This window comes from Aethalodelphis obliquidens, unplaced genomic scaffold (genome assembly GCF_003676395.1).
Source record: "Aethalodelphis obliquidens isolate GAN/ISIS:26980383/991018 unplaced genomic scaffold, ASM367639v1 scaffold15, whole genome shotgun sequence".
Classification (NCBI taxonomy): Eukaryota; Metazoa; Chordata; class Mammalia; order Artiodactyla; family Delphinidae; genus Aethalodelphis; species Aethalodelphis obliquidens.
The window spans coordinates 26,208,053-26,352,231 of NW_020837959.1; the positions used below are offsets into that span (position 1 = coordinate 26,208,053).

General features: G+C 36.8%; 1 protein-coding gene and 1 long non-coding RNA gene across 19 annotated transcripts; both read left to right on the forward strand.

The window, feature by feature from the left end:
• Positions 1 to 14,330: 14,330 nt before the first annotated feature.
• On the forward strand, positions 14,331 to 96,714 carry RBM26 (RNA binding motif protein 26). 18 transcript variants are annotated; one of them, XM_027116013.1, is made up of 25 exons: positions 14,331 to 14,817; positions 41,340 to 41,458; positions 42,075 to 42,211; positions 45,890 to 45,978; positions 46,647 to 46,864; positions 48,744 to 49,004; positions 49,697 to 49,936; positions 50,353 to 50,523; positions 50,872 to 51,027; positions 54,776 to 54,887; positions 55,941 to 56,100; positions 58,577 to 58,741; positions 59,568 to 59,699; positions 60,922 to 60,993; positions 69,572 to 69,697; positions 70,049 to 70,123; positions 71,566 to 71,733; positions 73,612 to 73,716; positions 77,863 to 78,063; positions 80,765 to 80,851; positions 88,469 to 88,582; positions 89,636 to 89,703; positions 90,203 to 91,367; positions 92,006 to 92,064; positions 95,801 to 96,714. In XM_027116013.1, exons 1-23 carry the CDS (start codon positions 14,747 to 14,749, stop codon positions 90,306 to 90,308), a joined length of 3,153 nt encoding a protein of 1,050 aa, XP_026971814.1. In that variant the 5' UTR covers positions 14,331 to 14,746; the 3' UTR covers positions 90,309 to 91,367; positions 92,006 to 92,064; positions 95,801 to 96,714. The 18 variants fall into 18 exon arrangements, with proteins under 18 accessions (XP_026971814.1, XP_026971816.1, XP_026971815.1 ...); XM_027116015.1 differs by having other exon boundaries at positions 95,804 to 96,714; XM_027116014.1 differs by having other exon boundaries at positions 92,009 to 92,064.
• A 365-nt stretch (positions 96,715 to 97,079) lies between these two features.
• Positions 97,080 to 116,612, forward strand: LOC113625452 (uncharacterized). Its single transcript, XR_003434685.1, has 2 exons — positions 97,080 to 106,380; positions 114,853 to 116,612. It is a non-coding gene; the product is annotated as an uncharacterized LOC113625452 (long non-coding RNA).
• Positions 116,613 to 144,179: the final 27,567 nt, after the last annotated feature.

Consider the following 144,179-nt stretch of genomic DNA (forward strand, 5'->3'; position numbering starts at 1 on the left):
GACGCCCTATGCCAAACAACTAGCAAGACAGGAACTCAACCCCACCCATTAGCAGAGAGGCTGCCTAAAATCATTCTAAGTTCACAGACACCTCAAAATGCACCAGACACAGCCCTGCCCACTAGAAAGAAAAGATTCAGCCTCATCCACCAGAACACAGGCACCAGTTCCCTCCACCAGGAAGGCTACCCAACCCACTGAACCAACCTTAGCCCCTGGGGGCAGACACCAAAAACAACGGGAACTATGAACCTGCAGCTGGCGAAAAAGAGACCCCAAACTGAGTAAATTAAGCAAAATGGGAAGACAGAGAAATATGCAACAGATGAAGGAGCAAGGTAAAAACCCAGCAGACCAAACAGATGAAGAGGAAATAGGCAGTCTACCTGAAAAAGATTTCAGGGTAATGATAGTAAAGATGACCCCAAATCTTGGAAATAGAATGGAGAAAATACAAGAAATGTTTAACAAGGACCTAGAAGAATTAAAGAGCAAACAAATAATGATGAACAACACAATAAATGAAAATAAAAATTCTCTAGAAGGAATCAAAAGCAGAATAACTGAGGCAGAAGAACAGATAAGTGATCTGGAAGATAAAATAGTGGAAATAACTACCACAGAGCAGAATAAAGAAAAAAGAATGAAAAGAACTGAGGACAGTCTCAGAGACCTCTGGGACAACATTAAATGCACCAACATTCGAATTATAGGGGTTCCAGAAGAAGAAGAGAAAAAGAAAGGGACTGAGAAAATATTTGAAGAGATTACAGTTGAAAACTTCCCTAATATGGGAAAGGATATAGTCAGTCAAGTCCAGGAAGCACAGAGAGTCCCATACAGGATAAATGCAAGGAGAAACACGCCAAGACACATATTAATCAAACTATCAAAAATTAAATACAAAGAAAACATATTAAAAGCAGCAAGGGAAAAACAACAAATAACATACAAAGGAATCCCCATAAGGTTAACACTGATCTCTCAGCAGAAACCCTACAAGCCAGAAGAGAGTGGCAGGACATATTTAAAGTGATGAAAGGGAAAAACCTACAACCAAGATTACTCTACCCAGCAAGGATCTCATTCAGATTTGATGGAGAAATTAAAACCTTTACAGACAAGCAAAAGCTGAGAGAGTTCAGCACCACCAAACCAGCTTTACAACAACTGCTAAAGGAACTTCTCTAGGCATGAAACACAAGAGAAGGAAAAGACCTACAATAACAAACCGAAAACAATTAAGAAAATGGTAATAGGAACATACATATTGATAACTACCTTAAATGTAAAAGGATTAAATGCTCCAGCCAAAAAGACACAGACTGGCTGAATGTATACAAAAACAAGACCCTTGTATATGCTGTCTACAAGAGACCCACTTCAGACCTAGGGACACATACAGACTGAAAGTGAGGGGATGGAAAAAGATATTCCATGCAAATGGAAATCAAAAGAAAGCTGGAGTACCAATTCTCATATCAGACAAAATGGACTTTAAAATAAAGACTATAAGAAGAGACAAAGAAGGACACTACATAATGATCAAGTAATCGATCCAAGAAGAAGATAGAACAATTGTAAATATTTATGCACCCAACAGAGGAGCACCTCAATACATAAGGCAAATGCTAACAGCCATAAAAGGGCAAATCGACAGTAACACAATCATAGTAGGGGACTTCAACACCCCACTTTCACCAATGGACAGATCATCCAAAATGAAAATAAATAAGGAAACACAAGCTATAAATGATACATTAAACAAGATGGACTTAATTGATATTTATAGGACATTCCATCCAAAAACAACAGAATACACTTTCTTCTCAAATGCTCATGGAACATTCTCCAGGATAGATCATATCTTGGATCACAACTCAAGCCTTGGTAAATTTAAGAAAATTGAAATCATATCAAGTATCTTTTCCGACCACAACATTATGAGACTAGATATCAATTACAGGAAGAAATCTGTAAAACATAAAAACACAGGGAGGCTAAACAATACACTACTTAATAACCAAGAGATCACTGAAGAAATCAAAGAGGAAATCAAAAAATACCTAGAAACAAATGACAATGAAAACACAATTATTCAAAACCTATGGGATGCAGCAAAAGCAGTTCTATGAGGGAAGTTTATAGCAATACAATCCTACCCCAAGAAACAAGAAACATCTCAACTAAATAACCTAACCTTACACATAAAGCAATTAGAGAAAAAAGAACAAAAAAACCCCAAAGTTAGCAGAAGGAAAGAAATCATAAAGATCAGATCACAAATAAATGAAAAAGAAATGAGGGAAACAATAGCAAAGATCAATAAAACTAAAAGCTGGTTCTTTGAGAAGATAAACAAAATCAATAAACCATTAGCCAGACTTATCAAGAAAAAAAGGGAGAAGACTCAGATCAATAGAATTAGAAATGAAACAGGAGAAGTTACAACTGACACTGCAGAAATACAAAAGAACATGAGAGATTACTACAAGCAACTCTATACCAATAAAATGGACAACCTGGAAGAAATGGACAAATTCTTAGAAAAGCACAACCTTCTGAGACTGAACCAGGAAGAAACAGAGAATAGAGACAGACCATCACAAGCACTGAAATTGAAACTCTGACTAAAATTCTTCCAACAAACAAAAACCCAGGACCAGATGACTTCACAGGTAAATTCTATCAAACATTTTGAGACGAGCTAACACCTTTCCTTCTCAAACTCTTCCAAAATATAGCAGAGGGAGGAACACTCCCAAACTTATTCTATGAGGCCACCATCACCCTGATACCAAAACCAGACAAAGATGTCACAAAGAAAGAAAACTACAGGCTAATATCAGTGATGAACATAGATGCAAAAATCCTCAACAAAATACTAGCAAACAGAATCCAACAGCACATTAAAAGGATCATACACCATGATCAAGTGGGGTTTATCCCAGGGATGCAAGGATTCTTCAATATATGCAAATCAATCAATGTGATACACCATATTAACAAATTGAAGGAGAAAAACCATATGGTCATCTCAATAGATGCAGAGAAAGCTTTCGACAAAATTCAACACCCATTTATGATAAAAACCCTCCAGAAAGTAGGCGTAGAGGGAACCTACCTCAACATAATAAAGGCCATATATGACAAACCCACAGCCAACATCATTCTCAATGGTGAAAAACTGAAACCATTTCCTCTAAGATCAGGAACAAGACAAAGTTGCCCACCCTCACCACTATTATTCAACACAGTTTTGGAAGTTTTAGTCACAGCAATCAGAGAAGAAAAAGAAATAAAAGGAATCCAAATCAGAAAAGAAGAAGTAAAGCTGTCACTGTTTGCAGATGACATGATACTATACATAGAGAATCCTAAAGATGCTACCAGAAAACTACAAGAGCTAATCAATGAATTTGGTAAAGTAGCAGGATACAAAATTAATGCACAGAAATCTCTTGCATTCCTATACACTAATGATGAAAAATCTGACACAGAAATTAGGGAAACACTCCCATTTACCACTGCAACAGAAAGAATAAAATATCTAGGAATAAACCTACCTAAGGAGACAAAAGACCTGTATGCAGAAAACTATAAGACACTGATGAAAGAAATTAAAGATGATACCAACAGATGGAGAGATATACCATGTTCTTGGATTGGAAGAATCAACATTGTGAAAATGACCATGCTACCCAAAGCAATCTACAGATTCAATGCAATCCTTATGAATCTACCAATGGCATTTTTCACAGAACTAGAACAAAAAATTTCACAATTTGTATGGAAACACAAAAGACCCCGAATAGCCAAAGCAATCTTGAGAAAGAAAAACAGAGCTGGAGGAATCAGGCTCCCGGACTTCAATACTATGACGCTACAGTAATCAAGACAGTATGGTATTGGAACAAAAATAGAAATATAGATCAATGGGACAGAATATAAAGCCCAGAGATAAACCCACACACATATGGTCACCTTATCTTTGATAAAGGAGGCAAGAATATACAATGGAGAAAAGAGAGCCTGTTCAATAAGTGATGCTGGGAAAAGTGGACAGCTACATGTAAAAGGATGAAATTAGAACACTCCCTAACACCATAGAAAAAATAAACTCAAGATGGATTAAAGACCTAAATGTAAGGCCAGACACTATAAAATTCTTAGAGGAAAACATAGGCAGAACCCTCTATGACATAAATCACAGCAAGGTCCTTTTTGACCCACCTACTAGAGAAATGGAAATAAAAACAAAAATAAACAAATGGGATCTAGTGAAACTTAAAAGCTTTTGCAAAGCAAAGGAAACCATAAACAAGACGAAAAGACAACCCTCAGAATGGGAGAAAATATTTGCAAACAAAGCAACTGACAAAGGATTAATCTCCAAAATTTACAAGCAGCTCATGCAGCTCAATATCAAAAAAACAAAACACCCAATCCAAAAATGGGCAGACCTACACAGACATTTCTCCAAAGAAGATATACAGATTGCCAACAAACACATGAAAGAATGCGCAACTTCACTAATCATTAGAGAAATGCAAATCAAAACTAATGAGGTATCCCCTCACACCGGTCAGAATGGCCATCATCAAAAAATCTACAAACAATAAATGCTGGAGAGGGTGTGGAGAAAAGGGAATCCTCTTGCACTGTTGGTGGAATGTAAATTGATACATCCACTATGGAGAACAGTATGGAGGTCTTTAAAAAACTAAAAATAGACCTACCATACGACCTAGCAGTCCCACTCCTGGGCATATACCCTGAGAAAACCATTATTTAAAAAGCTACATGCACCCCAATGTTCATTGCAGCACTATTTACAATAGCCAGGACATGGAAGCACCCTAAGTGTCCATCGACAGATGAATGGATAAAGAAAATGTGGTACATATATACAATGGAATATTACTCAGCCATAAAAAGAAACAAAATTGAGTTATTTGTAGTGAGGTGGATGGACCTAGAGTGTGTCATACAGAGTGAAGTAAGTCAGAAAGAAAAATGCATATACCATATGCTGACACACATATATGGAATCTAAAAGAAAAAATGCCTCTGAAAAACCTAGGGGCAGGACAGGAATAAAGATACAGACGTAGAGAATGGACTTGAGGACACAGGGAGTTGGAAGGGTAAGCTGGGATGAAGTGAGGGAGTGGCATGGACATATATACACTATCAAATGTAAAATAGGTAGATAGTGGGAAGCAGCCACATAGCACAGGGAGATCAGTTTGGTACTTTGTGTCCACCTAGAGGGGTGGGATAGGGAGGGTGTGAGGGAGATGCAAGAGGGAGGAGATATGGGGATATATGTGTATGTATAGCTGATTCACTTTGATATAAAGCAGAAACTAACACACCATTGTAAAGCAATTGTACTCCAATAAAGATGTTTTAAAAATAAATAAATAAAATACATGTAGGAAAGTCCTTCTGGTTTTTCTCATCATGTGTAGTTTAATACTTTAAAAGAAATCTTGAATTCTCTGAAAAATATACTCATGTTCCTGCTTTGGCACTTCAGCATATATGAGTTTGTCTATTGCATCATGCACTACTGTTTCTTTAGGGAACTACAAATACTTTAGTGTGGCAGCACTGTAGAGTGTGAAAGGTAAGAGATAAAGCTGGAGAACTAGGCAAGCACCAGTTAATGAAAGATCTAGTAAAGATGTAGTTAAAAGATGTGGTCTTTGTTGTCTACTGACCTGGGTTCAATCTCTGCCATGCTTGGGCACTCACTGTATATGACTGGGCAACTCAAAGCCTTAATTTCCTCAGCAGTAAAATGGAAATGCTAAGCTGTGATGATTAACATAATAAATATAAAGTGCTTAGCACAGTGCTTAATATAAAACACACTAAATTTCAGTTCGGTATTTTTTTAAATAAATTTGTTCTTCAGCCTGAGAAATGGGGAGTCAATAAAGAGTTTTAAGTAGTGAGATGATTAGAATGGGATTTTATGGATTTCTTTGCTGCAGTGTATAGTCTAGGTTGAATGACAATGAGTAGATTCTAGGTGTACTTAAGAGGAAGACTCAAATAATAATGGGGCTTCCCTGGTGGCGCAGTGGTTAAGAATCAATGCAGGGGACACACGTTTGAGCCCTGGTCCTGGGAGATCCCACATGCCACAGAGCAACTAATCCCGTGCGCCACAACTACTGAGCCTGAGCTCTAGAGCCCCCGAGCCACAACTACTGAGCCCACGTGCCACAGCTACTGAAGCCCGCGTGCCTAGAGCCCGTGCTCCACAACAAGAGAAGCCACTGTAATGAGAAGCCCGCACACCGCAACGAAAAGTAGCTCCCGCTCGCCGCAACCAGAGAAAGCCCACGTGCAGCAACGAACACCCAATGCAGCCAAAAACAAACAAATAAATAGTTATAAAAAAAAATAATGATTGGATGGAGTTTGAAGATATATATGCATATATCTATATGTTGCATGTATACATATATTACATATTTATACATACACACACATTTACAAAGTCTCCTATATAAACTGCCACAGATGATGATAGGTGTAAATCTCAGTTTCCAGAAGAATCAAATATGTAACATTATTAAAATCATCTGTCAGTGAAATGATGTGATAATCTGTCAAAATAATTTAAAATGGGCTAAGGAGAGAAGATGGAGTGTCAGTGAAATAAAATTGACCAGGAGTTGATTACTGTTAAAACTGGACGGCAGGACTTCCATGGCGGCGCAGTGGTTGAGAGTCCGCCTGCCGATGCAGGGGACACGGGTTCGTGCCCCGGTCCGGGAAGATCCCACGTGCCGCCAAGCGGCTGGGCCCGTGAGCCATAGCCGCTGAGCCTGTGCGTCCGAAGCCTGTGCTCTGCCACGGGAGAGGCCACAACAGTGAGGCCCGCGTACCGCAAAAAACAAAAACAAAAACAAAAGCAAAACCTGGATGACAGGAAAGATTATACTTTTTTCTGCTTTTGGATACATTAAAATTTTTTCCATAACAAAAAACATTTAAAAAAATATACTAAGGTAGGGAGACCCAGAAAACAAAAAGATCCCTGGGGGGCCTAATAGACTGGCTAGAATACAAGTTCCATGAAGGCAAAGACCTTGCCCGTCTTGTTTACATCTGTATCTCCAGGGCCTAGAGCAGTTCATACCCACACAGTAGGCTCTCAGTGTGTATTTGTTGAAGGAATGAACGCTGGAGAACAAAAACCATAACCTAAGTGAGTCTGACAGCTTAGACTGAGAGCCAAGATTCCTGGGGATCATCTTTCATGCTACATATGATATCTCCCTAGCTACTGTAAGGAAAAAGAGCTCGAGAAAATCATCCCAAGAGAGAGCAGAGCAGATTCACAAACTTCACTTTGGTATTCCATGAGAAGTAGGTATTTACAACGGTAATATGCATTTGATCCCTAGAAAGCTTCTCTGGGGACTCTGTCATATCATTCCATGCCATTGCTTTTTAAAAAACAAATATTTATTGTGGAGATGTCTTTGTCTTGTCTTCAAGCCAAGAATCAGAAGAAAACTATGTATACCCTATCCTCTCCTTCCCTCTCTTATGGCTAATACTACTATGGCTAATAGAAGAGACGGAAGGAATAAACAGTCTTTTGAAGAAGGTTCACCTCTACATTTTGTTCTTATTTCCTTAGTAGCCTTAGGACAAAACTGTCTATTACGAAAGTAATGATGTAGAACCTTAATTAGGGTTTTTGAAATTCAAGCCCACTCTTATGGGGGGCAGAACCTGAGCAGAGGAAAACGACCAATAACACTGAAACAACAGACATCAAGTACAATTAAATGCCCACATGAGGCACCCTCTAAAGTTTTAAAGCTGCACTGTTCAGTACCATAGCCACTAGCAATGTGTGGCTATTGAGCATTTGTGATGCGGCTTGTCTGAATTGAGATGACCTGTAAGTGTAAAAATACACGCCAGATTTCAAAGACTTAGTAACAACAACATAGTAAAATATCTCAATTAGTTTTATATTAATTGCACAGTGAAGTGAAAATATTGTGGATAAGTTACAGAAAATATATCATTAAAAGTAATTTCACTTTTTTTTACTTTTTGAAAAAGTAACCACTAGAAAACTTAAAATTACATATGTGGTTCACACTATATTTTTATTGCACAGCATTTTTTTTTTGGTTTGTTTAGTAATTTTCCTCTCCTTACGTGGAATAAAATAAAGAGCTCGGGGTATTAATAGCACAACTCCTAGTCTTCTTTCTCTATACTGTTTTGGGTCCCTTCTATAAAAGTACTGCTATAGGAGTCGTTATAAGCAATTATAGGTATAAATGGAGTGCCCACTGAAGAACTGGTGATTGTCCCACAAACTCTTTTTTTACTAGAAGTGCTCTGAACTTATTAAGGGGGAAATGATAGAATGTCCTCTGATCCCAATTTACACTATCAGCAATTGCTGAAGTGTTTCCTCTTAAATTACCTAAAGATATACCTTACCACAGCAAGCATTATTTTTCTTTCCAAGTCATCAGTGCCTAGTCTCAGATGAGAAAACTGTATTCCCTTTATTAACATGCTCTTGATTCACTTTTTTTTTAAATAAATTTATTTATTTTTGGCTGTTTTGGGTCTTCTTTGCTGCGTGCAGGCTTTCTCTAGCTGCGGCAAGCAGGGGCTACTCTCCGTTGCAGTGTGCATGCTTCTCCTTGTGGCTCACGGGCTCTAGAGCGCAGCCTCAGTAGTTGTAGTGCACGGGCTTAGTCGCTCTGGGGCATGTCGGATCTTCGCGGACCAGGGCTCGAACCCATGTCCCCTGCATTGGCGGGCGGATTCTTAACCACTGCGCCACCAGGGAAGTCCAGCTCTTGATTCACTTCTAGCGAAATAAAAATCCTGGCATTATTATGTTAAAAGTGATTTGCCTCCCTTCTGTTTTTATTTAAAAATTCCCAAATTTAATTAAGCTTTTTCTTTTAAAAGAAGTATGTACATATGTTCATGTTTTCAATTCATCCTGTCATACTGAAAAACTTTTCAATGGTTGTGTATCATATTTTAAATAAAATCTAGTTCAAAAATCTTAATGTGGCTCTTGTTTACGTAATTTGACCTACAGCCATGTTTCCCCCTAACTTGATACCCTCCTACCTCTCTGGCTTTCTTTAAGAGCCTAGCTCTTCCTTACCTCTGGAACACCCCACAAGCTATTATGTCTGCCTTGAACACCCCACAAGCTATTATGTCTGCCTTATGTCTGTCTCTATTTTGTTTCACATGGCTAACTTCTACTCATTACTCCCTTTCTTAACCATTTAAACACTATATTCTAAGAGAAGCCATGCTTGAGTCTTTCCAGTCTAAATTGTTATCATGGTTCATATTTCTCTCTATTTTCTTTCATAATACCTAATATAATTTGTATTAAAATTTAATTACAAAAATTTAAAAAAATTTTCCTATATGATTTTCCGTTAAATGTCTCCCTTTCTAAATTAGGCTATAAGCTCCATAGGGCAGATACCATGCCTTGTTTGTCCATACTGTATTCTCAGCAAGTAGTAGTATATCTGAAACAGAGCCGACCTTCAGTAAACATTCGTTGAGTGATGAATTGGAAAGACCCAACAGAGTACAAGAGTTGCAAACATGAGAAAAGGAAGTAACTGATGAAACAAGGTACTAAAGAGGCCACAGGGGATAAAGTATATGTGCATTAAAAAATAAAACGATAGGGGCTAAATCAATGATGGCCATAGAAAGTCAAAGGTTTGTTAGAATGTATGTCCTGAGAGACATCATATTAAATGAAGGTGGCTAAGGATGGTTTCAAAGAAGTAATTGGGCCAGAAGGGACGGTTAGATTTTATTAACTATAATTTAAAAAATATTTATAAAAATAGAATGAATCAGATGACTTGTGTCATAGGTTAGGTTCTCTAGGACGTAGATGTTGAGGTGGAGTTAGAAGTACAAAAGGTTTACTGGAGGATAGCATTTGTGAAAGAGAAAGGGAGAAAGTAGGATTAGGCAGGGGGAGCCATCAGACTGCCATGCAGGCCTGAAAAAGCCTCTGTCATCCTAATGTTGACATTAGGTCCTTACACTATGCCTTACTCAATCTTTAGTTGAGGATGGGCATGGGAGAGAGGGGTAGCCCTGAAAATAGTGTAACTTCAGCTTGGAAGCTGAGGTGAACCCAGAAGAAGTTAATGACTGAAGGCTGTCAGCTAACTACATGCCTTCGGCAGCGAGTCCTTTCTCGAAAGTAGATCTGAGCAAAGTACCTGTGACTGCGACACAGGATGCCAATTCAACCCAAATTAATCTATAAATTCAATAAAGGATCCTTTTTTTTTTTGCTAAGCTCAACAATCTTGTTCTAGGAAGTATTCAGTAGACCAAGGGTTCACAGTTAGCTAAGTCAAATTTGAAAGACAAGAGCAAAGGGGAGGGATTTTTCACTATTACATATTAAGACAGTCTATAAGACAATGGTTAATAAAAACAACATGGTACTGGCGTCATCATGGACAAAGAGACCAACTGAAAAAGAGGTCAGAACCAGAGCCATACATAAATGGAAATATGAATATATGATAAAGGTGGCATTGAAAATCAATGGGGAAGGGAGAGACTGTTCAGTAGAATTATAGAGAAGAATTGGCTTGCTGTTTGGAGAAAAAATAGGCTAGATCCCCACCTTACACCAAATAAAGGCATGTATGCCAGAGAGAATAAAGACCTAAACGTGATTCTCGGGACAGAGTACTGACTATACAATAGAAGAAAAAATACAGAATATGTTTGTGATGTTGAAATACAGGCTAAGTGTTTAATCAAGACCCCCAAAGCACCACTGAGAGTAATAAGACTGTCTCCACCAGCTAGGTGAGAGAACTGGAAGAACCTAAGGAGGAGTTAAGTATACTCTAGAGAATATTCCTAGGATCAGGGCAGCTAAGTAAACTATAAGGAGATGGAGGCCTACTGGGAGGTATATCATTATGACTTGCCTATCGAAAATATTTCCCCTGCCTCTACTTCCTTCTTATACCCTTCAACAAACATTTCTGAGTTCCACACACTGTGCTACGTGCAGAAAGAACAAACAGGAATCAACTTGAGTCCTAGTCCTTAAAGAGCTCATAATCTAGTTAGACAGATGAAAAACTAAATAAGACGTTTTAACTCCTATTCTACAGGTAAGAACCAAGAGGCAACAACCTTTGCCTAGGGCATCTGGTATTTGAGCTATAAGGAAAGTCATTCCAGGCAAAAGGAACAGCGCTAACAAAGTCACAGGGCTTTGAAGGAACATGGTATGTTGGAAAATGTTAAGGAGGTAACCTAATAATGGACATTCTGAAATGTTTGTTACTGAATACATAAAGTAATCTATGGGGGTTGTTTTAGTCTTTTCTTAGTTGCACTGCTTATCACATTAGCTAATTATCACCTCTGAAGACAAAGCCAAAGAGGATGAAGCACTGAAGTGATGAGGGATAAATGATAATAGTTAAGAAAGAGAATCATGCTAGGAAGCACTGATGACTAGTCGTGGAGTGATAACAAGCACTGTAACTAAGGATTTAGAGGTGGAAGAGATTGCTATCAGCTACATTGTTCAGGGAAGATTTCCTGGAAGTGGCAGGGCTTCATTTGATCATTCAAAAAATTGAGAAATGACTGTATATATCAGGGGCTGTGCATGGAACAGGAGATTCAAAACCATAGTCTACTAATGAACAGATAATCAGATAATTGCAAAAATAAAGCAATGAGTGTTACAATAGATGCAAGCACAGGCTGATGTCATAAAACCTCAGAGGGACTCCTGCTTTAGAGCAGGGAAGTCAAGGATGGTTTTCTAAAGGTGATGCTGTATGCACTGAATTTAATGGACGGGTAGGATTCAAGTGTAAGGGAGGGAAACACATTTTGCAATGGATCAGTTTAGTGAGAGAACACACCTCTTTCAAGGAGCATGAAATAGTTCAGGGTGGCTGAAGCGAAGGCTGAAAGGCAGTGAAAGAAGTTTCTAAGGCATATAGGAAGAGTTTGATTTTAAAAGGTCCTTTATAGATGTTAAAGAAGAATGTAGATTTTTTATCCTGAAGACAATGTGGAAGTTGATGAAGATTTTAAGCAGGGAACTAACATGATTAGATCCAAATTTTACAATAACTGCTATTAAAGGCAATGATGATGAAGGCAACTGAAGATGAACTGATAAGGGAGCAGCTAAGAGGCAGAGAAATTAAAAGCCTGTTACTATTGTTTAGGAAAAATAAGGAAGGATTCAAAAATACAGTAGTAGTGGTACTGAGAGAGAAGGATGGGCAAGGTTTGAATAGCCAGAGAAAGAAGTAAGTGGAAGCATTCCCTGTGGAAATGATGTGAATAAATGTTTGGAGGAGGGAAAGGTGAGCAAATCTGTTTCCGTGGATTATATAGCATTTAACAGAAGAATGATGATTAGCTGGAGTGCAGAGCCAGAGTTACCCAACAGTTGGTGATGAGGTTGAAAACTGGTGGAGTCAGTCCGCGGCAAGGCTATTAAACAGGCAGGCTAAACAATTAGGATTTTACATTTTCCCTAGCAATATTAAATTTATAAATCATTTTTTTATTGTGGCAAAATATACAAAAATTTACCATTTTAACCTTTTTTTTTTTTTTTTTGCGGTACACGGGCCTCTCACTGTTGCGGCCTCTCCTGTTGCGGAGCAGAGCCTCCGGACGCGCAGGCCCAGCGGCCATGGCTCATGGGCCCAGCCGCTCCGCGGCATGTGGGATCTTCCCGGACTGGGGCACAAACCCGTGTCCCCTGCATCGGCAGGCGGACTCTCAACCACTGAGCCACCAGGGAAGCCCTCACTTTAACCATTTTTAAGTGTACAGTTCACAACACTCACATTATTGTGCAACCATCAACACCGCTTATCTCTAGAACTTTCTCATCATCCCAAACTGAAATTCTTTACTCATTAAAAAATAGCTCCCCATTCTCCCCTACCCCTCTTGCCCCTGGCAACTAAGTGATAACAAGTTGATAAAAATTCTATTTTTCTGTCTCTAGGGGTTTGGCCACTCTAGGTACCTCACATAAGTGGAAACACAGAATAGCTGCCCTTTTGCATCCAGCTTATTTCACTTAGCTAAATCACTTGTTAATTAACACCTGGTTAATCAGTAGCAGCCTTCTAATTTGCATACTACTTTATATGCTATATTTTAAAACAAATGTCAAGCTTTTCTGACTTTATCAAATCTTTTCCACTTAGTGCTTAAGGACACTTCACTCTAGCAAATTATAAACTCAGAGTTCTTAACAATTTAGTCTACCACTGTGTCTGCCATAAAAAGCTTTTTATTGTTCTACTTTAAATGTCTATATTGTGAATTATTTTCATTACAGTTAACAGGCACTAGACTTTTTGTAAAATTCCACCTAGTACCTTAATGGAAGTAAATAATAGCAAATAGAACAACTGAGGCAGGAATCAAACTTATTTAACTACCCAGGAGAAAGGAAGTTACTTTATTTAGGATGCTGATATGAAGGCTCTCTTTTGATATTATGTAATTTCCCTATCTGGGGCTGAATCGGCTCTAAACGGAGGGAATTAAAAACACTAACACTAAAAAAACACAAAAAAACCCCCCAAAACCACAAACACTCATCTCCTTTCTGGCTGGGGAAAAGTCCGAAAGTTTCAGATGTTTGGAAACTATTTCAGAACTGTCAAGGGTTGAAGGAATCCCTAGGTCATTAGTGCTCTGCCCATGCATGAAGTCGAGTAATTCTGGACAAGACTTAAGTAAGCCTCTGGCAGTCTCAGTGCGTTATATTAGACCAGCCCGTTCTTCCCAATCTTGTCCACAGCACATGCAGAATATAGTACTGCAGGACCCTGAGGTAAACGGAGGAGGCAGCACAGCGCAGCACACCTGTAATCCCCAGGTCGCCTGCATCCCGCCACATCCGAGTGGACGCTCTCAGAGAAGCGCTCCCGTCGGTCGTTCCAGCCGATGCGCCACGCCGTCAGTTACAGAGAACGGGCTGGGGTTCCCGCTGATTCTGAAATCAGCGGCCTTTCCCTCCTTGCAAAAAAAAATAAAGCTTTTATTTCTTAAGAGAATCAAGGCGTGAAAAAGCAAAGGGCCCACAAACCACGCAAAGACGCAAAACTCGCCGAACTTGCCTAGCGCGCTCTCCGCTGATCTTACGTCTCTTCCCAGCAGGCCCCGGGAGTCACCGCGACACTTCAACAATTCTCGCGAGATTTATCGGCAGCCATCTTCTTGGGGGTGCTGGGAGCCGGGAAGACCCCCCGAAACGTTCCCATTCAGCTGCCCTTCGTCTTCGCTTTCTTCACTTTTGCCTCTTCTGCGTTGCCAGCCAGCACCTGGTCTCAAAGCTGAGAGAAAGCACGGGTCTAGGAGCGTGTCGCGCTCTGGTCCAGGAAGATTCGCTGGGGTGGAGAGAAGGGGGAGGGCCCGGGCAAACAGTCGCTGCCTCAGCCGGGGCCGGGGTCCGGGGAGGGGAAGTTCCTGGCACCCCGTGGACTCGCGGCCTGCGGCCGTCCCCCCGGAGCTGTTGGCCCATCGGGGCTCGCGGGAGCCTGCCACCGGCGCCTCCCACCGCGGCCCACGCGGGCGGCGCGCGGAGGAGGGGGCGGGGGCAGCGGCGGCTGTAGCGACCGCGACCTGGGCGGGCGGACTAGTGTGACGGGCCTCTGGGCCGCTGTGGATGGTTTCTAAAATGATCATTGAAAACTTCGAGGCCCTCAAGTCCTGGCTCAGCAAGACTCTCGAGCCCATGTGAGTATCCGGGGGCTATTTCCTTGCAGGGGTGGAAGTGGGAGATAGGTGGCCTCACGGTTGCCTCAAGTGCCTTCCGTGGAGGCCGAAGCGGTGAACGCAGGTCCCAGGGCTCTGTGTTTTCTCCTCCTCTACCACCCTCGTTCCCAGGTTCAGAATACGCCTGGGAGCCTGAGCTGACCTTTACCTTATCGCTGAGTTGGTTCTTAAACCAATGTCTCTTCCTCTTGTTTTCCCGTTATTTGTAGACCGACCCCAACAACCTACACACACAACTCGTATTTGCCCAGGGCCCCCAGATCAGTTTCTTCTGGTGAATCCGAGCATAATCCGCTGTCCACTAGACTATTTTTGTTTCTTTAAATGAGGTGAATAGCCCTTATTACGGATTAGAACAGTTCTTGTCTCAGCCACTCAGGTTTTACCTACATACAATCCCTGAAAGAAAGGCCATGTCTCCCATGTGCTGTCTGGCTCATCAGCACCTCTGTTAACTGAAGATGTAACAGGTGCTAAGGTGCCCAGTAAAATTCCCCTTTCCCACCTACACGTTTGTTAGCTTGGAGGAAGAAAATGCAATCTATCCATATGGACTATTTAGCAGTTTTAAGTAGGTTTCTATAGGTGGACTCTGTGCATGTGTGTGTTTGAGGGGGTTCAGAGTGCTGAAATGCATTAGATTGGAAAAATTGAGTGTTTTAAGGATTTATCTTTTAATACACGCAAAATATGGGCCAAGTGTTTTATCAAAATTGGTTGATTTACAATAAACAGCTTAAAATACAATGGGGAATATCCATTCATTTAATAAATTTATTAGGCTCCTTCTATGTACTGTGGGAGGGTCAGGGCTAAAGTTTTTAAATTCCAAAATCAGTAAGACATAATAAACAAGTAAATAAGGTAATTTCAGGTAATAAGAGTAATGATGATTGTAACAGTAGAGAATCATGTAAAAGAGTGATTAGAAGGTCTCTCAGAGGAGGTGACATTTGAGCAACACCTAAGGAACAGAAGTAACTGTGTAAAAGTCTGGAGAGAGAATGCTCCTTACAGAAGGAACAGCGAGTGCAAAGCCTCTGTAGTGGAAATGATCACGGTGTGATCTGGGAGGAGAAAGCAGGCAGTTGTGGCTGCAGGGAACCTTGTGATGGGGGAGAGGATGGAAGGTTGTGAAGTTTGAGAAGTATGCAGGGGCCAAATCATGTAGGATCTTCTAGGCTGTGGTCAAGAGCTAGGATTTAATTTAAACTATAATGGGAAGACATTAGATGATTTAAAGCAGGCAGGGATTGATTTGATTTTGTTTTAACTCTGCCTGCTTTGTGGAGGTTAAGGGGTCAAGAAGAGAAGTAAGGAGACCATTCTGAAGGACGTTGTAGGCAGAGCTGTAGATAGTTTGCATTAGAGTGATAGTGGAGACAGAACTAAATATGTTTAATGAATAGATCTGGTAGAACTTGCTGATCGATTGGGTGTGAGAGATAAGGGAAAGGGAAGTCAAGGGTGATAACTAAGAAGTTAGCCTAAGCAACTGAATCCGTGTTGGAGAGAACAGGTTGAGGGGAGAAGAGTAGGTTGGTTGGTTTTTATCATTAAGTGTAAGGTATTATATACCTAAGTGAGATGTCAAATAAGTAGTTGGTTATGAGTCTAGAACTCAGGCCAGGACTAGAAATATTTGGAGTCATGCAGATAGTGTTTAAAGCCGTGAGACTGGGAAGTTTCTGAGGAAGAATGTGTAGATAGGGAAGCGAAGAGAGTCCAGGTCTGAGGTAGGAAGAAAATTGGGATACATGTCACTAATGAAACAAACGTATGACAAAAGAGGAGGGTTGTCAACTTGATGTGATACTGCATAATGGATGAAAAAGGTGGAGGCAGATTAGTGGCCCTTAGGTTTGTCAAGGTAGAAGTCATTGGTGAACTAAGTGAAAAGTTTCACTGGAGTAGGGTGGTATGGATAGAAGCCTTGTTTAAGTGGATTGGAGAGAGGGAGTAGGCAGGAGTGTAGTAATAGTGGTTGAGAGGGAGAACCCTGGAGCCAGAATGGCTGCCTTTGAATTCTGCCTCTGCCACTTAACCAGCTGTATGATACTAGGTAAGTTACTTAGCTCAGTGCCTCCTTCCTCATGTCTAAAATGGGGAAAATAATGAGTATGTGTTAAGAAAATCTTTGAACACTGCCTGGTTTGTAATTAGCACTCAATAAGTGTTCGGTGAACAGAAAACTTAGAAGAATGTTTTGAGTTAAAATAGCATTCCCGGGGCTTCCCTGGTGGCGCAGTGGTTGAGAGTATGCCTGCCGATGCAGGTGACACGGGGTCGTGCCCCGGTCCGGGAAGATCCCACATGCCGTGGAGCGGCTGGGCCCATGAGCCATGGCCGCTGAGCCTGCGCGTCTGGAGCCTGTGCTCCGCAGTGGGAGAGGCCACAACAGTGAGAGGCCCGCGTACCGCAAAAAAAAAAAAAAAAAAAAAAAAATTAGCATTCCCTTTTTTAAGCATTCAATTCTCAAATTACTTATCAGCTTTATTACCATTTCCTTTTTTTTTTCACTAATTGAAGATTATAGCTACTTTGCTTGTAATTTTTCTTGAGTTTTAATAAAGCATCTTCGGGTATCATATAGCCTACTCAGATGACTGTAGCAGTGCAGTCATTACTGCTGGAATAAAGCACTACTTGTAGAACCTAGACAGTGATAGGAGCTAGGATTGGTCCTTTTATAATGTACACTACTGTGGTAAAAATGAGCCCTTATCCAAGTTCCTGTCCCTTTAATTGCATTTCAGGTGAATACTTTTTTTTTTTTTTTTTAACAAGCCTGCATCTGACGTTAATTTATTTATTTTTGCTGTGTTGGGTCTTCGTTTCTGTGCAAGGGCTTTTTCTAGTTGCGGCAAGTGGGGGCCACTATTCATCACAGTGCTTGGGCCTCTCACTATCGTGGCCTCTTTTGTTGTGGAGCACAGGCTCCGAACACGCAGGCTCAGTAGTTGTGGCTCACGGGCCCAGTTGCTCCACGGCATGTGGGATCCTCCCAGACCAGGGCTCGAACCTGTGTCCCCTGCATTAGCAGGCAGACTCTCAATCACTGCGCCACCAGGGAAGCCCCTCAGGTGCATTCTTTTAGATGACTTTTAACGCTGATTACAGTTATTTAAGATCTATGGTTTCTCACCTTGGTTTTGTGAAACTTGAAGATGTATTTGTTATCTAAAGAGATTTTTTTGCTTTACTTCGTAATTGCCATATAGCACCTATTTGAGGCAGGACCATATGAAGCACAAAGGATAAGACAGAACTCGAAACGTGTATAGAACTTTTTTAGCTATTTGTGCTAGTAAAGTATCTGATGGTTTTGGACTTGCCTCGTAGTTTAAATGTATTAATTCAGCACATATTTATTGAGCACTTAATCTACTCTGTGCTAAGCAGTGTGTTAGATATTGGGGAAATAGTAGGAAACATGACATGAAATGACCATCTTCATATTGTTTACCGCTTAGCACGGAAGACCGATGGTGAACAAGTAACCATAAGACTAGTGAGTGTTATAAATCCAGAATGCTGTCAAAGTATATGTCTGGGAGGTCAAGAAAGGCTTTCCTGGCATGATAATATTTCATCTCAACCGGGATGGATGAAGAGCAGTTTGCTGGGGCAAAAGGATGGGAATGGAGAGCTGTGACAGCAAGGTTTTAGAGGACAGATGGTATGAAGGCCCTAAAATAAAGGGAAAAAGAGGTGTCTTGGAGGAATTGAAAGAAACTGAAAAAAGAGCCAGTGGATAGCTCCAGAGAGAGGAGCCAGATCGCACGAGACTCTTGAGTCATTTTAAGGATTTGGGATGTCATTGAAGGGTAGTGGGAAGCCAGTGAAGGGTTTTAGGGGAGGAAAGTTTTCATACGGACATTAAGAAAAAAAAAAAAGTCAACCTGGTTGCAGTTTCAACATGAAATAAAAGTTGGTAAATCTGTATTTTATTTGATTATAAGGTCTGTAGGTATATCAAGATTCTGAGTTTTTTTCATAATTTATTGAAAATACAGGTGTTAAAATTGTCATCTTGAAATACTTGATGTTTTTGTTCTCCCAAACATTTGCTTAGTCATGCATGCTAATAATAAAATTAGATGTTGGTCTTCCCTTTTACATTGATTTCTTTTTCATAATGTGCAGTCCTGGAAAAGAATTAAGCTATCTTCTTTCGATGTTTTTTTTGTTTTTTTAAACAGAAGAGGTTTTCTGCTGTATTTTAAAACTTTTTCTGAGTTTACACATCACTGAATGTGGTGATTTAATAAAATCATGGATTATTTTTAGTTTAGGGGAAACCTCAAAATCTAATCAAACCCCTTAATTTTTCAGAAAATAAAATTGAGAGACAGATGGACTTAATGATGTGCCCAGATTTTGTTGAGTTTAGTAGTAAAGAACAAAACGCCTAGTTTTGTGCTCCTGCTACTATGTAGTGCTGTGGAGGTAGCATTGTGTAGTGGAAAGAAAACATTTTTGTGTCCACATAGACCAGTGTTCACATCTCAGCTCTGCCACTTATTAACTGAGTAATCTAGGCAAATGAACCTCCCTTTTCCTTGTTGGTGTGATAGGGAGAATTATACTTGTTTCTTTCTGTAGTTGAAAGGATTAAATGAGACATTTTAAAGAGCCTAGCCCTTCCCTCCTTTCTTAAATACCGGATTGATTAAACACAAATAGGTTACATTACTATTATTGCTACCATTAACATTTGAACACATTGTTAAAGTTTTGTATTTCAAGTTCTGTGAGGTAAATACTGTACCTCCATTTTGCAAGTGATGACCCCGAGGCACTAGAGCATGAAGTTGAGATACTTGCCCGGAGTCACAGCTTTTACATGTGACTAAACAGTGATTTAAACTCAAGTTTTTGACTCTGGAGCCTTGTTCTTAATTTACTACAACACAATACAATGTATTGTTTCCTATTACTCTGTGTGTGTGTATATATACAGTTTTTTTTTTTTTTTTTTTGCGGTACGTGGGCCTCTCACTGCTGTGGCCTCTCCCGTTGCGGAGCACAGGCTCCGGGCGCGCAGGCTCAGTGGCCGTGGCTCACGGGCGCAGCCGCTCCGCGGCATGTGGGATCCTCCCGGACCGGGGCACGAACGCGTGTCCCCTGCATCGGCAGGCAGACTCTCAACTACTGCGCCACCAGGGAAGCCGTATACACTTTTTTACTATTACATTTTTGGAGTAGTAGCTGCTATTGTAAAGGAACAAAGTTCTAAAGCATCATGGTTATCAGTGCTTTAGAGTTTAAGAAAGAAACCTAGAGTTTTTGTAGTCTTTTCCTCTTCACCCACGCTTGTTATTAAACCTTTCTTACCACATTAAAATTTATTTTTGTTCCAGTTTTACAAGAAGAGCTGAAAGGTGATCTTGTTATTTCTGAACTTTATACCTGTTTCCCTCCCTTGATCTTTTTTTTTCTAGACTCCTTTGGGCACAGAGTCAGTCTCCCATTCCTTAAGGAAGAAAAGCTTAGCAACAATAGCAAAAAATAAAACAAAAAGTTAAATCATACTTCTAGTCACTTTGCTAGCTTTCTTTTCCTGTCAGTGTTAAATCTTGAAACAGTAGTCAGCCTTTAATTTTTCACTCATTTGCCCCAGCCATTTACTTCTTAATGCCTGTAATATAGTTTCTTGCTACTTGTATTCAACCAAAATTGCTTACCTCAATGTTACCAATGAATTTGTTTATTAAATGTAAATACTTTGTATAAATTTTAATTCTTTGACCTCTGTATATAACATTAGACAGTGTTGATAGCTGCCTTTTTCTTTTTTTTAAACTTCTCATGCCTTGGATCCATAATATTTTGGTTCTCTTCTCAAATCATTCCTATCTTCTTAAGTTCTTTTTCTTGCCTTTGAATTGTATTATTCTTAGTTCTGTTCCCAAGACTTTTTTTTCTTAATCATTCTACTCCTGCTCCCTCATTCACATTCATTCCTATGATGGTTTCCATTGTAATACGTGCCTGTGGTTTTTAAAAACTTTGTGTGTTGTAGATGCTTTGAAAGTTTGATTAAAGACTGTTTTCCCCAGGATATTGCATATACACATTTGCATTTGAATTTTAGAGCTTTTCCAACACATACCTGTATGCATTTATTTTTCACACAATTATGTTTAGGCTTAACCACTTCAAAGGTTTAAGCTCTTAACTCCGATTGCTAGCTCTGTACCTGATCCTCTCATCTGAACTTCAAACTATTGTATGTTTCTGAAAATAAAAAGTTCACTTATTTCCATTTCATTTCTCCAAATTATCTGGGCTTGAAGTTTCATTTTTTTGGCTTCTTCTCCCTTCATTTCTTTTCTCCCATTCGAGTTGGTCATTGGGTTCTGTCTCTTTCTTTTAATAATTCTTACTAATGACAGTGCTCAGTAGGGGACTCTTCACTCCTTATCTAAACCATTGCAGTTTGTTTCCTAACAGACCTCCCTATCTCCAGTCTTTTTCTCTCTTCCAGTTCTTCTGGCCTGGATGCCCAACTTGTTTATATCCTATTGTTAGATCAAAATCTTCAGGACTCCTAAGTAATTAATTGCATACTTTTTAACTTGGTTTTCAGGACTCTAATGTCTGTTTCAAATTATCTTTCCAGTTTATATCTTCCTACTTTTTATGCAAGTCTTAATTTCAGCAAAACTGAACTTTACATTCTGATTCTTTATCACATTGGTCATACTGTCCTTTTCCCCTCAAGTAGAAGGTAAGTGCTTCTACTTCATTGAGTGCTATTTGCTAATGCTTGTGCATTCATTGTATGTGAGCTAGGTTCTGTTATACCAATTTTAAGGATGAAGAAGTTGACTCTTAGGAAGATTAAGTAATACACTTCATTCATAGCTTATAAATGATAGAGACAGGATTAAAAACAAGACACTTATATTCCAGAGCTTTGTTGTGCATTATCATGTACTGCCTTTCTCCATTTCTTTTTTATATGTTGAAATCAAAGGTCAAGTGTGATTCCAGTTCTTCCAGAAAGCCATTTATCATCTATCCAGTTGGAAGCAGTGACTCTCCTCCATGACTCTCCTCTCCTAGCTCTAGTTTGTACTCATCACTTGCAAACTTGTTCAGTAGTTAATTCTTACTTGTTTTAAGGGTACTGTTAAGAGTCTAAGGTCCTTGAAAATAAACTCCAAATCTTAAGGTTAAGCGTTCTCCTGTTCTGTGTGAGCACCCAGCACAATGCCATGTGTGGGGTGTGCATCTGAGTTTCAAATGCATTAGTTGAAATTTCTATTTTGTGCACCCATGACTTAAGAGAGAAGAGGCATTTGTGTAAAACTTTTATTTCAGAGAAGCAGATAAGTGAGCAATTTGAAGATTTACTAATCTCAGGGCCTGTTTTGCTTTATTTTTACCTTTCAGCAGTTTCAAATTTACTAAAGCTTAAGTGATTTTTTTAAGGGGGAAAGGACACTGAAGATTATTAACATTTACTCATTAAAGTATTAGTGAATGCTGCTGTATGCTAGATTGCGCACCTCCATGGAGCTGCACAAAAAATTATGTATGGTAATTCTAGTCTGATGAATTTTACAGCTGGTAGAAGAGTTTTTCTGTAATTAATTATTGGCTAAAATATTTTTCATGACCTTCATTACCACATTTTACTGCTGCAACCTTAGTTGGGTTTTCCATCTGAGTGATGAGTAGTTAAAATGCATTTAGCATTTTCTGTCTATTTTAGCAATTCCTTTTCTTTGGCTTACAGTTCTTTTCAAATGAATTATTTTACATGCATAAATCAAGATATAGGGATAGTATTATGAACAAAATGGAAAATAAGATATTACAGTGTTTGGTGTGTACATATTGAGAATGAATAACTCAAACTTGAGCTAAATGTAGGCTTCTAGGAATTTTTTTTCTTCCTCCTGCTCCCTTAGTCCCAGAGAATAGAGAATGAGTGAAACGAGTGGATGGTAAATGCTTCCTACTAGACTTACTCACTACCCTCCTACCACCTTGTTTCTGTGGGAAAATCCTTTTCAGTTTACAGATTGTAACTTCTGAAATAGGTAAAAGTTTATTTTTAACTTAGGGTTATATTTAGTATTTTGTGTGTATATGAAACAATGGAGTATGTTGGAGATATGTTACTCATTGGTTCTTACTGCGATATTTTGCTTATGTACAAGCAAATATGTTTATATATATTTTTCTCTTTTTTTATATAACTGGTTTCATACTTGGAGGTCATTCAATATAATACATAAGAGACTTGCCACCTTTTTAACGGTTGCATGGCATTTTAATGTAACGTGTGTACCATAATTTATTTAACCAGCCTTTATTGATTTACTGAAAAAATAGTACTATGGTGTATATATCTATCATGTGTCAATTTATACTTAACATAAACATTAGTTGCATAAGGTTTTTTTTTGGCAGATTCTTTTTTATTTTTTAAAATTTTAATTTATTTATTAATTTTATTTATTTTTGGCTGTGTTGGGTCTTCGTTTCTGTGCAAGGGCTTTCTCTAGTTGGGGCAAGCAGGGGCCACTCTTCATCGCAGTGATTGGGCCTCTCACTATCGCGGCCTCTCTTGTTGGGAGCACAGGCTCCAGACGTGCAGGCTCAGTAGTTGCGGCTCACGGGCCTAGTTGCTCCGTGGCATGTGGCATCTTCCCAGACCAGGGCTCGAACCTGTGTCCCCTGCATTGGCAGGCAGATTCTCAACCACTGCACCACCAGGGAAGCTCAGTTGCATAAGTTTTGACAGTTATATATGCCTATGTAATCACCGTATAAAACAGGATCTAGAACATTCTCTGGAACATTCTCTTGTGCCTCTTTCTGGGTTTTTCTTTCCCTCTCCAACAAAGGCATCTACTTTCTAACTTTGGCATTATGAATGTGGCTGCTATGAATATTCTTATTCAAGTCTTTGTGGAAATATTTTTTTTGGGTAAATACCTAGGAGGATATTTGCTAGATCATAGGGTAGATAGATGTATGTTTTCTATTATAAGAAACTGCCTAATTGTTGCTACCTGTGATTTATGAGAGTTCCAGTTGCTCCATATCCGCAGCAATATTTAGTATTGTCAAGGGTTTTTTTTTTGTTGTTTGTTTTTAAACCTTTAGAGTGAGTATAAAATGGCATCTTTCCTTTTTTGGACTGACAGTTTAATTCTCTTTATGGTTTTAATTTGCATTTTCCTGATGACTAAGGCTATAGAGGACCTTTCCATGTGCTTATTGACTGTCATATCTTTTGTAAAGTATCTAAGTCTTGCTTATTTTTAAAATTGGGCTGTCTTTTATTGTTGACTTATAGGAGCTCTTTATTCATATACAATACATGTACTGCAGATTTTTTCCCCACTCTGTGACTTTTATACAGTAGTCCCCCCTTACCTGTGCTTTTGCTTTCTGTGGTTTCAGTTACCTGTGATGAGCTGCTGTTTGAAAATATTAAATGGAAAATTCCAGAAGTAAACAATTTATAAGTTTTAAATTGCATGCTGTTCTGAGTAGCATGATGAAATCTTGCACTGTCCTGCCTGAGATGTGAATTAATCCTTTGTCCAGCATATCCCACCTGTTAGTCACTTAGTAGCTGTCCTGGTTATCAGGTCAGCTCTCATGGTATTGCAGCACTTGTGCTCAAGTAACCCTTATTTTACTTAACAATGACCACAACACGCGAGAGCAGTGACGCTGGCAGTGTGGATATACCAAAGAGAAGCCATAAAGTGCTTCCTTTAAGCGAAAAGGTGAAAATTCTCGACTTGATAAGGAAAGAAAAAATTCAGTACTGAAGTTACTGAGATTTACAGTAAGAATGAATCTTCTGTGAAATTGTGAAGAAGGAAAAAAATTCTTTCTGGTTTTGCTGTCACACTTCAAATTGCAAAAAAGTTGCAGCAACAGTGTGTGATAAATGCTTAAGATGGAAAAGGCATTCAATTTGTACTAAAGTATTTTGAAAGGAGGAGAGAGAAACTACACTTACATAACTTTTATTCCAGTATATTGTTATAATTGTTCTATTTTATTATTGTTGTTAATCTCTTACTGTGACTAATTTACATATTAAACTTTATCATAGGTATATCTGTGTGGGAAAAAATGTAGTGTATATAGGGTGTATTTGTGGTTTCACTGGTTTCACACCCCCCCTCCCAGTGGGTGTCTTGAAACATATTTCCCCCATGGATAAGGGGGGACTATTGTATAATGATGTCATTTCATGAGCAGAAATTTTTAATTTTTATTAAGTCCAATTTATTTTTCTTTTATGGTTAGTGCCCTTTGTGTCTAAGAAGGCTTTATCTCCTCCAACATCATAAAGATATTCTATGTTCTAGAAATTTTCTGCCTCTTGGTTTTATGTTTAGGTCTGTTCATCTCAAATGAATTAAAAAAAATGCATATGGAGGAGTTTGGGTTTTTTGAGCACAAGCCACCTGTTCTTACTTGGCCCTGCAGTAATCGTTTCTCAGTGCCAGACTCCGACATTTTGGTTTGTTTGGCCTAACTGTGTGTCTCTCAGGCAAACGAACTTGCGTTTGGTATCGGTTTTGGTGAGCCAGCCCAGTAGTCTATTCCTGTGGCAGGTTGACCCTGGCCAGGAGCAGCCTCTTCCCTGAGTCCCCAGCAGCTGCCAAAGCTCATTTCGTTCAGAGGCACTCAGAAGGACTCCCAGACAAGCACTGGCTGCCCTGGCTCAAGGCTGTTTGGAGTCAAGAAACGAAAAACAAACAAACAAAAATGGATGTGGAATGAGATAGGGCTAAATGGCTCCTTTTTTTTCTTTAGTAAGTATATTAAGTTTTCCAGAAATGGTTCCTAAAAAGACATTCCTTTTCCCATTGGGTGACTTGGCACGTTGGTTGATAATTAAGTTATGTATAAGTCTATTTCTGGATTCTGTCTTGGTCCAATGATATTTGGCATGTTGGTTGATGATTAACTATATATGAGTCTATTTCTGGACTCTGTCTTCGTCCAGTGATATTTATTTATTATGATGCTTATACCACACTGTCTAAAGCCAACTGCCTTTATAATAAGTTTTAAAATCAGGTTATATAAGTCCTCCTAGTTTGTCCTTTTAAAAGATTGAGTTATGCTGGCTTCTTGGCATTTCCCTATAAAGATGAGAATCAGCCTTTCAGTTTCTGCAAGAAAGCCTGTGTGATTGTTGATAGGGATGTGTTGAATGTAGAGATCAATTTTAGAAGAAAGAACATCTTCATAATATTTAGTCTTCCAGTTGATGAATGTGGTAATCTCTCCATTTATTCAAGCTTAATTTCTCCTGGCAATGTTTTGTAGCTCTCCGTGTGGAGTCCTTGTAAATCTTTTGTTAGATTTTTTTCGCTGGGTATGTGATGTTTTATAAAATCATTTTAAAATTTAATTTTTCAATTTTCTTTGTTATTTATGAAATATGATTGATTTTTGCATATTGACCTTATTCTGCAACTTTCTAAGTACACTTATTAGTTATAGTAGCTATTTTATAGATTCTTTGGAATTTCTTTTACCAGTCATGTCATCTGTGATTAATGACAGTTTTACTTTCTGATTTTTTATGCCTTCATTTCTTACTGAACTGGTTAGGAACGACAGACAGTACAAGTTAATTGATGTGGTAAGAGTGGACATTCTTGTTTTGTCTCATTCTTAGGGGAGAGAGACTTAATGTTTCAGTATTAACTGATGTTAGTGCTAGATTGTTTTTTTTGGCCGTGTCAGGTCTTAGTTGCAGCACGCGGGATCTTTGTTGAGGCATGAGGGATCTTTTGTTTTGGCGTGCAGGCTTCTGTCTAGTTGTGGCCTGCGGGTTTTCTCTCTCTAGTTGTGTTGTGCGGGCTCCAGGGCGCATGGGCTCTTTAGTTGTGGCGTGCGAGCTCAATCGTTGTGGTGTGCGGGCTTAGTTGCCCTGCAGCATGTGGGGTCTTAGTTCCCCGACCAGGGATCGAACCTATGTCCCCTGCATTGGAAGGCAGATTCTTTACCACTGGACTACCAGGGAAGTCCTCAGTGCTAGATTTTTTTTTTTTTTTTTTTTTGCGGTACGCAGGCCTCTCACTGTTGTGGCCTCTTCCGTTGCGGAGCACAGGCTCCGGACACGCAGGCTTAGCGGGCATGGCTTACGGGCCTAGCCGCTCCGCGGCATGTGGGATCTTCCCGGACCGGGGCACGAACCCGTGTCCCTTGCATTGGCAGGTGGACTCTCAACCACAGCGCCAGCAGGGAATCCCTAGATGTTTTTTATAACTGCCTTTTAAATACCAGCTTGAGGAAATTCTCTTTTATTCTTACTTTGCAGAGTGTTTTTGTCATGAAAAGGTATTGAATTTGTCAAATTCTTTTGTCTACATTTATTGAGATGATCATAAGGGTTTTCTCTCTTTTTCTGTTAATATCGTGTATTACATGGATTGGTTTTCAAATGTTAAGCCAGCCTTGCATTCGGGAGATAAACCCTGCTTGGTCATGATGTATTATCGTTTTTATACATATTACCAGATTTGATTTGCTAATATTTTGTTAAGAGGTTTTGGTTTTGTTTATGAGGGCTATCTGCATTTTATTTTTTCTTTAAAATGTTTGGTAGACTTCACTGATGAAGCCATCTGAAACTGAAGATTTTGTTGTGAAATGGACTTTTTATTACGAAATCAGTTTCTTTAATAGGTGTAGGTCTGTTTAGGTATTCTGTTTCTTCTTGTGTCACTTTTGGTAATTTATGTTTTTCAAGGATTTTCCTTTTAAGTTGCCAGATTTATTGACATAGAGTTGTTTCTGTTGTTGCCTTACTATTCATATAATGACTAGAATCTATTGTGATGCTCCCCCTCCCCTTTTAAAAATTATACCTGACGTTGGTAATATTACTCTTTTATTGACCAGTTTTGCTAAGTTTATCAATTTTATTCATCATTTCCAAGAACAGTATTAGCTTTGTTGATTGTTTTCTGTTTCAATATTATATTTTTATTATTTCCTTTTTTCCTACTTTGAATTTAGTTTGCTGGCCTTTCCCTCTTTATGTCATTGGTTTTATATTTTTCTTTTAGTTTCAAAAGCTTGGAGCCTGGAGGTAAAGCACAGGCAAGTATCCAGAATCTTGTTAATGCTGAGATTCCAGTTTTTATGAAAGGGAAAATCCTGATCATGCCCTCAAAACATTTGAAGCCAGTGGTGAACTGAATCAAACTAAAGCTTCTTACAAAGCCCAAACCATGTCAATTACAGAACAAGTGACTCCACTCTAGTGGCCTGACGAAAGGGCATGGCATTTACTGAAGGTAAATCTTATTTACTTCAGTCTCCATTCACCTCAGTGTTCTTTTACACAAAACGTTCAACATAAGATCAAATAACAAGGAACACAAAATAGTAAGAAAATAAGATCCACATGAGAAGAAATAGTCAATGGAAACATACCCAGAGATGACTCAAATAATAGAATTATTAGTCAAGGACTTTAAAATAACTATGATAAAAATGCTAAAGAATTTATTTGAACATGTGGACAGCATGCATAAAGATATGGGGAACTTCAGCTAATACACGGAAGCTATTAAAAAGAGCTTAATGGAAAAACCTAGAAATGAAAACTGTAACAGAAATAAAGAATTCTGCTTTGCAACAGACTGGACACCATAGAGGAAAAAAACAGCAGTGAACTTGAATGTAGGAAAATAGAAAATATCCAAACCGGAAACAAAGGGACAAAAGTAATTTTAAAAGATACATCTGAGATCTGTAGGATAGTATCAAGTAATCTAAAATACAAGTTACTGAAGTCTTAGAAAAAGGAAAGAAAAATGAGGCAGAAAAAATGTTGGAAGACATAATGACCAAGGACTTTCCAAAACTGATGAAAGACATCAGAACATAGATCCAAATTGGCAAAATCAAACAGGATAAAATACACACACACACACACACACACACACACACACACACACACACACACAGCCTTAAGCATATTGTAGTCAAACTGCTGACCAAATAAAAAGAATCTTAAAAGTAGCCAAAGGGAGAAAAAAAGACAGATACAGGAAAACAAAGACTTAAATGGTCGCTAATTTCTCTTCGTAATCATTGGAGGACAGTGGCAATAGAACAATATCATAAAACAACTAAGTGTACAACCACTCAACACTTACCAACTAAAAACACAAGAGTAGTTCTGCAAGCAAGGAAGGAGAAGTAGAAGAGATCTACCAAGGCACTCCCAGCTTTCAGCTAGCAAAATCTGAGAGTAGAACAGGAGGGCTGAGCAAAACTCCTCTTAGGCATTCCAGGCCTTCACAGAGAATTGGGTGGTTACCCTACAAAAGAAAAGGGAAGGAGCAACAAAACAACTGCTTTGCCTATATTCTCCATTTATTAATTTTCCACTGCTTACTGGCAGTTTAAAAGTTGATACGGAAAAAAAAACCCCAAATCTTGAAGTCAGTTATTATAAATAAAAAACATTTGAATGATGTCAAGTCCTGCATATAAGCACTAATAGCAGTTCAGCAGATCATTTGTTGCTCTTTTTAATATAGTTTAAGTGCAAGAAGTATTTTGAAACCTATAACTTAACCTTTTTAGGGCATTTTAAAAAGAAATTATCAGTGTGACTCTTGTTATTTTTATATATTTTCTTTAATGATAGCTGAAGTACTTACTTTACATTTTCAAAACGTTTAATTTTTTATAATAACAGACTGTGAAAGAGATATATCTTATTTTGAAAACTGTTTTATAAACTTGTACTTACCAGGCTGTGAAAGTTTTTCAAGAACTTTCTCAAATTGGATTGTGTTAAAGTTTTTTTTTTTTAATTAATTAATTAATTTATGACTGTGTTGGGTCTTTGTTGCTGGGGGTGGGCTTCCTCTAATTGAGTGGGGGCTACTCTTCGCTGCGGTGTGAGGGCTTCTTATTGCAGTGGCTTCTCTTGTTGCGGAGCATGGGCTCTAGGCGCATGGGTTTCAGTAGTTGTGGCACATGGGCTCAGTAGTTGTGGCTCGCGGGCTCTAGAGCACAGGCTCAGTAGTTGTGGTGCACGGGCTTAGTTGCTCCGCAGCATGTGGGATCTTCCCAGACCAGGGCTTGAACCTGTGTCCCCTGCATTGGCAGGTGAATTCTTAACCACTGTGCCACCGGGGAAGTCCCTGTGTTAAAGTTTTGAAGCTCCTGATGACATTGAGTGCCCCAAATTGGATGAATAGTTATGTTCTATGAGGAATTATGACCGTTCATTATGGGTAGGAAAAGGTTTTTGACTCCAGCTAGCCTTTGTTGGTTTCAAATTAAAAAGATTTTATTACCATGTTGAAGTGTTTGGACATTTTGGGGACTAGATTATGGGATACTGGGAAGGTTAATTAAAGTAGCAGAGTAACTTGGTCACATCTCTTTTTAAGAATGAAACTATGGTGTTTAGAGATTTGATTAAGTTGTAACATTTTGGAGACAAGGAAGATTAAATCGTTTTTTAATTCTCGTTTTAAGAGTGAGTTGTAAAATGCCTAAATTTGGGCTTTGGCAGGAGGTAGGAAGAGAGAGGTAATATACTTAGAACATATGTACTGGATATATTTGAGGGCCATTGAAGCAGTCAGAATATGGAAGAAAAAGCAACTAGGAAGGACTTGTCAGAATGCTTGTGAGCTTTTTTATTGACCTTTTTTGGTATCTGTGACAGCTTTTTAAACTGTTGGCATACCTTTGTATTTGTAATAATTGGGTTTGACCTAAACTGAGAATTTTTTTTTGTGAGTTTTGGTTGATATGCCCCTGACTTAGTATGCTATTACATACTGTGATAATTAGTAGATACTTCTCAACCAGTGTGATTGGTTCTAGGGAAAAGGTAGACATAGTTACCTAGTCTGAAACAGACGAGCACACCAGTAGTAACATTTGAACAGTGGTAGAAATATGTGCAGATCTTAAGGTCTGGCAATTCAGAAAAATTATGTAAAGTGTTTCTACCTAGTAGAATTTAGTTATTCTTTATCCTTCCCAGAGGCTCAAACTTTGCTCATGAGTGTTCAGAAAAGGGAATTATATGGCTTTTGAAAAAGACCTAGAGGAAAAAAAATTTTTTTCAGATTACATACTGAATTATTTTTAAGTTCAGTTAAAGTTCCTGGGAATGAGAGTAGGGGAGTGCAATGACGATGAAAGCTTTGCATCTTATTCCTAAAAAATGCCCCACTTTGTCAGATTGTATGGTTCAGCACCTTTGTTTTAAAAATGAGAAAACTGAAGCCTAGAGAAATAAAATGCTAACCCAAAATTATATAACTAATGAATAAAGTAAGATGATATCAGACTAGAAATCTGAAAACCCCTGGGCTTTTGGAGTTCATTTCTGTGCTTTTTTTTTTTTTTTTTTATAATACCAGACTGCTTCAAGGAAAAGCTGTTAGTTTGGCTTAGAAGACAACATAGATTTGAAAGGGAATAGTGCTTAAAATATAGTAGCTAGATTTTAACACCTATTCTAAGGGGGTGGCAATAATAGGCATCTTATTACTTCAAATTTTTATTTTATTTCATTCTTTAGTGGTCCATTTGTTCCGGTGTTTGGCAGGTTAATAAAATGCTTTCTTATTTGCAGTCATATTTATTTGTAATTATTTCTAATTTGGCAGAGCAGCTGTTCTCTCAGATAAGGAAACTGAAGCTTAGTTTCTTTAGTCCTGAGATTTGTGAGGTGAAAAGTATCCCCTTTTTTTTTTTTTTTTTTTTTTTTTGCGGTACGCGGGCCTCTCACTGTTGTGGCCTCTCCCGTTGCGGAGCACAGGCACTGGATGTGCAGGCTCAGCGGCCATGGCTCACGGGCCCAGCCGCTCCGCGGCATGTGGGATCTTCCCGGACCGGGGCACGAACCTGTGTCCCCTGCATTGGCAGGCGGACTCTCAACCACTGCGCCACCAGGGAAGCCCTATCCCCTTTTTAATGAAAAAATTTCGCGTGATTTGATAGCAGTATTAGAAAACTGTTGTGGCAATATTGGAAAAAATCCAGAAGTATACCATACAGCCACACAGCATTAGCCCGAATTTTTTTTTTTTTAATATGTGAGGAAACAGTTTGTAAGAATTTAGTTGAAAACAGAATGACAGAACTAGGTTTTTCACATTTCTAGTCTTAGTGCTATTTCTTTTGGATAATTCTGCCCCTTCTTGGTCAAGAGAGAAAATGTTCCTTAGCCTCTCCTGTCTCTTAGTAACTGAAGGGAATAAGCGCTTCAAATCTGTTTTGTAACTAGGTAAATGTGAATCCACATATAAGTAACTGAAGGGGTGGCCTTTGGAAGCCCCAGAGCCCTTTCCCAGAGAATTTGATTCTTCCTCAGCTGTGAATTAGAATGTAAAACGTACAAGAAATAATGGAGTTTTGTTGTGGGCTGCCATATCAGCATTTCATCTGCAGTTCCACTTTTCTTTTAAGAGAGAATTCTGTGACATGATTCTATAACCACACCTATCTGTGCTCAATTTGCTCTTTGGGCTACTGCTTTTTGCACTGAGCAGTATACAGTCTGATTATTGGGTCTTTGGGAGTGTGAAGACTGACTTTGTCTTTGAATTAGACGCTTAACACATAGTTTCTGAATCACTTCTAAAGCAGCGATTCTCAAATGTGGTGTGAGGACTCCTAGAGCTTCCTGAGACCCTTTCATGGAGTCTGTGAGGTCCCCACTTTCCCAACTGTATACCTGTGTGAGGCCAGATTTTATATTTCAACCAAAACAGGGTATCACAACAGATTGAATATAAAAGTAGATGTAAGTATCAGTCTATTATTTAAGGCAGACATTAATAGTATTTGCAAAAAAAAAGAAAAAAAAAGAACCATTGTCAATCTTCTTACTAAATTTTTATTTTGGTGTGGGAATGTAACTTTATTCACAAAAAAATATAGGGTACAGGTTTCCCCTGATATCTGAAATAGAGTGTTCCTGTGAAACTTTTCGTAAGCTGAAATGGCGTAAAGTGAAGAAGTAGTTACTTTAGGACACATCTTGTCAATGGATGCACAAAATAAATTGAGATAAAACATAGCTGCTCACAGATACAGTTCAAAGCTATGGCAGCTTGATGCTGAGATGCCCAGTGTAGTTCTTGGGGAAGGATCTGGGCAGTGCCACTCTGGCTGCTTATGATACGGGCTACCTCTATACAACTTGCTGCAAAACAAATGCTGGACACTATTTATATTTTTCACCTTTTCTCATAAAAGTGAAAATTCTTTCTGAATTTCTTGTGGTTAGTAGTTACCAATGTAGGTCTTCTGTAAAAGCTTCACAAAGGGGCATAAAGCAAACTTTTGAAAAGCAGGGGATTCCTGTGTTTAGTTTCAGGTGAGGCTATTAGTTATCGAGCTCTGCCCATCCCTGCATTGCAGTGGGGGTATAGCTCAAACTGGGAGAAGGTCAGTCATTTTCAAGGACCAATATGATGCTCTGGGAGAGAGGGGAGGCTATTTTCTCTGGCTTCACTAGCTGTCAGAATAATGTAAGCCCAGAACTGCTCAGGGCTATTTTTGTTGCCACATGTGCCTGCCTCAAAATAAAGCAAGTTCAAAGGAAAGCAGAATAGAAAGGGAGTGTCCTGGTAACATCATTTGAACTCCTGGATCCAGCTCTGCCTAAAGTCAATCCTACTCTTGGACTTCCCATTTATTTATATCAATAAGTTCCTCCTTTTGATTACTCCTCCTACCCCCCACCCCCAGGTATTTATAGTTAAATCATAATGGATTTATTTAGTTATTTTAAACTAAATAATTTAGAATTTTCTCATTTTTAAATTTTAATATGGTAAATACTGGCTTTTAAATAAAAGCTTTTCCAGGTCCTCTGTCATTTTTAAAGTGTAAAAAGATTCTGAGACCAAAAAGTTTGAGAACCACTGCTCTCAAGGTAAGGAGGAATTCCTGCCATTTCTTGGGGGTAATATAAGGGAATGAAGGAACTAACTGAATAGTATTCAGCATTATAATTACATGTTTTGTACTAAGTTTGTGCAGTGATAAGTGGTTCATGTGATGCTCATGGATGTGTCACGTTTACATATGCTTATTTTGTGGTGGTCATTTTATTTTGTAGAATAAAGTGGGTATGTAATAATTCTTTATGAGTAACCTTTGCTGTAACTAATTACTACATACAAATCTATGTTTTACTCTTTTTTTGAATTGGATGAAACCGTATAATAAACTATGGTAATTGAATTTTTCAATGTATATAGTATGTTTGTTGCAATGGAATTTGGGTTTTTAAAAGAGTAATTCTGTGTACAGAATATAATTGCATGACTTTGATGTAAATTAGATATTTTTCTTGAATATAAAGTGAAAATTTGGTAGGAACAGACGTGGGTGTATATCCGTGTTCTAAAGTGACTGAGTTAACATATTTAAATTTAATTTTTAATTCCCACTGCCACCTCCAGCTCCTCCTTCTCAAGATTACTGAAAATGGAAGCTTGGGTAAAATTTCATCAGTTATCTTCCACTGAATTTCTAAAGCCTCCAAAAAACTTGGGCAAAACAAAACAAACTTCTTTTTGAAATATTGTACTGGTGTGTTAGCTTTTTGTTTTTTGCTTCACTGTCTCGTTACTATTTTGAAAGTACTAAATTAAAAAGTAAAAACTAATATGATGAGTGTGTTAGGAAGATTAATTAGAACCTTTATATCTAGGGGTGATTCTTTTTTTAATTGAGGTATAGTTGATTTACAGTGTTGTGCTGATCTCTGCTGTACAGCAAAGTGACTCAGTTATTTGATTCATGTTTTTTGAAGTCTTTCTTAAGAAAATTAAGTTCTTTTCGGAGATTTTATTAAAACATTTGATTTTCTGCATTGCTTTGGCTTTTCTAACTTATTTAGTGCATGTGCTCTCCTTCCCAGATACAGCTGGAGGAGAAAGACCCTCTTAGATATTCACCCATGCTTTTCAGGGGTATTATTATTAGTTGTATCCTTAACTGAATATATTCAGAGATTGATACAATTTTATTTTTATGCCTTTAAAATCATTGGTTTGAATGACTTCATAGTGATCTGATGTAAATTTTAAATCCTTAACAAAGGTGAAGATTAGAAATCCAAATGTGCATGACACATTTGGATGGAATGGAGCACTGGACTCCTATCCCTCATGAGTCAAGTATCAGTAGATACCCACCTCAGCCCTTTCCTGTTGGTTCCCTCTGCCTGGGCTGACCTTTTTCCAGAAAGCCAAAAAGCTTGCTTGCACTACATTCTGTTCCCTATTTAAATTCTGACCCTGTTTAAATATCCTTACCTGATAATCTTATCTAGGATCTCCTCATTCATTCCTTCTCCTCCCTCGGTTTTCTTTCTTCCTCTTTTTTTCCCTTCATTCCTCTTCTTCTATACTTTATCCCATTACCTGGCATTTTTTTCTCTTCGGAGCACTTGTTTATATGAGAATGCCTTCTGTGTGTGTATTGTCTGGCTACACAAGAATCCCTAGCAAGTTATCTGATAATGATATCCATTTACCATTCTGGTCATTTTCTAAGAATGTTTGACTTTGTTTATATATTTATAAAAGGTGGCACCTAGAAGTGAAAGCAGTGGCACTCCCTACTGCATGGGAGAGCTGCACTGTTTCCTCTCTGGTTATGATTTGTTTTCCTCCATTTTAATGCTTTTGACTTTTGTAAGTTGAAATACTTAGTTGCTTCCCCTTCACCCCACCTTCCACAGTGCTATTGGTAAGCCATGTCTTCTTTATTTTGTAGTTTCTGGTTTTTGTTGTGTTTTCCCTGCTCCCCTCCTTCTATCCCCTCACTGCTTCCACCCTCCTACCCCCAACACACACACAGAAGGGTAATTGAAGTTGGAGCACTCTGTGGTCAGAATTGTACTTTATTGGCAGATTATGTTTTTGCTGGGCTTAGAAGTACTTATGGAACAGAGACTTAGTGGGAATTCAGCCTGTTTTCTAAGGTAGGAGTGAAGTTTGTCACTGTTTCAGTATTATTTTTTTGTCCTTAACATTTTCAAAATCTGATTCTTTTTTTCTCTTTCCCTGATCTGAAAGAAGATTTCAGCCCCACTTTTCTTTCACATGTTTCTAGAATGCTGGCAGTGTAGCAGAGGGTAAAGACTAGCTTTGACAAGATAATGTGTCATTCAAATCACAAACCTATCATCAGCAGTACCAACTGGTATAGTAAAGTACCTCGTGAACAATCTTGCTTACCATGGAGACAGTTTTTAAAAGTAACCCCTTACTATCAGAATATAGTTTTCTTTTGATTCAGTAATTTAAACATTTTTACTTCATTAATTTTGCATAGCAGATTATTATCGCTAGATGTTCAGATGAAGTAGCATTGGTACTTTTAATTAAGATAAATAGAAAAGAGAACACACAGTTTGCCTTTTGTCCCTGATCCATAACATTTTGGTATATTATTAAACTTCTGTGGTTCAAATTATTTTTTACTTAGCTATAATTTGTAACTACATACCTTTTTTTGTTTTCAAAAGTTATTAAAATAAAAATGAAGTGGCTTCCTATAGGACTTAAGAAAAATTACCTCCCAAATGCATATTTACCTGTTCTGTTGTTAAATGTGAAATTGTAAACCTTGCTTCTACTATGTAATTTGCAGTCTAACAAATTTTAAAAAGTAATCTACCTTTCAGACTGTTTTAAGTATTTAACATTTTTTTGTATGGTAGTTAATTCATTATGATTGTTGTGGCTTTTTTTGGTTCTTGATTTGGTTTGAATTGCTTCTAATAGAAGATGTTGAGCAAAGATTGTTCAGGAGTTTATCTTGCTGTTTTATAAAACTGTATTCTAGGCCACAATAATTTTTTAAAAATCGCAAAAGTCTTTCTCCACATTTTTAGCTGCTAACATTTTAATTCACTTTTAAAGTGTCCTGTTTAAAAAATAATGGAGGGAATGGAATAGATTTGGTGTTTAGCTAAGAGAAATGTAAAGTGACAGTTATTAGAAAGGCTGTTACTAAGTTGAAAATTCACTACAACAATCAAACCAATACTCAATCAGACTATAGCATTTGGACTCAATGTAGAGATTCTGAATTTGTTCATTAACAGTTGCAATAAAACTGTATAACACAGTGATAGTATTATGTATCACAGTGATTTCCAGTAAACTGAAGTATGTTCAGCTTGGTGTCTAGTTAGGTTAATGTTTAGTTGATTGTGCTTATTCAGGTTACCTAACATGAGAAAGTACTGTTTCATGGTCTCTCATGCAGTGTTACCAGATTGCCAGATATAAGTGTATCTATAGATACATCATGAGGTTATTGTCCCATTTCTTCATGCTTATTTCATCACAGAGGCTGACCCCAGCCTCTCCAGTTTCTTTGAATTCGTTGTCCAGCTCTTTCCTATATCCTTATCTGTGGACTTTTTGCTAAAGGAAATTCCTTGTTTAATTGGTGTTTCAGAAAAATGGGAAAATTCATGGCCCATTGTCTCTGGAGTCATATCATCACCTTCACTAGCAATTAAGTGAAAAGCAGGCTCTAAAATTTTTCTCACAAAATTACCAACATGAATATTATCTTTAATATTGTGCATTTAATATTAATGCACAATATTAACGTTAGCATTATTAATATTATTTAATAATGCTCATTGTGATAAACATGAAAAAATTAACTTACCACAAATCACTTTGTCTGCATTTAAAAAATTGTTGGTATAAATAAATATATTGAAATAAATTTCAAAGAGAAAGTGTTTAAAAATCTCATGTACCATTGAAATGATTTTTTTTTTTTCCTGTTTAGGTTATAACCCACTTCAAGTCTTTGTAAATAAATGGAAATAGATCTATGAGAAAAGTTGATATATAATTACTAACAGATTACCCTGAAACTTAACTTAGTAGCACAGCAGACCTTTATCATCTCATGACATATATCATTCCTGTGGGTCAGAAATTTGGAGCAGGTTAGCTAGGTATTTCTGGCTCTGAGTCTTTCATGAGATTGTGGTCAAGCTTTTGGTCAGTGCTGCAGTCGTTTCAAGGTTCCACTGGGTCTGTAGAATTGGCTTCCATGTTCATTCATGTATGGGTCTTGGCAAGAGACCTTAGTCCTCCCTGGAGCCCTCATTTCATAGCCACATGGTGCTCTCTGTAAGGCTGCTTGAGTGTCCTTGAAACATAGCAGCTGATTTCTCTAGAATATATATATAATTGCAAATGACCTAGATGGTGTCTGACCATAAACATCAGACACCATCACTTCTGCCATATTCTGTTTGTTTAGAAGCAAGGCACTAAATTGAGCCTACTCTCAAAGAATGGGGAATTGGGCTCTGCCTTTTGAAGGGAAGATTGAAGAGTTTGAAGTCACAGTCACCACAAAGATGTACACTAAGGAGTCTTAACATTATATAATAAATGCTGTACTAGTTCCTTAATAGAGTAATTCTCAACTCTGATACTGTATCAGACTTATCTGTACAGCCCTTATAAAACAAACAAAGCAAAATGCAGATGGTTGTATTAGACCTGTTGATTCACTTGCAGTCAGATTTTCCATAGGTGCAGCCTGTGCAGCCAAAGCTGTCCAGTGTCTTTAAGATGTACTTTTTGATTCAGTGACATGTTACTGCTATAATTCTGTAAAACTGTTACATTCCAGATATGTATAGGAATTAAGACTTTTTGGTATATGTATTAAAGTATTTTCTAGCTTTAATGTGTATAAGTTCCTTATTAATATTCTAGCATTTGAACTTTTGGTAGAACATGTGGAATTTCTATTTTGTGTTTAGTATTGTTAGAGTTAAAATTGCTAATAGTTGTTACAATAAAGAGCGATAAAAATGAATTGAAGGATGTCATGTATCATGTATGTATCTGTTTTTCCTCAAATGAACTATTAGGTTATCCTGTCTCTCCCCCTCATTTGTAGTCATCTCTCCCTACTGTAATTCCCTAATGTATTTGTCTTTTTTTTAAAACTGTAATTGGTAAGTCTTTTTGTGTCATCAGTGTCCTTTGAAAATTTAATTTACTGAGCATTATTTATGTTACTGGCATGAAACTAAGAGAAGCTAGGAAGTTAAATCTAAGCTGGGGGTGGATTCTAACTTGGGATTTTGCCAAGTTGGTGGCATAGAAGAAGAGTAGAAAGAAAGTGAGGCAAACGTGGCTGAGGAATTTAGAGGTTGTTTGAAATAGTGGACTCTGAGGGGAGAGTACAAGAGGAAGTAAATTAGAGGAACTGTGCCTTGGACAGCAACTAAGGGAGGTATTGTAGGGGGCTTTTACTAGGATGGATAGGGAGTTGGTGGCTGTAACTAGATGTTTGTAGCAGTAAGTAAATTGGAGGTCTGGTTTTTGGGTAGCTTGTTGTAAGAGCAATTTGGTGTAGTGGTTAAGAGAGCAGACTTTAGAGTAAGAAATTTAGGTTTAAATCTTGGTTCTGTTACTAATTTACATGTAGTCTTGGGCAGTTTGCTTAACTTTTTCCTGAGCCTCAGTTTCATCAGTAAAATGAGAACTAAATATAGAATGTAAAGTGTGGAGCACTGTTCATGGCGCAAATGAAGGTTCAGTAAATGTTAGTGCTTAGCTATTGCTATTATTTTATTATTATTTACCCTAACTTGTAAAATGATCTTTAATTAAATAGGTAGCAACTTTAGCTTAGTTGAAAAACAATTATCTGCTTTTTAGCAATTGGATGGGCATGGTTTGGGCATCAAAAACTTTCCCTCTTCCCTCCTGACCCTGTTTCTTTTTCACTTCCTACTCCCTACCCCCATCAACAAATAACCATAGTTACTTGTTTATACTTATAGCTATTCATTATTCAGACATAAGCCAACCCAAATATATAATCTCCTTTTCTTCCCACACAAATGGTAATACGCTATACAAGTTTTTTCTCTATCTCGCTTTTTAAACTTAACAAATTGATAGGAAAATTTCTCCATGATATGAAAACTTCCTCATTCTTTTTTGTCCTTTTGCTGTATCCCATTCCCTTGTGTAGATTTAGTATACTTTCTTTTTCCAGTCCTCTGTAAATGGACAGTTGCAGATTTTTGATTTTACAATCAGTGTGACACTGAATGACTTGTACACATATCATTTTGAACATGTAAGTATATCTGTAAAGTTAATTCATTGAAGTAGAATTGCTGGGTCAGTTGTATTTGTGATCTTTTTACTGCCATACCCTAGGAGCTACCAGTTTACTCTCAGCAGCAATAATGTATGAAAACTGATTGTTTCTGTCTTGCCTCCAGAATATGTTTCCATATATTTAGATTTTATCAACTTTATAACAGAAAAATGATATTTCAGTATAGCTTAAGTTTGAATTTCTCTTATGGATGATGTTATATTTTTACTCATATTTAAGAATCATTTTTATTTCTTTTTCTGTTTAGTATTTCATTTGACTTTTAAGTCTTTTTTACATTCTTAAGTTTTTGCTTCTTTTGTATAATCAAATTACTCTTGTGCAATATATGGATTTTCTCTCATAATTCAAAAGGTCTTCATTACTCCAGAGTTGTAAAATAACTTTTTCTTGTTTTCTTCTAATACTTTAATGGTTTCATGTTTTTACTGTGGTATATGGAATAAGTTATGGGTCCAACTTAATTTTTTAGAAAGACAACTGCCAAGTTTTCTCAGTACCATTTATTTTGTAGTTCATCCCTTCTTCCTTCACTTGGATGTCACCTTTATAAAATTTATGTTTCTATATATATTTGGGTCTATTTCTAAATTTGCTTTTCTTTCGTTAAAATTCTGTATTGTGTGGTATGTTTTCAAGTTTCCCTTTATTGTCCTCTTCTTCAGGGTTTTTCTGACCATTATTTACCTTGTTCTGGGGGAGAATAGCCTCTTGTTTTTTTTTTTTTTTTTTTGTTTGTTTTTTTTGCGGTATGCGGGCCTCTCACTGTTGTGGCCTCTCCCGTTGTGGAGCACGGGCTCCGGACGCGCAGGCTCAGCGGCCATGGCTCATGGGCCCAGCTGCTCTGCGGCATGTGGGATCTTCCCGGATCGGGGCACAAACCCGTGTCCTCTGCATCAGCAGGCGGACTCTCAACCACTGTGCCACCAGGGAAGCCCGCCTCTTGGTATTTTTATTGGTACCACACTAATTATTAGTTTTTGATGTTTTGGTGTTGTTTATAATTTGTCATAACTTCTTTTTTTAATAATAGAGCCTACTGAATCTTTAATACATGTATTAGTGTGTATTTGGCAGAATACTGAATGATGACTACATATACCACGTAAAGCATATTAAGATAAGGGAGAGAAACTTATATTTCTTCATTGCTTTCTATGAACCAGATGCTTTTTTACATATATTAACTCATTTAACTATCATGCTATTAGTTTGTAACTGGAATTTGTAGAATGTGCAATTGTTTATGGTTAAATTTCCTTCAACATTGCTTTTTTCTTCAGCTGTGATGCAGATCCATCAGCCCTGGCAAAATATGTTCTCGCTTTGGTAAAGAAAGACAAAAGTGAAAAAGAATTAAAGGCGTTATGTATTGATCAACTGGATGTATTTCTTCAAAAAGGTAAGATCTTTGGTTTAAAAATACTAATTTAAAAAGTTATTTAAAATAAGATTCAGAGAGTGTTAAAGGAATTCAGTAAGAGACAGACTCTAACTGTAACAAAGTTGAACAAATAGTATTATTACTGATTATATCCATAGCTTATTTATAATGGAAATCTTTTCTTTCATTAACGTCCATATGCTTATTCTTAAAGAATGCTGTTATTTTTTTCTTGAGAGATTAAGAAAATGACTGAAAGATAGTACTGCTTAGGAACCTACTTTGGATGTTGTCTAGCACAGTGCTTCTCAAATTTTTTCACCTTGCCAGCATTTAGGTAATGATAATATTTCTGTTTGGCACACTAGGCAGGATACATGGAGACTAGTGATGGCTGGGAGCGACTGACCCAGAGGCTCTAGCCATTCTAGCCCTCAGCATCCTGAGAATTGAATGGATCAGTATTACCATGGGACTTGTGCCATAGTACACTGGTTGGGAAGCTGTTGGTCTTAGTATAATTTTTAGATTTATAAAAATCAAGGCATATTTCATCATACTGATGTGGAGAAGTAGAGAATAAATATCTTAGCAAATGATTTTTAATCTATGCTGGTTTTGGTTTTATTTTTAGAGACACAGATATTTGTGGAAAAACTTTTTGATGCTGTGAATACAAAGAGTTATCTACCTCCTCCAGAGCAGCCATCATCAGGAAGCTTAAAGGTAGAATTTTTTCAGCACCAAGAAAAAGATATAAAAAAAGAAGAGGTAAGAATTTGTGTTAAACTTTACATGTTCTTTAAAAACATATTTGGAGTGATTAAACTGAGTTTTATTTTTTTTAATTTATTTTTAGTTTTGTTTATTTTTATCTGTGTCGGGAGTCCTCAAGACCACCTCCAGGTTTGATTATTTCACTAGGAGTACTCACAGAACTCAGAGTGTATAGTCATACTCATGGCTATGATTTCTTACAGTGAAAGGATACAAAGCAAAATCAGCAAAGGGAAAAACGTACATGGTGCAAAATCTGGGGAAAAACAGGAACAGATTTCCAGAGGTTTCTTCCAGTGGAGTCAAAGAAGATGCACTTAACAAGTAGTGACAACATGTGTGAACCAGGGGCGCTCATTAGAGACACAGTGCCCAGGGTTTTTATTTAGCGCTGGTTACATAGGCATCTTCAGCCTCATATGTACCAAAATTCCAGACTCTGAGGAGGAAAGCAGATGTTCAGCATAGACCATGTTGTTTATCCAGACAGTTTAGGCATAGTGAGCTATTGTTATCAGGGAATGATGTGAACCTTCCAGAAATTGTTGTTTGCAGATGCCAGCTAAGGGCTTACCTTATCAGCAGGTCTTTCTAAAGATAACAGTCTCAGGAGTGCTTTTAATTCTTTTCTGCACAGTATTTATAGGTATGGACTCTTATTATCTGTGTTCTATGAAAATAGTTAGATTGTCAGTAGATCGGTTTGCTTCTGCCTACATGCATTTTGTAGGGGACTTTTTTTTTTTAATAGATTTATTTATTTATTATTTATTTTTGGCTGTGTTGGGTCTTCCTTGTTGCACACGGGCATTCTCTAGTTGTGGTGAGCGGGGGCTGCTCTTCGTTGCAGTGCACGGGCTTCTCATTGCAGTGGCTTCTCTTGTTGCGGTGCGCAGGCTTCAGTAGTTGTGGCACATGGGCTTAGTTGCTCCACGGCACGTGGGATCTTCCCAGACCAGGGCTCGAACCCATGTCCCCTGCATTGGCAGGCAGATTCTTAACCACTGCGCCACCAGGGAAGCCCTGTAGGGGACTATTTTTAAGGTAGTCAAATAAAAGGACCTTCACAGGGCAATGTAAATGACTTCATACTTTAAGAGGTGTTTACCTTTCATACAAGATTACCCTCTTGTTTAATAATCATATAATAGTTCAAATTTCCTCAGTTTGATGTTTAAAGATTGTAATTTTAACAAAAATAATCATTGACAATTAAGCTATTAATATAATATATCCATGGTTAGCCTAGTTTTAGGTCAAACAAATCTTGGTTAAATTTTTACCACTGTTTGGGGCTTCCCTGGTGGCGCAGTGGTTGAGAGTCCGCCTGCCAATGCAGGGGTCATTGGTTCAAGCCCTGGTCCGGGAGGATCCCACATGCCGCGGAGCAATGAAGCCCATGTGCCACAACTACTGAGCCTGCGCTCTAGAGCCCACGAGCCACAACTACTGAGCCTGAGTGCCACACTGCTGAAGCCCGCACGCCTAGAGCCCATGCTTTGCAACAAGAGAAGCCAGCCAATGAGAAGCCTGCGCACTGCAACGAAGAGTAGCCTCTGCTCGCCGCAACTAGAGAAAAGCCTGTGCACAGCAACAAAGACCCAATGCAGCCAAAAATAAAAATAAATAAAATTAATTAAAAAAAAATTTTACCACCGTTTTGTGACCTTGAAATTATTACTTTTCCAACCCTTAGTTTACTCAGCCGTGAAATGGAAATATTATAGGACTGTTGTGAGGAATAGTAAAATAAGGTCTGTGAAGCACTTGGCAGAGTGTGTGGCACAAAGTAGGTTCTCAGTAAATGATAGTTGCTATTATTGTTGAGACATTGTTGTGTGTTGGGTGTGGTTGTGGCCCTTGGTTTTTTTTCACCTGATAATCTGTTTTTTTCCAGATTATATAAGTAATATATGTTCGTTATGTTTACATATGTGTTATATAATAATATTTACATATGTATGATATGTATTGTAATTTACATATGTATTTACATATGTATTATATAATTCTCAAATGTATTTTTGTCTCTGTATATCTGAACATATTTGCACACATGTATATATATATGTGTGTATATATATATATATATATATATATATATAGTTACATGCACATATACATAAGACATCCCCATCACTTCTGTCTTCAGAGGAAGACCAGAAATAATTTTATAACTGCATGTTTTGTACCTAACGGTATAGGGGGTCTGTTAGTAAGGAAGAATGGGATAGTGGATATTGTCTTGGCAACTGCTTATGCAACATAGAGATATACAATAATTTATTTAAATTTTACCCATTGATGGAAGTCTGGATTGGTTCCAGAATTTTTTCCAGATAATTGCAAATTATATTTTAATTCTTGGAAATCTTGAGTAAATCATGGGCTCTTTGTTTGAGAAGCAGTAAGCCTTAGTCTTACATCTGTTGATATAATAATATTTCACCACAATTGTCTTGAGCAGTTGTGAAGGATATTTATCCCTCATCTTTCAGAACCGAAATGTCAGATGGCAGTCTGGATTTTAAATGCTGTGGGTGTTGTGAAAGTTCGCAGTTGGGCAGGTACCATGGAATGTGACAGTCTGTCAACCTAACTTACTTACAAGAGTGCATGGAAGCAAACTGAAGGGAAAAAGTGCATCAGGAGGGTTTTTTGTTTTGTTTTGTTTTTGCAGGGGGGAAGGTTGAAATGGATAGGAAGAGTAGAACAAAAAAAGTACTTACAAGAAAGAAAAAGGCAAACTGTTAAAAGAAGGCTTTTAAGTATTATTTCTCAGAGTTTGGTCTGTTGATAGGATTTCCATTTAATTTATCATCCAGTGTGAGACACTTGACAGTGAGAGGCTTTTACCCAAAGGAATGCTGAAACAGCTGGCATAAACTGGGACATATTTATGCTATCTGTAGACTATGTGCATAAGAATATCTTAGGGTTTTTATTAAACATGCAAAATCTTGAGCCCTATCATATTTACAGAAGCTCATGTTCAATATTTTCTGAATTTGTTTATGCTCTGAATCCTTTTTTCTCTAATAACACCTCTTAATGTCCTGTGGAACCAGTTTTTTGGGCAGCATGGAAAACTGGTCTAGAGAAAGTAGCACTGATCAAGGGAATGTTTTTCAGGGCTGCATTATATTAATTATATAATATGAATTGTAGGAAAGAGGAATGTATAGCTGTCATACTGCTGTGAGAAACTAGAGAACTGTTTTCACTTGTTTATTTTCACAGGTATTTTTTTCTCAAATGTTTTCTTTTTCTATGACTTGGTTAGTTCTAATGCATTCTCCTTTAGTCCCTAATGTGTTTGGTGCCAGATCAAATCCATGAAACCAAAACTTGAATGGACTTTTGAAAGAAGGAATAAAATTGGCTTTCCATTAATGATGTGTAAAATGAGGACACTTGCTTAAAATGTTTTTCTTGCTACTGTTACCTACGATAAACATTTATGAATTTCTTTACCATTCACTTTAACTTTCAGCAAGCCTGTCTTTTATTGTTAAATTAAATGATTGTACTTAGAAGACAAATTTATTTTGTTTAATGCTTTCACAAGAAGACTCTATTGCTCATATTTTAATATCAGTTAAGTCATTGAAACAGTAACATGGCAAGGAATAACTGTTGTTAAATTTGCACACATTTTTCTTTGTGTATCAGATCACAAAAGAGGAAGAGCGAGAGAAGAAGTTTTCTAGAAGGCTAAATCACAGTCCTCCTCAGTCAAGCTCCCGATACAGAGAAAATAGGTGATTGATTCTTTGAACCATGTTCAATGTTTAGACATTACTTTTATTTTATATGAATATTTAGACTTGATTTTCTTTTACATAGGGGTAAGTAATATCTACTCTTTTATTGGTCTAGGAAAGTGATAACTCACTCCTTTTCTACCAAGAATATCTAGGTGTGATTTGTTGGTCCTGGAAGTGAGATTTAGAACAGTGCTTGGCATATGTTGGTTATTGTTATTATTTTTATTCCTAACTGCAAATTCCAGTGAAGTCTTAATGTGAGACCTTTTTTGCCCAAAGTTTCCCTTTAGAGTAAATACATTATTTTTCCCATTAAGGCTTCAAAAGCATTTAGAGTGCAGTGCATGTAATATATACCTATAAGTATGAGACTGTGTACAAGACAATATATACTACAGGACATATGTACAGATCCCTTAATGTATAGATGCATTTGTGTATAAAATGAAGACTTCAAAAGAGTTCTTTTTTTCCTTAGAGGTTTTAGAGTACTTTAGCAGGTCATGTTCAGGTTTTCAGTTTTTTTGAGTTTCCTATGTTTGTATTCTGATGATGGGGTAAAGAATCATGGTACAAGAATAAAATAGAACTTTTGCATTTAATTAGAGTTTTTCCTGTATCCACTTAAATATTTTCATAAAAGTGATCATATATTTCTTTAGAAGTCGTGATGAGAGGAAAAAAGATGATCGTTCTCGCAAAAGAGATTATGATCGAAACCCTCCTCGAAGAGATTCATACAGAGACCGGTACAATAGAAGACGAGGGCGAAGTCGCAGTTACAGCAGGAGTCGGAGTCGAAGTTGGAGTAAAGAGAGGCTTCGTGACAGGGATAGAGATAGAAGCAGGACTAGAAGCAGAAGCAGGACCCGAAGCAGGGGTAAATAATCCACATATATGTGTATTTTGGTTGGCACTTTCATTGTGAAAAAAATCCTGTATTTGAGGGTTTTAAAAATTGTTTTAATTTTGTCAGTGTTATCTTTATTTTTTTCTATTTTGATGTATTTTGTGGGTCCAAGTGAATACTTTTTAAAAATTTCTTTAAAAATTTTTATTTTATACAAATTAAAGCTACAATGAATTACCACTGTACACCCATCAGAATGATTGAAATTAAAAAGACTTGCTTTACCCAGTGTTGGTGAGGATGGAGATAAGCTGGAACTCTTTGGAAAACACTTGAACAGTATCTTAAAAATGTTAAGCGTGTACCTACCAAATGATCCAGTCAGTCATTCCACTCCTAGGTGTTTACTTAAAAGAAATGAAAGTGTATTTCCACACAAAGACATACACAGATGGTCATGGCAGCTTCATTTGTTATAGCCAAAAGCTAGAAACAATCCAAACGTCCATCAACAGGTGAATAGATGAACAAATTATGGTATATCCATAGAATGGATAAAAAGGAAAGAACTATTGGTACATGCAGGAAAATGCATGAATCTCAAAATAATTATGCTGATTGAAAGAAGCCACACAAAAAAGTGTGTGTGTGTGTGTGTGTGTGTGTGTGTGAGAGAGAGAGAGAGAGAGACAGACAGACAGACAGACAGACAGACATAGAATTTTAGAAAATGCAGACTAATCTATGATGACAGAAAACAACTCAGTGGTTGCCTGGGATAAAGTAAAGGAGAGATGGATCATAAAAGGGAACAAGGATACTTTTGGGGGGTGATGAGTATGTACAGTATATACCTTATTTTGATTGTGATGTTTGGTTTCACAGGTGTATACATCGATCAAAATTCATTAAATTGTACATTTTAAGTATGTTCAGTTTATCATATATCAGACCTCAAAACTATGAAAACAGTTAAAAATTTTCATTTCAGATGTGTGAGTTTACAGGAGTGTCTCATTTCCAACATGCATATTTTTCTTTCAATGTGTATTATTGAAAGGGATATATTGCAGGCAGTAGAACAGCTAAACACCTTAAGAGTAAAACACCTTTACTCAACTTAGATTTTTACTACCCTTGCGACCTTTATTGTATAGTTACTTTTAGTCTTTAGGAAATAATATTTATGGCTTTTGTATAAGCCCTGTATTTCTCTGTTACTCTTAGAGTTTTTCCCCGCCCCGTAATCTAGGTGTATTAGGCCTTTCTGCACATTGCTTCACTTAACTGATCTCCTTAATGTCTTTTCTCTTTCCTTGGTAAATTTTCTTTTCTTGGCCCAGTTAATTTCTTTGTGTTTATTATGTACTCCTTTTTCTTCCTCTTTACACATCCATTCTCATCTTCAACAAATAGTGTTCAGTGTATAAAGCCATGCTAGGACCTTTGAATGGATGACAACTAAATATTCACCACAGAAAAAATAACCATACTTGTATATTTTGTTTTGTTGGCTAAAGTTATGCATACTAAGATTGCAATGAAGAAAATTTAAAAATTCTCTGCTAAGTAAAGCTCAAAGAAAAATCTCATTAAGTACAACAAGTTTATGTGTGGTTTTTTAGTTTAGGTCATATTGAAAAGAAATTGCTTATCTTGGAACATTGTATATACATTGAATAGTTTTTAAAAGGAGGATTGTGTAAAATTTGAACTTTTTCTCTATGTTTAGCAAAAATATTGGGTTGGCCAAAAGGTTCATTTGGGTTTTTCCATAACGTCTTATGGAAAAACCCAAACGAACCTTTTGGCGAACCTAATATCTATTTCTTAGCTTGGGGACATGTGTGTTTTTTGTTTTTTTGTTTAATAGAGTGTAGTTTTATAAGTCATTTATATTTTATTGCAGAAAGGGATCTGGTAAAACCTAAATATGACCTGGATAGAGCAGATGCATTAGAAAACAATTATACTCCAGTCTCTTCGGTACCTAATATTTCATCTGGCCACTACCCTGTACCTACTTTGAGCAGCACTATTACAGTAATTGCTCCTACTCATCATGGTAATAATACTACCGAAAGTTGGTCTGAATTTCATGAAGACCAAGTGGACCATAACTCGTATGTAAGACCACCAATGCCAAAGAAACGGTGTAGAGACTATGATGGTAAGCCTGTCAACTATTTCATGAGGTATCGAATTAATATTTCCAGCTGAGTAACTTCTGTAAATTTAGGTTATACACGCTCAAAGACTTAACCTATTGGAAATAGTGGGAAATTAGTTTTAAGCACTTCATGAATTCCTCAGTATATTACTGAAGTCTTCATTAGTCACCACTGACTATTGAATATTAATTTAAATAGTGTTTATTTGCACCAAGTCTTAACATATTTTTGGAATTTGCCAAACAAGAGTAATATCTACTGAGTAACCTACCAGGGAATTGGCTACTGAAACATTCTTGACAAAACTTACTTCTTTAGAAATCAGTGGTTATTAGAATGTTAGTAAAACCTAGAAATGTGAATATCACCTATATAAGCATTTTATAAATGAAGACTCTTTAAGATTTTACTGTAAAAGTTTTGTAAACTGTATTAAAGCTGTATCATGTTGCTAGCTGTGTATACTCATTTTAATTTGGTAATATTTTTTAGTGGGTATGTTAGCTATATTTTCACTTAATATATATTTTATATTACTGGAAATGAGTAGATAGCTCTTGTGATATGGTTACTTATATTTGCCCAGTATTAAAAATATTCCTATTTTTAAATATCTCCACTTTTTTTAACTTAGAGAAAATGTATATGTCCAGCGGTTTTCATATTTCTTTCTAATTGTTCTTCCTCACAGAAAAGGGTTTCTGTATGAGAGGAGACATGTGCCCTTTTGATCATGGAAGTGACCCGGTAGTTGTAGAAGATGTCAATCTTCCTGGTATGCTGCCTTTCCCAGCACAGCCTCCTGTTGTTGAAGGACCACCTCCTCCTGGACTCCCTCCACCACCACCAATTCTTACACCCCCACCTGTGAATCTGAGACCCCCAGTGCCACCGCCAGGCCCATTACCACCGAGTCTACCACCTGTCACAGGTAAGTAAATATGTTTGCCTATGCTTATTATCTATCCATTCATAGTCTTTTATAAAAGTTGATAGTTTGATGCTTGATTTTGTTAAAAGTATCTAAAGTAATCCTATAGATGCCTGTTAGGAACTAAGAGTAAGATGCTCCCATCTGGAATATACTCCTTATTTTTCAGGCTGTGCCAAACCTATGGTTTACTGTGGTTTAGGGTGGCCCTGAATTATGCATGTTACTGATGAATCCCAGCTGTCTGTAGTCCTTTATAGCTTAAGACAAACCTGTTTTGGAATACATTAAATGAATATTTTACCCTGAAAAACTCATATAGTTGTAAGAGCTTGGTGTTTGTAGATATTATAATTTGCTAAAGGAGAATATCACGTTTGGATATACAATAACTTATTTTATTTGTTTGCTTTCAGATGATATTTCTTATTCTTTGGTTTTGACAGGACCACCACCTCCACTTCCTCCTTTGCAACCATCTGGCATGGATGCTCCCCCAAACTCTGCGACCAGCTCTGTTCCTACTGTGGTAACAACTGGCATCCATCACCAGCCTCCTCCTGCTCCACCCTCTCTTTTTACTGCAGGTGCGGTTTTGGCCCTCTCTGTATTAATAATGTAGTATAGTTTAGAGAAGAGTTTTAGGTGAGGAATTTAAAAATGTCTAGAGAGTGAATTGCTCTATCAAGTCTGTTTTTCTTACTAAAATTATATGGAATAAAATGTAGACATGGTGAATGCACATTAAATATAAGTTCTCAGTTACACTTTTTAAAAAACTAAGTTTTTAATAACATTTAATTTTTATAAGACTATTTTTAAAAATACATATGCATGTTAGTTATGAATTAGTAATATGTTACGTAGTTGACTTTTTCTATTATCAGTATAAAAAAATTACCAAGAGGAGTTTTATAATTGTTTTTTAATTGCAGTTTTTGTATTACCAGATACATATGACACAGATGGCTACAATCCTGAAGCCCCGAGCATAACAAACACTTCCAGACCAATGTATCGACACAGAGTGCATGCACAAAGGCCTAACTTGATAGGACTAACATCAGGGGATATGGATTTGCCACCCAGAGGTACTATGATGAATCTTTTCTTCTTATCATTTTCATAATATCAAGAGTGGCAAAGCATTTGAAAAGAACAGTCGGTCCTGTGTTTATTGGAGTTGAGTAAGGGATGATGCTTATGTTTGTTCCTTGGATCCTTTGGTCTCACATGAGAGAGAAGGTAATGTGTGGTACCCTATTTGTGGTGTTGGTGACGTTTTATTCTGTCATCCAAGGGGAAAGGAATTTCCCCAAAGTCCTTATTTTCTAGCTTTTTGGGGGTATATGCTATCATTTGCAGTCTTAATTGGTTCATTTAAACTCTTTAAGAATAATGCTTTAATTCCTAAAGATAAATTCTTTTGTAGTTTAGATCATGAAATTAGCTGTACAAATTTAATGCTTGATACATATTTTATTTTTGTTTGCTTTTGACATGTTAGAATTTGATACTGGTTTGCTTATAATACTTTAAGCAAAAAGAATTATATTTTAGAAAGTGACTTGTTAGCTTTTAAAATTTTCTTAGAGGAGACAGACTTTTTGGTATAATTTCTAAATGGGAGAAGAATATAGAATTTAGACTGGTCCACAAGCCAGGGCAGGAAAAGTGCTATACAGAGGTGCAAACTGATACAAAGGTTCAGAGGAGGGAGAGTTCACATTAATTTGAAAGATGGAGCAATGTTGTCAGACATTATAGAAAATATTATACAGGCCAATAAAAATATATCTTTTTTCCTAACTACTTCAACTAACTTTTAAATCCCATTTTCTTTCCAATCTTTCCTTGCCATCTTTTATTTCTAGTAAAAAAAAAAAAAAAGAAAAGTCATGCATTGTCAGTTGTGAATAAAAGTCCAACTTGTTTAAATAAGTAACAGTCTGTACCTAATGTGGTTTAGTAAACTTGTGTTTACTTACACTTTGCACTTTTTTTGTTTGTTCATTAGAAACTGTCAGATTCTGAGCATCTACTTTGAGTGTTCAGAGAACTTTCTGTGGTGGAGGACTGAGGAACATTTTAATTTCTATCCTGTGAGATCACAGGACAACATTTCATGTGGATGTCCCTTTCCCCCCACACCTTTTAAAGTCTCTTTGAGGCATTCTAATGACTTTCATTAATAACAGCAATAGAAAAAAGGTTTCTTAACAATTTTTATGTAAGGGAAATAAGATTGTTTGTAATTGAAAAGTAGCCACTTAAGATTATGGCTGTTCATGGTATTTACTCATCCCTTGAGTGTCTCCTACCTGACTAGTTCAGAGAAAAACCCTTCCTTCTTTGGGTCACTACTTAGCACTCATTTTCTTTTCATTATACCAGTATTCCTTGCTCTTGCTGGAACCATCAAATCATCTCATTCTTACCTTGCTGCTTTGGAGTGGCATAAATGTATGCCACTATAGATCAACATTTATTAGATCCATCCCAAATCTAGGACAGTTTTTTGCTGGTGATTGAGAGAAGACAGAAGGATCAAACCCCTTGCACATAAATCTTACCATATAGAAGTTGGAATTGTGGTAATTTCAGCTCCACATGCATGTAGTTACAAGTTATAGGAAATGGCTCTATTGAGATATAAATGTCTGGTATGCCTACTTAGAAATTTGAATGCCTTTTCTTATAGAATCATTATACATAATGATTATTTTATTACTTTTTAAATTTCTTTAGGTACATCATGTACTATTTCTGTAAGCTGGTTTAGGAATATATTTTCCATTAATAACATTGTTTTTATGTACCAGACAACTGATTTAGCAAACCATTTAAATTGAGGATTACCTATACTTCTGGTTGCCTTATCTTTTTTCAGTCCTCCTCCCTTCAAAATGTTCTCATCTATTGCCCATTTGGTTTGAAATTTACTGGCCTGGATTGGGACATATACATAATTAAAAGTTTATAATATTGTTCATTATATAATTATTATACATTTCTAATAGCCTATAGATGGCCTCATTTACATTTGTCACAGACTATTATGTGATAACTATATTTTTATGCTTCATACTTTCAACTTTATAGGAAATTATTGTTATTAAACAAATGAAAAAACTTTAGGCCTTTTGATGCCTTGGAATCAAAAAAGTGATAATTGTACTTTCTAGATTTCTAAGGCAGTGGAGAACTTGATAGACACTCCCTTGACTGGATATAGATAGGTAGGAAGAAGGGCTAAGTGGTTTTTCATTTGCCATCAACAAAACCAGTGCTGAAAACGTTAAGCAGAAAAACAATTTATTAAAAAGATATCAGGGGAAAACACAGTAAATACAACTAATAGACACATTTACTAATTGTATATCAAGAGGAACTTGCTTCTGTGTGTTTAGCACTCCTTTTAAATAAATAACAGTGAAAGAGAATATGAGTGAGAGAATACAGATGAGTTGGAGCAAACACATCACTGCCTTTCTTGGTGAACCTTCAGATAAAGAATATATTAAAGTACAAAAGGATATTGGATAGCTCAAAGACTCTTTAAAAGGGCTAGTGAACATATTTGGGAGGCAGGAATAGGCCAGAAATTATGTTGCAGAACTGGTCCTGTGAAGATACCACTCGGCAAAGAAACTACAACTTGCACTGTGAATGCCAGCAATGCCAGATACTGGATGTTTCCACCTGATCTGCTGTAGAGATGTGGGATAAGTCAGAGTTAGCCGGAAAAAGGGGGTCAATAAAGCACATATATCCTGTGCTACTTTTGTGAAACTGGAAGATCTTTTTGATTAGGAACAGAGGGAGTAAGGGATATGGGAACGGGGAGGTAGGAGGCCAATTAAAGGCGTTTGAAAAATTCTAGAAAAGAGATGATAAGTAGCTAGACTAGGGTAGTAACAGTGGGAAGTAAGAGATTTAAGTTTAGTGGAAAGAGTTGACAACACCTTTAATTTATTGAATTTGGGGACTTAGAATGGGGGTAATGGAGAAGGTGAAATGAAAGACACCAGGTTTCTGTTTTGGATAATTGGGCAGATGATAATATCATTCATTGAGAGGAAGAACAGATTTGGTAGGAGGATCTCCTGCATGGAGACTATAGTGGTAGCCATAAGAGAGATTGTGCTGAAACAGATCCTAAGTTCTTTTGGTTAGTTATATGTTTAGAAATACTCAGAATAGGAGTTATATAACCAATTTATCCATCTTTTAAGAAAGGAGTTTTAAAATATATTTTTTCCGTGTGGACTAATGTTAGCATGTTTTAAACTTTGGCGTCATTTGGGAATAACAGGTTAAATGTAGTTTTGTGTTTGTCAAACTCCATCTAAGTGTATGTAAAATGTTGAAAGTAGCACATATTTACAGCTCTTTTGCACTGCATTTCAATGTTGAATATTTACCTTTTTTAATTTAACATGATTTTATTTTGTTAATATGCTGATGTTTAAATAAGCAACTCATTTCAGTCACAACTCCAAGTTATTGAGTCTTAGGATTACTAGACTAGTGTTAAATTTTAAATCTTGTAGATTGTGCATTTAATTTCAAAACTATAAACTCAGCCCCAAGATGATTTATTTATTATTAATTTGACATATGAGAATTACTGATTATTGTTCAGTTAAGCGTGAAAGGAATTCAAAATAAGTTAAAATCCCTTAGATGACTGTATTTAGATGTACTTATATTTCTATTTCTTCTAAAATGTATATTTGGACAAAAATCCAGAACTTTGTTTTTAATGCAGATTTAAGGAGGTGGCTACGATTAACAGAAAATATTAATCTATGCTTTCTTTTCTTTTGTTTCAAACAGAAAAGCCTCCTAATAAAAGCAGTATGAGGATAGTAGTGGATTCAGAGTCAAGGAAAAGAACCATTGGTTCTGGGGAGCCTGGAGTTCCTACAAAGAAGACTTGGTTTGATAAGTAAGCTGGCAGGGGAAATTGAGGAATTTTATTATGCAGTGATCTTTAGGATCGTTGCAGTTATTATTGTGACAGTATAGTGGTCTCTTTCAAAATAAAATTTATTCTGTAGGCAGTCCCCAACTAAAGTGTATAGTATTTGTTTTCTAAAAATATGTAAGTTAGTAGTCTGGTACTTGGAAGGTACTTTCTTATAGAAATGGTGTGGTGGTTGAGCACATTATTTTTCCTATTTGTACCTCCCCCTACCTTCACAAAAACAACAACAACCCACCCCTTAATTTAGCAATGTTGTTGAATACTAGCTGTTTAAAGGGTAGTCATGAGCCTACTCTTAGGGAAGGAAGGAAGGGTTAGGTATGAGAGGAGACTTTGCATGTGGGCAGTTCCTGTTAGGAGTTAGAAAGCAGCCTTTGTGGGGGTAGGGGAGGCTGTGTGTTTGATGATTCATTTGCATGTTTGAGGAAAGACTGGGATCACACTTTTAGAGCTTTAACATATGTTTAATAATGGATAATTTCTAGTTCTGTTTCTGCCTTTAATTCTGTGATTTAGGGCAAGCAATGTAACCTCCCTGGGCCACAGTTTTGACCCCCTTTCTTCAAGTGTCAAACGTATGGTCTACAATTCTGACTTTTTTTTTTTAATTGGAAGGAGGTCGAGACAGTCATTTCTTGCTTTTAATCAATGTTTTGAAGTAGGAAATATCTCAATAAGTTAGCCTTTGTAGAAATGGCAAAGGTTATATAGGCAAATTGACTGAAAGAGGGTGCTAAGAACTTTTCTGCTAAGAATTTTAAGTAGGAGTGGAATAGAAGTGAAAAGGAACAAATGATGAGGAAGAAACCTTCTCATTTGGCTTCCATGAAAGATAATGAACACTACTCATTTGGAAACTTCATTTTTTGAGGGAAAAAAAAATTCCCTTTATCAACTAGCAATTTCAATTTTGAAAAAAAAATTGAACTTAAGTTGCAAAACTTTATTCCTTTGTACTTGATAGGGATCAGGATTTATAAATGAATGTATTAATTAACTTGATTTTTGTTACAGGCCAAATTTTAATAGAACAAACAGCCCAGGCTTCCAGAAAAAGGTTCAGTTTGGAAATGAAAATACCAAACTTGAACTTAGAAAAGTTCCTCCAGAATTAAATAATATCAGCAAACTTAATGAGCATTTTAGTCGATTTGGAACCTTGGTTAACTTACAGGTAAGAGCTTTGAAGTGATTCTGTTGTCTCTGCTTAATTATCTAGAGAGGGAATCTTAATATAGTAAGAAAAATAGTTTTATAAGAAAATATTATGGAAACTTTGGTAATATTCTAAGTTTAGAAAATTGGATATGAAGTGAAACTTTTTATTTTAGGAAAATGTGATTTTGAATAACTATTTACTTTCAAAAGGCAGGAGACTTGATTGATCTTATTATACACTTTTTACCTAATAGAGATGATCATAAAATTACAGCAAAGTTAAATAACCACAGTGGTAAAATCTAATATTAAAGTAGTTTTCATTTCCTTAGTTTCACATTAGCAGAATGCTTCAGTCAGATTTATTTTTGCTGCCGCTATGGTGGGACACATTTAATAGATACTTTGGGGGCCCAGATACCAGGTAATCCATAATCAGTTTAAACATTTACTTTTTACTCTTCCACTTTTGAACATCTTTTAAGATAAATATCAGTGTAATTTGTATTTGATTTCCCCTAAAATTAGACCTTGGCTTAGCTATATGTTACTTGTGAGGTTATTTAGTATTGAGTTTACATTATGTAATATGTTGAAAGTTCAAATAATGTTGGGCTTCTTCTCCAGTTTGTGCAGCATTCTTTTGAACTAAATTATTTCCCATAATTGGATAAGAATAAATGTTAGAGAGTACAGCTTAAGTTGATATTTGGAAAAATTTGTTTTCTTTCCATTTAAAAAATAATATTATAAAAGTAATAGATGAGGGACTTCTCTGGTGGTGCAGTGGTTAAGAATCCACCTGCCAATGCATAGGACACGGGTTTGATCCCTGGTCCAGGAAGATCCCACATGCCGCGGAGCAACTAAGCCCGTGTGCCACAACTACTGAGCCTGCGCTCTAGAGCCCACGAGCCACAACTACTGAGCCCGCGTGCCTAGAGCACGTGCTCCGCAACAAGAGAAGCCACCGCAATGAGAAGCCTGCGCACTGCAACGAAGAGTAGCCCTCGCTCGCCGCAGCTAGAGAAAGCCCTCAGGCAGCAACGAAAACCCAACGCAGCCAAATCAGTCAGTCAGTCAATCCCTAAAATGAAAAGAAAGTTCACCAAAAAAGAGTGGGGCAGTAGAGATTTACATAGAATTTAAAGAAAATGTGTTCAGCTCTCTGTCTCTTCCATTCTTCTTCTCATATATACCCATAATATTATTACTTTATTGGTAACAATTTACCTTGTGTTATTTTGGATTTGTTGTTTTGTATTTCTGTGAGTATGTATCTACCTATAAATCAGTATGCAAACTTAAAAATATGTACATATTTAAAAGTATGTGGGTCTCTAGTATACATATCACCCTGTAGTTATTTACTGCATCTTGAATATCTCTAAATATCTTTTTATGGCAATTCGATTTATCTAGCACGTTTAGATCTAGACTTTAAAAAGTTCTTTTCCTTACACAGTTAACTACATTAGTAATATTAAATTTAAAGAAGTTTAAAGCTGAGGGTTAAAACATGGTATCTCACCATTGCTTCAACTTGTATTTCCTCAGTTACTGGTGAGATTGGTATCTTATCTCTGTACAGGTCCTACTGCTGTATCTGTATACTACCTGCATTATTATTTATAAAATACATACATTTGAAAGTTAGTTTAAAAAAACCCTTTAGCTTTATCCTAATATAACTGCCCCCCCCTCTGTTTTACATGAATTACTATTTAATTCTTAACAACTACTGAGTGGGTATTGTTATCTGGAGCGAGGTTGCTTGATTCAGGGTCTGTGTGCTTAATCCTTATTTTGTATTGCTTTGCATCACCAGTAGTTTATATAACATACTTCGGAAAGTACTGGTATTATTGAAAGAACAGGAAATTGAACACTAAAAAGCCCTGGATCTACTACTTACTCATTGTATGGATCTACAGAATCACGCACTCTTTGAATCTTAGTTTCCTTATGTGTAAAATGTGATTGTTGCTATTGTTTTGTAGATCTTACTCCCCCTGCCCACCTTAAATTTTCTTACGCTCTTGGAAATATTTTTGTGAGGGTTACCAATTTGGAAAATTTTGCAGATGGATTTTTCTATGATTTTCAATTAGAGATCACTCCTTTCAAAGTAGTTTACTGACTTTTTCTGACTCTGGGGATCTAAGTCATGTCACTCAGTGACATAAGGATTATTTCTCATAGCCTTAATATTGGGGGTAAAAAGTGAAACATTCTAATGCTTGTATTTAACATTTGTGCAGTGAGCATTCTCTACCAAGTGTTATATAGAGGAGGCTCTGATTCCACTCTGAACGGTCCTCAGTTACCATTTCTTCTGGAGTGAAAGTAGGCTACGGTAATAATCTAGATATAAGGAAGTGTAAAGGTAGACTCCTACTTGGAGGACCAATATTTCATTTCTTGGGGAATTTTACTGTATAAAGCAATAGATTCATTCGCAAATTCACTGTGCTTAATATTTTAAATTTTAGGTTGCCTATAATGGTGATCCTGAAGGTGCCCTTATCCAATTTGCAACATATGAAGAAGCAAAGAAAGCAATATCAAGTACAGAAGCAGTGCTAAATAATCGCTTTATTAAGGTTTATTGGCACAGAGAAGGAAGCACCCAGCAGTTACAAACTACTTCTCCAAAAGTAAGAGAGAAATTTGTGTGAAATTAAATGCTTTTCTTGGAACGCTCTTGGCACAGTGTTTTTTTTTGTTTTTTGTTTTTGTTTTTTTGCGGTACGCAGGCCTCTCACTGTTGTGGCCTCTCCCGCTGCGGAGCACAGGCTCCAGACGCGCAGGCTCAGCGGCCATGTCTCACGGGCCCAGCCGCTCTGCGGCATGTGGGATCCTCCCGGACCGGGGCATGAACCCGTGTCCCCTGCATCGGCAGGCGGACTCTCAACCACCGCGCCACCAGGGAAGCCCTTGGCACAGTGTTTTTTAAAAGCAACTTCTCTAACCTGTTCTCTCATTTTATTATGACATTAATCCCTAGTTTAGATAATTATAAGATGATATGTGTAAAGCCTATAGAACAGTCCCTGTTACATGGGAGATACTCCAGTACATGGTAGCTGTGTGTATTCTAGAAACTCAGACTGTGGGTTCATATTGGAAATCCTTCCTTCGCTCTCTTTTTCTCTCTTTCAATCAGTGAGCCAATGAATATGTAAAGTTTAATTGTTTGCAGATGTGTACTACAGCAGTTTGTTTTTCTGTTTATCTTTCTTCTGTTAACTAAAAAAAGAGACAAGATAGTGAAGGTCAGATTTTGATTTTTTTCCTCTACTTTGTAAATATTTTATGCATCTGTATACATGCATGAAGGAATTTGGGAGGTGGTTAGGTTTTGATTATAAGCTGCACTTTTAAAACTTTCTCTGCATGGGCAACTTAGTAACAAAATAACAAAGGTTACCTTCCATGCTCATGAACTAATCAACTTGTTTAACATGTTTTTCTTGTTCTGAGGTAATGCAGCCTTTAGTCCAGCAGCCCATTTTGCCTGTTGTGAAGCAGTCAGTCAAAGAGCGGTTGGGTCCGGTACCTTCAAGTACTGTTGAACCAGCAGAAGCCCAGAGTGCCAGTTCAGAACTTCCTCAGGTAAACGAAAAGTCTTACTGTGCCTGTCCTGTAATAGGTTCTCAGTCAATTAGTTTCCCTTGGTGATTTGAATTATAATTAATTGTGTGTCTGTATATATATATATATATATATATGTATTATATATACGTTTTATGCAGAAATATGATTGTCTATTCGTATTTGAACACCACTTGTAAAATTTTTTTTTACCATTACCATAACGTTTTCACAGTCTACTTTTCCTATAGTATTTGAATCTTAAATTCTTTCGTATAGCTAATACTTATTTATGAGAATAAATACTCTTTCACTTTGTAGAGGAGACATTTTCCAGCAAAACTGTCTAAAATGTAAAGTTTTAGTACATTAAATCTTATTTTTCCCATCATCTTTTACTTAACTAGAATGTTGTTCCAGAGATAATTATGCAGTAGACTAAACTGAAAGCTTTTGGAAAGGGAAGGCTTAAACCTTGAAGTTACTTATGCAGCTCTCTCAGAACTTTGCATCACTTATTCCTGACTCTCAAATTCTCTTCTCCACATGCCATTCCCTTCCCTCCCTTCCACACTTGAGTGGCACTTTCTTGTTTCTGCACCCTCAGTCTCTTATGTTTCAATATTTGCTGTGTGAAATAGTTAGGATGTCGTATCCTACTTAGCTAATGGATGCCACCTTGTTAAAATAAGTCTTTGTAGATAATTCCTGAAGAGTAAGATATTGAGATTTTACAAAAACATGCAGAATGTAAATTAGTAAATTATTAGGTACTAAAAAAAAACTCCTCCAATCCTGCTATCCCAAATCATCACCAAATACAGTGTATTTGGCTATAAAACAAACGTAATTTAGGAAAGAATGGCATTTGTTTTAAGCTCACAAAGCAGGCATGTATTTTAACTACTCAGATCTAATATTTAGAATGTACAAACTTTCTACTTGTCAACATAGGATTCTAAGAATGTATGGTTCTGTATCACTGGAGGGGACTTTAGCAACCACCTGGTTCAAATCTCTTATTTTACATCATAATTTTCCATGATTGAGTAATACTGTATACTGTTCGTTTTTCCAAACATTTTCTTTCTGTCTCTGTCTTTGCAGAAGGCCCAAGGTTTTGTTATTAACATCAGTATACTTACAGAGTCAGTATATGTTAGTAAAATCAGAATGTTCAAAATCCCTACAGACTTATATATGTTTGGGGAAACACTGAATATGTCCATTTTAATTTTTTTAGAATGTAACTAAGTTATCTGTGAAGGACAGGTTGGGTTTTGTATCAAAGCCATCTGTTTCAGCAACTGAAAAGGTAAGAAGAATAGCATGATGTGTGTGTCTTGGCTTCATAAATGTTTTCAGGTGGCATCTTAATTTTTTAATTTTTTTCATAGTTCCAAACTCTTGCTTCTTAATTGTATCTTTTATTCCTACCTTTTTGCTTTCCATTTGCTGAAAAAGAAAAATATTTGCCTACCTCTTTTTGCTTTTTGCATCAGCATTTTAATACTTGCTGCTCACTGTATTTCCTTATGCTCCATTCTTTTTGTTTTTATTTACTATTTTTTCTTTAGAGATATCATACATTTTAATTTGAAAACTGACAACCTTATAGAGAGGGCCATGAATTAGGAATTTTACCTGAGTTTGAGCTCTGGCTCTTCACTTACTAACTGCATGACTTTGGGCAGTGCTCTTAACCTTTCTGAACCCTTTTCCTCATCAGTAAAATGGTGATGGTAATATTTGTCTTATGGGGTTTTATGATGATTAAATAAAATCAATTATTTAAAGAGTATTTTATAAATTAGAATGATATAAATAAGTTTTTTATTTATTACAAACAGCTATTGTGTATAGCCTGACAATATAGTTAGTTATTTCTTTTTTTAAATGAGGGGAGCAAATGCTGATTAAATTGAGAACATTTTTGGACCTGTCTTATAGTTCTGTGTAGATGTGTTATTTTTTTCTGTTTAGGTATGAGTGAATGGCCCTGATCTTTAGTCTTTTTTGAGGTATGTCGAATCACAGAATATTAGAATTAGATGATCTTTCTCATTTCTTTATCCTCACCTTAAGGAAGGTAACCCCCAAATAGTTTTATGATTGACCTATACACTATGAGTTACTGAGCTAGGACTGGAATCTGGGTCTTTGATTTCTTTCTAGTCCATGGCTCCTTCCATTATGAAGATTACGTGGGAAATTGACATTATAGTTAATTAGAGCATCCCATGAAATAGCTGACCTGCTCTCTTCACTGGTTCTTCAGTATATTATTTTCCTATTTACTGTGTTAAACTTTGGCAATTCTAGAAATTTGAGTATGAATCTCATTTTGTATATCACATTTTCTTCTTGGGTACCTCAGCATTACTTTAGGCATAAAATGCCTAAAATGATTCATTATTTCCCCTATAAAGTAATTTCTCCTCCTAGCCACCCACCTCTGGAAGTGATGCCACCATTTTCCTTGTGCAGTCTAGAAGCCTTAGAGTCATTCACTTGTGTTTGTAGTCCATTTGTCTCCTTCAGTTCCCTGGCCTCTGGACTGGCATCCCCCTCCTCTAGTTTACACTGCCACCATTCTACTCTCAGACTTTTTTTTTTTTTTTTTTTTTTTTTTGCGGTACGTGGGCCCCTCACTGTCGTGGCCTCTACCGCTGCGGAGCACAGGCTCTGGACACGCAGGCTTCGCGGCCATGGCTCACAGGCCCAGCCGCTCCGCGGCATGTGGGATCTTCCCACACCGGGGCACAGAACCCACGTCCCCTGCATCAGCAGGCGGACTCTCAACCACTGCGCCACCAGGGAAGCCCCAGACTTATTTTAATGTTAACTTCGTACAGAAACTTTCATTTCCTCAGCTGAATTTGCTTGATTCATAACTCATCATACCTCAATTATTGTGGTTCTGTTACCTCTGCTTTAGTTGTTCCTTTCTACCCTAATGAGCCCTTTTCTGTTCATTGTCTCTTGCTATTTCCTGCCTCTTTTTTTTTTTTTTTGATGGTGGTTTTTCTGGAGTAATTTCCTTCTGCCTAACAGATTTCTAGTCATTCTTTTAAAGATTGAAAATCTCTCTAACCTCTACTATGAAACCTCCAGAGTTTTCCATATATGCCCCCCTCCCGAATTTGTGTGGCTTAGTCTATGCCACTAAATTTAGCAGCATCTAAATATTTACTTTGATTATTTTTATCCTCCTTGATAATAAGTAACTAAGGAATAAAATAACAATATAAGGGCTGTTACTTAGTATAGTGCTGAGCAATTCTGGTGAGGTCTACAACCCTGATTATGTGTAGGATCTGTTTATGTCAAGATTTGGATTCTGAAATTGAAGTGTACTAATTATAGCTTTTACAAAACTTTTCTAGCGTGTTTTGCTACTTGTTCTCATTATTGTTTTTTAACGTGTTTTATATAGCTTTAGATGAAAGGTGTCCAAATTTGGAATTGATAGTATAAATTTGCTAATATAGTTAGCATTAAGTATATTTGTGAAAAATCACTAATGGTAGTGGACTATTTATGAAAAAAAACCTACTCAGTAAATATTGTAAAGAATCTTCTAAGGAAAGCAATTATTTACAAGTATGTAACTTCCTGTCATCTTCAGTGAATGTGTTTACAGAATAGCATTTTGTTTTTGCTTATTCTTGGTTATTTCTGTTCCCCTAGTCCATAGGGGTTTTTACTGCATAATCCTTAGAGCTCAGTGATTCAGAGAAGTCTTAGGAAGAGTAGGAGAATGTTCCCCATCATCAAATGTTATTTCAATTTTTTTTTAAATTGAAGGCTGGGAAAAACTCAAACCTTGCATCCAAACAATACCTTTTGTCATTGTTTTTGCGGTACGCGGGCCTCTCACTGTTGTGGCCTCTCCCGTTGCGGAGCACAGGCTCCGGACGCGCAGGCTCAGCGGCCATGGCTTACGGGCGCAGCCGCTCCGTGGCATGTGGGATCTTCCTGGACTGGGGTGCGAACCCGTGTCCCCTGCATTGGCAGGGGGACTCTCAACCACTGTGCCACCGGGGAAGCCCTTTTGTCATTGTTAAAGCAAACAAGTACACAAATGTAAAATTTTATCCCCTTCCTGTAAATAGCACCCACTAAACTCTCTAGTGATTCTTTGTTATTCTAAGATTGCATGTGAGAGGGCTAAGAAAGAGGAAACTTAAAACCTAATTTTACTGCTAAATATTAAGATACTGTAATAGCTATTAAATAGGTATTGTTTGAGTAGAGTGATCAGTAAAATGATGTTTGAGTGCCTCAGCTTACTCTAGAGAGATTTATGAAGAATAAAGGTGGCACCTGCATATACCATCCTGGTTAGTTTTGTTTTTTTAAAAAACAAATTTATTTATTTATTTATTTTTGGCTGCATTGGGTCTTTCTTGCTGCACGCGGGCTTTCTCTAGTTGTGGCCAGCGGGGGCTACTCTCATTGTGGTGCACGGGCTTCTCATTGCGGTGGCTTCTCTTGTTGTGGAGCATGGGCTTCAGGCGCACAGGCTTCAGTAGTTGTGGCATGCAAGCTCAATAGTTGTGACTTGCAGGCTCTAGAGCACAGGCTCAGAGTATTGCGGCGCACGGGCTTAGTTGCTCTGCAGCATGTGGGATCTTCCCAGACCAGGGATCGAACCTGTGTCCCCTGCATTGGCAGGCAGATTCTTAACCACTGCACCACCAGGGAAGTCCATCCTGGTTAGTTTTTTAAAAAAGGTTTAGACTGTCCAAATTATCCCCGTAAAGCTCTTCTAAATTCTAAGAAGGTAAACTGACTAATCAGTTGAATATTTAATGTTCTTATATCAGTTTTAGGTATATCATACTTATGGTACAGGATGTTATTGTTCCTTAGCAGGGTTTTTTTTGGTAATCTAAAAATATATCCTGGTCCCCTTGCATGATGATAAGCTGACATCTGTACCATGGAACTTTTAAAAGGGAAATTGTGTGGCATAATTGAAGGAACATTGCATGTCATATAGAGAATTTGGCTGTTAGGTTTTAGCAGCTGACATTCTGGATGATCCTGGATAAGTCTTACTTTCTCTGTTTCCTTAACGATAAAATACAGTCATTTAAGTAACCCTTTGATTTTTAAAATTTGTATTTGTTGTGTAATTTTGCTATGTTATAAAGATTAAGGAAATGTATGATCATTTCTTTTCATAACTGTTATTGACTAATTTTAATTTTAAAAAATGGATTGGCCTCTGTCAGGATTATTCTGTGGATTACTCAGTCAGTATTATTATCAGGATTATTTTTCTTACAGAGAAATATGATTTATATAAAATTATTTGCTATGCTGAATTTTCTGGGAACCGAGCTGTTGTAGCAAAAATTGATTACTGACTTAAACATGTTTTTCTTTGATGTTAAGATATTTCTCTGCAAGATCTTCAATCCCTTTGTCTCTTTTAAGCTACTTGGTATTCTTGTAAGAAATAAAATCGTTAATTCCTGAAAATATTTGATAAACTTAATTTTAAAGTAAACTCCTGTCGTCCTCACTGGAATTCCCAGTTAAGTTTTGCTACAGAAAACACATCTGTATGCTGCTTTAAGGGAATGTCATAAGTGAACATTGAGATTTTTTGAAAGGCTGATTATTTACTTAATATAAAAGTTGACTATATGGTAATTATATATTAATAAGTTTCCTACACATAACTCCTCAGAATACTGTCTTTTTTTTTGTGGTACGTGGGCCTCTCACTGTTGTGGCCTCTCCCGTTGCGGAGCACAGGCTCCGGACGCGCAGGCTCAGTGGCCACGGCTCACGGGCCTAGCCACTCCGCGGCATGTGGAATCTTCCCGGACCAGGGCACGAACCTGCGTCCCCTGCATCGGCAGGCGGACTCTCAACCACTGCGCCACCAGGGAAGCCAGAATACTGTCTTTTTATTGCATTTAAGCAAGGCACTTCTGCTTTAGACACCTATGAGAACTAGCTTATTGGGAGTGTTGCTTTGGGGCATCCTAACTATGTTTCTTTTGTATTTGATTTTAACTTGGGCACTGGTTATTAAAAAATGATACTTGGATGACTTAATTTGTAATAACCTTCTTTTGCAGTAGGTAATTTTTACAAAATACTTCTTTTATTCTGTTTTTATCCGTGAGAAACATCTATTTTTCTTTTTTTTTTACAAGTACTAATAATAGTCATGGCTTGTAATATTTTATATAGGAAGTAAGATAAGGAGGTGTTAATGGATTATAACCTCTATTTTATTCGAGAATTGGCTTTTATCTTGGGAAGTAAGAGGTATTAGTGATGCATATTTTAACAACAAAGCGTGTGATACTTTTCAGCTCATCTTACGAATTGAAGAGAGCTTTGATACCCGACCTGACAAGTGTACTACAAGAAATGAAAATTACAAGCCAATATCTCATGAACATAAACGCAAAAATCCTAAGTAAAATGTTAGCAAATGTACAGTGATATGAGAAAGATAATACATCCTGACCAGGTAGAGTTTATTCCAGAAATGCAAGGTTGATTTAACATTTGAAAATCATTTATTTCACCATATTAACAAAATAAAGGGTTGGGAGGAGGTATGTGGTAGATGTTGGAGGGAGGGAGAAGGACCCCATGTGATTATCTTAGTAGAAAAGAAATGTGGTAAAATTATTTAGTCACATTAAGCATTCTGCAAACTAGGAATAGAAAAAAACTTCCTTAATTTTGACAAAGTATATTTGCAAAATAACAAACCCCTACAGTTAACATATTCAATGGTGAAATATTGAATACTTTCCCCCTGAGATCAGGAACAGCAAACGATGTCCACTCTTGTCACTTTTTTCCAGTAGTATAGGGCCTAACCACTACAATAAGGAAATAAAATAAAATAAATGGCATAAACATTGGAAAGGGAGAAACAGAACTGTGTTTACTCACAGATGATATATGATTGTATATGTAGAAAATCCAAAAGAATTCACAGGCGATTGGAATTAATAAGTGAATACAGTTAGGTCACTGGAAATAAGGTCAATATGTAAAAATACAGCACATGCAGAAACCATTTTGGAAAACAGAGGTGTGGTTGTTTAGAAAGACCACTATGTTTTTATTATATTCTTAGAATCGTAGCATCATCTTTTCTTTTGGGTTCATTACATTCTTCTCTTTTGTGACAACTCTATCCTCATCTTTCGAAAAATACAGATATTTCTTGTTATTCAAACTCTTACTGTCTAAACTCTGGAACCTAATAGATTCAGATAGTGAGCAATATTTGTAATCATATAGTTCACTGTTTCTAAGACATTTTATTTTCACATTTTTACACCTCTGAAATTGGGCTACATCTTATAGTTGTTGGTATTTATGATTATAATTGGCAGCCTTTTCCTTTAGTAGGGTTATATTAAATGACAGTGTGTCTCCTAGGCAGTGATATCTTAAGCTCAGTGAAATATATTAGCTGATGTTCTGTTTTTACAGAAGGAAGTTCCTGGAAAAAACAAGGAAGTAAGATGCTTGTAGCAATAAAGGAGTCTTCTTACTGTTATCATATACTTTTTTTTTTTTTTTTTTTTTTTGCGGTATGTGGGCCTCTCACCGCCGTGGCCCTTCCCATTGCGGAGCACAGGCTCCGGACGCGCAGGCCCAGCGGCCATGGCTCTCGGGCCTAGCCACCCCGCGGCACGTGGGATCTTCCTGGACCGGGGCACGAACCCGTGTCCCCTGCATCGGCAGGCGGACTCTCAACCACTGCGCCACCAGGGAAGCCCTATCATATACTTTTATTATTCACCTTGCAACAGCAATCCTTAGTGTGATATCTGGTGTTAATAACAGTACTTGGAAAGGGAGTGTTCCCTACTCACTGAAATTGGAGAAATGCTGAATTAAACAAATTATATAGGTTTCTTTACTTCTGGCTTTCTCACAGCTCTTACGATAATATACATTTTGAAACTAGAAAGTAGGGTTATGATATTGTTTCCAACTTTATTTGAGTATAGAAATCCTGTTTTGGTCACAACTGTTCTACTTGTTATGGAACCATCATGACGAAAACAGTTTATAAACACTCAGTCACTTTCTTATGCAGATTATCTTACGTTTCTCCCTTTATAAAGTTATTATCTCACCCTATATAATCATACAGTTTGACATTGTATGGTGTGGTAAGGTAGCATGGAATAACTTTTCCTCTAGAGTTACAGAGAATGTGACAAGTTAGACTATGAACTAAATCTGTGTCTACTTTATATTTTACTGAATGCAACGATTTCATACTTGTTAGTGATATCTTAAGTATTTTCATTATTGAAGAAAATTATCAAAGTTTGATACACATCAACTGTTGTAAAGAACCTTTATTTTTAAACGTCAGCTGTGCTATATGGAACTAGTGTAATTACAGTATTCTAGGTTTTTATTTCATTTAGAGGCTAAGACATTCTTGGATACTTAGAATAGTGATGAGTTGCCTACGCTTTGTGATGTTCCGTAATCTAATTTCATGATAAAAGATTAGAAAGTATTGTCCAGATTGCTACTTCTCTGATATACCCAGTTATTTACATTTTAGTACCGAGAAAGTAGGGCTCTTTTTCTCATTGATACTCTTCTATTTATGTAGTTCTTCTAACCTCTTTTAGGTCATGAACTCCTTTAAGACTTTGGAAACTATGTTTTTTCCTCTGGGAAGTTACACTCTTCACACACATGGTTTCATGTTTAGATTTTATAGCATTCATAGCTCTCTTTGAAGGGATCTCTAAACTCCTTTCCAAGAACCAGTAACCAACCACTCTTTGGAACCTACAACTTTCTGCTTTCGGAGGATAAAAAAAGGCAGCCTATACACTTTAATTTTCTTAAATTGACCTTTGTGTGGAAAATATTATCCACTCTGATCTACCATCATTTCATTTTAACTTGGTGCAAAAGTGTTTATTGAGTATTTGCTGTGTGCCCCGGTGCTGTTCTAGGCCCTGAAGGTAAAGCAGTGAACCAAGCAAAAAAATCCCTACCCTCATGGAATGAATTTTTGGGTTTGTGAGGACATTAGGCACCATCAGGTTGAACTTCTTATTTTATGAGCCAACTGAGGCCCAAGAAGGTACCTGAATTTACCCATTGTCTCATAATTAGTTGGTAGTAAGGTTTAGGTACTAGAAGAAGCACAAAGAGGAGAAAGACATGTTATTTTTGTTTCAGGGCTCTTACAGTGAAGATAGGGAGAGAGATATAAAATAAATTAATATGTCATCAGGTCATTTTTACTAAATATTTTAATAGGAATAATATTTCATCAAAGGACCTAGGTAGAAGAAATAAATGATTAGAGCTTTGTGGAGGTCTGGAGTGGTTGTGCTGAACCTGAGCTGAGTTTAAGGGAATAAGGTCACTTAAAGTAGGAGCAGTGCTAGCAAAGGAATGGAGATAGAAAGCAATAAGGTTAATTTCAGAAATGTAAATTACAAATGATCATTTTAAATTGTTTGCAGGACAGTGTCTGATTTCCTCCTGTGCTGTGTTCTTGTGTACAGTTTTTGCTTTAGTCACTAGGAATACTAGTAATGTATTCAACAACTAATATTTTCTCAGTGATACAGTAATGGCAGTGTTTTTTATTGATTTGAAGTTTCTGTATGTTTGCTTTTTGCTTTTCTTCTAAAGGTATATGGTGTTAATTAAAAATTTTTTTACTTTATAGTTTATCCCTCACTCATACCCTTTCTTTCAAATCACTAAGGTGACTTAGTTATTACAAATATATAATACTTTTAGTTCAGTGTGGTAGATTTTGACAGGAGTGCTTTAGAGTTCTGAAGGAAATAGTACTCAGGAAATCATGAATGCTTGATACATTTTTTGAGAAATTGAATTTGTATTGGTAGGTGTTGTCTACATCTACTGGCCTAACAAAAACGGTGTATAATCCAGCTGCTTTGAAGGCTGCACAAAAAACCTTACTTGTTTCCACCTCTGCAGTTGATAATAATGAAGCACAGAAAAAAAAACAGGTAAGTATAGTAGTGTACAGAATTTGCAGGTCGGGAAGCTTTTCTGCATGTATGTGTTTTTTCAGTGCTTATCATAAAATAGAGCTAAAAGAAAGGTATATGTTGGCTGCCACTGAACTTTTATTTTCCCTAGTATATTAGTAAATATTAATTTTCATCTTGGAATGAAAGGCTCTCCTGATTGATTTTTGAAACTTGTGTACTTATTTAAGCTTTACATAGGAAAACTTTGCATTTCATTTTTGTTGCCAAGCTTCTTCAATTACAACCAGTTCTGTCTTCTTGGGTAATTTCATTTATTGGAAAGGTACATGGTAAATATTCTAATAATATTTTTGATCCCTTCTCTAGGAGGCACTGAAACTTCAGCAGGATGTAAGGAAAAGAAAACAAGAAATTTTAGAAAAGCACATTGAAACACAGAAGGTAAAATATTAAAGTTAGATTTGGCAAAATATATTTATAAGTGTCATAATTTTTAGTGAATTTAATCTTACACTCTATAGATAGTCCTGAGAAACGTATTTACTGTAATTGATAATGGTAAAACTGAAATATTTATCAACAGTAATGTATATATTAATTGATAAAATGTTGGTGATGAAGTATATTACATTGTGTAATATACATTGCACAGTGGACTGGGAAATGGATTAGTTTAAATGGAGCTATGACTATCAACTTGAAATGAAAATAAGGAATATTTATCCAGGTATGTTGCTGCACAGTAGTTCAATAGATAGTAAATGGAACCTTTTTCTCATTGTTGACATATGTACCTTTCTTTAATTGGCTTGTGATCCTCTAGTCCTATGTTGTCTGGTACAGCAGCTAAGAGCCACATCTGACTATCAGGTACTTGAAATGTGTCTAATCCAAATTGAGATGTGCTGTAAGTGTAAAATACATACCAGATTTCAAGCACATAGTATGAAGAAAAATGGTAAAACATCCCAGTAGTTTTTGTTGAAATGTTACTTTTGATAAAATGAGTTAAATAGAATATGTATTTAATTAACTTTAATGTATCTCTTTTATCTTTGTAAGGTGGCTGCTAGAAAATTAAAAATTATGTGGCTTGCAGTATTTCTTTTGTACAGTGTTGCTCTAGTTATGGCATTTAGTGTCAGTTCTTGATTATGTCTGGTAATAAAAGTTATGACACTTGAAAATATTGAAAATACACAAACTTTTTACCTTTTGGTTTAAAATGTATGTCTTTTCTAATTTAAATTTGTATGTACTTGATAAAGAGACATCACAATGCTTTACACCCAAAACTGAAACCATCTTGACTCAGAGAACCTATAATACTTTGTGATGTCTTCTCCATATTACCATGTTTATCTTCTTACTTCCTATCTATGTTGGGCATATTGTTCTTAGCCTAGCCAGTTACTGTTCCCTCTGACAAAGAAAGTAGGTAACTAAATATGCCATTTTTCTAATATCTCATATGGAGGGAAACCGTAAAACTTTTCCTCTGATTCTTTCTGGGTTACGGACTATGTTTGGAGTGGGAATACTTAGGATCAGTAATATCAGCAAGTGGATTAGAAAGTAAGATTGTTGCTATTTCAAAATGACAACTTTTCAGGGATTGAATTAAATTTCTTGTGGTTGTATGCTTTGAACTTATGTTCTAAGAGACTTAAGTAGTAATATAGTTCTTCACAACGTAAACCAAGATTAAGACTTGAATTGAGATAGTTAGCATCACCAATCTGCTCTTCTGCTATCTCAGTGATTGTAAGCCTTGTCATGAATACATAAACTAAAAGTAGCAGTTATTTATATTTACTTTGCCATGTTTGCTTTTTAAATAATAGTAGGAATGTATCATATATTTGTTTTTAAAAATTTGCCAGATGTTAATTTCGAAACTGGAGAAAAACAAAGCAATGAAGTCTGAAGATAAAGCAGAAATAATGAAAACTTTAGAGATTCTGACAAAAAATATTACCAAGTTGAAAGATGAGGTCAAAGCTGCTTCTCCTGGACGCTGTCTTCCAAAAAGTATAAAAACCAAGACTCAGGTATTTCAATTTGTATTGTTATTCATATTACTACTTGTTAAAAGAACATTAAAACACTACATTATTTAAGATTCAGTTTTCCTTTAGCTAATATTCTTTGCTCAAAATTTGATCATTATATACTACCATTCTTCTCCTTCTCTAGTAATTAATAAGTAAATAAACACAAACAAGCAAACTCTACTCATCTTTTGAACCCTGCACATTGTAGTTAGAAAGTCAATTTTAGTTAGAAAGTCAGTAATTAGACAAATAGTTATGGATAATCTTAAAAAGGTAGCTAGAGGACAAAACAATATAGGTACTGGAATGCTTGACTGAGGAGTTTGAGATTTATTTTGTAAGTAATTGGTGGTATAAAATATTAATGAACAGAGAAGTACCAATCTGATGTCACTGTACAGAATGAATGATATTTTCTTTTAATAAATTTATTTATTTATTTTTATTTTTTGGCTGCATTGGGTCTTCATTGCTGCACACGGGCTTTCTCTAGTTGCGGCGAGCGGGAGATACTCTTCGTTGTGGTGCGCGGGCTTCTCGTTGCAGTGGCTTCTCTTGTTGCAGAGCACGGGCTCTAGGTGCACAGGCTTCAGTAGTTGTGGCATACGGGCTCAGTAGTTGTGGCTCGCAGGCTCTAGAGCACAGGCTCAGTAGTTGTGGCACATGGGCTTCATTGCTATGCGGCATGTGGGATCTTCCCGGACCATGTCCCGAACCCATGTCCCCTGCATTGGCAGGCAGATTCTTTAACCACTGTGCCACCAGTGAAGTCTCCAGAATGAACGATTGAAAGGGAGAAAATTCAGGTAGATTAACTGATTAGATACAAAAAAGTGAGCAAGTTAATTTCAGATGACAATAAGTGATTTAAAAAAAACCCGTGGAGTTATACAATACTTATACTTAGTGTGTGTGTATGTGTGTATTTGTTGTGTGTGTGTGTATGTATATATGTGTGTGTGTATATATATATGTATATATATAAAATTATGAGTTTATATTGATATTTCTCATTCTAACCTAATACCACAGCGTTCTTCTTTTCTTTCTCTTATGCCCTATCTCCCTGTTCCCATGATGACAACTTGGTTCCCACTAACATCAATACAGTATGCGTTTGCACAGTCCTGTAATCCATTCGAATAGTTCCAGAATTGCTAAAACAATACCACTTCCAACAACTAACTAAATATAAAATTAAGAATTTGTTTGCATTCTTTACAACCTCATAATATACTCCACTAAGAGTATAGAGTCAGACCCGTGGTGTAGGATCATGTGTTTTTCCGTTCGTGTGGTTATGTTATTAATTTGATAAAGTTAGGTTTATTTCTGTCTGTATTCAGTTTTGGATCGCTGTCCCTGTCATTCTTGCTGATTTAATTTTATTTTTTGAATAAGTAAAACATTAACATGATTCAAAAGTTATACTATATAAAAAGGTTTATATAAACAACCATTCCCCTTTGAGCCCTGACACTCTGTTCCCCACTCTTCCCTCCCTCTTGGTGTGTGTGTATGTATTCTTTCTTACATAAAAGCGTACTGTATATTCCTCATTAACACCTTGGTGTTTTGCTTTTCTTTTCAGTTATTTCCTGAAAATTACTCCATATCAGTCCGTAGAAATCTCACTCTGCCTTCTGTCTGGAAAATGAATTATAGGGAAATCAGTGGAAGTAGGAACAAGTTAGAAAGCTGTTGCAGTAGTGTAGACCAGAGGTGACTGGTGGCTTGAACTAGGATGGTAGGACTGGAGATAGAGAAGAAATGTACGGATTAAATGAGAATGTGTAAAAAATTCTTTGTAAGAAGTTTGGTATAAATGCAGGATATTGATTGTCATCACCTAAAATATTTATTACTATTTTCTAGATGCAGAAAGAATTACTTGACACAGAACTGGATTTATATAAGAAGATGCAAGCTGGAGAAGAAGTCACTGAACTTAGGAGAAAGTATACCGAATTACAGCTGGAGGTATGTTTCATGATAGCCACACAGTACGCTAAAGAGGAGTAGTTACAGTCTTGATGGTTTATTTGAAAATACATTCCTCTCATTCTGGTCAGCAGTCGTTGGCATGTTGGGAGTTGATGTAGAAAAGAGGGAAGAGGTTAGCAAATCTTTCAGAGCTAATAGAAAATCTCTTAGTATTTAATGAGGGGTGATAGCCATTCTACTTTTATACACAAGTCCCTCTACTTCTAGTGAATTTTGTTCCTTTTCTATTTTCGGTTTGTTTTTCTTCTTAGGACCAAAATCTATTAAAGACTTTTCATTTATTCTTAGGGAGATATTCTGTGCATGTATAGGCATGTTACGTTGAGTTCCTATAAGGATCAGACTTTTAGTGGTAGAATTATATTGAAGAACATGCTTACTTAAGTTTTGCCTATAGATGGTGCTGTGGATGTTAAAGAGAAAAAAAACTAACTTCTTATAATTTAGTTATATGATTATATAAGAAAAATCTAGTAAAATTGATCTCTATACATGAGAATTTTTAACATTTAGCAAAAAGATGTTTAAGAATCAGAATTACATTTTGAAGTACAGGGACATTTATGTCATTAGTGTAGTTGGTACTTGCCTATATTTATCGTTGCCACAATTTAATTTTTTTGTATTTTAGCTTATTCCTTTTGCTTAATCTGAAAATAATGCTTTTTTTCCAAATTCGTTAGCAACTTGATTTTCTTTTTTCAACATAGTAGAAATCTGTATTGAGTACTGGTATCCAGCTATTAAAGACTTTAACATTTAGCAGCCATTGTTCTTGTCTTAAGGCTCTTGTCTTGTCTGTCATAGGAAGCCATAGGATGGTATATTAAACCTGCATATATTTTGCGTTCTCTGGAAAACTGATATGGTTGTCTGTGTGTCCTGCCTAAGATAACAAGTTTTGGAAAAGATAGGTTCCTTTTATGTTAATATAGAAATTGTGTTTTCACCATTCTGGAGATTTCGTGCCTGTGTTCATGCGACTTTAAAAAAATACATTATCATTTTTAAAATTTTGGCCCATAATTTTAGCAAATAAATAATAGTATTACTAATATCCTTTATATTATTGGTCCATGTTTTCATTCTTATCATGATATAGCTAAACACTGAATGACATCTTCTGTTTTTCTTTTATGATGGCCAAACTTTAGTTTGCAATTAATATTAGTATATGCAGTAATGCAGTGTTTGCCAGAGTGTGTTCATTCACCACATCAATTCCATATTTTGTTAATAGGTATTAGTGAAAAAAGCTTTTGAGGCCAAATAAGTTTGGAAGAGGTTATAGTAAACGTGTGTTTTTTTTTCCCCACATTCTATTTTTTATTTTTTTTAACATCTTTATTGGAGTATAATTGCTTTACAGTGGTGTGTTAGTTTCTGCTGTATAACGAAGTGAATCAGCTATACGTATACATACATCCCCATATCTCCTCCCTCTTGCGTCTCCCTCCTACCCTCCCTATCCCACCCCTCTAGGTGGACACAAAGCACCGAGCTGATCTCCCTGTGCTATGCAGCTGCTTCCCACTAGCTATCTATTTTACATTTGGCAGTGTATGTATAAACATGTGTTTTGTATATGGTTTTCTAGAGGCTTGTAATCTGTGAATCTCCAGAAACACATGTTTAAATACTCAGTATTGCTCAAACTTACTTGTCCAGGGACCCCTTTTTTAAGGAGCATTTTGAAGTTCCTAAGAGTATACTTTTGTATATGCTGTGCTGTTATTGACATTAATCCTTGACCTTTGAAGTTTGTTATTTGGATTTTAGATGATTACTTTAGCTAATGTTAAAATTAACTGTCTTGAGATGAATAAACTAAAATATTTATACTTGCAGAGATTTTGGCAGTGGTGCCTGCTTGACATTTTCACTTGGATGTCTCACATCCTCAGGCTCAACATGTTCAAAATTGTGCTTATTTTGTCCCTAAACTCATCTACACAATTACCCAAACCAGAAATCTGGGAGTCATCATTGATTTCTCCCTTTCCTTCAGTATTCATACACATTTAATTACCAAGTTTTATACATATTACTCCCCAGTGTATCTTTTTTTCCTTAGTTAATCAATTAATTAATTTTTGGCTGCGTTGGGTCTTCGTTGCTATGCGCGGGCTTTCTCTAATTGCGGTGACCAGGGGCTACTCTTCATTGCAGTGTGCGGGCTTCTCATTTCAGTGGCTTCTCTTGTTGCAGAGCACGGGCTCTTGTTGCAGAGCACGGGCTCTAGGCACGCGGGCTTCAGTAGTTGTGGCTCGTAGGCTGATTAGTTGTGCCTCACAGGCTCTAGAGCACAGACTCAGTAGCTGTGGTACACGGGCTTAGTTGCTCCGCGGCATGTGGATTCTTCCCAGACCAGGGCTTGAACCCATGTCCCCTGCACTGGCAGGTGGATTCTTAACCACTGCGCCACCAGGGAAGCCTCCTCAGTATGTCTTAAAAGTGTTTATTTTACTTCTCTCTATCTCCATGGCCACCATTGTAGACTAAGCTTCTATCTTCAGTTGTTGGCACTATTGTAGTAGCCTGACTGGTTTCCCAGCTTGTTCTCTTTTCCTTTTACCAGAATAATATTTTAAACACTGATTTGATTACATCACCCTACATCTGAACTTTAGATGTTTTAATTGATTTTCATGGCTCTTGGGATAAAATCAAAATCTTTAACGTGGTTCTTAAAGTTGTTCATTATCTGGCTCTGCCTGTCTCTCTAGCCTCATCTCTTCATCACATGTGGTCCAGCTGTACTGGATTTTATTCCTTCTTAGAAGTACCAAGTTCCTTTCAGCCTTGGTTCCTTTGTTCATGCTCTAATCCCCACCCCTCACCCTTGCCTTGCTTGTTCTTTGTACCTTCTTTGATGCACTGAACAAATAATTAAGTTTCTACAATCTGCTAGCTGCTATTTTAGGTGCTGGGGATAAAGTAGAGAGTAAAACAAGGAAAAATATTCCTCATGGAACTTTTATTCTAGTAGTTTATTCATTGCAGATCTTTAATATTCTATTCAAATCTTTAAGTAGAGCATTTCCTCATTTTTTGAATCACTTCTCATTAATATAATCAAATAACTAGATTGCTTAATGTCTCTACCCTTCTAGGATTTGAGCTTCATGAGGGTAAAGACTAGACCACAGGAAGTGCTCATTAAATATTTGTGGAATGAAGGAATGGTGTGCTATTCATATAGAGCGATAAAGTGGAATGTGTTACTGTGCTACTTTGGTTGTATGATGGTGTTAGTGTAAATGATCAAAATGATGAATTTGAAATAACTGTACATATTGAAGTCAACGGGCAAACAAATGGAAACACTGTATTTGAAAGCCATAACTAGAAAAAATACACTTATATATATAGGTATCTTGTATGTCTACATTATGCTAACTTCTTTTTTTTTAAATAGATTTATTTATTTGTTTATTTTTGGCTGCGTTGGGTCTTTGTTGCTGCGCCCGGGCTTTCTCTAGTTGCGGCGAGCAGGGGCTACTCTTTGTTGTGGTGCACGGGCTTCTCATTGCGGTGGCTTCTCTTGTTGTGGAGCACAGGCTGTAGGCACGTGGGCTTCAGTAGTTTTGGCACACGGGCTCAGTAGTTGTTGCTCGCGGGCTCTAGAGCGCAGGCTCAGTAGTTGTGGTGCACGGGCTTAGTTGCTACGTGGCATGTAGGATCTTCCCGGACCAGGGCTCGCACCTGTGTCCCCTGCATTAGCAGGAGGTTTCTTAACCACTGCACCACCAGGGAAGTCCCTATACTAACTTTTGAAGTAACATTCAGCTCTGGGCCTTATTTGGAACTCAAGAATTGCTGGTCTTTTTGTGATATAGTTTGATGTCTTAGTAGATAAGGCACATTTATTAATTTCAAAACATTGCTTAAATTAATGTTACTTTGTTTTCTAAATTCATTAGCTGTCTAAATTTTTTTTCACTTTAGAAACTAAAACCCTGACTTAAATTATGAAATCCTTTTGTAGGGCATTATTTGAATATGTAAATATGTATCAAATTGTATAACTCATGTCAGATTGTATGACTCATCTGACTGAGTATAACACTTGGCTCGTGTTAGTAATTGTGATGTTTAACCTATTTGTCTAATCTCTTCTAGGCTGCGAAACGGGGGATTCTCTCATCTGGTCGTGGTAGAGGAATTCATTCAAGAGGTCGAGGGGCAGCTCACGGCCGAGGCAGGGGTCGAGGTCGAGGTCGAGGTGTGCCTGGTCATGCTGTGGTGGATCACCGTCCCAGGGCATTGGAGATTTCTGCATTTACAGAGAGTGATAGAGAAGATCTTCTTCCTCATTTTGCGGTACTTTCTTACTGTCCAACAAAACAAATACTGATAATCATTGTTGGGGATAATGGATATTAAAGGGAAAGTATGAAAATGAAATGAATAAGCCCATTAATCTCACCAAAGGTTTTGATTAATCTATAATAATCCTTTGTTAATTACTTAAAAAACAAGCTCTAGTGGTTTTTTGTTTAATCATTATCTGGAAGAAATGTTACTATTCTTACACTTAGTAGGCCTTCAGCTTATGAAAGGAATGATTTAGACCTTATTGTTTCGGAGAGGGAAGTCCTATCGTTTAGTTTCATTTGATATTTACTTTTAGGAAAAATTTAGCATATTGCATGGGCCATCCAGATTTTTAAAAATTAAGATGGAATTTTATTTGTTAATACTGTATTCTTGACCTAGCCAACCTAGAAATGACACAAGACACAATTTTGGAATACGATCTTGACATTGCCTTATTTGGTGCCAGGGTATAATTAAAGGGAGTCAGTCTAATTGCAATGGACTTCCTTCTATGAGGAAGGAGAATAAGATTCTAGTCCCTGCTAATCCATTATTTTACTTGGATTTCCTGGGATCTGTTGGGTTCATGTGCAGAATGGAGATCATATCTGCCTAAAGCCCTTTCAACTTAAATGTTATGATTCTTAGTGGTATCCCAAAGGTTAGTTACTAACCATTGGTCTTGCCTGCAGCATTAGAGTAATTGCTCTGGAGATAAAAAGTAAATAACCAGTTCTTTACCCTCAAGGATTTTACATATAATGGTTTAACACAAACCAGTTAAACTACAAATAATTTAAAATCAAGTTAAATTTATTAAAAACTATAAATACTTCAGTAACTTAGAGAAGTATTTTTCACACAGACATATGATGGTGAAAGAACAGTAGAGGAAAGTTTCAAGAGGTAGTAAAGCTGGAGCTTGGGTCTTGAGGGATAGTTAAGCTTATAGATAGGTACACAAATAATTTAACGTTTTGAATATTCAGATTTAAATATTTGACAGTTATATTCCAGACTGTTAACTGCAGTTACAAATGTAAAACTGTACTTTTTCAGGACATAGAGAGGTATTGAAAGAAATAGTATATGTTTAAGAAATAACTAAAATGATTAATATTTAAGGATGGTGAGTCTGGAAAGTCTTCTGCTTTATGGCTTCAAAGGGAGAAAATAAGGAATCAGCTTTCTAGCTTGGAAATAACTGTAGCTCGATTCTTCCCTACTACACACCCTGTTTCTGCACCTTCCCAAGGGGAAGAAGATCCAGATAACTTAGGTGTACTACATATCGTTATACAGCTAATCAGGAAATTATCAAAGGATATGCTCAAATAATCCAGACAAACAAGGTGAGTTTAGGAATGTGTTTTGATGAGACTGAAATGGTTTTGGTTTTAGAAACAGTCAGAGCCTCTAAATGGATATTCTTGGATGTATTTGGAGATTCGAACTCTTCTCAAAGTTAGTAGTGGTAATGCACATTTAAAAAATTGCTAGTCTTTAAATAAGATAGCTTCTCTATCTCAACCCGTGATTTGAACATATGACAGGTATCAGAGAAAAAAAATCTACATTACTAAAGGATCATTGACGGTTACAAATTGTGATTAACAAAATGCTTTCTTTAATTTATCCATTGGAACCAGTAGCAGTAATAAACATTACAGCTAAAACTTACAGAGCACTTATTTTGTGGCAGGTATTTTTCTGAATGCTTTTTATATAACTCACCATATTATGAGTTATTTTGACAACTCTATGAGGTAGGTACCTTTATTCTTATTTTAGAGATTGGGAAAATGAAGCATGAAGAGATTAAGTAACTTGTTCAAGTTTACACAGCTAGTACTAACAGAGCTGGGATCTGACTGATTCTGTGGTCGTTTTCTTTACTATGCCCTACAGAATTTTTCTCTGTGGAGTGTGTGTATTTAATGAGATTGTGGTTATAATTTTATTTGGGGGTAAGAAATAAGGAGGTATTAGTAATGATATATAAAGGACTAAAGTTTTATGTGATAAAGGTGCTGTTTTCTGCTGTTTGCAGAAAAATCTTCCTACACAGGGAAAAATAAAATCCAGCACACCCAAAACAAGCATAATTTAATATGTTTAGCTTTTAAATGTCCTAAAAGAGTGTGGTCTAGAGGAGGGTAAAGTAAGAGTAAAAGCAGGGTCAATTAAAGTTTTGAATCGAAAACTTTTGAATGAAAAACTGGACTCTCATCCTGGTAATTAACTTAGTTACTTTGGAAAAATTACTTAAATTCTCTGAACCTCCCCCCATCTTTAAATTGGGAATGATACAAAAAACTCACACAATATTCTGAGGATTAAATATTCTGCTTTAGAAAGAATTTAACATACTCTGGAATTGGAATAATGAGTATAGAAGGAATGGCAGTAAGGAAGCTCAATCTTTCACCATTGTTTCCCTATTTAAAGAATAGTTCAATCAAGTGTTAAGTTACCCTGGTTCTAGAAAGTATAGAATTGTAAATAATATTGGAAAATAGGAACACCCTTTATCATACAATATTACGTCCTAAAATGAATTATTCATAATTTCTTTCTGCTAATCACCCTGAATTGTTATGCATTCTGGGTTATATTTATTGGTGTCTTAATATTTTAAAAACCATTAGGATTTTGGATGTTTCAAAATATTTATTTGGAGGAAATACTTTTTTTTAATTTAAAGCAATATGGTGAAATTGAAGATTGTCAGATTGATGACTCTTCACTTCATGCAGTAATTACATTCAAGACACGAGCAGAAGCTGAAGCAGTAAGTATTATAAATATTCTAATTTATTAAAATTCAGATTTAAATGTTCTATAAATATTGCCTCTAAGTTTTAATATAAATGAATTTTTTTTGACTTACTAAAGAACTACACTGTGACAGTAGATAGACCATAGGAAGTGGAATTCATGGCTACAAAGAATGTCCTAAAGCAGTTAGGCAGTTTTATATATAACATGAATATTTAGAATATATAGTTAATCACCAAGTTGAATGTCAAGTTGTACTCTCTTGAGACATCAGGAATTCTTCCATTCTCTTTCACAGGAGATAGGGCCACTCCACTTTCCATTATCCCTTTCTCAGCTGGCCCAGAACAAGTCTGCTTTGGCAGAATGAGTGGTGAGGGGTAAGATACAAGCGGAGATAGAATCCTGATGGCTGCTCTTCTTAACCATCCCTCATCTGCTACTTCCTAGTCCCAGTTGGCTGAACCCTACAGTGTCCGTAGCTCAGCATACCCACAACTAGGCCTCTACAACTTTTTGCCCAAGACAGGAATATATAGCGCTAGCTTTTAGGGTCCTTTTAGTATAGTTGTCTTAAAATGTGTATCTTGAATTATCTTTCTAAAGAATGACCAGAAGTATATGCAGCCTTGTCTTTCTTCTGGGTTTAAAAGATTTAAAAAAGGAAAATGAGTGCGAGGTGTAACGGGTTCATCGGAACATTTTTAGCCCTATGTATTCTTTGTTCAAGGTTGTAGAGAAATAGATGTACCATTTTGACCTTGGAAAAACGCGTTAAGCGTTCCAGTTAACCTAATGTGAATGAAAGAGTAGGATGGTTTTCAGAAGTTTTAAGATGATTGTGGTCTAAATAAGTTTTGAAAATCTTCTAAATTGATTTATTCTCTTTGTAGTGAATACTCCCTGCTGGTACATTGCTGGGAACTTACCTGGTAGGAGTTGCTCTTGGCACATTGCAGCCTATAAAAAAGACTGTTGGTCTGATAAGTCTCAGAAAAGTGTTTAACTGGGTCCTAGAATAACATAGTTTCAGGGTTAGGCAGGTGGGTAGTGGATAGTTTTATAGAATAGGAATTCCTCATCCTAGAGTTTTATTAAGTTTTAAGAAATCTTCTATTTAAAGGTCTTTTGTGAAAATAAAAGGTAATTTATAATTGATGAGAATTTAAAACTTTCTTATAAGCTTATATGTATATGTGTTATATTGAAAAAGTAGATTTTTGATCAAGTTTTCTCTGAGAGGTATTATTGAATATAAGTTAAGAATGAGCCTCCTTTAAATGACAGCTTCAGTGACAGTTTTCAGTGTAATGTTGGATACGTTGCTTGAGTACCATCTTTTTATGTTCTATTTACTTTCTAGGAAGTAGTCTTATTATAAAACAATGGTAATTGTTATGTTCAAATGGTTACAGTATTACCAAGTTTGTGAATTTAGTAACTACTTTAAAAATATATATTACTACTTGTCCCTGTTTACTTATGTGGCTGAGAAAAAAAAAACAAAAACGCTCCTGCCTCTTAAATAATTTTTGGATGTTTTGCTTTTGGTAAGTAGGACCTGTTGACATATATCTTCTTGGGTTTTGCTTTTTTCTATCTCAGATATAAATTCTAATATATATTTTTATACTATGTATATATCTTCCAAATGAATAGCAGTTATTTCAAAGACCTGGGATTAATGTATAAAGAAAGATTTTAACAGTGAATTATATGAAGGTTGAATAAGTGGCAGAATAACTTAGCTTAAGTTAGATCTGATGAGAGTTAGCTTTTCAGGGTAAATACCATTTTAGTTGGATTTACGTAACAGACTAAAAGGAACAACTACCATTGCTATGATAAACATTTGGAATTAGGTTATAGAAGTTGTTAAACATTTCCTTAAGCCAAAAAAATTTCTTAAAATTTTGTAACATTCTATTTTAGAAGAGGATAGAAAATAAAGTTGAAGCTAATCTTATACAAGCAGAATATAGGCTAAAATAGTGTTTTTCAAACTTCTGGATTTTAGGGAACAGTGAGGTTTAGGAATTTAAAAACTAGTGTGTTTGACATTAGGTTTCCAGTGTTTAATTTTGTCAAGGAAGAATGCTTAAAAAGTACAAAAAAAATTGTACCATCATTATATAAAATAAAGAAAAATTTAATACCAAATGTAGGTGGATATAAACTCAAGGTAAAGGATAGTCCTTCCCAAGAAAAGAAAATTGTAAACCTTTGCTAATGTTTATTTCCAAATATTTCATTGTTCATAATTTCTGAATCATTGTATTAGATGGCTGAATGTATGTCTATTTCCTTAAGTCAATAGATGCATAATATTTCAAAGGAAAGTACAGGAATAAGATAATCAAGACATTCAAATATGACTGAAAAGTAAGAAATTTTCCTCAGAAAAGAGACTGAAGTATTTTAAGGAGTAATAATATAAACAGAACCATTTTAGCTTTAGGTTAAGATGGCTAAGGTTTGATTCTGGTTAGTTAGAAGATGGATCCTACTGCTTTATTTTCTGTTTTCCAATTTGTCTGTCACCACCCCTAATGTACTAAAGGTGCATAAGTACCCAAACAGGACAGAAAAAAGTAACCTCTTCCCATGACTGGTTAGAATGTTAGTTTTCCTACTCTGAATTGTTCCTATACTTTTGTAAGAAACCAGGATCCAGTTTTAGAATAGGAATAGTTAAGTTCCTGTTTTATAAGAATCAGTCCCAAAGATGAAACTCTACAGTCCCAAACTCAAAGAAGGTATATAGCTTTTTATATCACAAAGAAAGAGAATCTTGTTCTACTGGTGCGTTTTTGACACCCATGCCTCAATTCCCAGTAGTTGTGTGGATTCACTGACTCAGAACTTGTAAGGTATACTTAGAACAGTGCCTGGAACATAGTAAACCCTCTTAATGTTAGCTATTTTTAATATTTGTGTGTGTGTGTATGTTTAAGAATGAGAATTGATTGGTAAATCAGTGAAACTGAATACAAACAAGATAGAGTGATTTCAAAACTCTCATTCTTTAGACCTGAAGATAGAAGCACAAAATTGGATTCATAGAGGATAGTGCAGCATGAAGAGTAGAAGTTGATGGGGCTGACTGAGTAAATAGTAAATTTATAGCAAGAAGTAAATGTATAAGTGGATTCATTCAAGAGAAATCAAATCATGTATCTCACAGTCTTTGTGTGTGTGTTCTTGCTGATTTACTCAATAGTTATTAAGTGTTGCTATGTGATGGGCACTGTGCTATGAGAATTAGTAAATCTAAGTCTGAAGCTTGTGAGACAGTGGCCATGTAGTCTTTCCCTATAAATTCTAAAAATCAGAATTTACATGTTTTTGTGGTCCTTTAATGTAACTTCTGCCTAAACATTGTATACTGTGGTTATTACAAACATTAATAAGCTTGGTTTTAACCTTCTTTTATAGATAGCTTTATCGATATGGTTACTAAAAAAAAGTTAGGTACACTAGGCTTGCAGCTTTAGCTCTTCTGGCCTTAGGTCAGATTTCCCCACATTGTTTTTACAGAACACTGGTTCTATAGGAGCTCCTCTAGCAAAGGATTCTCTTGTCAGTAAATTTGTGAAGAGCTGCATTTTGTATATTCAATTTAGAATTATAATCTCAATGACTTGAAAAGGCAAACACACCTGTTTAATTTTGCTTAATCCAGCCTTTTCCAGATGTTAATTGTTTCCAGAATCATTTTCCATGTAAGATATGGAACCTACCTCATAACTACTTTTCATACTTTTTTTTCTTCCTTCATTTGTCAGGTCTTCAAAGCCTTTTTTAAAATTTTTTCTTCTGTCACTGGGTGTGCCTGCTTTCCTTATGTCCTAATATGGTGCAAACTTTGAATGACTATGCAAGACTAAATAGGCAAATGTCTAAAGCAAGCCTATGAATAAAATGCTTCAGCTTTTAAACATACTTTTTATTTACACTTCAAAGCATAGAAATGAGAGAAAATTGTAAAATGAACTTCTACACACTCATCATCAAGCTTTAGCAATTATCTACTTATGGCCAATCTTATTTTGTCTGTATTCCACCCACTAACAACCCTCTGCCTCCTTATTTTGGAACCATTCCCAGTCATCATATCATTTCAGCTGTAAACCTTTCAGTGTTTATACTGAACCTGTTCTCTCGATATTAGAGCCTTAAAAAAATAAAACAATACTATTATCGTACCTAAAAATGATTAATATTTCTTAAGTATTACCAAATACCAGCGTTTACAATTCTCTGGTTTGCTTATAAATATTTTACTTACTTCCTTTAAGGATTCAGAATAAGATTCATATTTTGATTTAACTTGATTGGTATTGTGGAATTATAAATTCATAGATTTAAACATTTCATGGGCATTGATCCATTGTCCTCAGTTATTGATGTCCCATCTTTGGCTAGTGGCTAGTATATAGATTTGTTCCTGAGTTCTTTTGACAGGACTCTAGTGGGTTATGATACTTTCTCTGCTTTCTGGTATGAAAAGGTGTTCTAGGTTCATCTTATAAATTTTCTCTTCCAGACTAGGAACTGGCCATTTCTCTAAGGAGCTCTGATTCTTTTTACTGGGAAAGGTATTTAAAGACCACAATCTGAGTACTAGGGATGCTCATTACTACTGAGTTTGTTACTATAACTAATCTTTTTCAGTGGTAAGAGCTGGGAGTGGGGAAAAAAATGCATATGTTCATATAGACACGTGTACATATACATACATATCCTACTGATATTTCCCATTTAATTCTGTACTATATGGTTTTTATACACACACGTATACAGGTATACCTTGTTTTATTGTGCTTTGCTTTACTGCAATTTGCAGATATTGTTTGTTTGTTTTAACAAATTGAAGGTTTGTGGCAGCCCTGCATTATGCAAGTCTGTCAGCGCCATTTTTCCAATAGCATTTGCTCACTGTATGTATCACATTTTGGTAATTTTTGCAGTATTCCAAACTTGCTTCTTCATTATATTTGTTCTGGTGATCTGTGGTTATTTAGGGGCACCATCAAACCATGCCCATGTAAGACAGCAAATTTAATCAATAAATGTGTGTTCTGACTGCTCCCACTGACCGGTCATTCCCCATCTCTCTCCCTCTCCTCAGGCCTCCTTATTCCCTGAGACAAAACAACATTGAAATGAGGCCAGTTGATAACCCTGCAGTGGCCTCTAAGCGTTCAAGTGAAAGGAAGAGTCACACATCTCTCACTTTAAATCAAAAGCTAGAAATGATTAAGCTTAGTGAGGAAGGCATGTCAAAAGCCAAGATAGGATGAAAGCTAGGCCTCTTGCACCAGTTATTCAAGTTGTGAATGCAAAGGAAAAGTTCTTGAAGGAAATTGAAAGTGCTACTCCAGTGAACACATGAATGATAAGAATATGAAATAGCCTTATTGCTGATATGGAGAAAATTTTAGTGGTCTGGATAGAATATCAAACCAACCACAACATCCCCTTAAGCCAAAGTCTAATCCAGAGCAGAGCCTTAACTCTCTTCAATTTTGTGAAGGCTGAGAGAGATGAGGAAGCTTCAGAGGAAAAGTTTGAAGCTAGCAGAGGTTGGTTCATGAGGTTTAAGGAAAGAAGCTGTCACCATAATATAAAAATGGAAGTGCCGATATAGAAGCTGCAGTGCGTTATCCAGAAGATCTTGCTAAGATAATGAAGGTGGCTACTGTAAACAACAGATTTTCAGTGTAGATGAAACAGCCTTATATTGGAAGAAGGTGCCATCTAGGACATTCATAGCTAGAGAGGAGAAGTCAATGCCTGGTTTCAAAGCTTCAAAGGTCAGGCTGACTCTCTTGTGAGGAGCTAATGTAGCAGATGACTTGAAGTTGAAACCAGAGCTCATTTAGCATTCTGAAAATCCTAGGACCCTTAGATTTATGCTAAATCTACTCTGCCTGTGCTCTGTAAACGGAACAACAGAGCCTGGATGATAGCATCCAGTAAATAATTTTAAAATTAAAACTTTAGAGAGTTGTAGATTCACCTTACAAATTTGAAGTATGTGCTAAATATAGAGATTTACAAAATTAGGTCATAAGAAATTTTTAATAAATTAAATAAATTTATGTATGTATGGCTGTGTTGGGTCTTTGTTGCTGTACGCGGGCTTTCTCTAGTTGCGGCGAGCAGGGGCTACTCTTTGTTGTGGTGCACAGGCTTATCATTATGGTGGCTTCTCTTGTTGCAGAGCATGGCTCTAGGTGCGCAGGCTTCAGTAGCTGTGGCTCGTGGGCTCTAGAGCACAGGCTCAGTAGTTGTGGCGCATGGGGTTCGTTGCTCCGCGGCATGTCGGTTCTTCCCGGACCAGGGCTCGAACCCATGTCTCCTGCATTGTCAGGCGGATTCTTAACCACTGCACCACCAGGGAAGTTCCCATAAGAAATTTTTGAAGAACTTACTATAAAAAAACATCACTTAACATTTTTTGCCTTTTTTAGCTGGATGAAAACATGAGTTTTATGAGTAGCCATTTTGCATGAGACAATTGGAATTCCTTACAGGAATATATTTTTATGTAATAGTTATAGCTTCAAAAAGATTACAGTTTGTTTCTGGCCTTAAATATTATATATAAGTACTTAAAAATTTTTAGTTATATGACATGATGGGGTCATGGACTAAAAACTCCTGAGCTGTATTTTAATAGGCATGAAATATTTTAAATTTATCATAAATTTATATGTGCAGGTTTAAAATTTATACCTGGGGACTTTAATATCACACAATTCATAGTCAGATGTCATTGAACATGTAATTGTTTCTACATATCACATTATGCTGTACTTTGAGATTGTGCTATAAATCTTTTGTGACTATGAGTTATTTTGGTATGTTGCTAACATTGATTTATGTTAGTTCACATTACTTTAATTTGAAAGCATTCTTTCTAAACCAGCCATTTAATGTAACAAGTACTTAGAGTTGACTGTTTACTCAGTTTTACCATATGTAGGTCTGAAAGCTTTGTAGGGAAGTGCTTTAGTTTTCAATAGAAAAGTTCAGGGTTTTTGTTTGTTTGTTTTTTTCTTCTTCATTGAGATATTTATATTTTGTAATAGTGATACGTCAAACATTTTATGGTATTTTTTGATTTTTTTGATGTAATTTAAAAATAAATACACATGCAAAATTATTCTTATATTTGTTAAAGGTTTCTAGTTTATAGTTATTATATGAGCCATTTGTGAATTAACAAGAATTAAGATCTACAGCCAGAATCTTGAAGTGCTTTGAGATTGTTGCCTTGAGTAGCAGTTATCCTTTTACTGTAGACATGGAGACATAGTTCTTCTAGTCAGATATTGGCCAGTAGTGAAATAGCTCTACTCGATTATGAGAAATTGTTCCTGTTTTCTTTTTATAAAGGAATTTACAATCACTAGGCTGATTTTAGAAGTAAATAACAGTATAAAGTACATTATAAATTGCAATAATAAATAGTAAATAAAGAAGTAAACCACAAAGCAAAAATACACAACTGTCTTTCACTTGTGTTTAGCTAATTTAGTTTAAATATTAGGTACTATAACATTTCATTTTTTTCTTCACAAATTATTAATATTCTATATTCCAATGTTCTTAATTGTTTTAGGCTGCAGTTCATGGAGCTCGTTTCAAAGGGCAGGATCTAAAACTGGCTTGGAATAAACCAATAACTAATATTTCAGCTGTTGAAACAGAAGAAGTTGAACCTGATGAAGAGGAAGTATGTTTTTTTTCCACTTGTTTTTACCCTTAAATGTTTACGTTTTTATATAAAATGTGATTTTATGGCTGTGATTTTAACATAAAACTTTTATTCCTGAGCCATCTTCCAGGCAGGGGATATCAGATAAATGCAGACAACTTTAAATTTTATGTATTAATGAGAACTGTGGATTGCTAATCCAAAAAGAATATATGAAAATCATATATATACTCAGTTTTCATTTACTCTTAGAAAAAATTAATTATTCATTAGATTTTTATCCACAGGAAATCTTGTGATATTTTAAGTTTTAGAGTATATACTCTATTCAGTTGCTTTATTAATATTTCAGGTTTCATTTTAATTCATACCATTTTAGTTCATTAGAATGAATGCCTGCTATATGGTAGATACTGTGATAGGCACAAAAATGAATAAGACACGGTCCCTGTTATCAAGGAGCTTATAATATGGAAGAGGGGGTGGTGACAGACACATAAGAAACTAATTATAATAAAAGGCAGACTGATATGGTAAATAAAGATTTGAACAATATGCTGTGGGAACCCAGAGGAAGGAGTGATTGTTTCTTTCCAGAAGAATCTTGAAGGAGGTGGTGGCAGTGGAGCTGAACCCTGAGTGATAAAAAAACTTTTCATAACCAAGAGCTGGGACTGGGAGTATAGTTGAGAGAGGCATTTTAAATGGCAGAAGTATAGGTGTGGAAGAGTATATTTTTTCTTGGGTAACAGCAGGTAGTCTGATGGCTGAGAGGTGAGAGCATGAAGAACAGTGAAGTGGAGAGCCCTTTGAAACCAAAAACCTAAAGATAAGCAACTCTGTTTTGTTTAATCATGAAATAAGCTGTAGGAAAAAGTTGAGGAAGTTAAGGAATGAAAGGTAAGGTGGGGAAACTAAATGGTTCCATGTTTTACATTGGTTAGATTTTCATAATGGCACTTCATTTTGTTTGAAGAGCATTCAAGGCTGTTATACATATCCATAGTCAAATGCAAGAATAAAATGTGTATTTTGAAACTCATATACATGATTTGTCATTTTATATTTTAGATTATACCTTTGTCCTTCCATGAGTTTGAATTGAATGGGGAGAAAAGCAGGAGAGCTCCTGGTATTAGGTATTTTGAAAAGTTTGAAAAGTAGACTGAGAAGCTTTTATGAAGGGAATGGGGAAAAGAAAAGAATGCTATAAAAGAAAATGTTTGTTACATATAGCAGAAAAGAAATATAAATATTGATAAATTTTATTCAAGTTGTTGGTTGATTTAGTGTCAGAGAAGACTTATTGATGTTTTCTTTAAAACAAAAAAAAGGTGTGGAGCAATGTTTTGTAGGTATAGAAGATGGCATAATTTGATAAAGAGAGGCAGGAGAAACGGCATGTACAAAGGCTTACTTTGATATTTTTTTAGTGTCTATTTGATGCAAGCAATAGAATAGATAGTATTGAGAAACCATTGAGTAAAGATTGCTTTTCTTTGTTTCTTGAATGTTCTAGCTATAGAAATACCTTTTGTATTCAACTCTGTTGAGAGTAATCAGTGTTTAAAAGTGTCACCTTTTTTCTTTTCTTTTTTTTTTTTTTGGGTAAATTCCTAAATGCATTTTAACCTAAAGTTTCAGGAAGAGTCTTTGGTGGATGACTCATTACTTCAAGATGATGATGAAGAAGAAGAGGACAATGAATCTCGCTCTTGGAGAAGATGATTTGACTGATCATTGATCTGCATATGATAGAACTCTACCTGTGTTTCATTAGTATTATCTAATGTACTTTTACATATTTGTAAAAACAATTTTTGGTAAAATGTGATGAAGATGGATTTCACAAATAGACAAAAGAGAAGAAAACTACCTTCTGAATCCTGTATTTTGAAAGATTGATGTTTGAGTTTTATTTCAGTAAACAATTGGTAAAGACATCACACTAGAAACATATGCAATGTTTTTATTACATACTTCTACTGAACATTACAGAATTCTTTGGGTTCTTTGTAATTTAATGAATAGGTCTGAAGACTTAATGACCAATACTTGTTATAACTTAGAGGATTTTGTTTTACTCCAAATAAGGAATGCATTTGCATTTAAGATCTTAATGAATGTTTTCAAAAATGAGTAGGTAACATAGTACTCTAACTAAAGTCTCCAAGTTATGTATTCATAATATTACATAGTAGTATGCTTAGGCTTTACTATGTATTAGCCTTTTGTTGGACTTGTGTATGTATTTTACAATATGGGTTTTAATGATAACGGTGTATGACTGACTGCTTTGCATTTGAGTCCTTATGCATTCAGATGTTAAAAATAAAGTGGAATGGTCTCTTGAAAAGAAAAGAAAAGAAAAAAGCAATGACAAAAAAAAAAGACAATGTTCCTTGATTTAAAAAAAGAAAAAAAAAAAAGAAAAAAAAGTTAAAATAAATAGACCATTCCAGATGGTGATCTACCCTTCCCCCCAATTATCACAAAAGGAGCTATAATCACTAACTTATTCTTAATAATAATAATAATGGTTACCAGTACCTTTACAATAATGTTCAATCCATTGTTTAAAATTTATACCACTTCAGTTTGGTTTGATCCTATAAACTTTCAACAGATGTCTTAAATTAAAAGCAGGCTGATTAGTTTGGAACCAGACTTCAAGTAGAGCTAACATTTGGTGAATAAGAAAACATCACATTACATTTTGGATGTATGAAAGAAAACTTGACCATTTGAAGATGTATGAATAAAGAAATGTACTATAGATACTACTTTAGGAAAACACTGTTTGGTAAGTGTTCCAGTCTGATATTTTAAGTGTGCATTTCCTATACTTGTATAAAAAATCTTTGACATTTGCAACAATATTGTGATTTTTAAGTGGCTTTCTCTGACAAGTGAACATGATCATTGAAAGTTGATACAGCAGTTTCCAGGAAATAAATGCATTCTTTGTAGAATGGAGGGTGGAAGATTACATATTTATCTTTTACAGTTTATCTTTTTGGTTGCAAGTGTTTCTACCCCTCCTGAGAATATAGTGATTATATTAAAAGTCACATAAAAAAAAATTACTTTCTTCCCATACTGGGGTCCTCACAATCACAGACTGTAATTTCACCACCATGGTCTTTTGCCAGTGGATAGCTAGTGGATGCTGTTCCTCTTTTCCTTTTCTTCCCACACTTAGGGTTAAAGTTGTATATATATTCTTGATGGTATTATATTTCATAGGAATGTTTTGGCTTGCAGTTGATGCACATGTTTATATTTAAAATTTCACTATCAGATTTCTTTTGTCAAAATAGTGACTTTACTTGAAACTTCTTTACTCTACTTAGAGCTGTGATATATTTTGATGTAGTCTCTTGTATGTTGACTATGTGCTATTCTGATTCATTAGGTAAGTTTGTTTTCTTTTCTTTTTAGTAGTCGTGAAAGATGCCAAATTGGCAGAGGCTCACGTTTCTTCTCTTTACACCAAACAGGTATTATAAAGAAAGAAAATCTTGCAAAGGCCAGTTAAATCTCCATGCTGATTTTTGGCTTTATAATATGATTAGTAAATTTTAGCATGATGTTTTGCAATTATTGTAAAATTCCCTTATAATGTAACTGAAATCACATACTATTTACTTAAACCCATAAATAGCTAATCACTTTCCCTAATCTTAAATTCTGTAGTAACCTAAAATTAAAAGGTTTTACACCATGTTGCTTTGAATGAATCAGAAGACAAGTATGTTTTGATCGGGTCCTGCAGTATGGGGATTAAATATTAGCAACAATCATTAGGTCCATAATTATATTTTTATTATCATTAATATGATTTTAATTATAAATATTACGTAGTATGAAATTGCTATTGGATTTTTTCAAATTAATGCATATGTTTATAAATACTAGTACTCTACATGTACTTTCATGTGTTCTCATTTAAAACTTAAAATATCCCTTTGAAGTAGTTGTTAATTCCCATTTTACAGATAAGGAAACTTAGGCTAATAGAGATGAAATGACTTGCCCAAAGTGACAGCTAGTAAGTAGAAGGACTAAATTTGAATTGCAGGCATTCTGATTTCAGTGCCAACTTTTTTTTAAACCTCTACATTGCTACCTCCTTCCTAATTATTGATTGGGCATGAGATTGTGTTCACAATAAATGTGGTAGTTGTTACACAAAATTAGTAGACTTCTTGGTCATTAGCCAGTTCATACCTTAACCATCCCTTTTAACACAGCACTTTGTTCATATCTCTGTTACAGTACTTATGTTGTAATATAATTTATCTGGTTTATATGTCTGTCTTCCCCACTAGATTACAAGCTCCTCTAGGAAGGGGACCATGTCTTATTCATCTTTTTATCTCTAGTGATTATCATAAAGCCTGGCTCATAGTGGGCATTCAGTTGTTTGTTGGATGAATTAATGGATGAATGCATATTTAAATCTCCAACAATGGAGTGACAATTACCTCCCTTGTTAATTCTTATCAATTTTCTAAAAATCTCTCTTGAAGGTCTTCTCAGTCATTGGGACCGTCTTAGTAAACAATTGATACTGTTAAGTATTGCACCAGTGGGGGTTACAAATACTGATGGAGGAATATACAAGTAGTCTTAGTGGAATTTCCATAACAATTAGTAGGCTATTAAAATTTTGGAGTTTTAAATGTTGTCCATTCAGGAGTAAAATCGCCTTTTGGTTTCTATCAGTGTGTAAGAATAGAAATGTCAAGAGCCACTAATCTAGTCCATCCCGGTTAATTTTTTATATCCAAAGATGAGCTAGTGTAGAGTACTGGACAAGGGTTAAGAGATTTAGCTTTTGGTCCCTAGCTCTGTGATTTGACTCTCTGGCCTTAGACAAGTCTCTTAACTTATCCAGGGTTGTTTCCTTGTCTGTAAAATGAAAGGGGTTGGACTAGATGATCTCTGAGGTCCGTTCCACGTCTTTAGTTTCCCTGGTAGTATGTTAGTGTTTGATCTAAAACAATTTAACATATCTATATCAATTCTCCCTACCTGTTGTTGCTGTTGCTGTTTCTATCATCTTATCAGTGGAAACAACTTAGATTTGGTTATGATAATTCATACAGTGTGTCTTGGTACAGTTTTGTATATAGTGTTCCCAAATGTTTGCCTTTGCTACCCAAATTCCTTTTAACCTGGGAAGTGTAGATTAACTTCTGTATTCACACTTTTTCTTCTTGCTTGTAACTTTCCTTTCACTTCCAAACTTAAAGTTTAAAACTCTTTCTTATTACAGTATGCTACCTAAAACTTGATACACGCTTTTAAATTTTGCAGTTCTAACAAGTTCTTTGCTGTAGTATAGATCTGGGCTGAGGTGGGAGTGAAAAAGGGATTGAGACGTAGGTAGCTACTTTTTCCAGGAAAAAATTGAAGGAAATTATGTATCATTGGTTTAAAAGATTGATTAGGATTACCTCAAGGGATGGTTGAGTTGTCATTTTACATACTTCACTCAATATTTTATGTCTCTACGTAAGCAGTGTTGCTTTAACTGTTATTGGATAATTGTAACATTTAAAAATTAATTTTAGTATTTAACCAGTACTCAAGCATTTAATGAAATCATGTTGCATGAATGGGAGAGTATTCCATAGCTCTTGTTTTATTTTGTAATATAATCAAATGTATCAAACAGTAGTTTACTATAAAGATAAGACTTCACTGTTTTAGCTGATTGCCTGTAGAAAGTATGGCTGAGCTTAATTGAAGGAAATTTCTTGTTACTAGAACTGTTTTATGGGGACTGTATTTTCAGTCTTACTTGGAACACTAATCACTGGCTCTAAGGGTTACAAAAAGAAGGCAAACAGTTGCTTGTTTGGTATGTTGAAATATCAATGGCTATTGTAGAATATTATACAAACTTTATCAGTCTATATTTTCTTTCTTTTTTCCCCTTACCTATAGTGTGAACTAATTATAGAAAATCAGTTTTAGTCCTTCCAGAATTTATGTAAATATTTGTAAGATTTTCTTTTTTCTTCCCTTACAAGAAGTCTTTTAGCCTTTTAAAACAAAAATGTCCTGCATAAAATTCTGGCTTATTAGGTTAGTTCACCTTTTGGTCTTTTGCAGGGCTTTTCTCATTCTTCCAAAACCATATAATTAAAGCAGAAATGTAATCTAGGAATAAATTGTCAGCATACAGTATCTGTAAGGCAGAAAGAAAATTTCCTTTTCCCAGATCTCAGGAACTACCTTGTTCTTGTTAACTTCTTGAACTGGCTAGTTGCTCCGAGGTATGTATACAGCATACAGGCTTTTAGAGAAGAGTAGATTTTTTCTCTCTGATCATTGTATACCTATCAGATGACAGCAGATTATCTTCCAAAATAGCTATCTAAAAGACCTAAGAAAGGAAGAAACCTTGGTGAACATGACTGACATACTCAGTAATTTCTAATGAAAACTTGTTCAAAGAAAAATTTCATACTTGTTCAGTAGAAAAATTCCTAATTTGGTTAATAACTTTCTTACAGTTTATCAGTATTATGTACTCATTACTTAGTATAATTAAAAGCATTTTTATTTTACTTTTTTGTATCAATTTATTATATTTGCTTCTTCCTCATCCCTCCCTCCCTGTCACTTTACTTCATCCATCCTCTCATCTTCCCAATCATCCAAGTTAGTCTTCCTTTGTATACGAAGCAGTGTCTCATTTTGATATGTTCCTTTTTATTTACTTTTGTTGTTAATCATTATGCTTAGTATAGTATTTTATGTCATATAGTGTGATTGAAGAATGAAATGGTTATCACATGGAGTTTAAGGAAATGAAGTCCTTGGGAAACTTAAGACAATTGTTCTTGCTTTTATTTTATATCAATATTTTGGAATTTGTTCGTGATTTCTTAAAATTACTACTTTGCCAACCCACACTGATAAAAATTTACTATGTGGTCAGTTATGACATTTCCTAATCAGAAATTTTAGATCGTAACCATGTTGCAGAGCTGTGATCTTTGCAGCTTAATGTTTCAGTGAAGCATGATGCAGAGAAGTTTTGTTAAATCATTTTAACCCAAGGCTGATCTTTGTGAAATTTGTCTGGAACTTTCATTTTGATTCCTTTCTCAGATTTTATTTAATGTTAAAAAAAATTAGAGTTCAGTGTATGGTATGATTCAGTTTTTAGATTTATTTACTGTTTTCACAGTTTTTTTTAATAGTCTTCTCTTTTTCCAGCAGAGAGAGATCATCATTGCCTGAATTTAGCTTTGTGACTACAACAGCAAGACCTGTTCCTGTCTGGAGACGACTGTTATAATAATATGATACTATCGTTTTATGTTTGCCCTTTATCATTTTGAATAGATGTTTACATGTACCATAATTAGCATTTTATCTTTACAGTTCTTTTAGGGTACATCTGAGTCCAGAAGTAAATCTGATTGTGTGCTTTGTCTGACCTTATTCTTAAATGTTTTCTCCCCTTTATAGCCATTTATTTTTAAACAGTCTAAGAAGGAAAAAAAAGAAAATCCTCTTGGTTTTCCTAACCTGAGATAAGTTTTCAGTCTCAGCCAAATTGAAATTGTGTCTAGGAAGTCTGTAAAGCCATGATACTATGTTCATTAGCATGAACAACTTAGAATGATGAAAATGATTAAAAAGTTAAACCTTGGTTTGGCTTTAATTTTCCTGGGTTTTTAGGATACATTTCTGGAGTTAGGATAGTCACTTAAAACAATTTTGAACAATTAGTAAAATACTTTTTTCACATGGTGATAACTTGCCTGTTTCTTCTAAATATACTTATTGAAGTCACTGCCAAGGCCACTTACCCAAATAATTTTTAAAAAACTCTTAACTCTTCAAAGTAAACAAGGAAAATAAGTTTCTTTCTTTTAAAGTAGTATAAAATGATCTGTGGATTGTAGATATTGAGAAATATCTATTAAATGTCTAATTTACACAGTTTTTCCTTATTTTCCTCAGTTGCAACCAAGATATCAAAGACAATTTTAAAAGCAAGGGGAAATAGTGTTGTGTGTCTAGCATTGTTAAAACTATAGTTTCCCTGCCTTAAAAGGTGTATGTCCGTATCATTTATTTATAAGCAATATGGCTTGGAATTATTTATAAAGAGTGTGATTAAATTTTATTCTAAATATTCAAAATACCCTCTTTATAATGGGCACCATAAAGTTTTCAGAAAACTAATTTCTTAGTATTCCTTCATAGATTCTCATTAGCATTTGAGAAGTCGGAAGTTACACTTGATAGCAACTCCTTTAGAAAAGTCCAAATTATACTTGATTCTTTTCTCCCTTGTTTTTTGTGTTTTTTTTTTTAGTTTCATTCAGCCATGCTCATATTTTCACCTTTTTGTGCAAAGTTAACTATTCTGCAAGCACTTTTTCTTGAGTATGCATTGCATTTGTCTTCATGAAAAAAAGAATGAACCCGTCAGACGTAATGTAAGTTTTCATCTAATGTAATAGATCCAACTAACGTGGATCTATTTTGATCCACGTTAGTTGGAGACAGCATGGTTAATGTAGGCTTGGTTTAAAGGAAGGTCTTGTTAACATAATTATGACCTTATAGCCTACAGGGCATTTTAAAAATTGGACTTCTCTTTTAGTTCACATTTATGAACAAACATATAGTTGCTGGGAGTTCACAAATATTTTCCCAGATTAGTTCAGTAGTTTTTTCTTTTTAAGGAAAGATTCTCTGCCTGTGTAATAGAATAGTTCTAACCTGCTGGGCTAAAAACCCAAAAAACATTCTCTGAAGGGACCATACTTACTGTTAACAGTTTTGGTTGGTTAATAGATGTGGATCATATCCCACCGCTCTCAATTTTATTTTGTCATCTTCCTCCCCCCCCCCTTGCTTTTAAATTAAAAACAAACTAAATTGAACATGCCATTGGGAATCAGAAGTCGAGATGATTTAATTCTCATTGAGATCATTGTACTTTCTGAAAATTGCTGTGAGATCTGGTAGGTCAGGTACATATATGAGTTCCCATATGTTTATTAATTAAAAATAGGGATTTTCATTATTTCATTTTCCTGAAGAGGATTCTTACGGAGCTATGTGTAGATAACTGTACAGAATCACTTTTGTGTAATTGAGTGAAGCAGTTTACCTCTGCATGATTGCATTATGGAAGCCTTTTATATATCTTTATATTTTTCAATATACTTAGATTTTACACTATCAGCTGCCCTAGTCATGCTATATTTGTTTTTTTTTAATAGAGTTTATAAATATTTGTGCTCAAAATACAGATCAATTGAATATTTTTGGTCTTGTTTACAAGATAAATAATACTTTAAAGTGATGCAGCCCCTCAAGTGTCTTAGGAAAAAGTCATTGGTGCTACAAAACCTTTCAATATCATTTTCAACCTGTTATCTAGACTTTGCTAGGCTTAAATCTATGATTGCTTATAACTTAATCTAATCTAGCAGCATAATTATAAAAGTGGTCTGCGGTGAGTCGGGTAAAGAGCCCAGCCAATTAGAAACATCCCATAATTTAAAGATAAGATGGAGAATGACATTATACTAATTTGTGTCCAGCTTCCCCAAAAGAAAATAGTTTCTTCAGTTTTTCATTAGCTCTTTTGATAAAAGGAGTGGTGTGTTAATATGACTAGAATAAAGAAAATGATACATTCAGCATGGCTCAGTTTTCCCACATTTCAAATGGAAAACTTTTCTAGTCCTAAAATATGGTGTAATCCTGTTCTGCTTTAAATTCCCATCTGTCTTTTACTCAACAGGAGGCAGGGTAATTCTTAAATATTTATAGAACATTTGATAAGTTCTAAAGAGATGTATTATTTACATTGTACAAGTTTTGTGTTGATGTGCAGATTGTTTTCTACATCTGCAAGACTTCATTCCAGCACCTTAGTGAATGTTCTTAAGATACAATTTTTAAGTATCAGCAAAGCATTCATAGATGTTTACTTTTGATTCTCAGAATCCTGAACCTGTTTTGGGTATGATGTTACTTCACAACATGTCTGGCACAAGATTTCCTTTAATAGTGGTTTAGTCTAACTCAATTTCTGTGGATTGTTGAACCGAAAAACACCAAAGGAGTTCTTTCTTGTCTGGAGACTGGATTGTTCCAGTTTTTAATACCTGTGCCCATAAGTATCCCATTTCACGAGTGTGTGTTGGCATGGGGGAAAAATTCCCTGCTCTTTGAGTGGAGCGAAAGTAATTGGTTAAGCTGTAGCAGCTTTTTTTGTTTATTTTCTAAAGTGATAATAAAACTTGAACTGAAAATGGTAAAACTTGAACTAGAAAACTACTCTTGTATGCTTAGAATGTTTATAGTATTACGTGTTTATGTGAGGTTGTCAACATTTTTATTATTTATAGTTGAATTATGTTTTGTTTGTTAAATATCCATAATGTTTATTATTTTTATATTTTGAAAAATTTTAAAATAAAATAGTCTTACTAAAAGCAGTTGTTAACTTTTTAAAATTGTCTTGCATTTTGCATCAATTATAGTAACATAGAATAGAAAGGAAAACTTGCAGCCCTTGGGCACTGCACAAGTAGAAACATAAAGTGCTTATACTGTCAACTTCCAAGGCCAATGAAAGTTTTTGGAACTTCCCTCCATAATTTTCAGTTTTCATCTGAACATTTCTTCTCCTGATCTAATTTGATATACTTTTCCAGCATTCAGCATGTTCATTTCATACTTATTTTTATTGAATGATAAATATTGCAATATTTGTTTTTTGTGTTTGTTTTTCATTGCAGATATCCCTTCCATCATCTATAACTTGGGTTAAATAAGTTTGGTAATAACCTGTCTTCCACTGCTTCTACAAGAAAATACATTATCATCTCAGTATATAAGTTTTGATAAAAATCTAGTTAAAGAGATCTGGTTATGAAATAGTAGAAGTCTCTGGCTTAAAATAGAGGACTTTGGTTAATAAATAATGATACTTGGTAAAATTATTAAAAAGAATTATATATATAGATATATACCTATATATAGTACAAATTACACACAAAAATGTAAGCCTTTAAAGTCTTTCACATTTTGAACCGTGTTTTAATCTTAAAATGACATTTGTCCCTAAGATCTCATTTAAATCAGAATTTTCAGGGACATTACCAACCCATTATTTAAAAAAAATAACATCTGTGATTTAAAACTTCGTAGACAATCCTGTATTTTTTATTAGAAGTCAGTGTTAGGAAGAAATACTTAGAAGTTATAGCCGTCTGCAAGTTTGGAGTTGGATAGCTTTCAAATTTGTACTAAGTTTAATGCAGTATTTGTTGTTGTTTAGGGTTTTTTGGGGGATAAATAACTGGATAATATGCCAACTTCATATTTTTTTTCTTATCAAGTTGATATTCAGAGTTAACAGAAATTAAAGAATGATGATAAAAAGGAAGATCTCTGGCATTTAACAATTGTCATGTCTGAATGAGGTAAGAATTTACATAGAAACCAAACAGGTAACTCTTTGACAAAAATATTGAATACTGAGCTGATTATTAGTCATGACAGCCCTCACATACATCATATTTATAATATTAAATGGATGAAAACTGCATATACTAATGTAATATCCTAACCAACCATTTTTTGGTCAACCTAAAAGGAGTAGGTCGTTAAAATTTTGTTTTGTCAAGGTTTCCAGTGAAAAAAGAGAGAATCCCCAGATTGGGAGTGCTCACAAAAGAATAGAGCCATATAAGGTGCCAAGGATGGGAAGAGGAGGATGGATTATAGATTTAGTCCTGCATTTGTGAAAATTCTGACTGAAGCAGCCTGGAAGCAAGTAGTACTTTTTATTTTTATTTTTCTCCTCGACTGATAAGCTTTATGGAGCATCAAAAGACATGAAAATTTCATAGAAAAACATGTATCCAGGGCACATCTATTCAAGGTCCTGCTTGTGTTTCTCATGGGGATCCACTTAAGGAAGGGATGATGATAGCAACCTGAGCGAGTTACATTGCCCCCCACCCCAATAACTCCCTCTTATCTGCCACAAGAGCACCTCAGCACAACTTATCACATAAAGCCATAAGCCACGCCACTCAGACCTAATGTCCAGACTCAATGTCCCAAGATTTTTACTGTGCTATGTATGTAACCTACCTGTGACTGCCCTTACCCACTTGGACCTGGGAACATTCCAAATGTGAACAATTAGGGCCTTCCTGTGTGCAGTCCCAACTATGGCATACTGCAAACTATAAACTTAGAAAAATCAATTGCATTTCTATATACTAGCTCTGAACACCTGGAGGCTGAAATTAAAAATACAGTGCCAATTATAATAAGCGAAAAAGTGACATACTTGTGTGTAAATCTAAAAAGCTGTGTACAGGACTTGTATGCTGAAAACTACAAAATGCTGATTAAAAAAAAAAGAAAAGGAGACCTAAGTAAATGGAGAGACTCATGGGTCGGAGAACCCAATGTAGTAAGTGTGTCACTTCTCCCCAGACTGATACACAGGTTTGACATAAGTAATTTTCTTTTTGGTAGATACAAGATCATACAAGAATTTATATGGAAAGGCCAAAAAAGAACTAGAATAACTAAAATGATTTTTTTAAAAGAAGAATCAAGTGGGTGAAATTATCCAATTTCAAGACTTATAACTATAGTAATCAGGACTGTGTTCTTGATGGGAGGGATAGACATATAGAGATCACAGAAGTAGACCCACATGAGTGTGCCCAACTGATTTTTAACAAGGTGCAAAAACAGTTGAATGGAGGAAATAATTGCCTTTTCAACAAACAGTCCTGGAACGATTGGTCATCCCTCGGCAAAAACAAAATGAACCCTGACCTAAATCTCACACCTTACTCAACTCAAAATGGATCATGGACTTAAATATAAAGCTATAACTTTTAGGAAGAACAAAGCATCTGGAAAAATCTTTGGAACCTAGGGCTAGGCAAAAAAGTTCTTAAGACTAGATACCAAAAGCTTAATCCATAGAAGTATGATAGATTGAACTTCATCAAAATTTAAAACTTCTGCTCTGTGAAAGAATCTGTTAAAAGGACAAAGAGATAAGCTACAAAGTGGAAGAAAGTACTTGCAAACCACATTTCTATTATGTGTCAGGATTGGTATCTAGATTGTATCATTAACTCAAAGCAAAACAATAAAAAAGCCAGCAATCCAATTAGAATATAGGCAAAAGACATAGAGACATTTCCTCAAAGATGACATTCAGATGACAAATAAGCTTGTGAAAAGATACTCAACATTCTTTGCCATTAGGGAAATGAGAAAATTAAAACCACAATGTGACATCACTACATACCTATCAGAATGGCCAAAGTAAAACAGTGACAACACTAAACGCTGTCAAGGATGCAGAGAAACTGGGTCACAAATACCCAGTACATTGCTGGTGAGAATTGGATAGCAACTCTGGAAAACAGTGTGGCAGTTTCTTAAATAGCCCAACATACAACTATCATATGAACTAGCAGTTATACTCCTGGGCATTTAACTTATTTTCACGCAAATACCTGTACACGTTCTCATAGAAGCTTTATTCATAATAGTAAAAAACTGGAAATAATCCACAGCATTCAATGGGTGAATGGTTACGGATAACATCCGTTCCATGAAAATACTACTCAGCAGTAAAAAAAAAAAAAACTATTGATACATGCCACTCCGGGATGAATCTCCAGAGATTACACTGAATGAAATAAGCCAGCCCCAAAAAGCTACTGTGTGAATTCCATTTATATAGTATTCTTGAAATGACAAAATTATAGAGATGAACAGACTAGTAGTTGCCAGGGATTATGGAGGTGGTGGCGGTAGGAGGAAAGCAGATGTGGCTGTGAAAGGGAAACGAGGGATCCTTATGGTGATGGAAACTGTTCTCATCTATCAATGTAAGCATACTGGTTGTGATAATTGTACTATAGTTTTGCAAGATACTACCATTGGATTAGCAGAAATTTGGTAAAGGGTAATGGGACCTCTGTGTTATTTCTTATAGCTGCATGTGAATTTTAATTATCTCGAAATCAAAAGTTTAATTTTAAAAACAATAAAGGCAGAATAACATCTAACTAGTCCCATTTTAGGGTGCAATCTAGGGAAATGCCTTGGATGTGTGCCCCCCATAAAGAATGAGGTTTTGGGAATTCCCTGGTGGTCCAATGGTTAGGACTCCGCACTTCCATTGCAGGGGGCACAGGTCCCCTGGTCGGGGAACTAAGATCCCGCATGCCGTGTGGCGCAGCCAAAAGAAAAGAAAAAGGTCTTGAGAACAAGTATTTGAGGTGTATAAAAGCAATGAATTGAGTTTGCACACTTGAGAACTTTTGGAATTACTGCAGACTTATTTCTCTCACTGGTTACACCACAGCCAGTGCCAGTAAATGAAGTAGTTCTATATATATGTTGCATGTTAATTCTTCCCATCAGCATTGCTGCCTGAAAGGGACTTCAGACTGAGAAATGGCACAGCTCACCTACCTATGAAAAGGTGGGTGAGGAGTAAAACAATTGATTCTTATCTCACTCTTCCTGTCCTTTACCATAGTTCAGGAGGGTTGAAATCATCCAAAAGGGGAAGGAAACAGAACAAAAGCAAAATTTTAAATGCTCTGAAGGAACAGAGTTTCATGAAAGTATAAAGCAAATGGATCTGACTTAGGAAAGGCTTCCCGTAACAAGTGATCTTTCATTTGAGATGAGAGCTAAGCAGTCTACTATGGGGGAGCATATTCTTGAGGGAGTGAACAGTTTTGTACAGAAGTACTATAGAGGGACCAGATGTGCATTTGAAGAATGAGAGAAACCCAGTGTGGCTACAAGGCAGAGATACACAATTTGAGAATTACTTATTACAGAAATCTTAATCTGTCAGCATGAAATTCCTAGAGGTCAAGTATAGAGTGAGGAACTCTACATTTAATCCAGATAATGTGGACAGATTCTGCAAAGGAAAATTAGAAGGGGCAATGACAGAGGTAGAAAAAAACCCAGGAATGGGAGTTATAGAGGCCAAAATAAAAAAAGCCCACTTTGCTTTATAAGGAAATGATCAACAGTTTTAAATGTTGCAAGGTAAAGTAAGATGAAATGTGAAAATGTCCATTGGATTTTAGGATAAGGAAGTCATTGATAACCCTGGAATGTGTTTTTGTCTTTTTTTGTTTTGCTTATTTGCTTTTTAATGATGGATATCGGAGACAATGTATAGGCTAAGGAGTGAAATGAGGGTAAGGATATGGAGACAGAGTATAGACAAGTTTTTTGAGAAGATTTTTAAGGGTAGAAGAGAGATTAGTAGTTTGCAAGGCAGATGAGATAAAGGGAGGCCAGAGGCCTAATCATGTTTAAATCACTGCAGAAAGGAGTCCCAATTAGAAGACAGAGTAGACAATAATGATAGTTTACGGTGCCCAAAAGATGGGATGAGAAGAGATCCAAAGCACAATTAGAAGGACTGCTCCTAGGTAGTAATACATACAAGTCGTCCACTGGAGGACTAACTGGAGACAAGGAGAGAAAGAAAATTTCATTATGATTTTAGGTTTGGTAATGGAATTAAAGGAGTTCCCATCAAATGACTTCAGTTTTCTTTACAAGTAGGAATATCATTTGCTACATAGCCCTCACCTGTGTAACTGCTGTATAGCATCCCCCTTTTACCATCTTTCTCAGTTATACCTGAGAATCTCCTAAATATCTAGTCTTAACTAGTCCCCTCACATTCTTCCTTACCAGAATCATCTGGACTCTTCACGAAGGCCTCTATCACTATGTGGCCTCTGTTAAAACACTGCTTTACTGGTAACCCTCATAGTGTCCTTCTCCCCTACCCAGGACACCAGAGCTGCACTGAGCTGTGAGAAAGTCAATGACCCTTCTCCAACTCTGTCAGTCTTTGTTCCTGGGATCCAGTGTATAGCATCTGCTCAGAGCCTGTCTCTCTTGAACACAGCTCTTCTATTTCCTGCCCTAAACCTCTCATGCCAGTGGGTAAACAAACATCTTGCTATCTCAGAATCCTTTTTTTGCCCTTTCTACTCTCTTTTTTTATATTTAGGCGAAAAAGTAGTTTTCATAAATATCAATTAATGAAAATAAGCGGTCAGAGGAGTGGCAAAAGCATGAAGTAATTAGAATGTAAAGGGTTTTAAGGAAAATAGAAGGATAGAAGGAGTCTGAAAAGAAGGTTTAGAGCATGGTAAGAACTTTGAACTTCATACTGTGGTGTTGCCACTGAAAGGTTTGAAAGTTTATAAGAAAGAAGGTGATGGAATGAAAGGAAGACAGGGATGAGGGCAGGGTAGTGTTAAATGATTATATTTGCAGTTTTGAAAGATCATTTTTGCAGTGGTAAGGAGGGTGAATTGGAGGCAGGGAGGACAGTGAGCATAACAAGGGCAGAGAAACCCCAGGTTTCTGGGCTGAGCAGTAAAGCTGACTGGTTGTGGGATTGGGAACTGGCTTGTAAAAAAGGAAAGAAGTTGAATTCATTTCTGACATGTTGAGCTTCAGGGCCTGTAGCATATCAAAATGGAAATAACCTGTGGGCAGATGTCTGCTATCTGAAGCCCAGGAGAGAAATCTGGGATGCAGATACAGGGCTGGGAACCATATATAAGAATGAGATTTCCCAGTGAAGGACACATAGCATTCAAAGAGGGAAGACAGGATGGTGAACTCCATTATTTGCAAGGACTGGAGGAGGAGGTAACCATGAAGTAGATGAAAAAAGTTGCTAGAAGAAGACCAAACTGAAGTGATGTCACAAAAGCCAGTGAAGGAGAGAACTTCACAAATGGGGACTTAATCAAATAAGTCAAGTAAGGTCAAGATGGATTGACAATTCATAAGTCTGTACGTAGCTTAATGGAAGGAAAAGACATGCTGATGTGGAACGAAGAGTAACTGGGATGCTAGGTGGAGACAATGTAGGAAACTCAAAGTGGAAGGCAAAATTCAGTGTGGTAGCTTGCTGGGTAAAGGAAAGGTGGTGGTTGATTCTTTTTAGAATGGCAGAAACATGAGCTCATTTTATAGACTGAAGGAAAAGAGTCAATGGAAGGAAGAGATTAAGAATGTAAGGGAATTTGTTTATAATTGATAAGGTGTTTCAGGGTACACCGTGGAAAGGGATGACAGAGCAGTTGTGAGAAGAGTGATGAGAGTATGCTAGAATGTGGTCGCCAAGGCCCAAGTGGAATGTGGCAGAGAGAAATGCATGGAACTAGCCAAATTCTGTATTTTAAATCAGTTTTGATAGTGCTTTTGGTCATTACTGAGGCAGGTGTCAGGTGCTGGGGGATGCTGGTTGTCATTTGCAACCAATCCCCACAAATCTAAACACAACTGGAATATTGTAATTGTCCATTACAAAATGTAAGTACTTTGCTCATAATAAGCATCCAAATGGATTAGGCTGCTCTGGACTTTTCTGGAAAAGAGAGAAGGGAAATTATTAATAATAAACGTGTAGGAAGGGGTAGTGAGGAGAGGGAAAATACCAAGGGAAGAAAGATGAAATAACAAAGCCTGGCACCAGAATTAAAAAGACCCTGTGTAAGTAAAATGTGTTTGTCTATGCTTTCCAGGAATAAAAGAAAATTTTGGGTTTTTCTTTTCTTTTCTTTCTTTCTTTCTTTTTTTTTTTTTTTTAACTCTGAACTGTTTATTTCTTTCAAGCTGTGTCTTGATGCCTGGAGTAATGAAAATCTTCCCAGGGCAAGAGTTGTTAACTTTGGCTCCTGCTACTGCTTCCTAGAAATGAGTAATGTAAGGTAAGTAGAGAGAGGAAGCACCTGGGTTTAGTAATTGTGTGACCTCCAGCAAATGATTGGAGTAAAGATCTGTCTCCTCATATGGAAAGTGGAGCTAAAAACAGCACCTTTCTCACTGAACTATTGAGAAAATCTGATGAAACCGCAAAAAGTAAGGATTTATTTGGGGCATAGCAATGACTCAATGGATTAGTAATTGTTTATAAAGACTTGGGGGTTGGAAAACACCGCCTATGAGCTCCCTGTCTGGGGGAAAGGAAGGCCCAGAGGAAGGTCAATGAAAATGGATGCAGGATAGTTCCATCATCCACTCCCAGTGCCTCATCTGGGAAGGTGAATTGGATTTACCTTCTCATCTGCTCTGGTTTAGTTGTAGGGAATCCTGGGAAAAGTCTCGGTATTTCCCCTTCTTTACTCCAGCTGCTTCTAAATACCCTGGAGCCCTAAATTAAAGGGGCATGGAGCCTGTGGAATAGTGATAGCTGAGCTTTTTGTATTGCAAGGAATTAAGGCTGCTTCAGGTACTCCCTATGAGCTCTGTGTCTTGGGGGAAACTGGCTTGAGAGTTTGGTGAGGAATTCCAAAATTATTCAAGGTTAAAAGATGTGGACAAATTTCCGTTACCACAGTTTACTTAAATAGCGCCAGTCCCCAAATGCCATGATTCAAAAATCAGTTATCACAGTATATTAGCATGTAGTTGTGTTGCCTTCTTGTCTCCCAGTGATAGACTCATGAAACAGTTTACAAAAATGGGTAATGAAGTGCTAGTTACTGCAGTTTTAAAGTGGCGGAGAGGGTCGTTGCTCTCTCAAGAGTGAAGAATAGAAGGGGACAGTTAACTGTCATGGAAGAGGGGCTGGCTCACAGGGGCTGCTTGGACTTCTGAGGAGTTCATACACGGCTGATTCCGAAAGTGATAAAAGATGCTGGAAGGATACACACAAGAGCTGGAAGTGGGAGCTTCTTTTCTTCCTTTCTTTCCCTGGTAGTCTCCCAGTAGTGCCTCCCATTGGCAGTTAGTCTGGGAAATGTAGCTCGCAGACACCCAGCGTTACAAAGCCAAGTATAGAGGGGTTGGATTGAGTCTGAGAGGCAGTAGGTAAATAACAGCATAGCTGCCATCATCATTTCTCCCAGGGATTGTTGGAAAAATAGGATTGCTAATGCCTTGCTTTGACACCTCAGATCTTTGAAGAGGCATGTCCACAGGGCCACTGTCATATGTTTGCAGCACTTGTAAGTCATGCATTGAAATAAATGGACACTTTTTGCCCAAATATCAACCAGAGGTCAGTTACAACTACTTTTTCTTGGTCTACAAAAATCAGACACTTTTTCCCAAAGGCTATCATTGTTTTTGGTAATAGTTCATTTCATTTCTGATCCTCAAATGGCTAACCTTTGTTTGATTCCATGTCCAAGAACTTTGCTGGCCGCCTTTTATCTATTCTCAGGCTGTGGGTTTGCTTTTTCTTTACACCCTTTCTCATTTGCCTCTCTATTTCTGGTAATGAGGTATCCTGGGTGTTCATTCTTTGAGAGGATTTTTCAGTATGGTACTCAAAGAAAAAGAGGCTAAGGAATCTGAGATTTTAATTCATTTCAACTTTCTTTGTTTCTTTGTTATACCCCTCCTGACCCACTGGGAGGAAACAAATCTATGCCTTTGGAGAATTTTGAGCTTATGCTCTGGAAACGAAAACAGGCTTACACATACTTCTTAATATATTTCTTGTTTTCTTTTACATACATTCATTTACGCATAAGCATTTGTGTGTGATAAAGATGGATAACCACAGCATTTGAGCAGTTTAAAAATACTATTAAGACAGTTCTGGGATCCTACCTGATACCTGCTTGTACTGGTGGCAGTGACACCAGGATGGAAGAGGATAATGTGAATATACAGAGAAAGTTAATGAAAATTACTAAATGAATTATAGATGACAAGTCTTGCTTATATTCTAATTTTCATAGCTATTTTTTTCAAATACATCTTTGATATGCTAAGAAGCTATAAGAAGGATACCAAACAGTTAAACTGATGAGTGCTTCTTTTTCATTGCATCATTTTGTGCTTTATAACTTTTTATGGAAACTTTTAGAGGTACCTCACTTTTTGACTTAAAAAATGGAATATTTGTCTCAGAGAGCTAGACCTAGCTGCAGTCAGTTTTTGAAAAATTATGCCTCTATGGCTTTAAGGGAAGACTGTCTTGATATAACATCCCAAGGAAGTCTTTATGATACATTGGTTTGCTAATAACACCATCGGCTAAGAAGTAATAAGTGAAGGTTCTAAACTAGTACGTATCATACATAACATGCACATGTGCATAAAATGAGCAAAACTAACATGTTCTATGAAGTGTTCATTTTTATTAACTGACTATAACAATAAAACGTGTATTCTAGTGGAAAGAGCCTTTGGTGACCAGGGTTCCATTCCAGTTCAGGCTCTACTACTAATTAACTCTGTGACCTAGGCAGTCATTTAACCTCTCTGGACCTGACTTTGCTTATCTGTGATAAAAGAAAATGAATCAGACTAGGAATAAGCAGGATACATCCTGACCACCAACTCCAGAAAGTAGCCCGTTAAGAGCTGAGTTGAAAACTCTAAGGCTGAGTCTGGGCTTAATGAGGAGTGCCACGATCGATTAGTGCTGTCTGCTGTGAGTGCAGGATATGGAGAGTGGCAATGTAAGTGCCAGATACTAGCTGTCTCCCTAGACTAGCTTACCTCCAAGGCCACTTGTGCTATGCCATATAATTCAAGTTATTCATCATTTAAATTTAATTTACAAACATAAAGCAAACTGGAAAAACAAATCTTGAGGTTTCCTGACCTAAACATGGATTTTGGAAAAACACAATTTTTCCTTTTGGAAGTAGAAATAAAAAAGGAAGTTTCTGCCAGAACTTTTTTGAAAGCGTTTTAAAATAATGTAAACTTATCTCCCTTCACACTTTCATTATCGCATGAAATATTAAGTACCAACTTTGAAATTGTCACAGTGTGGGTGTTGAATATTTGCTGAATTGAATTGAATTGGGGGATAGAAAGATGAATAGACACAGCCTTTGCTCTTGTAGAGTTCATGGCCCAGTGGGGAAGGCAGACATCCTAGCAGGTAATTCCAATACAATATGTTAAATGCTATAATGGTTTTGTGAAGCTTAAAAAATGAAATGACCAACTTTTTCTGAAGGAGTTCCTGCAGGTTCCACACAGAAGATGACATCTGAGCTGAATGTTAAAGGGCGAATAAAAATCTGTCTGGTGGAGCAGGGTAGCTTAGGTATTTTGGCACTGTTGAAAAAGAATTCCTTCCCACAAATTATTTGTATTTTGGGGGGTTTTTTTGGTTAAGTTAGAGTCTAGAAAATTGAACTGTAATTGTTAGTGATTATTCTTGCTTGTTTAAGAAAATATTGTCAAATCATGTAGGCCTGAAAATGCAATTTGGGCTGCCTGGGAGAGTAGGGATGAAGCATTTAGGTGGAAGTTTAAATATCTCTGGATGACAACCGCAGGGAACAATTTGGAAGGAGAGATGACAGAACCATTCTGATCAAAACTGGAGACTCAGAGAGAAGGGTAGAGGGCACACTGGATGAGAAGTGTCTTGGGGGTTGAAGGGGTTCATCAGGGAATTTGTGTAAGGATTTGGAAAGGGATTGTCCTAAACCAAGGGCCTCCCAGGAAAGGACTTAGCATCTCCAGGAATACAGAGATGGAAGCAGTATCTCATGCTGGAATATGACAGTGAAATAAAGTATTAAGTTATGAGAATGACCATCAAAAGTCAGGTGAACAAGAGAACTCAGTCACCAGAAGAAAGGTTATGTAGAACCCATGGAGGGACATGCTGACTGTGTATTAGTGGGTGAAGCCTTCATTTTTTATTTTATTTTATTTTTTTTGCGGTACGCGGGCCCCTCACTGCTGTGGCCTCTCCCGTTGCAGAGCACAGGCTCCGGACGCACAGGCTCAGCGGCCATGGCTTACGGGTCCAGCCGCTCCGCGGCATTTTGGATCTTCCCGGACCGGGGCACGAACTCATGTCCCCTGTCCACTGGCAGGCGTACTCTCAACCACTGCGCCACCAGGGAAGCCCAAAGCCTTCATTTTTAATACTTGCAAAAAACGATAGAAAAAATTTACTCTGTAGACTGTGATGGTTTCCAGGGTAAAGTGGGGAAATTCTCAGACCAGGTGCTTCCTTAGAGGTAGTAGTTCGAGATCTCAGCTCCCTCTCCCTTGGAGCTATTGAAAACTGTTGGGGAGAAGTGAGAGTGGACCAGACTGTAAATTTCCCCGAAATAGACTTAAATGTTGCTCAGAGGGTTTGGTTGCTGATGCTCTGAGTTGTGACTATGTGTTGGCACGCCTGGTAAGTAGAGTTAGCAATTGGATTTGCTTTTTAAGCTGCATGTACGCATTTGGGCAGCAGATGAGCCTTACTCGTGCAATGATTGGCTAATAGTATTATCCAGGCCCTCTCCTGTGCAAGACGAGCTGTGACACTGAACTGTGAGGACTCTGTCCATTTACCCACTGAAAAAGCACATTTATAGATTGAAAGTGCAACAGGTCTTTTGTTGTTTTAAAAGGATAAAATCAGATGTGTTAGATGAATAAAAACGTGGCTCATGGACTTCCCTGGTGGCGCAGTGGTTAAGAATCCACCTGCCAGTGCAAGGGACACGGGTTCGATCCCTGGTCCGGGAAGATCCCACGTGCCGCAGAGCAACTAAGCCCGTGCACCACAACTACTGAGCCTGCACTCTAGATCCCTCGAGCTACAACTACTGAGCCTGTGCACCTGGAGCCCGTGTTCCGCAACAAGAGAAGCCACTGCAATGAGAAGCCCACCCACAGCAACGAAGAGTCGCCCCCACTCGCTGCAACTAGAGAAAGCCCACACACAGCACCTAAGACCCAGTGCAGCCAAAAATAAAAACAAAAAAAATGTAGCTCATGTTCTGAATGAAATAAAGTGGGTCCTGTGTCTGCAGCATAGAATTGGGATTTGTGGGCAGCTATATCTAACTTTAGTTGCGTAGCACACTTTTGGGAAGTCACTCAACAAACTGATCATTTTCCAGTCCATTTAATGAACTCCTTAAGCAGACGACATCAGAGTTGCAGCTTGGACTGCCACTCTTTCTTTTCACAGCAAGTCATATACGATATTGGCAGGGTTAGCAAATATTAACATTCAGATTTCAACTCAGGCACGTTATTTTCTGGCTGAGAATTACATGTGTGGCATGCGTATTTAATTTTAGTCAATTTCTTTTTCTTGGGTTTTTTTTTTTTTTTTGGTAACCTAAAAGAAAATTTCATAGGACATAGTGAAATTTCCTTACTATATAAAAAGGGCTTTGTTCTGCTTTAGAAGACTGTTAGGCAGGATCTACTAAAGCTGAAGAGTCGTATTCAAATATATGTGTACACCCAGTGACCCAGGAATCCTGCTTCTAGGTATTAGACTCCATAGAAATTAAAATACATGTGCACCAAAGCAAATGTACAAGAATGTTCCCAGCAGCAATCCAACGGTAAGAATATGCTGTGCATACAACAGAATACTATGCAGTGAGAAAGTATAAACTACTGTTACACAACAACACAGATAAATGCCACAAACAATATTGAGTAAAGTAGTCAGGCACTCCCACCTCCCCAAAAAAGAAGCCAGACCACAAAAAGTAGACTTTGTAAGATTCAATTTATATGAGTTTCAAAAACAGGCAAAACCGAGCTATGCTGACGAAATTCAGAAGAGTGGTTATATTTGAAGGGGTTAATCACTGAGAAGAGGCATATCGGGGGCTTATGCGGCATTGTTAATGCTGCATTTTTTTTTTAATCTGAATGGTGGTTACACAGGTGTGTTTACTTTGTTAAATGTCATTGATATATACACTTATGATTTGTGCACTTTTCTGTATATGTATTTTTACTTCTATAAAAAATTTAAACGGGTTTTAGTAACAAGCATTTACATTTGTAATATTCTAGCCTTGTAAAGTTAGGTTTAAAGATTTCTTTCTCATTAGCATAGTAGGCTCAAGTATTTTGCACAGGAATCAGTATTTTTATTTTTATTTTTCATTAAATTCATGTGTGTACCAGTTAGTATTTTCTGAATTTTATGACATTCTCTGTAGTAGTTAATCCTGCGGTAAGCAATGATGATTTTAAGAGATGGACTAAGGTAGCAAATTATGTCAAAGTTTCTTGCAGAGCCAAAGATGTCTATTAGCTAATAGTATCAGTTGCCTTTAACAAAGTATATTTTAACATTTGTGTATTTATTTACTTGAATATGAGTACTATGTAACTCATTTAAACATGGTTTGCCTTTGTTACTATCTTTACTTTATTGTATTGTTTGGTATCCTCCCTTTTTATAAAAAGAATTTAAGATTACATTGCCCCTTTATATATATATTTTATATATATATATATATATATATATATAGCCCCTATATATATATATCCATAAAGTACATACATGTGGGCGTTTTCTTTTTTTTTTAACATCTTTATTGGAGTATAATTGCTTTACGATGGTGTGTTTCTGCTTTGTAACAAAGTGAATCAGCTATACATATACATATATCCCCATATCTCCTCCCTCTTGTGTCTCCTTCCCACCCTCCCTATCCCACCCCTCTAGGTGATCACAAAGCACCAAGCTGATCTCCCTGTGCTATGTGGCTGCTTCCCACTAGCTATCTATTTTACATTTGGTCATGTATATATGTCCATGCCAGTCTCTCACTTCGTCCCAGCTTCCTCTTCCCTGTCCCCATGTCCTCAAGGCTGCGTCTTTATTCCTGTCCTGCCCCTAGGTTCTTCAGAACCACTTTTTTTTTAGGTTCCCTATTTACGTGTTAGCATACGGTATTTGTTTTTCTCTTTCTGACTTACTTCACTCCGTATGACAGTCTCTAGGTCCATCCACCTCACTACAAATAACTCAATTTTGTTTGTTTTTATGGCTGAGTAATATCCCATTTTATATATGTGTCACATCTTCATTATCCATTCATCTGATGGACACTTAGGTTGCTTCCATGTCCTGGCTATTGCAAAGAGAGCTGCAGTGAACATTGTGGTTCATGTCTCCTTTTGAATTATGGTTTTCTCAGGGTATATGTCCAGTAGAGGGATTGCTGGATCATATGGTAGTTCTATCTTGAGTTTTTTAAGGAACCTCCATACTGCTCTCCATAGTGGCTGTATCAATTTACATTCTCACCAACAGGGCAAATAAATGCTCACTCCAGCATTTATTGTTTGTAGATTTTTTGATGATGGCCATTCTGACTGGTGTGAGGCAATACCTCATTGTAGTTTTGATTTGCAATTTTCTAATGATTAGTGATGTTGAGCATCCTTTCATTTGTTTGTTGGCAATCTGTGTATCTTCTTTGGATAAATGTCTATTTAGGTCTTCTGCCCATTTTTGGATTGGGTTGCTTGTTTTTATGATACTGAGCTGCATGAGCTGCTTGTAAATTTTGGAGATTAATCCTTTGTCTATGTAACACATGCTATGTAATTCATTTAAACATGGTTTGCCTTTGTTACTATCTTTACTTTCTGTATCTCTTCATAAAGTATTGTTTGGTATCCTCCCTTTTTATAAAAAGATTTAAGATTACATTGCCCCTTTATATATATATTTTAATAAATATATATATATATATATTTAGCCATAAAGTACATATGTGTGGGTGTTTTCTGTCTTTTTTTTTTTTTTTTTGGCTGCATTGGGTCTTCGTTGCTGTGCGCGGGCTTTCTCTAGCTGTGGCGGGCGGGGGCTACTCTTCATTGTGGTGTGCAGGCTTCTCATTGCGATGGCTTCTCTTGTTGCGGAGGATGGGCTCTAGGCACCTGGGCTTCAGTAGTTGCGGCATGCTGGCTCAGTAGTTGCAGCACGTGGGCTCTAGAGTGCAGGCTCAGTAGTTGTGGTGCACAGGCTTAGTTGCTCTGCGGCATGTGGGATCTTCCCAGACCAGGGATCGAACCCATGTCCCCTGCAGGCGGATTCTTAACCACTGTGGCACCAGGGAGGTCCTCCGTTTTCTGTCTTTTTGTCTAAGATCAGTGATGTCTTCCCAGAAAGGTGTGTGTGTGTGTGTGTGTGTGTGTGTGTGTGTGTGTAGTGATAATTAGAGAAATTGTAAAATCAGATATTAAAAGGAGCTGAGGATAATAGTTCATATTCCTGTTTTCAGATAGCAGACACTACCCTCTGAGAAATTTGGTGTTGTAAAGCATTTTATTGAGAACTTTTAGAGACTACAGAATTATAAAGCCTCAGCGAAGCAAACTAGGTAACAAGCTCTAGTGTTTTTTAACCCTTCTGGCTTCATAGAATCATAGACTGTTTGTGCTGGTTGGGACAGAGGTCAAACACCCTCACATTCATGGAAATTGTCCCTCAGAATCTCCTGGTTGCTGGTGATTGTTCTCCAAGGTTCTGAGCACAAAGGAGGTGCCACCCTGAGCCTGAACCTCTTTGCAGAGACACACTTGAAGATGAACTGACTATATTAACTACAGAGAGGACCTCTGCCTTGGAGATGGAAGCCTGTTAAGAGAAAAGCTGCGATGTCTCGGATTTCTTTCCATTGTGTTTCGCTTTAAAAATTTTAAACTTTGCTTCAGTCCTAAAGCCTGTGGTACAAGAACACAGCTTTCCAATCTTAACTATTTTCCAATGTAGGATAAACATGTTGGGTTTAGTTAAATTATGAATGCTGATAATATTCATTTGGTACAATTTATATTCTTCTTTTATCTTTTTATTTTTGACAGTTTAGGCTAGGGCATAAAGCATTATTATATTCTTGGCATCCTCCCTTAGAAGTTTTAAATCAGTTCATGAGGCTTTCAGCGCGCTTCCTGTCATTCATCCATCAGCATCCAGTCCATTTAATCCCGGCCTCTCAGCCGAGCTGCCCTAGCCCCTGTTGTGAGTGATTGGCCTGCTCCAGCGCTCCCAGCTTCTCCTGTCACATCGCATTTGCATAAAAGAGGACAGATAACCAAATTTGAGCACACAAATGAAAATGCTAAGCGCTAAACCTGTCACAGTTGTTGTTCAACTAATTGTGAAAAATTTGATTTGCTTGCCTTTCACTGTTTGTCATGTGGACCCCCTTCTCAAATGTGCCTTGGCTTCTGCCTCTGTACATGTAGCTTTTAAACTCTTGAGCACAAGCAGCCCACCCTGGGGATTACTTACCTCTCCTACCAGCTTTTAATGTTGGCTCATCTTCTTGACTAAATTAGGCCACCATGGCAAACAAACACATAATTAAAAACCCAGGAAAGACAACTGCAGTTGCACTTCTTAAATTGATTTTTACAATGCTGATGGATGCCTCTGTGTGTTCTTCCATTTGATAATTTTATTTCTTTATATAACCTTTTGGTAGGAGAAAATTAAGAATGGGCGTTGTAGAAACCTTTATGTTATTTTAAAACCTATGTGTTATTTTGCTCCTTTCTGTTCCTCAAATAACAAAACTTGTATAATGGGTCTTAAAAAGCATATTTCTGTTCCGTAATACTTTACCTGCCATACCAGTATACATTTTTAATCAAGGTTTCAAATGATTCCATTTGAAATTGTATTAGAAACAATGGATAAAATTCCTTTGCTCACAATACTCAATCACATGAGCTGTTTAAATGGTAGGTAGTATGAGTGTTTTGAAAATTTGTATGTGTACTATGTACAGTCTCGTTCAATATTTGTTATAAAGAGGCTTTAACTTGTTTTTACAGGCATTAAGTTGGTAATTTCTTGATGCTCATTAAAACAATACATAATGGTATCTCTATAAAGTCAAAAACCTTGTTTTCCAGGAGTCGCACGAGAAAATGTCTCTTTCATTTATAACAATACCTCTCATTGCTTTACTGCATTAATTTGTTTCTAATATTTTAGGTATGTGATGTTCAAGCAACAAAGAAGAGGGCATTAACTAAAGTTGAAACCTTTTAGGGTTGAATACAGCTTAAATTACCTTGAAGAATTGGAGGGTTATATTCTTGAAATTGGGTTAAAATGAAATGTGACATTACAGTGACAGTTTGTGGTTTGCAAAAGTTGGATGCAACATCATTTATTGCAGTATTCCTTTGGGATTTATTTTTAGTAGGTCATATGAAATGGATTAAAGAAATATTTGAACGGTATAATTTTATACAGTCTTATCCTAAAGAAAAGAAGGTCTTTCTTTTTGCTACAACCCCCTAAAATGCTGAGTGGTTAAATCTAACGTGAAAATTTGAATGCACACTAATCTCTTTACAATGTTTAATCCCATTTTAGTTCAAAGGAGTTAAATTATGGTATGAAATGCTCACCACTTTAACACATACATGATAAACTTAAATTTTTTTTTTTAAGAGCTAGAGGAATAATTTCATCCCTATTATATTTTGTTTATACTTCACTATTTTTATGTCATCGTAATTTCTTACTGTGTGGGTGAAAGTCTCTATGACGCTGATGTATAAATTTCAACTAGATATGGCTAGTCACATATGAACAATATTGATTATAAGATATTTTAATATCTCTAAACCAAACATCTGGAAAAGACCACAAAAATTAATTTAACACTCTAGGAAGGGTTGAATGAAACTCTTACCAAAGAACTCTCTTATTATAGCATTTAGCACAGGACCTTTTACAGAGTAAAATTAATAAGTCTAAACCATGGTCTACCTTCATTCTACTTCCATGTTGTTCTGATTCCTCTTCAGTAATATTTTTCCTTTATCCACATATATTTTCATTTTGCATTAGTTTAATTATGGATCATTTAATTATGGAGGTAGCATTAACACTGTGGTTAATAATTTGGGTTTAGAACCAGGCATGGGTTGGAGTCCTGTCTCATGCTCTCAGTAACTGTATGACCTTGGGAGAAACTCACTGTTATCTCCAGATTTCTCTTTGACATACTGGAGATGATAACACCATCCTCACAGATTAGTTATTAGGTTTAAATGACTTAATGCATGTGATACTTTTAGATTATAATTTGGCACATAGTAAGTGCTCAAAAGTAGTAGCTATTATTGTAGTGCATACAAAATTAATGCTTTACTTTTGCCTTTGACCTATTTTAAATACCTTTTAAAGGTTTCTGAGCAATCATATTTAGTATTTTAATGGTTTTATATAATATTCCATAGTTTACCCAATATTCCCCCAACAAGTGGATGTTCATATTGTTACTAGTCCTCTTACTTTTATAAATAAACACTGTTATCTGTATCTCTGTTCATTCAAGCCCCCTACCCTACTACCCCCACCTTTTGTATTATTCCTCTGAGTTAAGTTTCCAGAGTGAGATTCCTGTTTCATATGGCATGAACTCTTTATAAATATTGAACTATATTGCAAAATTGTCATCTAAGAAGTTGAACTACTTTACAATGTCAACCACAATCTCTGCCCTCACTAGTGTTGGTCTTGCTTGCATTTCCTGCTTTGGTGTGTTCATCCCCTCAAAGTCGCATCCCAGCTCAAAACTACTGCATAGTTACCCCTTATTCATCTCACATTAGAATAATTCTTCTTAACCATTGTCTGTCTTTTGGCACCATTAGAATTATTCTTCTGTGGCTTCTTGAATAAAGTTAAAAGTTTTTATTAGTTAAAATAAACCATTGAATCAATTGCCTACTAAGTCTACCATTAAAATTTTTTTTTTTTTGTATTAGGAAACTGCACAGCCTAGTTCCAAGAATACAGGCTTCAAGTCAGACAGATCCGGGTTTAAATCCTGATGTTATTATTTACCAAGCTGGGTAACCTCAGGCGAAATCTGTCAACTTCAATTCCTCATTTAGGATAAGAGCAACCATACCAAACTTGTTTGGTTATTGTGATTTAAGGCATGTGAAATCTTGGCTGGCTTTAGGCACTCAATAAATATTAGTTAATTTACTCTTTTAATTACTACTCTGTTCCTACTCTTGCTCTTTTCTCAGGATATTTCCTGGAAATATTTTTCCTCTCCCATTTCCAAACCATTGCAAATGCTGAGATTCTTTATTCTCTCTGCTGAATTTTGATATTTTTTTCTTTGAAATCATCTTTACTCATTTCTCCATATTAGACTCACCTGCTTCAATGACTACTCTTGTTTGGGATTTGAAGAGTATATAGAATTTTTTTTATTGAATATTAAGCTTATATTGGGATAAGATACTGAAGGAATCCATGAGTTAATATGAAAATATAAGCTGTCATTTGGGTGGGGAAAGCAGAAAAGAGGAGAGAAGACTTTTATGAAATCACTTCTCTTCCCCAGTGAGTGAAACCATGTTGGTTCCTAATGGCTCTAATATATCCTCCTGGTCTTGGAGCTAGCAGAACTTGAGATAAAAGAGACTCAACAGCTCTTGGGCTAATTATGTTTACAAAGTGCTTTCCACTCATCTTGGCCTACTTAAATTTTTAATTGTATAAAAACATTTCCCTGACCTTAGAAAACTTACAAGATGGTTAGAAATATAAACAAAACATTTTTAAAAATCACAGATAAAGATTAGGAAATAACACCAGCATGACATGCGTAGACCAGGATTTTCAAACTTCAGCAGTATGGGAACTGAAGAGTGTATGTGGTCCCTGAAAGTATTAAAATTTAATCTATAGCAACAACAACAACACCATGTTGACGAAACAAAATACATCTGTGTGACATTCTGTGGGATGCTGCTTTCTAACTACTTGCATGCAAATTATGTTTACAGAACCAGCCATGGTTCAGGAAGAGTTTATGAAGACATTGGTTTTAAGCTTTAAATGACAAGTGGGACTTGAAAATAGGAGGCCATATGCTAGGTAGAAGTGATGGAAGGGGAAAGGCAGAGAAAGAAAAAGTAGATGATCTTTCCTAAGATGAGTGAATGCTTTGATTTTATTTGAGAGGAAATTCATGCCCAAGACAAAAGCTCCAGTGGTGAAAAGGAGTTGATGTTTATACTGTGTGCAGGGGCAAATTACAGAAGGGGATGCCTCCCCCTCCCCTCCCCCCTGGAGATTAACCTAATGAAAGTAATATTTGGTTTAGGATGATTGTGCAGGTGGTGTGCTGAAATTAGGGGACAGAGAAAAGCCTGGAGAAAAAGAGACCAGTTTGAAGATGATTTCAGTGGTCCAGGTACGAGGTACTAAGTATAAAGGTGGTGAAACATGGAAACGGAAGAGCACATAAAATGAAGGTTTCATAAAAAGAATTAATAGGTCTTGAGACCAGATAAAATTTGGAGCTCAGAAAGATAAATCAAAGTTCATTGATGTTTCAAACTCGGGCAGAATATTAACTAATGAAACAGAGCTAGCTGGCTTTGGGGGGAAGTTCTGAGTGTGATTCTAGATTTATAAAGTAAAATATTTAAGTAATGTAGTGTATAGGTAGTTGTGGTGATTGAGACTGGAAGTGCAGGTGTGGAGATCAAATATGAAAGTTACATGGAAGGAGGAAATGAAAAATGATAAACTAGAGTCAGGGGATATAACTTGTTTAAGGACTTTGACAGTGAAAGAAAAGCTAGAGAGATAGCTTGAGCAAGTAGGAGAATTATAAGAAAGTTATTATTTTTCAGGAAAAGGGAGGAAAATTGGGAGGGACCAGTAAAGTAGGGACACCTCTTTCTCTGCCCAAAGCAAATCACATGATCATATTGTAAAAAAATTAATAAACATAAACCTCAATTAAAATAGATTGGGGAAACGAGAGAGAAGTGGAGGGGCTCTTCTGTGATGATACTGGAGCCCAACAGAAGAAGAATGATTCCTCTTCTTTCCTGGTAACAACTCAACCAATGAAAAGCCATTGGACTCTTTGTTTACTAGAGTCCTCTCAACTTCCTTTTCCCCTCTATAATAGAGTTTTCCTTCTCTTGTCAAGTGGGGACTTGTACACGGCTCACAATTGTTGTAGACCACGAATTGCAATTCTTTGCTGATCCTGAATAAATCCATTTTTGCTGGAGAAGTAACTGGCAGTCTGTTTTAGGTAAACAATATCAATAAAAGTCCAAATCCCACACTGGATTAGATTCAAGAATTAGGTTCCTTTTTTTTGCTGCTCTGGGGACAGCAAAGAAAGGGAACTCCCTTTCTTGTAGCAAGAGGTAAGATCAGAGTTCAGAGTGGGAAACTACCATAAATTCCTGAAATTGTGTGTGAATTAAAAATGTTTTAGTAGAATTCTTTTTTCACGACCTTTGATATCTGCTTTAGAATTTTGTTAAATGTTTTATTGGGGTTGTAAGATAATAATAGCTTTTTATTAAAAGCTTTGAGAAATTATAACTGCCAAGACCCAGCCACTGTAGTGAGTGACTACAGTAAGTGATTGTAGTGAGTGACTACAGTAAGTGATTATTGTGATCATTCACAACCACAGCAGGCATTACCACTCCTCTTCAATGTCTGGTTTTCCTTCACCTTTGGGCAGGCAGATGGGTGGGCAGCTTTTCCCCACCCTGCTGTCCTGAAGATAGGTATGCATGCAATTTGCTTTTCCCAGGGTGTGTGAGTAGAAGTACTATGTGTTAGTAATGACTCAACTCTTCAACCTGCTTGTCCTTCCCATTGTGATTGATCACGGACATGCATGTTGATGTGAAGATGCTGTAAGACTCAAGCAGGTGATAATGAAGCCAACATGTGAAGGTAAGCTGCCCCAGAGTGCTGTGTGTTGTCTGTTGTCTGGGAGAGTGAGAGAGAGAGAAACTTTCGTTGAACTTTTTTTTTTTTTTTTAAACCGCAGCTTAATCTAGCTTATTCTGATAAATAAAATGACTGAATTGAAAAGTATAAAAAAGGCAAGTTACAGAATGCCTACAGGTCTCCCTTCACTTACCTGAAATGTTTATAGTGGTTCCAAGTATAAATCCTTATACTTAGAATGTAAAATTTTATAACAATAGGTATAAACAGGGTAGTAATAACAGCTAACATTTAATAAGCTCTTTCTGTATGCCAAGACCTGTTCTAAACCCATCTAAGCTCTGTACATTCTCTCATTTAACCCTCATGACAATCCTAAGAGGAGACTTTTATTAATAGGGCCATATTACAAATAATAAAACTAAGGACAGAGAGGTCTGGGAACTTCTCCATGGCAAATTCAATGTTCAAACCCAATATGTCTGTTTTTAGGTTCTTTGTGCTTCCAGATGTGTGCGTGAAAGGTGCACAGCAATTGACACTGATGTCTGAATGTCCTGAATCCTGTATTGTCTGAATATAAAACCCAGCCTTTTCTTCTACTATAATTACATTCATCAGAATTTCAAACTTGAGATCCTTTCTGCTACTAATTAGTAACTAAATCTTTGAACTAAAAGACGTGATACAGATTATTTTGAAGAATTATAACAGTTTGACAAAATGAGAACCCTTGATTAGCCTATGGATGGAAATCAGTCAAAGCCTAGTCAAAATGATTTACATGCAAACCTTGAGAAGTAATTTGACTGATTAGTTGATTCTACACATACATGAAAAACAAACACCACAGATAAGGTGAGAAATCTTTGATTATGCAGATCACTTCATTTATTTAGCACCTCTGATGTGCAAAGGACAGTACTAGGTGTGATGAAGATTCAGAGATGGATAAACATAGCTTAGGGAGCTCACAACTAGGGAGTATGTGACATCAATGATAATAATAATAATAACAACAATATCTCTGAGCATTAAAAATGCGCCAGTATACCAAAAACCATTGAATTTGCACTTAAAAATATGTGCTAGGCATTTCACATACATTTCTTATTTAATCTCCAAATTAATCTTATTTAATAGTTGTCCACATTATAAAATATCCATGGCTCAGGGAGGTCAGGTAACTTACCTGAGGATACACAAGTAGGTGGTAAAGCTGGGATTCACATGGAATTTTCTTGGACATCAAGGCCTATGCCTTTCTTTACTAGTATTTCTAAAGGTGCGTTAGATCTATACTGGTGGTAAATCAGAGATTTTAATGTGGTACAAAAATAAGCAGCTTATTTGAAGAGTTAAGAGTTTTACAGTTAATTTTCTACTTACTAAACAATAAGAATATATAGTTTTATTTTAAAGTAAATGTTTTTAGGTAGATAAAATTAAATTGATTTAAATGAAAAATAGTATTTAGGTTTGCAAAAAAATGTGAAGATAGCCCTTGAGTGCTTAAATGTTGAAAATATTGCTCTAGGCCACACTAGTATGGCTGCAGGAGGGCTGAGGGTCAGGAAAGGCTATGCTGCTGTAACAAACAAGCCCTGAATTCAGGAGTGTAAGAAAAATGGCGTATTTATTTATGGTTCACATTATATACCCAACATGACAGGAAGGGACAGTCGGGGGTGTGGAGGTGTCTCTTTTCCAGGTAGTCACTCAGGAACCTAGGTCCACTAGCTTATGTCACTCAATGGGAGTCTGGAGGATTAAGCAGGGACCATCCATGAAAGGTTATAGAATTTGGACTTTATCCTGAGGGCAAGAGATCAGTGCTTTTAATGCCTTTTGCTCTATTCACTGCAAGCACAGGCAGTGTCATGGCTAAGAAGATAATACAATATGTTGCCTGGGGACCCATCACTAAGATTTTTGTGATTCAAACCTAATATATGAAAATCCAGGCTTATACTGCAAATAAATATGGGGATTGCTCAAACTGCAAAAAGATTCTTTGCTTAAATAAAGGATTAATTGCAGGGTGCTCTTTAAGAGTAAATATTCCTTAAATGGGCTATTAGAAATGAATATTTATTTAATTCTGTGTAAACCCAGCTTTTTAGAAGCTCTTCTGTGATGCGGAGTTTTACCTGTTTCACAGTGAAGGTAACAATGTACATATTTAAGATATGTGAATATTGTTTCCATTAACATTAACAGCAGAATGGAGTTGTTGGTGTTTTTTTTCCCCACGTGAATGCAATGAAAGCAAGTGTAATTTAGACTGTAAGCATTGGAACAAATACAATTTTGAGAGGCAGGAACATTTCTTTAGTGATTATTTGAGCTCTCAAACTCATAGTTTATGTTTCTATAATACCCCTTATCAAGTAGAATTACAGGCTTACAGGGCTATCTTCTTCACTAGCTCTGTCACTGAGGACAGGAGATGTTAGTTAACTTTGTCTTTCCAACACCTGACACAGGTCTGGGCTCTTAGTAGGTGCTCAATAATATTTGCTGAGTGACTAAAAAAATACCTTGCATTTTTCAAACCAAATTCTAAAGCAGAAAGCTTTTCTAGTCAGTTTTGCCTCTGCCGACCATGACTTTATTCTTAATTCATCAGTCCTTACCTCTCTTTAGTTTGCAGGTTTGCTAGAGATAACAGCTAAATCTTTCCTCTAAGTAATCCAAGATAAATAAGAAATACACTTCAAGAGAGCCAATGAATTCTTAAATTGTTGATTCCTGTGACTAAGTGAGAAAAATGAATGTATCTGTGTAGTCAAGAAATAAATTCCAGGCAACCTTAGCATAGTTGTCTAGTTTTGAAACATTAAGGCCAATTTATCAGCCATTACACTCCAGTTAAGTACTAATCAAGTTTGTGTCCCCTCCAAGCTAAGTAATAGAGAAGAACTCTGATTACAAGAGAACACTAAAACCATCTATTATACAATCTTAAAATGCTTGTGACTTTAATTTCCATGAAGAGCATATGCTTATTGTGTTTAAATGTCAGTTTTACAAAAGGCATACATCACAAGTGGGACAGTCAAGTAATTGGAAAATAATTTGCAAAAACTTGAGTCCTTCCTTTATCACCTCCCACTCTGAAATTTTTTTTTTTCCCTTTTAGGTAAATTTCTATTACATCTCTTTATGTCCTGTAGTGTATGTATTGACGCAGCTTCAGCTTTCAAATCCGTGCCACTTGTGCTGTTGAGAGCTCTGATTCCCAGATGATCTCCATTCCCTCTGTTCGAGCTTAAGCATCATTTGTTATCCTTGAAATTTATGTGACAAGCCAGAATTGTGGCCATGTATGCATTTGCTTCTGAGAGCGCAAAACATACAAAGCAAAGAGGTAGAAAGCAGATGCACTCAGGGCTCAGATTAGCACTTGAGCTCAGTAATAAAGGACCTGCCAGTAATTAAACCACTTCAGAATAATAAAATGATTGTACACAGTATGGAGGGAGGCCCACCATTAGATTGCTCATCATAGCTAAAGGAAAGGAGGACCTGGGCTTCCAGGGAAGAGGTATTGACCTCCAGATGCTTTCTTTCGACACCTCCAAAACATGACATTGTTCAGGGGTATTAAATCAGTGCATCTTTGTTTAGATGAAATATAATGCTGGGCTGTTAATATATTGATACTTTCTCTATGTTTTAGAGCATCTAGGTCTAGAGACCAAATTTTTTGGAGTTCTTTGTTAATCAGAGAGGCACTATGTAAACTAGAACAAATTTCCTGTGGGTGGGGACCAGCCATTGTGTACAAGCAGGCAGAGTGAGTCTTCCTCCTCCTGTTATTGTAGTTTCCGTTCAGAAAGCAACACTTAAAGCTATTTAGATGGAGGGGACTGAATAGGGATGAAGAGGCCAATGAACCACTTTTTCTTGGCCTTTCCTCACACATAGACACATTCTGTACAACACCCCAGTTTTGATGTATTATTTTAATTAATCCCAGTCTTTTGAATCCTGCAGAAAAAAGGTTAGCAAATGTAACAATGCTCGGGAGTTTCTTTATCGTAAAAGACACATAATTTCAAGCATTTAATAAGGTAGATTTATTCTGGGTAGTTTAGCTTGCACATTCACTCAAACAGCCCTCCCCAAAGACGACATTAAAAATGTGATTAGTTAGCTGCCATCAATAACACAAAATAGGAAAATGCTCTCTGAAGGGACAGCTTTGTGGAGGGCACTGCACAGTGTGTAGTAAAAATATATGGCCTAATAAGTTTACATTTGCAGGCTCATTTGTTAAAACTCTTGAATTTCTAATTTGTGTCGGAAAGATAAATGGATGGAGCCGCAGTAAAGTGTGAGATTAATACTGATGGATGGGGATTCAGGTTTTTGCTAGCCTCTTAGTTCCACACAACCCAGTAGGCAGTTTATAGGAAAACCAAATGTAAATAAAAAGAAGGACATTATTTACTCCGGTTGAGACCAATTACCAGTTATTTTGTTCCTTTCAACCTTACAGTTAAGGAAATTTCTATGTAATTTAATTATTATACTTCAGTAATCAGAAGGGCTACAATTTATAATTTGATGTTTCTAAGATTGGCCTCCAGAAGCTCTATTATGTGAGGAGCAATTAGGGATTGCCCGATTCATTGTTTTTCATAAAATATTTCCCCAGTCAGATTGTCCCTAAAAATTTTTTTCTGGACACAACATGGGAAGAAGACATGGGTTCTGAGGAAAGGCAGAAGAATGGTAGGCTTTTTCACAGCCAAGGGTTTAGGAAAAACCAAATGTGATTTCTGTAGCTGAAGTAAATTTAATGCCTCTTTTTGTTGTCTTAAACCACTCCCCTTCCTCTCCCACTCAAGGCCTTAAGCAGCCCCCTGGCATGGAGTTTCCTAATGCCTCAGGAACTTCCTCTGTATCACTGTTGGCCATCAGATCAGTAATGGCAACAATGGTCAATGGCAGAGAGGGAGGGAAATCAATACCCCAAACACTTAGTTTGATAAAAATCACTCTAAAATCCTGAAATGGGTGCTCAACACATTTGTAAACTCTAGCTCCTTTGACTGAAGCTAGACATATTTCTAATTATGAAACATGTTCTACATCCTGTGCCAACATTTTATAGGATCTACTTGGAGGGGTGGGAATCAGCAAGTTAAATTCCCCTCCCCTCCTCTTCCCTTCTCCTCCCTTCTCGGTCTCTCTCCCCGCTCCACCCTCCTCTCTATCAGGGCATCATCACACACCTGAAAGCAGTCTCCAGGAGGGACTCTCCAATTGTCCCTGAGTTCCGCACTGATTCCACTTGCCTCAGCAAGTCCCAAGAGGGAGTGTAGCACAGAGAAAGGTTTGGCCAAGGGAACAGAACAATCTGAGAGGTGGCCCTGGTTCCACTACCTAAAAGCTGTGTGATGGTCAAATCCCTTATCTTCTCAGAGTCTTATTTTCCTCATCTCTAGAATGGGAACAGTATCATAAAGGCTATATACGTTATATGCATGGAATAAACATATAGTAGTGCTTTAAAAAGTAGTTTAGGGCTTCCCTGGTGGCGCAGTTGTTAAGAATCTGCCTGCCAATGCAGGGGACACGGGTTCGAGCCCTGGTCTGGGAAGATCCCACATGCCACGGAGCAACTAAGCCCGTGCGCCACAACTACTGAGCCTGCGCATCTGGAGCCTGTGCTCCGCAACGGGAGAGGCTGCAGCAGTGAGAGGCCGGCGCACCGCGATGAAGAGTGGCCCCCGCTCACCGCAACTAGAGAAAGCCCTTGCACAGAAACAAAGACCCAACACAGCCAAAAAAAAAAAGTAGTTTAATTCCCTGTCTTTAATTAGGCTGAAAAATAACCTTTAAAATGTTAAAAATTGTAAAGGGGAATTAAAAAAAAATCAATGTAGAGTTAATTGTGTGACCATGTCTGGAGGTGGTGACGTTCCCCAGAGAGCACCTCCATCCACAGGATGCCGAGGGCACTGCTAACAGGTGCTGGCTGGCTCAGGGGGGCTGCATGGGGGCTTCTGATGTGGGGTGAGAGCTGGGCTTCAGCTCCCTCTGCTTCTCAACAACATGAGAAGCCCAAGCTGTAAGTGTGACGTGCACTGGCCTCGGGCCAGTGGCCTCCAAGCCTGGACTGACCTCTCCTGAGTCCCAGTGGCAATTTTTAGCATAGAGCTCTCTGGTGAGGTTTCTGAATAAACTACATCTGTCCCTCTGGCACTGTATGGTTCAGCTCTTCAAAGAACCATCTCCAGCCGGCATTCAGCTAAGGCTAATTTTAGTGCTGATGGTTTTTGTGTGCTCTAGTTAGATCTGCCCCGGGAATGTTGCCTTGTCTGGAGATCCGATCCGCTGCTCCTCTAATCTGCTGAGAAATGAGCAGGAGGTGCTCACAAGTCTGGCAGTTAGCATTTGTTGAGCACTTACTATGTTTTTTAAAAAGGATCTCTTTTCACAGGAATGCAAGAAAATGACTTTCGTCTGTGTTTAGTATGTGACCCAGGGTCAAATGTTTGCATCTGAGGTGGAGTGTGAAGGAATGGAGGCATTGTCATGACACATAACCACAAATTGGATTGGTAAAAGGGCAAAAAATCCAAATGCACTGAAATTTTCTATCAGGAAACATCGGTCCTAGAGAAGGAAGCAGTATGTTGTCAGGAGAGGCTCCTGAAAGTTTTCTTTGGTGAAAGTTATTTGTAGAAAACTGAAGCTGTGGATTACTTTAGGAAATTCTAGGAATAGATTTAGCATGCACTTAAGGCTCCCTTGCTTAGGGCTAAGTGGAATTAGAGGGAGTATAAAGCACACAGAAGAGAAGCATTCTCTCCGTTTATGGGCCCTTGATCTTAGGCCACGAGAGAAATTTGTGTTGGTGAGTGAATCCTCCTATCAACTCTAAAATGGAGAGAAGAGCCTTTTCAGAGTTTTCTTAGGCGAATTTGTGGTAAAACATGAAGAAGCAGATTAATCTTGAAACTTCTAGAACTATATTCTCTTACTTAAAAATTCTGAATGGTTCCCTATTGCCTATAAGATAAAAATCCAAGCTCCTTAGCTCCACATAGCAGACTCTGTCATTTTTGTAATATATAAATTTATTTATTTATTTCTGGCTGTGTTGGGTCTTTGTTGCTGCACGCGGGCTTTCTCTAGTTGCGGTGATCGGGGGCTACTCTTTGTTGTGGTGCACAGGCTTCTCATTGCGGTGGCTTCTCTTGTTGTGGAGCACAGGCTCGAGGGGCGTGGGCTTCAGTAGTTGTGGTGTGTGGGCTCTAGAGTGCAGGCTCAGTAGTTGTGGCACATGGGCTTAGTTGCTCTGTGGCATGTGGAATCTTCGCAGACCAGGGCTCAAACCCATGTCCCCTGCATTGGCAGGCGGATTCTTAACCACTGCGCCACCAGGGAAGTCCAGACCCTTTGTCATTTATTCCCACAACTTTGCAGCCTCATCTCTTTCATTTTCTACCAATGCATTTTGGCCTCAGTTACACGGAACCCATTTATGGGTTCCTGAGAACACTGTTCAGATGCTATTCCCCAGACTGGAATGTTGCCCTTGGCCCCTGCTGGCGCCCCTGCCTGCCCTGACCTTCAAGGCTGCCCTCAAATGCAGTCTCTACTGGAGCCCGAGTGAGCACCTTCCTTCCCTCTGCTCCTCCCTCACGCTTAGCTTAGTCTCTTCTAGTCCTCAGCTATTACCCAGAAATTGTGTTTGGCTGTTGTTTCGGCACATAAACATGAACCCTTTAAAAAGAGAAACCTGTGCCATTGTCCTCACACATAGTGTAAGAACAAAGGCACAAGGAGACTGAAGGAGAGCCATTGTTCCCAATTAGTGCCTTGTGTTTTGTGACTTGGGGCAAGACAAGACAGATTGAGGAGGGTGGTTGCCAGGAGACATCGGTCACTTGTGTGTCATGGTTAAACACATTTACAGACACTTTTTAAAGTGTGTGTGTTTGGGGTAGGTCGGGGAGGTGGAGGGTTGGCTAAGCCACAAAGCAAAGGCAAATTTAAGTGTTTGGGTTGACTAATTGGCACAGAGGTCTGAGATAATGTTTCCCATCATTGAGCTAAAAGATTTATATGTTTTCAAGGGACTTTTAGACTCATTAATGAGCATGTTTGTGGCCTTTTGCTCTTTAATGTGATAAAAAGAAATACAGCTCTTCAGGTGACAGCTCTCTGTCTGTTATAGGTAGGAAGAGACTGTAGAATGTTAGTTTGAATACACCACACCCAAAACGAATGTCCTTTATCTAGAGGCCACACACTTTCAAATCTGAAGTTCCGATTGATCAGACCATGAGTAGATCAAGTTCCTACGTCAGTAATCAATAACTCGAATCCCCCCACATCCAGCCACCTGTCAGTTCCTTGTTTAATCAGAATTTTAGGAAGGATTAGTTCTGCAATGAATTCTTGTGAATTTGCTTTCAATCTTCTCTACGTTGATGACATCCTTGCATATGTATATCCACATTTGCCTCTCAGTGGGAATGCATATTTGACATTTCAAAGACTACAAAATATGATCTGGAAAATAAACACTGCTGTAGTAATTTTGTTGGTTGATCATCTGTTTAATGTAATGTCAGTTAACTTTGAGACTGAAAATTAGGCTGGCTTGATTTGTTATCAATTTTCAGTGCTGTTTTCATCCTGAACAAAAAACAAAACAAAACCTCCATAAGATCTAGGGAGGATGAAGAGTAAAGATGGATTTTAATCTTTATGGGAAGAACTGTCAGGTATTTTCCAGCATCTAAATATAGGTTACTTAGATTAATTCTAAGACACAAAAGGCATTTTATGCTTTCAGATTTAAGGAAATGATATTCCAGACAATGGACCTATTGTTTCATTCTCTATTTTATTTCGTGGTATTGGTGAGCTTCCCTGCATGGAGAAAAACAAGGCCTTTCTTTTAGGTTGTACTGATTCATAAAAATAACCTTCTGTGGAATTCTGTAAATAAGGGTTTGGTGAGTTTTGTGTTTTTGTTAAAATGTTTAGTCTTTTTTTTTTTTTTTTTTTAACTGAATGCTTTAATGTCATACAGACCTAGTTTTACAATTGAAGTTGTTATTCTATTTTAGATCCTGATCATGTGGAAAACTTACTTGGAACATAGAAACTTTTATGACTACCAAACTCCATTTTCTGAAAACAAAGATATGAATTTAAGAGTCCCAGGTGTGACAGGATGATAGCATTAATCAAGATAGAAAGATTCCTAGACTGGTGTAGGAGAATGAAGTGCTTCAGGAGTGAGGATGGGGGTAGGGCAAGAAGAAGAAGGATTTGCTAGATGATCAGATATATTTGATCACTTTAAAAATTGTATTGAGACGATGTTGGTAGGATTGGGAACAATTAATGAAAATAACACAGAAAAATTAGCAAGAGAAAAAACTAGCCATCATTAATAACAGGAAAATAACTTATATTAGAAAAGAAATTTAATCGTAGCACCCTATTTTGCTCAGCAATAAAAATTACGTTGTCGGAATAATGTAAACAATAAAGTTTTTAATAAAAATTATGGCATAACTATATTGAAGAGAGGTGATATAACTATATTGATGGGGGGAGAGGAGAGTGAAGAGAACTATATCCTCATCTACCACGGTAGCAGGTCAATAGATGGTTCTAATAGTGGTTAATCAATTTAAATTTGATTAAATCAATTTAAGAAAATATAATAGCAATATGAGATATTATCCAGAAATACAGAGGTAAGGACCATAAGGAACAACACAAAGGCTTGAAGGTAGTTGTCTCTGGGGAACAGGACAGAGGGGTAGATGGCTGTGGTTTCCATCAAAAACTTTGATATTTCAAATTATGTGTGTTATTTTTGATAAAAACAGAAATTAATATTTTGAAATTAATTTTCTTTTCCAACTATTCCACTCCCATCTTCTTTCCTTTCCTAAAATTCTAAATACCCATAAACACATACCTTTATATTGAACCATACAGGGCAAGAAGGCAATAATCATACTGGTTATTCAGTAGCATAAACCACAGGATTGTTGAACTGGATTGGGGATTATCTGCCCTTCTTAGATTTATGTTACATATGAGACTCTTAAATTCATCTTTATTTTCAAAAGATGGAGTTTGATAGACACAAAAGTTTCTATGTGCCAAGCAAGCTTTCCACATGGTCAGGATCTGAAATAGAATAACAACTTCAATTCTAAAACTAGGTCTGTATGACATTAAAGCATTCGGTTTTAAAAAATGAACATTTTAACAAAAGCAATAATGTCATATAAGCACAGAATTCACCAAACACCTATTTGTAGAGTAGAAACTTCATTATCAGAGATCTAGTGACTAAAGGGTTGAGGGTTTGATGAAGAGCTGGGATCTTTCTGTTTACAATCTGGTATTTCACCTCAACCTGTCCTTGGTGACTGTAACCTCTATGATTCAATTTACCCAGATCTCAAATGCTTTGATAAACTGTCCTGAGGGGTTGGGGAGGAATGTTAATTTGGTGCCATATAGTAGAGGTGGGTTATTTGGGCATTTCATCCATTGCACCTTTTTTCAACCCCATGTCTAACCTCCACTTCATATGTACTTGATATCGCCAATTATTGAGACTTTCTGGGGCTCTGTGGCTGGAAACTGCTTGCTTCTTTTTGGAAGATACGCAGGTTACAACTCCTGTAAGTCAGATAGAACACCTTCAAAAGTGTTTCATTTTCTGTTCTCTTTGTCCCTATGGGTTTATGATTTTCTTTTTTTTTCTCTGTTGTTTTTGTGATTTTTCTGAGAGAGTAAAAACATGATATGTATGTTTAAACTGACCTGTTTTTAAAGAGAAGTCCAAACATTTAACTTATTTAACTTACTAGTAGTCCCACTTGTACTCAGTAAGATAATTTATAGGTATCTTGTCATCGCAACAATCTTAAAAAGGAGATATGACATCTTTACTTTGTTTTTGTTTGTTTGTTTTCTTTTGTTTTTTGGCCATGCAGGATCTTAGTTCCCCCACCAGGGTTTGAACCTGCTCCCTCAGCAGTGAAAGCATGAAGTCCTAACCACTGGACCGCCAGGGAATTCCCAGACGTCTTTACTTTGTAAATGAGGAATCCGAGGTTCAGAAGAAATAAGTAATAGATCCAACATCATATGATAGGTAAGTTGTTCCGATTGTGTTTGAACCTCCTCATTTTCTGTGGTGCCATAGTACCTCTTCTTCATGTGAAAGACATGTTGTCTTCATTTTAGCACATCAATAGGGCCCAACGTTGCTCCGATGTTTTTACTGCTTTGCTTGTAAGAAGCAGAGTTAAGCTCTATTCCTAGACACACAGCCTCCCGATGACGCTGACTATTTAGGACATCCCCCTTGTCTTTTTCTGTTCTTCAGGCAGGCTCCCTGTGCCTTACTCACCCTCTCTGCTGGGCTCTCTCTTTGGTGCATCACAGTCTATGTGTCACTCCCAGTCTTTATCACCTCTGTACCCAGATGTCACTCCATTTTCCTGCTCCCACTGTCCCAGATGAATGTTTTATACTCACTCTGCTCTCCTCCAACTTGAACACTCTCTTTTCCCTACTCATGCTCCACTGATGACCTTGTTTCTTTTATCACTGAGAAAATGGAAGCTACCAGAAAAGAACTTCCACATCCTTCTATCAAATCTACTGACCTGTACCCATACCACTATTTTCTCTCTTGTTGCACTGGATGAACTGTCCCTGATCCTAATTTAGGTGAACTCCACCTCAGGACACAGGATCCCAGCCCTTTTTGCCTACCCGAAGACTCTTGTATCATCATTTTTTCCTTCTCTCTTGGAGGACTTCATAAACATACGTCATGGAATGGTATTCTTCATTAAAGAAAAAAAAGAATTCCTGCCTTGACTGCTGAGCCCTCATCTACCTACCCTTCTACCTCCCTCCCCACTTTTACAGAAAAGTTGCTTGAGTGGTATCTGTTTGCTTTCTTCACTTTCCTTCTCACATGATTTCTTGAATCATCTCACATCAGGCTTTTGCACTTAGCACTCCACTGAAACTACTTTTATCAGGAACATTGAGGGCTGCCCCACTGCCTAGTCCACTGGGTGAGTCCCAGTGCTCCTTTACTCAGTCTCTCAGCAGAATTTCACTCTGCTGGCTTCTTCCTTCTTCTAGAAACACTGCACCCTTCTGGATTTTCTTCTTTCATAAGGCTGCTATCTATCCATTATAGACTCCTTTTCCAGATCATTCTCCTCTTCTTGACCTCTACATACTGGAATGCTCCAGAGCTTAGTCCCTGGACTTCTTTTCCTTTTCGAATTTTTATTTCTTAGGTGATACAGCCATTTCTGAGGCTTTAATACATCTCTATACTGATGATGCCACTATTTGTTCTCCACTGAACCTCAAGCTTGCATATTCAACTACCTGCTCAACTTTTTCACTCAGCTGCTTAACAGGCTTCTGAAATTCAATGTGCCCAGGAGAACGCTTGATTTTTCCCTTTCACACCCATTCTTCCCCCAGCGTCCCTGATTTCTGTAAATGGTTCCTCTTACAGCCAATATTTCTCCATCTCCAAACCTTGAACTCATCCTTGGCACCTTTTTCTCACACTCCACATCCAATCGATTCAAAAATCCTGTTGCCTCTTCCTTTAAAATGGATTCCACATATGACCATTTTTATTTTATTTTTACCGTGCTGTGTGGCTTGTGGGATCTCAGTTCCCCGACCGGAGATTGAACCCGGGCCGCGGCAGTGAAAGCACGGAATCCTAACCGCTAGGCCACAGGGAACTCCCATATGACCCCTTTTTCATCTCTTTCATCACTAGCTCTCTAATTCACATTGTTCTTTTCTCTTGCCTTGTCTAAGACAATACATTCTAACTAGTCCCCCTGCTTCCATAGTCACCTTACTGTAGTTTATTCTTTACACAGTAGACAAAATGGTACTTTAAGAATGTAAATGAGATAACGTTGTACTTTGCTTAAAAGCATCATGTTGCTCTGTTCTATTTTCTTCATAGCACTCACCACCTCACCACAATGGGACATTATATCACTATTTGCTAATTTGATTGTCTTCTTTACCTCCAGAATGTAAGCTCCATGAGGCCAGGGATATTGCTGCTCTTGTTTACCTCTACCATTCAGACTGCTGAAATAAAAATACCATAGACTGGGTGACTTAAACAACAGAAATTTATCTCTCACTGTTCTGGAAGCTGGGAAGTCCAAGATCAAGGTGCAGGCAGATTTGGTGTCTGGTGAAGGCTTGCTTTCTGGTTTATAGTCAGCTGTCTTCTCTCTGTGCCCTCACATAGTAGAAGGGGTGAGGGAACTCTGTAGGGTCTCTTTTTTTAAAAAAATTAATTTATTTTTATTTTTATTTGTTTTTGCTGCCTTGAATCTTTGTCGCTGCATGCAGGCTTTCTCTAGTTGTGGCAAGCGGGGGCTATTCTTCGTTGCAGTACGCAGGCTTCTTATTGCAATGGCTTCTCGTTGTGGAGCATGGGCTCTAGGAATGTGGGCTTCAGTAGTTGTGGCATGCGGGCTCAGTAATTGTGGCTTGCAGGCTCTAGAGCGCAGGCTCAGTAGTTGTGGCTCACGGGCTTAGTTGCTCCACGGCATGTAGGATCTTCCCGTACCAGGTCTCAAACCCATGTCCCCTGCGTTGGCAGGCGGATTCTTAACCACTGCACCACCAGGGAAGCCCCTGTAGGGTCTCTTTTATAAGGACACTAATCCCATTCATGAGGGCTCCACTCCCATGACCTAATCACCAGCTCCATGTCCTAATACCACCATACTAGGGATTAGGATTTTGTAGGGACACAAACATTCAGTCGGTAGCAGCCTCCATATCACTAGTGTTTAGAAGAGGGCCTGGTACTTAGGAGGTGCTAGGAAATGTTTAATGAGTGAACAAATGAATGAATGGTTTTGAAAGCACTCCTGGGATCCTGTAATTGTTTTTTCAAGTACCATTGCTTACTTCATCCTCCTGCCTTATCCTAAATAACCACTCTCCCATGGATCTCTTAAATATATAAAAATTTAGTGTTATGCAGTTTGTTCTATTGCCCTATTCAATTTATTTAAATATAGTTTAGAATGTTGGACAATGGAATAAAGTGTATAATAAGTAGGTGATTAAATTACTTAAATATGGCTATTGTAGACTTTTCTATAAAACTAAAACGGTCTTTCTTTATGAACAGAACTATGTCATCGCGATTTTGGTGGGGAATAAATTTGAGTTAAATTATTTCATCTTACAGAAAGTTTACTTTGAACATGAGCTGTGGTAAAGATGTAGGTATCTTTTTGTGCCTTGCACTGTGTGTGCATGTGCATGTGTGTATGTGTGCATGTTGTTTTAGAAGCTGGAGCAGTTACACGGTGGAAGGTACAGGCTTTGCCTGATCCACGTAGCATGTGTGTAATCTAAATTTTTTAATAAAGAAAAATGCTTCACTACCTAATGCCCTTCATTTAAAACAGAGAACATGGTTTAAATGTCTCTGATAATATTATCAGAGACAAACACAAAATATTATTCATGACCCAGTTGAATTAGACACAAAGTTTGTTTGCTACTCTTATGTGACACTTCTTCTCTTTTTCTTGGAAGTATTTGTGCAATGAGTTTTTTCCATATATTTGTAACAAAACGTCGAGTCCTCCACAGACAGGAGTCTATTAGTTTAACTTAAGAGCATACGGCAATTTACATACAAACTGCTTTATGTTTGGAATATGGGGCTGAGGCAAGATGCTGTCAGTTTGCTTCTTTGTGAAGCTGGTTGGAGCCCACAGTGAAATGGTTATTGCAGCAGTAGCTGAAATAAAAGATAGGTAGGGCAAGAGACTCGGAAGTTAAATATCAGATAGGTTCAATACAGACAAAGCAACAAATAAGCAAACAAAAGTAAATTAAATATCCAAAAAGGTCCATTAAAAATGGAACAAATAGGGCTTCCCTGGTGGCGCAGTGGTTGAGAGTCTGCCTGCCGATGCTAGGGGATGCAGGTTCGTGACCTGCTCCGGGAGGATCCCACATACTGCGGAGCGGCTGGGCCCGTGGGCCATGGCCGCTGAGCCTGTGCGTCCGGAGCCTGTGCCCTGCAACAGGAGAGGCCACAACAGTGAGAGGCCCGTGTACAGCAAAAAAAAAAAATTGGAACAAATAGAAATAAAAAAGATGGTAACAAGAAGTCCAACTATATTAATAATACAATAAAGAAAAATAGATTAAACGTATTAGTTAAAGATAGGGATGATCAGATTAGGTTAAAATATACTAGTTTACATCTAAAGTATGAAGGAATAGAATGGTTTAAAGGATAGAAGGACAGTATACTAAGCAAATATTAACCGAAACAAGAGTGGTATGTTATATTATCAGACAAAAGAGGCTTTAAGACTAAAAACATTATTAAGAATGTAGAGGGTTACTAAATAATGATAAAATACTGAAATTACCAGTAAGACATAGCAACTCTAAACTTATATGCCTCTAATAAAATATAATACAAAAATTGAAAGAACCAGAGGAAGATAAGTCTGCCAGTAACGGTGAAAATTTTATTACACCTGTTTCATTGTCATATCCAAGATAAAAATAGTTAATAAAGATACAGAAATTTGCACAACACAATAAACAAGTTTGATTTAATAGAACTCTGCATCAAACTCTTAAGGAATCCAAATTCTTCTTAAGCACACATAGAACATTTACAAAAAATGATTATGAACTGGATTAAAAAGTGAGTCTCAACAAATTTCAAAAAAATCAGTATTATATACACTGACCTGTAACCTACATCTCCCAGATCCTCAAAAGTTCTGAAGCTTTCTGGTAAATGCTTGAGCAGCAATAGCTGTGTGGGTTAACTCCACATGGAGAGATTAGTAAGTGCCCAAATGGGTCTACAACCTTGGGTTGTTGTGTTGGGAAAGGGGATGAATAGGCTTTGCTGCAAGCTGAATTATGAGGTGACAAACTACTTCCAATGATGCCTTGATAGAAATACATACACTTGTTTTGCAGAAAATGCAAAGAAACCAGCAGCTAGGCAAGAGCTACAAAGAATTTAGTTAAGCAGCTGCTTCTAGTGAGGGTAGTTATGGAAAATCTAGCTGAACCAAGGTGAAGAGATGTTGAGTTTATTAGAGAGGAATGAAAAATTTTTAGGTGCTGAACTATGTCAGAGAAGGTCAGATTATATGAGTTAATGTGAAACTAACCAACTCTGCAATGGCTGTTTCATGCTGTGTCTACAATTTAAGGCCATTTCTTCCAGGTGGTATATGCTACATGTACAGCCACATACAATTTTAATTTTTTGGATAAGATCCTCATTTTGGTTCTTTTCCTACCTTTTCTTGTTACCCAATCTGTATAGTTGATGGCAGCCCTTTAATTCCTACTCCTTTACATTTGAGTTATTAATCTATGTGATATGAAATTGGATGGACACGTGTATATATTACAAACCTCCTTTGATTTTTCTTCCTTTAAGGATGGTTGATAATTCTTGAGGCAGGGAATATATTAAGTGCTAGTTGGGCACTAAACTTTACTACTGACATTACCTATTAAGTATCTCTAAAGGATATAATAAAATAGCAGCTTTTTAGAGCCCATTTGTGACTCATAAAATATGGGTTAAAACCTCCCATTTTATTACACTTTTACTTCTGTAATTATTACTGTAAGTGATGGAACAGTGCAGGGCAATCAAGAAATCAACTCTCTCAACTCCTACACTCGAAGACAATCTGTGAAAGTCTAAAGAACAGCCTGATGAATTAAAAAATAAATAGATTAAATGGCAAGGCAACAGAAACAAAAACCAAACTCCCAATAAAGTAATCAAAATAATGCTAAAATCATAGATCTGCAGAACCCCTGAGCCCATACAAACCTGCTTATTCCCCGCTTCAACACTCAAGGACGACCGCAGGAGATTTGCTCAATGTCTCCACACCATAATTTGCTCATTCAGTAAATGGGACATAAGAATTGTACATAATGAATTTTGTATTTTGGGGGGGAGCTAAGTGAGCTGATATATGTAAATACATTAGCACCAGTTCTGACATGTGGCAAACGGTCAGTAAATGTTAGTTAATATTAATTAATATCATTATCATTATAATTAATAATGATAATTGTCTTCTTATACATGGTCCATTAGATTGTATTGTGGTATGTCTGATGTGATGTTTATGAAGCTATTTTACCAGTAGCCTGTCTATTTTTTTCCCACCTTGATATGTGCTTGAAGTAGTAATCACAATTGACTTATACTCAAAGCCTATTCTCACTCACTTTTTTTTTTTTTTTTCGGTACGCAGGCCTCTCACTGTTGTGGCCTCTCCCGTTGTGGAGCACAGGCTCCGGACGCGCAGGCTCAGGGGCCATGGCTCACGGGCCCAGCCGCTCCGCAGCATGTGGGATCCTCCCGGACCGGGGCACGAACCCGTGTCCTCTGCATCGGCAGGCGGACTCTCAACCACTGCGCCACCAGGGAAGCCCCTCACTCACTTTTGTTGGGAGAGGATGGGAAGACTGTAAATCTAGCTGTTAGTTTTTACAAATGCTATGTGAATGCCCTTTATTTCCAAAGCATTACTCTTTTGGTTGTAGGAATAAGCCATGGTCCCTGGTTTCAAGAATGCTATGGTGTAATATAGTACCCAGACACAGATACAAACACTGTCATACAATAGAGAGAACGAGAAAGGGGTTGCATGGGCGAAGGGAAGTGTTGTGCACGGGCTAAGATTCAGATTTAAATTAAAATAATATTTAACCAATAAGCTCCTGGATTTCAGACATTTTTCTCAGAATTCACTGTCGTTTGGTATTGAACCAATCACCCATGGCTCTAAACTGGGACATTAGTTATTATGATATGCAGTAATCACTTTATAATCCCATTGCAATAGTGTTATTTAAGGTAGTACTGTCTGTGTTTGAAGCCAGGAGAAAAGAAAAAATTTTCCTTTTTTATCACCCTCCATTGCCCGGATTCAAGAGACTCACAGTCTAGTGAAAAAAGACAACAGTGTATTTATTAACAGATATATTACTATGTCATGTGATAAATTCTATAATTGAGGAATGAAGCAGTGATATATGTATGGTTTTCCTTGAATGAGTTCTAGTTTATCTCTGGGAAAAATGAAGTTTGTGAAACATGTGTTTATGCCCCTCAGTGCCCTGGGTGTTTCTGTAATCCTTGATTTTCTGTTCTACACGTTGCAGGCTCCTACCCTAAATACTATGCCCATGTCACAGGTTCCCTTTTTACTTGTCATCTAATTCACCCCAAAGAAGTACTGACATTTCTCCACTTTCAGGGTTAGAATTTCAATAGGGACATCTTGAAGAAACAACTTCTTATGTGCAAAACGAGGAGTGAGTGTTTATGATAGAGGCCTTTGGCTGGCATGCTTGTCTGAGGGTTTCATCTGACCACCATAAAGAGTCTGTGTCACAAGGTGAAAAAGAATGGACCTTGGATGTGACAGACCTGAGCTGTAACTCTTGCTCCAGCGTATACTGGCAGTCTTGGGCAAGTTATTCAGCTTCCTGGAGTCTGTTTCCTTATTATTAAAACAGGATAAGAATCTCTATTTCAGAGAGCCACTGTGCAAATCAAAAGAGGTCAACCTATATAAAATGCCTAATGCAGTGTTTTGTATGTTGCAAACAATAGAGAAATTATAGTGGGGAGAGACAGACAATAGATGAAACTAAAAGCTAAAATATGCTCTTTCCTGCTTTCTTTTTCTCACACCCCCCACTGAAATCTGTCCATTTTGTATCTCCTTTACCCTGAAGCTCTTCGATTTACCGTGAAGTTCCATGGGATTCCTGGAGTTCCATGGTGATATTCTCAAGTGCAGAGCACTGATCCGGGAGCAGGAATATGTGAGTTCCAACCTGCTTCTTTTCATCATGAGCTGAGTGACTTTCACAAGTTGCTCCAAACTTCTGTGATTATGTTTTATTGTCTTGATATTCTCTAAGATTCTTCTCCTGCAGATATTGCCTATTAGAGGTAATTACCCACAGAAATCTCATTTAATTCACACAATGACCCTTGAAATAGATATTCTCTGTTTTTGGAGACAATATTCTCACCTGCTGGGTCTAACCCAATTTTGGATTCTAAATGTAAGGTTTTCAGTCCAGTTTGTTTATGTCTGAGATCTATTTATACATTCATTTAACAGGTATTTATTGAACTCAGGCCCTGGGTGAGCAGGGAGGTGGGCCTTTTGGAGCCCCTCAAAACCATGCTCATCAAGCTGTTCCCTGGGACTTCCCAGGAAGAGTCATTCTTGGCAGCCAGACTGTGAAGTCCCAACAAAGTGTCCATGGGTAGGACTTAGAAAGAGCTGGGAATGGACTCTGAAACGAGAGAACATTGTGAGAGAAAACCAAAAGCAATAAGTTCATTGATCCTTAAAGAGTTTTCCTTAGAGTTGGCTGGAACTTCAGTCATGGGAGCTCTGGCTGAAAATGGTATTTCTAAAAGAGATTAAGCGTATCTATTCTGAAGATTTGAAGACATTTTAAAATGAGTACAATCTTTTGAGACTGAAAAACTTTCTTGTTGGGATGGAGGGAAAGGGTCCACATGAGCTCTCATGCCTTATAAGGTATCCAACCAGTTACAGTATCATTGCAATGCTGTTCTAGGCCACTTTTAAACTCTCCTTTTTAAACCCCAATAGGTGAAACTTCTCCTTTCACCTCTCATAACCATGTGACCAAATGAAAAATCCCTACTTACTGTTATTAACCTGATTCTCAGTGAAGGGAAGCAGGCCCAGTTGCTATGGAAAGGAAGCAAACTGTAGGAAGATGTGAAAGCTCTTCTTTGCCGTCGTTAACATGGCTAACTCTAGGTAGAGGGGAAGTGGTTTTATTTTTACACTAACATAATTAGCAATTATTTCAGGTTGAGCTGCGTTTTTGTGTTTGGTTGTGTTTTAATATGCACAATCAACTTGATCATTAAGAACCATAGTTAGAGTTGCTGAATGTTTCATTTTCACATCTATCAGCATAGATAGATTTAATAATTGAATGCTCAGACTCAGGTGTGGAGATAATCTGTGAACTCTTAATTAACATATTGAAAATAAAGGTAGAGTTCAGTGACAGATTTATTTTTAGTTGGGAGGGTGGGTCCAGCTGGTAAATGCAATCACATTACTCTGCCACTCTACCTTTTGCATAGGTACAAGAGTATATTGTCTGCTCTATTACTACTGTGCCAATAATGTCACTGACAATTAAAATGCCAGAAACACCAAGGCAAAAGTAAATTCCTCAAAGTAAAGAACAATAAAACATTTAAAAATTAATATTTTATCTAACCAGCTTTTTGCCACAACTGAGTGACATTATTTTTACAGCTTTATTGAGGTATAATTGACATGCAATTAACTGCACATATTTAAAATGTAGACTTTGATGAGTTTTGACATATGTATACACCCATGAAACAATCACCACAGTAAAGATAAATGAATGTATCTACAGCCCTAGAAGTTTCTTTGTGCCTTTTTGTAATCTCTCCCTTGCTCCCTTCTCCAACCTCCTTCCAATCCCTGGGAAACTACTGATCCGCTTTGCATCACTGTAGTTTTGTTTGCATGTTATGGAATATTATATAAATGGAATAATATGATGTGTACTCCTTTTTGTTTGGCTTATTTCAGCATAATTATTTTGGGTTTGTCTCTGTTGCTGTATGTGGCAATAGCTTATTCTTTCTTATTTCTGAGAAAATTCATTTCTTTTTATTGCTGAGTAGTAATCTATTGTATAGATATACCATAACTTATTTATCCATTCATCAGTTGATGGACATTTGGGTTGTTTCTAGTTTGGGCTAATAGGATAAAACTGCTATGAACATTTCTATGCCAGTTTTTGTGTAGACATAGGCTTTCATTTCTCTTAGGAATGCCTAAGAACAGAATTGCTGAGTTGTATGATGGGTGTATGTTTAACTTTTAAAACTGTCAAACTGTTTTCCAAATCGATTGTACAATTTTATATTCCCTCCAAGAGTATTTGGAAGTTCCAGTAGCTGCCCATCCTCACCAACACTTGGTATGGAGAGTCTTTTAGCCATTCTAATGGCAATGTGGTGAGATCTCTTTGTGGTTTTAATGTACAATTCACTAATGACTAATGTTGGACATCTTTTAATGTGCTTATTTGTCATCTGTATATCTCCTTTGATTATATACTTGTTCACATTTTTTACCCATTTATAAAAGTGAGTTGTCTTCTGATTGAGTTGTAAGAATTCTTTATATAATGTAGATGCACTTTTTTTCATATACATGCTTTGCAAATGTTTACTCCCAGTCTGAAGTTTGCTCTTTGTTTTTTGTAATAGTGTCTTTTGAAGAACATTTTAATTTTGATAACATCCAACTTATTATTTTATCTTACAGTTTGTGATTTTTGTGTGTGTCCTATTTAAGAACTGTTTCCTAAACCTAGGATCACTAAGAATTTTTCTATGTTTTCTTCAAGAATTTTTGTAATTTTAAACATTACATTTAGGTCTATGATTCTTTTTTTTTTTTTTTTTTTTTGCGGTACGCGGGCCTCTCTCTGTTGTGGCCTCTCCCGTTGCGGAGCACAGGTTCCGGACGCGCCGGCTCAGCGGCCATGGCACACGGGCCCAGCCACTCCGCGGCATGTGGGATCTTCCCCGACCGGGGCACGAACCCGTGTCCCCTGCATCGGCAGGTGGACTCTCAACTACTGCGTCACCAGCGAAACCCTATGATTCATTTTGAATTAAAATTTGTACTACAAATCATTGCTTAGCAAAATTTTTAAAAGACTTAAATAAATGGAAAATTACATGGATCAGAAGACTCAATACTGTTAAGGTGTCAGTTCTCCCCAAATTGATCCCAATAAGGATCCCAGCAGCCTTTTTAAAATAAAAATCAACAAGCTGATTTTAAAATTTATATGGAAAGGACCTAAAGTAGCCAAAACAAGTTTAAAAAGAACAAATTTGAATGACTTACACTACCTTATATCAAGACTTACTGTAAAGCTATAGTAATAAAGAAAATGTGGAATTGGTATATAGATAAGCAAATACATTAATGGTACAGAATAGAGAACACAGAAATTAAACCCACACACATATGGACAGTTGGTGTTCAACAAGTGTGCCAAGGCAATTGGGGAAAAAGATAATGTTTTCAACAAATAGTGCTGGTTAAAATAAATAAATAAATAAATAAATATTTGTTGTAGAAGTGAAAAAAAAAACAAATAGTGCTGGAACAATTGGATATTTGTATGCAATGAAATGAACCTTGACATTGTAGACATTTTAATGAATCATTATCAAGAACCTAATAAAATATCATGGTTTGAATAGATTTTCCAGATACTAAATAAATGATTAGAAATAAATGGTTCAATTTAAAAAGTTTAAAAATTCGAATTGGGCTTCCCTGGTGGCGCAGTGGTTAAGAATTCACCTGCCAGTGCAGGGGACACGGGTTCAAGCCCTGGTCCGGGAAGATCCCACATGCCGCGGAGCAACTAAGCCTGTGTGCCACAACTACTGAGCCTGTGCTCTAGAGCCTGCGAGCCACAGCTACTGAGCCCGCATGCTGCAACTACTGAATCCCGCGCACCTAGAGCCCATGCTCTGCAACAAGAGAAGCCACTGAAATGAGAAGCCTACGCACCACAACAAAGAGTAGCCCCTGCTCTCCGCAACTAGAGAAAGTCCCGCGCGCAGCAATGAAGACCCAACACAGCCAGAAGTAAAATAAATAAATTTATGAAAAAATTTATAAAGTTTTTTTCACCAGACAACTGTGGAAAATTCATACAAATGATCATATAAATTGTAATCAATAGTGACAAATCCAGTTCATCAGTCTCTGTTTTGCCTTCTATAAAAATATGAAAAAATATTCAATACAATGCCATATATAGAAAATGAAAACAGCCAAATAGAGTCACATTCTCTATCATTCTGTTTAC

Bases quoted from the DNA above. Each gene is read 5' to 3' on its own strand.
- RBM26 (XM_027116013.1), top strand. From the start codon at position 14,747: ATGGTTTCTAAAATGATCATTGAAAACTTCGAGGCCCTCAAGTCCTGG. The intron at 50,524-50,871 runs GTGCGGTTTTGG...TTTTAATTGCAG, and splicing joins ACCCTCTCTTTTTACTGCAG to TTTTTGTATTACCAGATACA. The intron at 60,994-69,571 runs GTAAGAAGAATA...TTGTATTGGTAG, and splicing joins CTGTTTCAGCAACTGAAAAG to GTGTTGTCTACATCTACTGG.